Source organism: Eucyclogobius newberryi, unplaced genomic scaffold (assembly GCF_026437365.1).
Source record: "Eucyclogobius newberryi isolate DKJ021-1_F unplaced genomic scaffold, fEucNew1.0.hap1 SCAF_5, whole genome shotgun sequence".
In the NCBI taxonomy this organism is placed as follows: domain Eukaryota; kingdom Metazoa; phylum Chordata; class Actinopteri; order Gobiiformes; family Gobiidae; genus Eucyclogobius; species Eucyclogobius newberryi.
In genome coordinates this window covers 38920541-39042436 of record NW_027316167.1, presented here as the reverse complement: position 1 = coordinate 39042436, position 121896 = coordinate 38920541, and the positions used below count along the sequence as shown (strand labels likewise).

Here is a 121896-nt window from a genome sequence, read left to right as displayed (position 1 = left end):
CCCCAGAACCTTCTCATGTGCAGTTCAGAGTTCCTATAACCATAAGAGAGAGAGAGTGGAGGAGAGACAGTGACACTTTTACTACAAATGAATGTAATTTATATGAAACTCTCATTATTGTGGTGTATTTTAGGTTAATTTGGGCATTTATAGTAAAAGTGCATGTGTTTTATTTGATCAGTTTATAATCTGTGGAGGCTGTGGGGGCCGTGAACAATCCCCAAAAGGGATCGCAGCAGAAACAGTTTGAGAAGCTCTGGTGCATGGACTGGATGGTTAGAACCTTCTGTCGTCTATTCTGTGACTGAGCTGATGTTTCCAGGTCCAGACAGAGCCACCTGTCCTTAAAGAGTGACCACTCCAAAAATCTACCTCCAGCGTTTAAAGAACCACGACCAGATTCAGAGTAAGTCCCTCAAGAAACTTCTCCAAATCCTGTTTCTTTAAAGACGTTTTTATCAGTGTATTTTTTACTCTGCACCTGTCGCACCTGTCGAGGGTTTTTGGCTCTGATGTTCTGCAGTGGACAGAGTGTAATGTTGTATCATTGGTTTGTTTGTCCCACAGAGAGGAGAGCGCAGAGGGCCCCAGAGGAGACTGTGACCTGGACTCTGTTTTCAAGGTTTGTACCAAAAGCGTCACATGGTCAGAAACATCTAGAGGAGATTCCACCTGCAGAGTGGATCCCAGGGCCTGACCTGCTCCTCTGTGTTCTCTGTGTTTCAGCGTCTGGAGGAGCAGGTCCTGGATTATGTCAAACAGCAGCTGCAGAGGCTCCACAGGCTCCTGGCCTCAGATTACCCAGAATGCTCTGAGAGTGAGGAGGAGGAGCCGAGCAGAGAGGCGGTTCTGAACATCATCTTGGACTTCCTGAGGAGGATGGACCAGGAGCAGCTGGTCCAGCGTCTGCAGAACAGTAAAGCCACGTTTCCACTGATGCTAACGACTATGTTGAGCCTTAGCAACACAAAGCTAGCAAAGCACGTTAGCAACAGCTGTTTCCTGTTTATCGCTGCACAGCACTAGATTTGTCAAGAGCCACAATCTGATATTTCCAGGTCATAAAGCGTCTGACATGATCCAAAGCCAAAGCATGAGATAAAGAGAGGTTCAAACGCGGCGTAGAGGCTTTGAGAGAAGTGAAAACTTTATTGTTCACATATGTGGAAATATGATATCCATTTGTATAAATATAAAAAGCAATGGAGATAAAAGTGTGCCTTGCAGAGAACCTTTATTCAAGAGTAATTTCTGAAATATCAGCACCAATAGTCACTCTTTGGGACAATTGGACAAAAAGTCTCTGACCCATTTGATAATGTCTCCATTAACACGAGGTCCATAAACCTGTTCAGTAAAATATGTACATGCATAGAACTGAAAGCTGATGTCAAGTCCACAAAGAGGATTCTAGCATAATGGTCAGGGGCCTGAAGGTGCTTTGCTCAAGTGTTATATAGAGTGATGGCTGCATCTTCTGTACTTCTGACTTTCATATGCAACTGTTAGATGTCCAAACAGTTGGATACAGAGGACATGATGTTTTTACTCACAGTTTGCTCCAAACACTTCCATAAAACGAAGGAAAGTGCTTTTGGGTGAAAATCTTTCAGTTCAGATGATCCAGGTTTTTTAGGGACAGGCACAAGGAAGATGTGCTGCTAAAGCACAAATCTACACACTTTTTTACTGACTGAACTAGTCTATTGTAGGGCTGGGAATCGCTGGGTACCTCACGATATGATACACGATACATGGCTCACGATACGATAATATCGCGATATGGCGATACTGCAGCAATACTGCAATTATCGATATATTGTCTATAATAACTCTCAATATATATCATATGTTAAGAAGGCTCCATAAGAAACTGTCATGCTGGCCCTTTAAGGGGCAGAGCCTAGAGCACCGCTGAGGGCTGTGTGCAAGGTCCGAGAGGAGAGAGAGAGAAGAGTTTGGTGCGTCGGAATCATGGATCAAGTGCTTCCTGCTTCCGAAGAGTGCACACGCTTTTTCGCTCGCTCCGCTTGCTATCGCTGCTTTCCTTATTTATTTTGCTTTTTAATCAGTTTTTGTCTTCCAAACATTTTTGCTTTAGACTTTTTCAAGTAAACCAAGGATTTTAAGAACATTTTTCCAGTTTTAACGACATATCTGACGCCAGCGACATGTCCGGGAGAAGAAGGGAGAAAGACTGTGAACGCTGTCGGAAATATCCACAAGAAATTAATGAGCTGAAAACACGGATATTTGTTTTGGAATCTGAAAAAGTTGTTCACGATACAATTCCTGTGTCAACCGATGGTAAGAAGAGCACACTTTTTACAAGGAAAACTGCTACTTTCAACCTAAACCGCAGTGACTCTGTGTCGTTTCCAAAACTGTCTAAAAACCAGAAAGACCAGGCTGTTTCTTGGAACAAACTTGGAACAAAGCCTAAACGATACAAAGATAACGTGAAGTCACCTAAAATACAGCTCACAAACAGATTTTTACCACTTTCAGAGATGGAATTAAATGAAAAAAGGAAAGATGACGTGGCCAAAATACAGCAAGGAGGAACTGTGCCACAAGCCAAGGTCATACGGATTGTTTTGATTGGAGACGGAGCGATAAGTCACGTGACGCATGAAAAGATAAACACACATTCTTTTCCAAGCGCCACTGTTTCTGAGAGAACGTCACTCCTTCCAAATATTATGGCTAAGCATGGAGGAGCTAAACAGCTGATTGTGCACGTGGGTGCAGTGGACATGCGGCGGGAACAGACTGAAGTTTTGAAAAAAGACTTCTTGAAGTTATTCGACGTGCTTGATAAAATGGAACTCAAAACATTCATAAGTGGACCTCTTCCAAACATCGACAGGAGGATAAACAAGTTTAGCCGGCTTCTTCAGCTGAACATATGGCTGTCCAAAGAGTGTGCCCCGAGAGGACTACACTACATTAAGAACTTCTATCTATTCTGGAAACGAGAGGACCTGTTTAAGAGAAATGGCCCCCACCTATGCAGAGGTGGAGTGAGGGTGCTGACAGAGAACCTGCTCCACGCTCTGAGGCATTGGACTGGGCCTGGACAGGGTCCTGAGCAGATAGTTAGAGGAAAGAGGAATGAGAGAAGAATTCCTGCTCCATCAGCCAGAGACCGAGCCAATGTTTCAACATCAACAGCACCACAACCTCAGCCTCCACCAAAGGATTCATCAGCAGCTGCTCCACCGCCACCAGCAAAGGATTCAGCTCCAGCTGCTCCACATTCACCTCCACCGCCTCCAGCAAAGGAACAATTTTCAAAGGCCTTGGACCCATCTGTGACAGGCCCAACAACATCCCTGTCATTGCCCCTGCCTTCAGACCATCCCTGGGTTCCCCCTGCAACATCTACTCCCACTAAAGATTCATCATTCTCCTGCCATTTTTGAAAGTCTGATCAAATCAGGCATTAAGATGGCTCCACTCACGCCCAATATAGCAAGATCAAGGGCTATGTCAATACTTATCAACTCTTCCCTGCACAAGCCGACTACACCAACAAAAGCCCCACCACCCATCCCCCCTTGCCTCTCACCTGGTCCCAAACTCTCCTTGGCTACAAAAGCCCCACCACCCATCCAACCTCGCCTTTCACCTGGTATCTCCCATAGCTAGGATGCACTGGGTCTCAGCGTTGCCGGAACTTATTGTCATATTAAAAATCAAACCAACCCGGGGCCCTATGTAAAAAGAGCCCCCCCTAGTGCTATTTCTGTAGTCACATCATCACACAGATGGAAAAACAAAATGCGAGTCAGGCCCAATCTGAGAAATGTGATTCATATTCCCTGTGAAAAGATAAAGCCCAGTCCCACAGAAACTAGTCTGAAACTTGCTGTGCTAAATGTCAGATCCTTATGTAACAAATCACTCTTAATTAATAATTTTATTTCTCCTTATAATCTTGATTTTATGTTTTTAACTGAAACATGGCTTGACAAAAACACAGGGAATGTAGTTCTGATAGAATCTGCTCCACCCAACTTTAAGTTTGAATCTGAAACACGAGAAAACAAAAAAGGGGGTGGAGTCTGTGCTGTCTTTAGAGATGAAATAATTACCCGCAGGTTGTCTTTTGGGGTGTTTTCATCATTTGAGTATGTATCCTTTAAAATGGAGCTAAAACAGTCTCCATCCATTCTCTTCATTGTTTTATACAAGCCTCCCCAGCACTGCCAAAGTTTTATTGATGATTTTACTGAGATGCTTTCAGTTGTATGCACAGACTTTGATGGTTTGGTCATTACAGGTGATTTCAATGTGCATGTTGATAATGTTTGTGACAGAAACGCTAAAGAGCTTGATGCTGTCCTTGAAACCTTCAGTCTTACTCAGCATGTGAGAGGCCCCACCCACAGCAAAGGACACACTCTAGATCTCATAATTACAAAGGGGGCAAATATTTCAAATGTTAATGTGATCGATGTTGCTCTGTCTGATCATTTCTGTGTCTTCTTTGACCTGTCTGTTTCTCCCAAACCACCGGTTGGTCCTGCAGTTGTTCAGAGGAGACACATAAGTGATGGCACAGGTGCACTGTTTATGGAAATGATAAACTTTGAAAATGTCTCATGTTCTAATGTAAATGATTTGTTGAACTCTGTTACATCTAGTGTTTTGAATGTTCTGGACACCACCGCCCCTATGAAGGCTAAAATGGTTAAAAACAAGCAGAAGACGCCATGGAGAAATGATGATTCGGTCAGGGCACAGAAAAGGGAGTGCCGCAGGGCCGAACGGAAATGGCGCAAGTCAAAGCTCCAGGTTCAAAAAGAGATTTACAAAGAGAAGCTGAACATGTACAACCTAATCTTATGTAGAACTAGGGAAAGCTATTTCTCTGAAATAATTGGAAGCTGCAGTAACAACTCGCGTGTCCTGTTTGCCACAGTAAACAGATTAACAAACCCTCCAGCTCAGCTGCCGTTAGAACTCATTTCCACATCCAAGTGTAATGAGTTTGCATTATTTAATGACAAAGTTCAGGGCATTAAAAATGCTATAAATCCCACAATGCAAAAAATTACCCTAAAACCACCAAGACACTTAGAGCTGACTCACTTTGCACCTGTAACTGACACAACTGTCCATGAGATCATCACCAGTCTGAGTTCATCTACATGCTGCCTCGATGTTTTACCCACCAGATTTCTAAAGTCTGTGCTGAACAGTTTGTTAGCACCACTCACTCACATAGTTAACATGTCGCTTCAATCTGGAACATTCCCAATGTCTTTGAAAAGAAGAGCAGTCTTGATGCCGCAGTACTGAGTAATTACCGGCCCATCTCTAATCTGCCATTTTGCGGCAAAGTCCTTGAAAAGGTTGTTTACCAACAGCTCACGGATTTTCTCTTAATAAACAACTCATTTGATGTTTTTTCAGTCAGGTTTTAGACCTCATCACAGCACTGAGACTGCTCTTGTCAAGGTGACAAATGACATCCGCCTGAACACTGACACGGGCAAAGCCTCAGTCTTAATTCTGTTGGATCTGAGTGCTGCTTTTGACACTGTCGATCATGGGATCCTCTTACAGAGACTAGAGGACTGGGTGGCAATCACTGGCACTGCCCTAAACTGGTTAAGGTCCTATCTGGAAGACAGGAAGTACTTTGTTGAAATTGGTAGCTGTGTCTCAGACCACATGACCCTGACCTGTGGAGTGCCCCAAGGGTCAGTCCTGGGTCCCCTTCTGTTCAACCTCTACATGCTGCCGTTAGGTCAGTTGATACGCAGTGAAAATGTGTCCTATCACAATTATGCAGACGACACTCAGATCTATGTTTCACTGTCGGCAGGTGAATATGGACCAGTAGATTCACTCTGTCACTGCACCCAACAGATCAGTTTGTGGATGCAAAACAACTTTCTCCAGCTGAACTCAGACAAGACTGAAATAATCGTTTTTGGCCCACAGAAACAAAGAGAAAGTGTTAGCGGTCACCTCCAGAGTCTCGCTCTAAAACCTACAAATCAAGTTAGAAATCTGGGGGTAATAATGGACTCAGACTTGAACTTTAATAGCCACGTCAAATCATAACATCAGCAGCTTTTTACCATCTAAAAAACATTGCCAAAATCAAAAATATAGTGTCAAAACCAGATTTAGAGAGACTTATCCATGCGTTTGTCTCCAGTAGATTAGACTACTGTAACGGCCTGCTCACTGGCCTCTCCAAACGAGTTGTAAAACAGCTGCAGTACATCCAGAACGCTGCTGCTCGGGTCCTGACTAGAACCAGGAAGTACCATCACATTAGTCCTGTTCTCAGGTCTCTGCACTGGCTCCCTGTGGCTCAGAGAATAGACTTTAAAGCAGCTCTGCTTGTGTACAAGTCTCTCCATGGCCTAGCACCAAAGTACATCTTGGATATGTTAGTGCCATATGAACCATCTCGGACTCTAAGGACCTCAGGGACAGGCCTCCTGCTGGTGCCAGAGTCAGGACAAAACATGGGGAATCTGCATTTCAGTTTTATGCAGCTAAAATCTGGAACAGTCTTCCTGAAGATGTGAGACAGGCTTCTACTCTGACAATGTTCAAATCTAAGCTAAAAACAGTTTTGTCTAGCTGCGCATATGACTGAAAGGATTTTTTCTTTGCACTCTTCTCTTTTGTTTGTGATTTTATTAGTTTAGACAATCAGTTGGATTAATAATGTTTGATTTAGTTAATTTTATTGTATTTCTGTTTCTGTAATTTCTTTGTGATTTGAATGCATTTTTCCTGCTGTGTGAAGCACTTTGAATTGCCTTGTGTATGGAAGGTGCTCTACAAATAACCTTGCCTTGCCTTATAATATCGGAGTTCGCCATCAATGTATTGATAAGTTTACAGTTTAAATTAGCAGTTCGTTTGCCTCCCTAGTATAGCAGTGTGTGCGTGATATAAGACCACACACCCCCTCATAATATACGCTCTGTGTGTGCGTGAGATAAGACCACACACCCCCTCATAATATACCCTCTGTGTGTGCGTGATATAAGACCACACGCCCCCTCATAATATACCCTCTGTGTGTGCGTGAGATAAGACCACACACCCCCTCATAATATACCCTCTGTGTGTGCGTGAGATAAGACCACACACCCGCATAATGTACCCTCTGTGTGTGCATGATATAAGACCATACACCCGCATAATATACCCTCTGTGTGTGATATAAGACCACACACCCTCATACCCTCTGTGTGTGCGTGATATGAGACCACACACCCCCTCATAATATACCCTTTGTGTGTGTGTGATATAAGACCACACCCCCCGCATAATATACCCTCTGGGTGTGGGTATAATATACCCTCTGTGTGTGCGTGATATAAGACCACACCCCCCCGCATAATATACCCTCTGGCAAACAAGATGTAAAGAAAAGCCATCATTAAACTACCCTCAATGAAACAGCGACTCTTCATTTGAGTTCCACACATGTACACAGCGATTCACGCCGGGCTTTGAGGGGCTTTCTCAAACAGCTGTAGGTGATGCCACGAGAGTGGGCTGTGTGCTTGTTGGTCGTGTTTCCTGTGTACCAAACTTTTGAAACGCAGTTATTGCATATTGCATAGCCCTTTTCGAGCTTTGTACCATCTGTGCTGTAACAGAAGCCAAAGTGAGTCCATACTTTGGACTTAAACGTTGCTGGTGCATCTCGCGTCTCACTTTTGCTTTCTTAATCTGACGCTGCCATTTCCGTCTCCGTGTACGACTTCTTCTTCCGCCCACGGGCAAACTCGCCTTGTGCGGCCCCTAGCTAACGCCAAGGAAGTGTCTCAACATAGGATTGGTGAAAAGAGCTCTTTATAGCGGCTTTTACAACGTTCAAAGATCGATACTTGACGAGAACGTATCGATAATTAATCGCGGGAGAAAATATCACGATATATTTAATAATAATATCACGATATATATATCACGCCATATTGATATTCTGGCGCACCCCTAGTCTTTTGCAAACATATTTATTACTTAAATGTACTTATGGAATTAGAAACAGCTGGTATTGGCTGATAAAGACTTGTCTTGCACTGATCAGAAAGTGAACCAGAGCTCTCTTATCTGGATTCAAATGTTTCTGCTGTTTCAAAGTGTGTGTGTTACAGCTGTGAGGGTAAAAGAAGTAACAAAACAAAGACGAACAATTGTGAAATAAAGTTTGTTCAATAAACAGGAACGCAAAGGTAAATGAACAAACACATACATGACTAAAAAAACAAGTTAAGTGTTTCTAAAATATACAAGTCACACAGGCCAAAGAAAACAAAGGCCCATGAACAGAATCAAAGTGACAACTTAAAAGGAGACACATAACAAACGAACAAACTACAAATGTCTCAAACACAAAGTCAGGCGATGAACGAGAAGATGAATGGCCTTGAGCAGCTGAAACACGTGTCCTTAAATACTGGGAGGGGCTGCAGGTGAAGACTGGATTGGCCCATCAACCACAGGAAATAGGAAACCAACATGTCCCCCATTACAGCCATGTTGGGAAGGGAACATTTACAGTCAAACACACAACAGGGAAGATGGGGGCCGTAACAGTGGGTTTAACCCAGTGTGTCCAGTTACACGTCTGATACAGATTTCTCTTTTTACAGGTCTGTGTTCTAAGGTTCAGAGAGAAGTGAAGACTCGTCTGGTACAGAAGTTCAGCCGTGTGTGTGAGGGCATCGCTAAAGAAGGAAACTCCTCTGAACTAAAGCAGATCTTCACAGAGCTGTACATCACAGAGGGAGAGGCCACAGAGCAACATGAGGTCACACACATCGACACCAAGTCCAGGAAACTGGCCTCTGCAGAGACCGCCATCAAGTGTGAAGACATGTTTAAACTCCCAATCAGAGAAGAACCAATGAGTGCACAGACAAAGGGACCAATCAGAGTCGTGCTGACGAAGGGCGTAGCTGGAGTGGGGAAAACAGTGCTGACTCAGAAGTTCAGTCTGGACTGGGCTGAAGGCAGGACCAACGAGGAGCTCCAGCTGCTGTTCCCGTTCACATTCAGAGAGCTCAATGTGCTCAGAGACAAACGGTTCAGCCTGGTGGAGCTGCTGCACTACTTCTTCAGTCCATCCAAAGCTCTCTGCAGCTTCCAACAGCTCCAGGTGCTCTTCATCTTTGACGGTCTGGACGAATGCAGACTTCCTCTGGACTTCATCCAAACCCGGGTCTTGAGCGACCCCACAGAGTCCAACTCAGTGAATGTGCTGCTGGTAAACCTCATCAGGGGAAGCCTGCTTCCCTCCGCTCGCCTCTGGATAACCACGCGCCCCGCGGCGTCCAATCAAATCCCTGCTGATTGCGTCTCCATGGTGACAGAGGTGCGAGGGTTTGCTGACCCGCAAAAGGAGGAGTACTTCAGGAAGAGGTTCAGAGACGAGCGGCAGGTCACACTCGTTCTCTCCCACATCAAGAGCATCCGCAGCCTCCACATCATGTGCCACATCCCGGTCTTCTGCTGGATCCTCTCCACAGTTATACAGAAGCTTCTGGAACAAACAGAGGAACCAGCAGAGCTGCCCCAGACTCTCACACAGATGTACGTCCACTTCCTGGTAGTGCAGGCCAAAGTAAAGAACATCAAGTATCACCAGCGATCTGGGGCAGACCTTCCCTGGACTCCAGAGACCAGGGAGATGGTAAAGTCTCTGGGAAAAGTGGCCTTTGAGCAGCTGCAGAAAGGAAACCTGATCTTCTACGAGAGTGACTTGAGCGAGTGTGGGCTGGACGCTGCAGCGGCCTCAGTGTACTCCGGAGTGTTCACACAGGTCTTTAGAGAGGAGCCAGGCTTCTACCAGGACAAGGTCTACTGCTTCATCCATCTGAGTGTGCAGGAGTTTCTGGCTGCTCTTCACGTCCATCACACTTTCTTCAGCTCTGGAAAGAACCTGCTGTCACCAGACTCCTCTAAAAAAACTTTCTACAGCTCTGCTGTGAACAAGGCCTTACAAAGTCCAAACGGACACCTGGACCTGTTCCTGCGCTTACTCCTGGGGCTGTCTCTGCCGACCAATCAGAGTCTGCTGCAGGGTCTGCTGACTCACACAGGAAGTGGCTCTCAGACCATTCAGAGGCTGCTGAAGGGTCTGCTGTCTCACACAGGAAGTGGCTCTCAGACCAATCAAGAGACAGTAAAATACCTCAAACAGAAGCTCAATGATGAGGGTCTGTCTACAGAGAGAAGCCTGAACCTGTTCCACTGTCTGAACGAGCTGAACGATCCCAGTCTGGTGCAGGACATCCAAAACACCCTGAGAGAAGGACGCCTGAAGGCAGATGAACTGTCTCCAGCTCAGTGGTCAGCTTTGGCCTTTTTCTTACTGTCCACAGACTCAGACCTGGAGGAGTTTGACCTGAGGAAATACTGTCCCTCAGAGAAGGCTCTGCTGAATCTGCTGCCGGTCATCAAGGCCTCCACCAAAGCCATGTGAGTACAGACCACACTGTGGCAGAGTGGTTAGAACTCTCAACTCAAAATGAAGATTAAATCCAAACAGCAGAACATTTCAGGGTGATGTGTCCAACAAGACCAGCTAACATTTGAAAACACTGGTACTTAAACATGTCCTCGAGTCCATATAATCTAAAGTTCAACCACACAAAGTCTTACATAAGACTCTCATGTGCTTTGGTGCACTTCCTCCAACGCCGTCACAGAAGCACAGATCAGACTGACATCAGCCAAACAGACCTCACAGTCGACACTTTGTTCACGATCAATTGTGAGTGTCTAATATCCCTCTCTGTCCTCAGTCTTTCCGGCTGTAACCTGACAAACAGCATCTGTGGTCCTCTGGCCTCAGTCCTCAGCTCCTCCAGTCTCAAACACCTGGACCTGAGTCTAAATGACCTCCAGGACTCGGGAGTGGAGCTACTGTGTGATGGACTGAAGAGCGCCCCCTGCAGACTGGAGACTCTCAGGTTAGATCAGCTACACTGCTCTTCCAGTGTTAGTTTGTCTATTAGTCTATTCACATCTCTATTCTATTTACCTTTAGAACTTGCATTTAATGTGTTTCTTTAATTAAGAAGTTAATAAAGAAGTTGGTCCCTTGTAGAAAAATATTCAGTTGTAGTCATGTGGTCTTTGTTTTTATGTCGGTGTAATCCCTCATCCGTCCAGGAGTGTTCCATTGTAGAAAAAGGTTCAGTTGTAGTCATCTGGACTCAATTTAGAAAAAAGCTAGACATTTCGACTCTCTTCCAAGAGTCATTGTCAATAAGCAAATTTAGGCTGTGAACTCAGATATTTATTCTATTCTGCGGTAAATCCAGCCCATTGGGCGGGCCCTCCTGAGGTAGAAAAAGTTGTTTGTTTCAACAGAAACTTACCCTCTTTGTTTCTAACAAGTTTACTATCAGTCCTTTAATGGGCTATTAGTCTCCCCCTTGTTTTCTGTGACCCTGGCTCACACACCCTGAGAACCTGATTAGCATCCGAATGTCCTGGACCTCTACCTCTCCAGGAGTTCAAGATTCCATTATAGACTATAGGCAAGTTGAAGCTTAATCCTCCATTTCTGTTTAAAGAATGTCTTTCTTTTTTAACAAAAATAGCTTCCTTAACTCCTAATTCAAACCTTTACCTCACCGTCTTCAAAGGAGTGATTAGAGCAGTGGTCCCCAAACTTTTTGACTCGAGGGCCACATTGGGTTCTAAAATTTGACCTGGGGGCCGGGCCAGGAAAATATGGATGGTGTGTTTGTGTGAACTAATGAATGACTATAAATTACACGCAAGATTTGACCTGTAACTTGTAACAAAGCAAACAAATGCAAGGCTCAATGTACAAATTGTTTTCCAAATGCGCATTAAATATTGATTAATTTAATCACATTTCAGTTGAATAAACAGAGCAGGACAAAGCAGTGTTGTTGATCTCCCTGTTTTGCATCAAAGTCTGGTGTAAGTTTTGTTGTGGCAATTCTCAGGATGGATCCTTTGGTGTTGGTCAGTGAAGCTGGATCTGTGACGTTTGTTCATGTTCATGACACTGAATGTCTCACATATGTAGGTCGAGCCAAACAAGACCAGCATCTTCTGTACGTTCTCCGGAGGATTTCTTTCGTTCAGTGAAGCATAAAAGTCGTTAAGTTTAAGAGTGTTGGACCGTTTTTTTATTAGCATTTCTTCTACCCATAAATTATCTAGTAGTAACAGCATGGAATGATTAATATCCATAAATAAAAAATCTTAATAAATGTCACCAGAATATGTAAACATTTTGACTTTAATGTTACATTTTTGCTCTTCTGTCCTTCTCACGTCTCCAGTGGTTGGACACTTTGTTCAGGTTGATGCTGCGTTTGCTTCTTGCTTTGACTTTATGCTCATCAACTGCTCCAAAATGTGCCACTTCATGACCATTTCTGGATGATATGATTGATTAAACTAACAGGGTCGCACCTGTCATAAACCACAGGTGCCCACGTTGTAACATGACATATTTACACAGAAATAAACACAGTTTTTATGCGTCTTTTAAACCGGGGGTCTCATGGCGCACGCGGCGCACCCGCGGTCCTGCTTTAGACCCGCTTTAGAACAAATCACAGCTGTCTCTAGTGTCCCCTCTGTCCTTGAAGACGCTGTTCTGGCTGATTTACCTGTGTCTTCACATCAGGATCATCTGTTCCTGAGCTCGTACTCATCGAGTGAGTGTTACGTTGTGACATGAGATATTTACACAGAAATATGGTCCAGATAATGACTCGTGAGTCAGGTCTGGCCAAGAAAGTCTCATTTACACAATAGTGGCTTGCCAGTTGTCTATTGAACGTGCCTGCGGTCCACGCTGCGCCTCGGGCCGCGGTTCGCTCTGCGGGACTAATAGGGCTAATTTCTCAGTAAATATGATTCTGATTGTAATAAAACACACAACGTTTTGAACTAATAATTTAGAGAACACGACGTGTCCCCTGGACAGTGCTTCTACTGTCGTCAAGATCTACAAGGTGCTTGATTTGCCCCAGTGGCCGTTTGTGGTGAATTTTATTTTCTGCGCGCCATTGATCTTATGTGCGAGCAGTGCGCAATTGCGCAGGCGCAGCTTAGAGGGAACAGTGTCATCTCTTGGGGAAATGTGGGCATTACAGGCGAAAGGTCTTGTTTAAAATAAATAGAGACTTCATATTGTCTAAAAAATCTCTGCATTTTTTCAGACAGTCCTGAGACATAAGGGATAGAAACACCCTGCCTTCTCTGTTCAGTTTCCCTTTTGTCCTGCTTGTCCTGCTCCTCTCTGTTTTTATAAAACAAAGGTCTAGCCCATACTAAAGTAACACAGAAAAAACAATATATGTGCAGTTTTGGCAGTTTATAAACTATACATAAACTGACAATTATTCAGAAACCCAGAAATTACACCCTGGCTTTTCTGACCTTTCTCACACAATCATGCCATATTCAATTACACCTCCTAGCTCCCAGAACTAACTAACATACAGTCTCTTTCTCCTTGCTCCCTAAGTTGTTTTTCTCTCTCTTTCTGTCATAATCTCATAATGTACCACTCTCTGCATGTTGCCTGTTTATGTCCTGTCTTTTTGTCTGTCAATTTGTGTAAAATCTCATTGTTCAGTGTCTGTTTAGGTCTGTATTCTTCAGCACCATTACTACCTCTCAGCTCAACCTCAAGGGAAAAGAATGGAAAACATGCTATGCAAGATATAACACACATGCATCTAACACTGATGACCAAAAACACACACAACATATCCCTTCAACTTGACAATATCATACAGAAGAAAACACAATTCCAAATTCAACAACTGAAATATAATGGTTTTCAATACAGCAATAAAGTAAATAATAAATATTTGGCAAATCTACTCCAACACAAAAAAGAAACATTTATCATCCCCTCCATTTTGGACTCTGCAGGAAACATTAATCAAGACCCACAGGATATAAACAACAGTTTTCGGAATTTTTACATCAACCTCTATCGCCCCACTCACCAACCAACACAACTGGAAATAGAATGTGACTTTACCCAAATTAACTAAAGAACAAACTGCTTTTTATATTTCATTTGAAGCTATTCTGCGTTGTCGGCGGTACCTTTATAAAAAATAAAAAAGATAATAATTTATTTTGTTTATATTGTAGAATTCAATAGTCTAAGTGCGGCAGATCCGTAAACCAAGTAATAAAATAACTGTGGCCTTATTAAAAATGTTTTAAGGTTGCAAAAGCTGTGTTCTCTCTTCCACGATGATCACTTTGAATTTGTCTTTATCCACAGACGCGGCCTCTCCGTGCAGAGGAACAATTTTAAAGGAACAATAGAGGATTTTTCGCCGATTTTTCAAGTGTCAGTTAGTCCCTTTTTAAAAAAGACGTACATAAGACTCTCGTGTGCTTTGATTCACTTCCTCCGGCGGCGTCACAGAAGCACAGATCAGACTGACATCAGCCAAACGGACCTCACAGTCGACACTTTGTTCACGATCAGCTGTGAGTGTGCTCTAATATCCCTCTCTGTCCTCAGTCTGTCCGGCTGTAACCTGACAAACAGCATCTGTGGTCCTCTGGCCTCAGTCCTCAGCTCCTCCAGCCTCACACACCTGGACCTGAGTCAAAATTACCTCCAGGACTCAGGAGTGGAGCTGCTGTGTGATGGACTGAAGAGCGCCCCCTGCAGACTGGAGACTCTCAGGTTAGATCAGCTACACTTTGCTCCAACAGTGTTGGTTTGTCTATTAGTCAATTGACATTTCTATTCTATTCACCTTTAGAACTTGCATTTAAAGTTCTATTTTTATTAAGAAAGTAATAAAGAAGATGGTCCCTTGTAGAAAAATATTCAGTTGTAGTCATGTGGTCTTTGTTTTTATGTCGGTGTAATCCCTCATTCGTCCAGGAGTGTTCCATTGTAGAAAAAGGTCTAGATGTAGTCATCTGGACTCAGTTTAGAAAAAAGCTAGACGTTTCGACTCTCATCAAAGAGTCATTGTCAATAAGTGAATTTAGGCTGTGAACTCAGATATTTATTCTATTCTGTGGTAAGTCCAGCCCATCGGGCGGGCCCTCCTGAAGTAAAAAAAGCAGTTTCTTTCAACAGAAACTTACCCTCTTTGTTTCTAACAAGCCTTTTGTTTACTATCAGCCCTTTAATGGGCTATTAGTCTCCCCCTTGTTTTTGTCTGTCCCTGGCTCACTCTCCTTGAGGACCCGATTAGCATCCGAATGTCCTGCACCTCTACCTCTCCAGGAGTTCAAGATTCCATTATAGACTGTAGGGTAATTATACTTGTTTCTTGCTCACACATTTGTACCAAGATGGAATGTATATTCTTTGGGACTAGCCATTTCATCGTGGACAACACGTGTAGCACTTTAGGTAGTTAATGTTCATATTTATATTTAAAAGGGCACCATCTGAAGCTTGTTCAGCAAAACATTAATATCTACTCAGTCTCATTCTCTGAAGGGGAGTACACGATTCATTGACCGACAATTATAATTCTATAAAGATCAATACAAAGGCTCTATAAACCAGGATGGTTTTGTGTGGTTTAATAAACAAAGATATAAAATCAATTAATGACACATTTGGTTACACAGGCGGTGCCTGGGCTCAACTTAGTCAGAAGAAATGCTGGTATTAAGAATTAGGTTTTGATTGGTTTTAGGGAATAATTTTAAATAGTAAATATTTGGCAAATCTACTCCAACACAAAAAAGAAACATTTATCATCCCCTCCATTTTAGACTCTGCAGGAAACATTAATCAAGACCCACAGGATATAAACAACAGTTTTCGGAATTTTTACATCAACCTCTATCGCCCCACTCACCAACCAACACAACTGGAAATAGAATGTGACTTTACCCAAATTAACTAAAGAACAAACTGCTTTTTATATTTCATTTGAAGCTATTCTGCGTTGTCGGCGGTACCTTTATAAAAAATAAAAAAGATAATAATTTATTTTGTTTATATTGTAGAATTCAATAGTCTAAGTGCGGCAGATCCGTAAACCAAGTAATAAAATAACTGTGGCCTTATTAGAAATGTTTTAAGGTTGCAAAAGCTGTGTTCTCTCTTCCACGATGATCCCTTTGAATTTGTTGTTCACATACGCGTCCGCTTCAGTGGTATCCACAGACGCGGCCTCTCCGTGCAGAGGAACAATTTTAAAGGAATAATAGAGGATTTTTCGCCGATTTGAGAACTCAAGTGTCTGTTAGTCCCTTTTAAAAAAAGACGTACATAAGACTCTCGTGTGCTTTGGTTCACTTCCTCCAGCGGCGTCACAGAAGCACAGATTAGACTGACATCAGCCAAACGGACCTCACAGTCGACACTTTGTTCACGATCAGCTGTGAGTGTGCTCTTATATCCCTCTCTGTCCTCAGTCTGTCCGGCTGTAACCTGACAAACAGCATCTGTGGTCCTCTGGCCTCAGTCCTCAGCTCCTCCAGTCTCACACACCTGGACCTGAGTCTAAATGACCTCCAGGACTCAGGAGTGAAGCTGCTGTGTGATGGACTGAAGAGCGCCCCCTGCAGACTGGACACTCTCAGGTTAGATCAGCTTCACTTTGCTCTTCCAGTTGGTTTGTCTATTAGTCTATTGACATTTCCATTCTATTCGCCTTAATTTGCATTTAAAGTTATTTTTTAGGAGTAAGTTTGGGTAATACTAAAATAAATATAATAAATAAATAAATAAAAAAATAACCCTCACCAGGCAAAATCTGTAAAGTAGTCAGCATTATTTGTTTTAACAATTATTATAAATGTTTTAAGGTTGCAAAAGCCGTGTTCCCTCTTCCTCGATGATCACTTTTAATTTGTCGTTTGTCGTTTGCTTCAGCGGTATCCGCAGATGAGGATTTAAAGGAATAATAGAGGATTTTTCGCCTATTTGAGAACTCAAGCATCTGTCAGTCCATTTTTTAAAAATAAGCATGCGCACACTCACCACACTCACCCCCCACCCTCCTGTTGTTTTCCGCTTCCCATCAAACCTTGTGCGTAAGCACCTACAGCTTCACTGCTACATGTGTGTTTGTTTATTAGCGCGACGGATCGCATCATCTGTCGTCAGATACAGATTTCCATCTCTTCTGAGCTCGAACAAAGGTCAGAGGTCATTTTCTACTGTAAATGAAGGAACTCGCTAAACACACTCCGGCATATCAACCACACATGTGCAACCAGGGAAATGTGCTGCTATCCTGGGAACGAGCCTGTAGGTTTGCAGTAGCACGCAGGGAATGATTGACATGTGGAGAACTACTCGGCTGTCCACGCCACGAGGAAATGAGACTCAGATTGCGCGCCAAAAATCATCTATAATTCCTTTAAGTCCAAAGCGTTTCTTAAATTCCTCAAACCAGCCATTGCTGGCATTAAATGGAGAAAACTTACAAACAGCATTTCAGTCACACTGCCAGCGATACATTTGGCAAGCTGGACGCATTCTGTAGCTACTGTACAAGATTGACAATAGTCTACAGTCCCTTAGCCAATCAGAATGCAGAAAACAATGAGCTGTAAAAAAAATTTAAAAAAACACTAAAATGGTGAAATGTGAAGCACGTTATAGCGAGGGACAACTGTACTGCAATACTAATATTTACTGTTTTTGGGCAGAAATAATAACAATTTATTTTCCACAGATTGAGGACTTGTGGCCTGTCGTCTCTCAGCTGTGGTCCTCTGGCCTCAGTCCTCAGCTCCTCCAGTCTCACACACCTGGACCTGAGTCTAAATGACCTGCAGGACTCAGGAGTGAAGCTGCTGTGTGATGGACTGAAGAGCGCCCCCTGCAGACTGGACACTCTCAGGTTAGATCAGCTTCACTTTGCTCTTCCAGTTGGTTTGTCTATTAATCTATTGACATTACCATTCTATACACCTTGATTTGCATTTAAAGTTATTTTTTAGGAGTAAGTTTGGGTAATACAGTTGTCCCTCGATTATCATGGGAGTTACGTTCTAAAAAAATAACCCCCACCAGGCAAAATCTGTAAAGTAGTCAGCATTATTTGTTTTAACAATTATTATAAATGTTTTAAGGTTGCAAAAGCCGTGTTCCCTCTTCCTCGATGATCACTTTTAATTTGTCATTTGTCGTTTGCTTCAGCGGTATCCGCAGATGAGGATTTAAAGGAATAATAGAGGATTTTTCGCCGATTTGAGAACTCAAGCGTCTGTCAGTTCATTTTTTAAAAATAAGCATGCGCACACTCACCACACTCACCCCCCACCCTCCTGTTGTTTTCCGCTTCCCATCAAACCTTGTGCGTAAGCACCTACAGCTTCACTGCTACTTGTGTGTTTGTTTATTAGCGCGATGGATTGCATCATCTCTCGTCAGATACAGATTTCCATCTCTTCTGAGCTCGAACACAGTCTTTCTCTGAGGTCATTTTCTACTGTAAATGAAGGAACTCGCTAAACACACTCCGGCATATCAACCACACATGTGCAGCCAGGGAAATGTGCTGCTATTCTGGGAACGAGGCTGTAGGTGTGCAGTAGCACGCAGGGAATGATTGACATGTAGAGAACTACTCGGCTGTCCACGCCACAAGGAAATGAGACTCAGATTGCGCGCCAAAAATCATCTATAATTCCTTTAAGTCCAAAGCGTTTCTTAAATTTCTCAAACCAGCCATTGCTGGCATTAAATGGAGAAAACTTACAAAGAGCATTTCAGTCACACTGCCAGCGATACATTTGGCAAGCTGTACGCATTCTGTAGCTACTGTACAAGATTGACAATAGTCTACAGTCCCTTAGCCAATCAGAATGCAGAAAACAATGAGCTGTAAAAAAACAAACAAAAAAACCCACTAACAAATCTGTAAAAACAGCAAGGTGGTGAAATGTGAAGCATGTTATAGCGAGGGACAACTGTACTGGCAAGGCAAGGCAAGTTTATTTGTAGAGCACATTTCATACACAAGGCAATTCAAAGTGCTTCACAGCAGGAAAAATGCATTCAAATCACAAAGAAATTACAGAAACAGAAATACAATAAAATTAACTAAATTAAAAATTATCAATCCAACAGATTTTCTAAACTAATAAAATCACAAACAAAAGAGAAGAGTGCAAAGAAAAAATCCTTTCAGTCATATGCGCAGCTAAACAAAACTGTTTTTAGCTTAGATTTGAACATTGTCAGAGTAGAAGCCTGTCTCACATCTTCAGGAAGACTGTTCCAGATTTTAGCTGCATAAAACTGAAACGCAGATTCCCCATGTTTTGTCCTGACTCTGGGCACCAGCAAGAGGCCGGTCCCTGAGGTCCTCAGAGTCCGAGATGGTTCATATGGCACTAACATATCCAAGATGTACTTTGGTGCTAGGCCATGGAGAGACTTGTACACAAGCAGAGCTGCTTTAAAGTCTATTCTCTGAGCCACAGGGAGCCAGTGCAGAGACCTGAGAACAGGACTAATGTGATCATACTTCCTGGTTCTAGTCAGGACCCGAGCAGCAGCGTTCTGGATGTACTGCAGCTGTTTTACAACTCGTTTGGAGAGACCAGTGAGCAGGCCGTTACAGTAGTCTAATCTACTGGAGACAAACGCATGGATAAGTCTCTCTAAATCTGGTTTTGACACTAAATTTTTGATTTTGGCAATGTTTTTTAGATGGTAAAAAGCTGCTGATGTTATTGATTTGACGTGGCTATTAAAGTTCAAGTCTGAGTCCATTATTACCCCCAGATTTCTAACTTGGTTTGTAGGTTTTAGAGCGAGACTCTGGAGGTGACCGCTAACACTTTCTCTTTGTTTCTGTGGGCCAAAAACGATTATTTCAGTCTTGTCTGAGTTCAGCTGGAGAAAGTTGTTTTGCATCCACAAACTGATCTGTTGGATGCAGTGACAGAGTGAATCTACTGGTCCATAGTCACCTGCCGATAGTGAAACATAGATCTGAGTGTCGTCTGCATAATTGTGATAGGACACATTTTCACTGCGTATCAACTGACCTAACGGCAGCATGTAGAGGTTGAACAGAAGGGGACCCAGGACTGACCCTTGGGGCACTCCACAGTTCAGGGTCATGTGGTCTGAGACACAGCTACCAATTTCAACAAAGTACTTCCTGTCTTCCAGATAGGACCTTAACCAGTTTAGGGCAGTGCCAGTGATGCCCACCCAGTCCTCTAGTCTCTGTAAGAGGATCCCATGATCGACAGTGTCAAAAGCAGCACTCAGATCTAACAGAATTAAGACTGAGGCTTTGCCCGTGTCAGTGTTCAGGCGGATGTCATTTGTCACCTTGACAAGAGCAGTCTCAGTGCTGTGATGAGGTCTAAAACCTGACTGAAAAACATCAAATGAGTTGTTTATTAAGAGGAAATCTGTGAGCTGTTGGTAAACAACCTTTTCAAGGACTTTGCCCAAAAATGGCAGATTAGAGATGGGCCGGTAATGACTCAGTACTGCGGCATCAAGACTGCTCTTCTTTAGGAGAGGCTTTATGACCGCAGTTTTCAAAGACATTGGGAATGTTCCAGATTGAAGCGACATGTTAACTATGTGAGTGAATGGTGCTAACAAACTGTTCAGCACAGACTTTAGAAATCTGGTGGGTAACACATCAAGGCAGCATGTAGATGAACTCAGACTGTTGATGATCTCATGGACAGTTTTGTCAGTTACTGGTGCAAAGTGAGTTAGCTCTAAGTGTCTTGGTGGTTTTAGGGTAATTTTTTGCATTGTGGGATTTATAGCACTTTTAATGCCCTGAACTTTGTCATTAAAGAATAATGCAAACTCATTACACTTGGATGTGGAAATGAGTTCTAACGGTAGCTGAGCTGGAGGGTTTGTTAATCTGTTTACTGTGGCAAACTGCAATACTAATATTTACTGTTTTTGGGCAGAATAAATAACAATTTATTTTCCACAGATTGAGGACTTGTGGCCTGTCGTCTCTCAGCTGTGGTCCTCTGGCCTCAGTCCTCAGCTTCTCCAGTCTCACACACCTGGACCTGAGTCTAAATGACCTCCAGGACTCAGGAGTGAAGCTGCTGTGTGATGGACTGAAGAGCGCCCCCTGCAGACTGGACACTCTCAGGTTGGATCAGCTTCACTTTGCTCTTCCAGTTGGTTTGTCTATTAGTCTATTGACATTTCCATTCTATTCACCTTGATTTGCATTTAAAGTTATTTTTTAGGAGTAAGTTTGGGTAATACAGTTGTCCCTCGATTATCATGGAAGTTACGTTCTAAAAAAATACCCCCCACCAGGCAAAATCTGTAAAGTAGTCAGCATTATTTGTTTTAACAATTATTATAAATGTTTTAAAGTTGCAAAAGCCGTGTTCCCTCTTCCTCGATGATCACTTTTAATTTGTCGTTTTTCGTTTGCTTCAGCGGTATCCGCAGATGATGATTTAAAGGAATAATAGAGGATTTTTCGCCGATTTGAGAACTCAAGCGTCTGTCAGTCCATTTTTTAAAAATAAGCATGCGCACACTCACCACACTCACCCCCCACCCTCCTGTTGTTTTCCGCTTCCCATCAAACCTTGTGCGTAAGCACCTACAGCTTCACTGCTACATGTGTGTTTGTTTATTAGCGCGACGGATCGCATCATCTCTCGTCAGATACAGATTTCCATCTCTTCTGAGCTCGAACACAGTCTTTCTCTGAGGTCATTTTCTACTGTAAATGAAGGAACTCGCTAAACACACTCCGGCATATCAACCACACATGTGCAGCCAGGGAAATGTGCTGCTATTCTGGGAACGAGCCTGTAGGTGTGCAGTAGCACGCAGGGAATGATTGACATGTGGAGAACTACTCGGCTGTCCACGCCACGAGGAAATGAGACTCAGATTGCGCGCCAAAAATCATCTATAATTCCTTTAAGTCCAAAGCGTTTCTTAAATTTCTCAAACCAGCCATTGCTGGCATTAAATGGAGAAAACTTACAAAGAGCATTTCAGTCACACTGCCAGCGATACATTTGGCAAGCTGTACGCATTCTGTAGCTACTGTACAAGATTGACAATAGTCTACAGTCCCTTAGCCAATCAGAATGCAGAAAACAATGAGCTGTAAAAAAACAAAGAAAAAAAAACACTAACAAATCTGTAAAAACAGCAAGGTGGTGAAATGTGAAGCATGTTATAGCGAGGGACAACTGTACTGCAATACTAATATTTACTGTTTTTGGGCAGAATAAATAACAATTTATTTTCCACAGATTGAGGACTTGTGGCCTGTCGTCTCTCAGCTGTGGTCCTCTGGCCTCAGTCCTCAGCTCCTCCAGTCTCACACACCTGGACCTGAGTCTAAATGACCTCCAGGACTCAGGAGTGGAGCTGCTGTGTGATGGACTGAAGAGTGCCCCCTGCAGACTGGACACTCTCAGGTGAGACACTCCCATCATGCACTCTGCCCCTAGTGTCCACATGAGTGTAATGCTGTGTGTCTTTAGGCTGTCTGGATGTCTGGTCTCAGAAAGGGGCGTGGCTACTCTGGCCTCAGCTTTATGCTCCACCCACTCCCATTTAATAGAGTTAGACCTGAGCTACAACCATCCAGGACCCTCAGCAGAGAGACTGACCGCTCTACGGGACGATCCACACTGCCCCCTACAGTCTGTCAGGTGAGACCACACTGCCCCCTACAGTCTGTCAGGTGAGACCGCACTGCCCCCTACAGTCTGTCAGGTGAGACCACACTGCCCCCTACAGTCTGTCAGGTGTGGGTCCTGGTTCAGGGGTTGGTCCAGGTTCTAGTCTAAACTAGACTTGTGTTTTCCAGGTTGGATCCTTCTGGAAAGCGCTGGATGGTTCCAGGTCCTAGAAAATGTGAGTAGTATTTGATTTGGTACAACTTCACATGTAGAAGACTTACAGCTGTAGATCTGATGTTTTTATTTCAACTTATCGACACATTTAGAGGTTTGACAAGCAGCAACTTCCACAAACATCAGAGTGAAACTGTATCACTGGAGGAACTGTCCAACTTTACATTTGAACTAGGGCGATCTTTACATTAATCTTTATTCTCTAATCTCACAGGTAAATATGATAATACCTTATTATTATAACACAGATTTATGATAGCGTCTTCTTTATCTTGAGCTTTGGTCCTCGTACTCGCCTGTCGTCATGAATTGGATTTGGAAACATATTGTCCTGCTCCGACGCTTCGGCCGCCGCTCACACTTTGCCGTCTGTTTGTGCTGCAGTTTGTGGCACCTGTAGTCAAGGGGTAAATGCACAAGAAGATAGTCCGACAGTGTGAAGTCCTGCTCATGTTTGCTTTCATGTGACTGTCATTTCTTTGGGTGATTCTGCACACAGCGCCTCTAGAGGCGAGGGGAAGTACAGCACTATAATGTTAGCTGGAGCGATAAGTGCATCGTGAGCGCTAACGACGCAGCGACAAGAATTATATGTTGTAATTATTGTCCCGATCGGACCGAGTCTACTCGATGTAGACTTTATATAATACACCACAGACATCAAGTCGACTTTATTAAAGTCAAGTCTTCTTTACGAGGACTTTATATTATACATGAAACAAGACAATAAGTTTATATTTTTTTTGTTAATTTTAAGAAAATCAAAATGTAATTTTTTAAATCTAAATAAATATACTATAACATTGTATTTCACCACTAGAGGGACTTCTTCTGCTCTGAGAAGACTTGGCTGATGTTCCACAAAATAGTGCAAAATTAAATCTGCATTTTATTTGTAAACTTTTGAACAAATCTCAAGAAACAACATTAAGTCTGAACAAATATGAGATATAAATGTTAAATACTATAGTAACATCAAACTCACCATCAAGTAAACACTTTCAACAGTGACAAATAAATATTGCAAACTTATAAAATACAGTAAATAAAAAGTGCAACTCTGTAAAACTCTTGACATTTGTAGAGTTGTATAAAGACTAGTCAGTGAGTGCCTCAGGGTGAAGAGCAGCTCTGTGGCTCTGATGAGGAGCAGCTCTGTGGCTCTGATGAGGAGCAGCTCTGTGGCTCTGATGAGGAGCAGCTCTGTGGCTCTGATGAAGAGCAGCTCTGTGGCTCTGATGAGGAGCAGCTCTGTGGCTCTGATGAGGAGCTTGTCTCTGGAAGCAGCTCTTGGCGAGGCGGCTCACTCTGGGGGAGGTTTGGCTGTGCCACCTTTGGAAAGAATCCGTTTGACTGTCCACATCTGGAGCCGTGAGGTCACTGTTCTGCTGCTGCTGCTGCTGCTGTTGCTGCTGGTGTCACTGTTCTGCTGCTGCTGCTGCTGTCACTGTTCTGCTGCTGGTGTCACTGTTCTGCTGCTGCTGCTGCTGCTGCTGTTGTCACTGTTCTGCTGCTGGTGTCACTGTTCTGCTGCTGCTGTTGGTGTCACTGTTCTGCTGCTGCTGCTGCTGGTGTCACTGTTCTGCTGCTGGTGTCACTGTTCTGCTGCTGCTGCTGCTGCTGCTGCTGGTGTCACTGTGCTGCTGCTGGTGTCACTGTTCTGCTGCTTGTGTAACTGTTCTGCTGCTGGTGTCACTGTTCTGCTGCTGGTGTCACAGTGCTGCTGCTGGTGTCACTGTTCTGCTGCTGGTGTCACTGTTCTGCTGCTGGTGTCACTGTTCTGCTGCTGCTGGTGTCACTGTTCTGCTGCTGGTGTCACTGCTCTGCTGCTGGTGTCACTGTTCTGCTTGTGTTGGTTCAGTCGTGCTCTTCACTGCTTCCACTTTAGTTTCCTGTATCGAGCTCATTCACCCACGTCACAAAACCACGTGGTCACATACGGTGCCGCCCCCTTGTCCGTCCCGTGTTGCGTTCCTATGACTGATAGAGCGTGGAAAGTGATCTCAAACGTAAATGATGGAGGCCCCAGTGCTTTCACTTAGAACCTTTATTAGTTCATATGTTGCTCGGGCCCTGGACACAGCAGACGGGACAAACGATGTCTTCAAAGGTTGTGTTCTTGGTGTCAGTGAGAGGAGGCTGTTGCTGCGGTTACTCCTGAGCCCACGTTGTTTCATACAGAGGTGTTTGGTGTTACTCCTGATGCCCTGGTCCTCCTCCACCACAGCTCCCACAGACTCCACCCTTTCCCCCGTCACACAGACACATGTATGTTTGAGTATGGGATCAGAACCTGTGACTAGATGGGCTCCATACAAGTGAATTTGGTCCTCACGTGGTCCACACGCAGCGGTCACTGCTAATGTTAAGGCTGAAGTCCAGAGCAGCAGAAACACTGAGGAGCTGTGAGTACAATGTGCCTGGGCACCATCGGCTCAGCTCTGCAGACGTCACATGATCTATCAAATCAAATCAAATTTATTTATAAAGCACAATTCATACAACTGCAATTCAAAGTGCTTTACAGTGTTTAAAACACAATTTAAAACAAGTAATGAGGTAAAAACACAATGCAGTTTATAAAAATGTAAAACAATGTACATTAGAGTAAAGTAAAGAATAAAAATAATGTAGTATTTAAAATATTAAAAAGCAGGTCAAATCAGTCATAGGCGCGGCTAAACAAAACAGTTTTTAGTTTGGATTTAAACACAGCCGAGGCGGGGCCTGTCTCACGACTTCGGGGAGGCTATTCCAGACCTTTGCCCCATAGACCTGGAACGCAGATTCTCCGTGTCTTGGCTCTGGCACCAGCAGGAGGCCGGTCCCTGAGGTCCTTAGAGTCCGAGGTGGTTCATATGGCACCAACATGTCTGAGATGTACTTTAGTGCTAGGCCATGGAGAGACTGTTACACAAGTAGTGCTGTTTTCAAGTCTCTTCTCTGAGCAACAGGGGGCAGTGCAGAGACCTGAGAACAGGACTAATGTGATGGTACTTCCTGCTATGCTCTTTTTCTCTTCAAAACCACACGTTTATTACTGTTTATTCTGTTTTTATGTCAATTAAAGCTGAAAATAAAGAAGAAATAAATAAGAGACACTTTTGAATATGGCTGATTTCACCACTAGATGGCGCACTCAGAAGACATGTCATGTATTAATGTAAGAAATGTGTTTGACTTGTTTTTGTTCCTTTCTACAAATAATAATGGATTCATTTTACAAAGAGATATTGACGTGTCTCAATCATTATTTAATATGACGCAGTCTCACGTTTGGACCTTTGACTTTTTTAATTGAATGTAAGACACAAAGACATATTGTATCAGACACAAATAAACACTGATATGTTTATGTCAGAGACAGAATTAAGCTGCGTTTGACATATTAACATTTAGAACTATATATTAATATATCATTTAATATGAATTAAAAGGTCCAAACAGCTTTAGGGCAGAATAAATAAATAGTGGGAAGAATCACACTAATATCACTAATAACTCTTTGTAATAATCAAATATGATCTGATCACTTTTCATTATAAATGATATTCACTCTCAGCAATATTCAGCAGAGTTTTGTTATTGAGACTCGTAGTTCTAGTGAAAAATCACTACAAATAAATCAGAAGGAAATAAATGTGAATTAGTTTTATTTTATTTTTCACATAAATCTCATTCATAAACTTGAACGTTGAAATAACTTGACATGATTGACATGTTCTTTTTAAATCTGTAGTTTTACTTGTGAGAGTTTGATCTTTGTGTCACATTCAGAGTTCCTGTGGTGACCACTGGGGGCAGTGTTTCTGGATGTTGACCACCCCAGATATAAATATAAATCTGATCCTAAATCAATAAAGTTGTGTATTTTGATAGTTCTTCTACAATCCATGTGTGTGAGAGACTTAAGAGGCAGTAGACGAGTCAAAGGAGTCAAAAGTCACTTATTGGTGAAAGAAGAAGGCTAAAGTTCAACAATCTGGTGTCTCCACAACATAGTAAATGTGCTGTACTTTGACTTGATAGAATCTTGTGTTTTTACAGCCGTGTGTCACGACCGGCTCGTCTCGCTCCGTGAGGACTCGGGAAATGCGTGTGCCTTGAAGCTCCGGTCTAAAACAAGTCTAAAACTAAAGTAAAAAGGGCCTAAAGAGTCTTTTAGTTGGAGCAAATATCCACACTGTGTCCACGGACATCTCCCCTGAACACCCCGCCCACTTTTAAAGAAACTGTCAATCAGGTCATTTCAACCTTCATCTTTATAAATGAGAATTGATGTAAAAAATCTGTCTGTTGGTCCAAGTCTTTGAATAAATGTGGATTTTGAGAGATTCCAAAGCAGAATGTGTAACGTCTGTGTCAAAAACATCCACATTCACAGGTGAAGAAAGCACAGTTTAGGTCGTCCACTAATGATTTATTCACAAATATAAAAATGCACGTCTCATTTGACCTGCATCAATCCATAAATGTGTCTGTCACAGTGAGTGTAACGCTCTGAAGCTGTGGACCACTTTAAAACACTATTCTGCAATATTCATATTTAAACTGTCGTCATGGAATGAAACTGGAGCCAAATTCAGCTTTGTGTTCTTCATGTTTTATAAAGGCACAAGATCAGACTAAACTAAGGCTCAAAAACATGAAATAGAAGAAGATCAGATCGGTATCGGATCGGTATCGTAAAGAACAAACATTAAAGATCAGTATTGGATCTGGAGCCACACAAACTGAATGGGGACGTCCCAATTCAAAACACTGATGAGGTTTTTAGCCAAACTAAACATGTTGAAGCTGATCACACATGAGCTGAGTCTCCAACACCTCATTATCATTGATTTACCTTTGAGAAGAAACAGCACTTTCACTTCACATTTACTCTCACCAACCTGTTTAAATCATCACATTTTAAATGTGACTTTGTGTTTCAGATTATTGTGAGTTCACTCTGGATCCAAACACTGCAAACAGAGAACTCCATCTGTCTGAGGACAAATGGACTGTGAGACTCTCTGAGTCACGACTAGTTCCACATCATGAGGACAGATTCACACACTGGCCTCAGGTCCTGGCCTCCTCCGGCCTGAGGGGGCGCTGTTACTGGGAGGTGGAGTGTGAGGAGGACGTTGATGTAGCAGTGAGTTACAGAGGAATCAGACGAAGAGGATTGAGTGATGAGTGTGAGTTTGGACTCAATGATCAGTCCTGGAGTCTGAAGATCTGGGAAGGAAAATATTCTTTTATTCACAATAAGAAAGAGTTTAAGTCAAGTTTGAGAAGAGCTGGACACACCTCCAGAGTGGGCGTGTTCCTGGACTCTGAGGCTGCAGCTCTGTCCTTCTATGACGTCCTCTCTGATGGAGAACTGTCCCACCTCCACACCTTCAGCTCCTCCTTCACTGAGCCTCTGTTTCCTGGGTTTGGACTGTGGTGGCCAAACACTTCAGTGTCTCTGGTGGAGCCGAGGACACAGCGCCCCCTGGAGGACACTTCACTTTGAGCTTCATGTGCTCCTGTTCGTCTGGTCTCACCACAAACATAAACACATTTAGAACAAACATTTAACTTCAATGAGAATTTTATTATTCATATTATTTTGTCGAGCTGCAACTCAGATTATTTTAGTGTTCGACGAATCAAACAATTATTTCTGTTTCATATCAGAAAGTTTTAAACACATTTTAACCAAATAAAACTTGAACATGTTTATGAATAAAGTGTGTTATTGAGGGCGCTCTTCCTCTCACAGACACAGGGGGCGCTCTTCCTCTCACAGACACAGGGGGCGCTCTTCCTCTCACTGACACAGGGGGCGCTCTTCCTCTCACAGACACAGGGGGCGCTCTTCCTCTCACAGACACAAGGGGCGCTCTTCCTCTCACAGACACAGTTTAAACTCTAGAGATTGTACAATGTTGTGATGTCACGGTGACACAAACTGTGGTCATTGTTCTGTTCATGTCACGTCCACAAAAGAAGGATTCATGACTTAAAATGTAAAGTATTTGTGTTCAAGATGTTTTTCACATTATGGCAGAACCTGAGCGTTTGGATAACGCTCAGGTTAATGATAAAGTCATAAAAACAAATTAAAGTTCAATCATCAGAGTTGTAATTGTGACTTTATTTGTTGTATTTGTACCTGTTGTGAATATAAATGATAAATCGAGCGGCTGTCTGTGGAGAAAAGTGGAAAAGTCTGTAGAAAATGACAGGAAGTGACATCACACCAGGGACACTCATACAGGAAGTGACATCACACCAGGGACACTCGCTCCATCCAAAGTTTATGAAGAATTTACACAAAAGTAACTACTTTTTTTGAGCCTCTAAAACAGTGGTCCCCAAACTACGGCCCGCAGGCCACTTCCGGCCCGTTGGGCCTTTCAATCTGGCCCGCCAAGCTTGTCCAAGTTATATAAACCTGTTTACCATCCACCTGCGCGCCGGCGTGCATTTGAAAAATTACAAAAGTTCTCTTACATCATCACTTTTATTTCCGTGGTCAATACCAGCAAATTATACATAATTTTAAAGGTTATTTTCTCAACAAAACAAATATGTCATTGATTTACATTGAATAATTTGCCCCAATAAACAATTGCCAATAGTTTGTGAGAAAGTCTCAACTTTTACAAACGCATGTCCTGTTTGCTGTTTATGACGGACGAAACGGCTTTCAATCTGTACATTCTTGTGCTCAGTCTGTCCGTAAGGAATCATAGAAAAACGATATCCACTTGTATTTTTCCTGAAGTTATCCGATTTCGAGATATTGTCAAGTAAACTACCTACATACTTTTCGTCCGGCTCATCCGGCGCATTTCTCCGTCCATAACAAATGACCTGTTTGACTTATAAAGAATAATCCTTTATTAAACTATGCTAAAAGGAAGCCTCAGAAAACATAATCTGGACAGAGTCAACTGGGGAAACCTGAAATGGCGGCATTATACGGCATTTTACAAAATGGAGTCGGTGTAAAAATACTGTGCTGAGCAGACAGCGTGGGCAGTATGAATCTTGTGTCTTACAGAAGCAGTGCAGGAGGTGTGGCTCGAAGAAGAAACGACAGATCAACCGACATTTGCATATTCATGTATCTGTGTCTGTTATACTGGGTTTCTGAGGAAATGAGTTTGTTCTTGGTTTGGCCTGCGAAGGGACCAGAACCCAGATCTGCTCTAGAATTGTACTGGTCAGGGAATAAATACTTTTACTTCTTTATACTACTAATACTTTAACTTCCTGATTCCTGGTCGTATCTCTCCTTGATGCATGAACTCGCATAGGATAGATTAAATATCCAACACTTATAAGATGGTGTTTGGCACCGATCTTTTCTTCAGACTGTTAGCTACAGAATGAGACCATCCACGAATTTTCTGTCCATGGGTTTGTTTTTTACAGCGTCCGGAAAAAAAATGTGCCGCTTCCAACGCGCTCATCCATCTTTGTTTTTAGCCACATAGCTAATGCTAATGGTGACGTAGAAGACTTTGATTGACATATTATTCTAGCCAATAAGAATAGCTTTAGAATGCGGGGTGGGACTTAGGGGTACCTCACACAGAATTGTCCCTATTCACGTGCATAAAGGCTGTCAGAGCCTAGATTTTTCGGCAGGAGGCGACTACATTTTACGCATCATGTTTTCTGATTGTATTAGCCTTTTGGAGGCGCATTTTGTTAGATGTTTGTATTATTATACCGATACAAAAATAAAATCTAAATATTATATATATATATTTTTTTTTTTTTTCACCTCTATATGGGAAATTCAAGGGTAAACTCATATTTACACATTTTCACATACATTGTTTTTAGCAGTTATAATAGGTATTAGTGGCCTACAAAACATGTTGTACATACAGAATGTATGTTTTATGATCATAGAGGAGCTTAAATTGTAATAAAACAGTTTGGTACAGTTAGCACATATTTGGATCACTTGTTCCGAATATACTTTTTGATACAAAAAGGTCAACAGCACCAAAATGCCTGTTCCTAGAGATCTGGAACTTTACACAGTTGTTGTCAACAAGATAAACATCATGTACAGTGAACAGCATAAGCACACAATGAAGTATGTCATGCTCAGGACCATTACAAATTGACAATATTCAGGCGAGACTAAAAAAAAGGATGTTTTGTTTATGTTTGGGCTTCTGTAGTGTAAGTTCTGAAGCCCTGAGAGTGTTCATGTGCCCAACTGCAGAAACTAGAAGGCCTAAGCTTTCTAATGATGCATCACACTTGCATGTGGGCTGTAAGAACCTCTTTTAATAAGCAATGCCATTTGGTATGTCCAACCATTGTTTTAGTTTCAAAATGCTGTGTGTTTTATTACAATCAGAATCATATTCACTGAGAAATTAGTCTTATTAGTCCGGCAGCGCGGACCGAGGGCACGTTTAATAGACACTGGCGTGTCACTATTGTGTAAATGAGACTTTCTTGGCCAGACCTGACTCACGAGTCAAAAGACACACATGTGCATCATTATCTGGACCATATTTCTGTGTAAATATCTCATGTCACAATGTAACGAGCTCAGGAGCAGATGATCCTGATCAGTGGCGGCTGGTGAATTCTTTTTAGGTGGGGCTATTTCAAATTTAGAATTTCGTAGATGTGATTTCATGCATTCTGGTGCATTTTAGGCATACTTCTCAACCTATTTGTCATCCCAGGGGGAGGCCCGCACGAGAAAATCTGTTGCGCGATGTAGCTGTTAATTACGGTAATCGGAAATGGCGGAGGTGAAGGACGTGCGTGACTGAGCTCCGCACCTTGGCTCGCCTAAAATGTTGTATCAAATGAACGTTTGAACAAGACTACAAGCTAAGTATGAGGCATTGAATGGACAACACTATATTCTCCTCATATTATAGCCTATTGCAGTCTGATTGGTGAAACATTACACTGCTTGTTTGCGGTGGCGTCCTCGCAATCAATGGCAGGTGAACGCACTTTGGAGTCTCTGTTCCAGGCGATACAGGACAGCAAACAAGAGGTTCTTGGTCGACTAGGAACCATTGAACAATCTGTGAACCATCTGGACAATTCAATGAGTAGTTTGGCCGAGCAGTTTACGGAAATCCAGCAACGCGTGAGCAAAACGGAGGATGACATCTCCGACACGCAAAAACACGTCAAAGTCCTGGAGAAAACCGTAACCTTACTACAGTCAAAGGTGGACTATTTGGAGAACAAAAGCAGGCAGTCTAATTTGCTAATCGTGGGAGTCCCAGAAAGATCTGAGGGAACGGACTGCACCGCTTTTGTTCAGCGCCTTATTCCGGATTTATTCGGTAAAGAAAACTTCTCGGAGACGCTGCGCGTGGAGCTGTGCCACCGAGTCGGGGACCGTGAACGAGCCGAGGCTACAAAACATCCTCGCCCGCTCATAATGAAGCTTCTCAGCCATCAGGACAAAGTGAAGATCCTTCACCTGGCACGCACCAAAGGGGATTTAATGTTCCAACACAAGCGGATCCACGTATTCCCAGATTTCAGTGAAGGGGTTCAAGGAAAACGCAAAGCTTTTCTCCCGGTGAAAAAGAAACTCCAAACACTGGGCATAAGATACACTATGCATTTTCCAGCTATATTGTCCTTTACATACAGGGGCAAGTATCAACGATTTCATTCACCTGCGGAGGCAGAACAGTGTATCGGCCTTCAGACCCAGGTTAGTGAACCATCACCTATGGAACAATCACAACGACGATAATATATAAACATTAAAAAAAAAAAAAAAAAAAAAACTATCTACAACGTCAACGTGGTCCTATCCCTCAACTCCTGTCTGTATTGGACCATGGACTACCAGCCTATTCCTCATGTGAACTTATCATTGTAAAATATATGTGTGCACAACAGAAAAGGCGTGTGTCACGATGTATACATAGAATGAGTTGCTGGGATAATGTGTTCCAGACTTCGAGCTTGGAGACGGGTGTCATGACTGAGTGCTCACCTGGATGGGTATTGGTGCCGGGGGTGGCGCATGGGTTGGACAGGATCTGATCTTTACTGGTGGCTTTGGGGTTTTCCTGATACTTGTTGGAGCTTCTATGGACCTCAGAGCGGTGTGAGTGGGGCTTCTGCTGTTTAATGTCGGGGGTTTCATTCTGCTGTCCAGGGAAGTGCTGGTCCCGGACATCGGGCCTCTTCCTGTGTGTCGAGGTCGGAGCTGGGATTTTCGTTCTCCACTGACACTATTAGAACAAACCTAAAGGATATTAAATACCAACTACCGTAGGCTTATTGACCATTCAGGCCTTATACTTATGCCTATACTAATAAAACAAATGGAAACGTTCTTGGACTAATACTCTTAAAATATAAAAGGTTGACAAGAGCCTCTTCTAAATGTTAGGGAATAGTTTAGCACAACAGCATGGAGATAGTTTGTGCTGTATTTGGTGCTTGGGGGGAAGGGAGGGAGGGAACGGGATGGGTTGGTGTAGGTGCTCACTTTTCATTTTATTTATTTTTTTCAAATTTTGTGGTTACTCTTTCTTTTAAATATATTTGGATTAGTTTGACCTTCTTTATTATTAAAGCGGCATCCAATGATCTACTGAGCAATTTGTGGCTTCTGAAAAGATGGAACAAGCTCACATGTTTTAGAATAACTTCATGGTAAATGTCAAAACAGTCATAACATGTTCTTGGAATATTAAAGGGTGCAATAACTCGAAAAAAAGGAATAAAATATTAACATTTATGAAAAAGGAAAGGATAGCCATTGGACTGCTACAAGAGACCCATTTGACAAAATCGGAGCATTTAAAACTGAAAAGAGACTGGGGCGGCCAAATATATTTTTCCTCTTATAATAGCAAAAGCAGAGGAGTTGCAATTCTGATCCACAAAAATCTTCCACTTAAAGTTGAACACATTGAATCAGATCCAGGGGGATGTTTTGTTTTAGTACACGGTTCATTATATGGCCAAACTGTGACCATCCTGAATGTCTATGCAGCTCCAAAAATTGAATTGAATATTTTTTCTAAATTGACATCATTGATTGTGGAATTTGGAACTACAAATACTATTATAGGGGGTGATTGGAATTGTTTCTTAGATGGTAACGTAGATAAACTCCCCAGCTGTAAAACCCCTTTAAACCCCAGACAGAAATCTATGCGTCAAATGCTTCAGGAAACGGGCATAATTGATATCTGGCGTAGACAAAACCCACTTGATAAGAATTTCACATTTTATTCAAGCCCTCATAAGACCTATTCACGTATTGACTATTTTCTAGTTCCACAAAACCTAATTGAAAAGATTGACAAATGTACTATCGGCTCTATTCACATCTCAGATCATGCTCCCATTTTTTTGCATATGAATATGTCCCACATCTATTCAGGTCGATGTACATGGAATTGTAATCGATCCATTCTATCGGACTCTGAGTTTTGCTCTATGATTCGTAAAGAACTACATTTTTTTATACAAGAGAATGACAATGAATATACAACCCCTTCAAACTTGTGGGAAACAACTAAGGCCTATTTAAGAGGATTAATAATTGCTTATTGCTCAGCTAAAAAGAAAAAGAAACTGAATGAACAAACTCGCCTCGAAGAGGAATTAAAACAAGCAGAGCTTGACCATAAACACAATGTTAACGAAGCAAATTGGGCTAAATTATTAAGAATAAGGACGGCTTTGAATGTCCTAATAACTCAAAATGCAGAAAAAAGACTTATTTAAACAAAAACATAAAGTATATGAACAAGCTAATAGATCTGGAAAGTATCTTTCTAATCTCATTAATAACACTGCTCCCAACAAAGCAATTACCCAAATTAAAGATCCAAAGGGTAAGATCTGCTATGCAAATATGGAAATTGCAAAAGTATTTAGTGAATATTATTCTATACTGTATTCATCTAAATTTTCAGGCACACAATTAAAAATGCACAATTTTTTTCAACAAATAAAGTTAACTAAAATCTCAGAGGTGGACAAACAGAGCTGTGAGAAGGACATAACTTGTGAGGAAGTTGAGAAAATGATAGACAACCTTCCATCAGGGAAGGCATGTGGGCCAGATGGCCTACCATCTGAAATTTATAAAATATTTAAAGATATTTTTGCCCCTTTATTAACTAAAATGTATATTCACTCCTTTTTGATTAAAACACTTCCTCCTTCTCTGCAACAGGCGACTATAAAAGTGATTTTAAAGGAAAATAAAGACCCCAACAACCCCGCCTCGTATCGGCCCATTAGCATTCAAAATATAGACTGTAAAATATTGGCCAAACTGCTTGCAGCCAGAATTAACAATATAGTACCTAAAATTATTAATAATGACCAGACAGGATTTGTGGCTAATAGGAATTCATATACCAACATAAGGCGCCTAATTAACATATTACAATATATTAAGATGAAACAATCAGATGCTATGATAGTAACATTGGACGCTGAAAAGGCATTTGACAATATTGAATGGCCTTATTTGTTTTACACTTTAAAAGAATTCTCTTTTGGAGAAGTGTTTACTGATTGGGTAAGACTTCTGTACTCCACACCTCAAGCCTCAATATGTATTAACGGAGTGACATCATCTCCATTCTCAGTAAGTAAAGGCAGTAAACAAGGCTGCCCTCTGTCACCATTACCTTTCGTCTTAGCAATGGAACCTTTGGCCGAAATGATAGTGAAAGGAATACAAACTGAAGTCAAAACACACAAGATCTCGCTCTATGCAGATGATGTCCTTTTATTCTTAAATGATCCTATAGGCTCTGTTCCTCCACTAATCAACATTATAAACACATTTGGAGAGTTATCAGGCTATAAGGTTAACTACGAGAAATCTACTGCACTACCCTTGGGAAAGTATAATTATTCCGAACTAACTAAATATATACCCTTTAAATTATCATCTGAAGGCTTTAAATATCTTGGTCTAAATATCTCCCCCAAAATCAATGATATAGCAGAGTTAAATCTAAATCAAGCCATGACTAAAATTAAGAAAGACTTACAAAGATGGACTCCTCTTCCATTATCATTGACCGGGAGAGTTGCCGTCATTAAAATGAACATCTTGCCAAGATTGCTATATCCAATGCAGCTTTTACCTAATCATGTTCCTGAAATATTTTTTAAGTCAATTCACCAACTAATCAGGAAATTTCTTTGGAAAGGGAAACGCCCGAGACTGAAATTAGAAAAACTACAATTACCAGTTGACAAAGGAGGCTTAGCATTACCAAACATAAAATACTACTTCTGGGCTGCCCAAATTAAATATATACTAGAATGGATTAGAAATGATACTGACTCTTCATATTTGGATCTTGAAGCGCTGGGACTAAATACAGAACTCTCAGCCGTACCGTTTATTAATAATAATTCCTTGATAAAAGGGCTAAATGATAATGTTGTTGTGAAAAATACCCTCAAAACTTGGCAAAATGTGCGCAGACACTTCAGAATAGTGGAGCAATATTCATTTTTAGCACCCGTTTATGAAAATCCCGATTTTCCAGTATCATGCACAGATGCAGGCTTTAAAATGTGGAGAGACGCCGGTATATATAAGATCCAAGACCTCTTCTCTGGTGGAAACCTAAAATCTTTTTCTCAACTTAAGTTAGAATATAATCTCCCACAGACACATTTCTATCGATATTTACAGATAAGAAGCTATATCTTTTCAATTCCATTCTATAAAAATGGCCCTTATAATAATGAACTTGAAACTATTCTACTTAAGGCAGCTCAATTAAAAAAGAAAAGCTTAGGCTATTTGTATAAACGTATGTTTGTCAAACCCATTTTGATAAAAAGTAAATATCTCTGGACCGATGACTTTGGAGCCCAGTTGGACGAGTCAAAATGGAAACAAGTATTATTAAATGCAAAGAAAATTACATGTTCTAATAGATCTTATGAAACCCAATACAAAATAATCCATAGGCTTCATGTGACACCAGTTATTCACAGTAAATATGATTCTACAAGCTCTCCACAGTGTCGAAAATGTAAAGCCAGTTTGGGAACATACTCTCGTCTAATATGGTTTTGTCCCCAAGTTCAACATTTTTGGCAATGTGTCCGAACAGAAATTAAACGCCTCCTACTCATAAATATCCCAGCAGATCCTTATTGTTTTGTTTTAGGACTAGACACATATTCCGAGAAGAAGCATAAATATATTTTGAGAATTTTATTATTTGCAGCCCGCTTAACAATCCTACAAAGATGGCTAGACGATGAACCTCCAGATCTTCGTATGTGGAGGGAGAAGATCATGTCCTTAATGCCACTGGAGAGGCTCTCACACGTCCTGAGAGGCTCTGTAGGACCCTTTGTTAAAAACTGGTCCCCACTAGCCTCCTTTTTTGGAGAGGAATAGAATAAGGTGATTACCATGGGCTTTTCAGATTAAGAAAACTATCACTAAATTTACGGGATAAACTTACTAATCATTAAAGTAGATATGCTATAACTTGATAAATTTGAAGGGATCATGGTGAGCAGATATTACTGTAGATATGGAACTCAAGGTAAATAACATAATTGGTGCCGCTCCAAAACCTCTTATAGATGTAAAATACAGTACTTACTATTATTATTTTTATTTATTTATTATTTATTATTACGATGATTATGATTATATCTTATTATTTTTAATTATTATTATTACATATATATTCCCCCCCCCTTTTTTTCCTCTCCTCTCTTTTTAGGGGGTATGTAGGGGTGTAAGGGTGTAAGGGTGTAGGGGTATAAGGGTGTAGGGGTGTAGGTGCGTAGGCATGTATGGGTGTATGTGTATATGTATAGTGCGGTGCTGGAGTCCCAGCTTCGGCTTGGCGCGGGGTAAGAGGCTTGATCTCAATTTCCGTGCCTTCTCTTGGACGGTCGAGTGGATTCCTGGACACGGGATGAAGGCGGCCCTGTGAGCTCCGCATTTTGGATCAGTACTGGCTCCGGCATGGGTCGGGACCGCCCTGAAGTTAATTGGGGGGGGTCCGGTGTTGGCTTGCCCGTGCGTTTGCCCCCGACACTGGTTCCAGTTGGGGTGGGCCTCAGTCTGGGATGCTAGGTTACTCGGTCAAGTGGTGGGTACCAATGTTACAGCACCTGATGTGTATATTATACGTGTACATGTACCGGTATGTGTATATAGATATATATAAGTTTATGTAACTTATGATTATACTTGCTTTGATGTTTTGAGTGCACTATGTGGTGTCTTTTAAATGGAAAATCAATAAAAAAAAAAAATTAAAAAAAAATTACGGTAATCGTAAAAAGCACGGCACGTTTGTTAAAACCACACATAACTACTAATTTAACACAACAGTGTGTCATCCCAAACAAAAAATCGAATCATCCATGCAATAGCATAGCGCTCCGTTAAAACTAGTGTGCTCACATTAAAACTAGCTAACTAGCTCGCTAGCCGGCATCACTTTGTTTAATCGGCTGTCACTCTGCTATTAACGGACTAATACCTTTCAAACTCGGTGATTGTATTCACAACTAATGTGTCCTTCATCCTACCAAATATAATGAAACGGCATGTAGTATTGCACCGTGAGCCAAGCGGGAGTAGAGTTTTGTTCAGTTATCCTTCAATCTACTCGATGTAAACAATGACATCATGAATCCACATGGCTGAGCACAATACTAGAACTTCCTATAAATATCACAATTTCATCACCACAAAAAAAATGATAGCCTGATGTATACTGTGAGTGAACCTCTGGGTGATCCTGCCATGAAGACAGAGTCCAACTATCACACGCACAATCTCGGGAAAAGGTTCTGGTGTATGTTTTCCCCTTTTCTCTTGTTTGTTGGGTTATGTTCACTTCTGGCTTGTCAGGTCCCAGTTGTTTTACAATGAGCTTTTCCTCAAAAGTTCTTCTTCAAAGTGAAGCAGATGTAAGGATTTGACTGAATTTGCGGCAAATTCATCCGACGTCGCCATTTTACACACTTCGCTGCTGGAATGAAAACATCTGTAAACAAGCAGCTGCCGCGGTGCATCTTGGTACTTTGGGGCGCTAGTCTTCAGCGCCCCAAACCCATCAAATTCCTCGACAATGATTGGCAGATGTGTATTCTTTTTTGCCTAGCAACAGGGGAGCCATTGGCTTAAATACAGCACAATGGGGCAAGACAGCCTATTGGCTCCTACACCAAACATGATAAACGTTCACGTTTTAAACGTGAAACTTGAAAGTGAATGTAAATATAATTATGGAGAGTTCTAAACCCATAAAGCAAAATCATCAATAGCATCTAATTAACACAGGTTATTTTTTCAAAATGAGAGATTATTTAAAAAATAAAATAAAATAAAAACAGGCAGTCAGGTCAGGTGGGGCGGCGCCCCAGCGCCCCCTATGGGCGAGCCGCCACTGATCCAGATGTGAAGACGCAGGTAAATCAGCTCACACAGAGTCATCTAGGACAGAAGGGACACTAGAGACAGCTGTGATTTGTTCTAAAGCGGGTCTAAAGCAGGACTAAAGCTGCGGACAGCGGGTGCACCACGGACAGTGGGTCCGGGACAGCGGCGCCACGAGACCCCCGGTTTAAAAGACGCATCACTACTGCGTTTATTTATGTGTAAATATCTCATGTTACAACGTGGGCACCTGCGGTTTATGACAGGTATGACTGTTAGTCTATGAATAATATCATCCAGAAATGGTCATGAAGTGGCACATTTTGGAGCAGTTGATGAGCATAAAGTCAAAGCAAGAAGCAAACGCAGCATCAACCTGGACAAAGTGTCCAACCACTGGAGACGTGAGAAGGACAGAAGAGCAAAAATGTAACATTACAGTCAAAATGTTTACATATTCTGGTGACATTTATTAAGATTTTTTATTTATGGATATTAATCATTCCATGCTGTTACTACTAGATCATTTATGGGTAGAAGAAATGCTGTTGAAAAAAACGGTCCAACTCTCTTAAACTTAAACTTAACGACTTTTATGCTTCACTGAAGGAAACAAAACCTCCGGAGGACGTACAGAAGATGCTGCTCTTGTTTGGCTCGACCTACATATGAGAGACATTCAGTGTCATGAACATGAACAAACGTCACAGATCCAGCTTCACTGACCAACACCAAAGGATCCATCCTGAGAATTGCCACAACAAAACTTACACCAGACTTTGATGCAAAACAGGGAGATCAACGACACTGTTCCCACTGAAATACAAGGTCAGTTTTCCTGCTGTGTTTATTCAACTGAAATGTAATTAAAATAATCATTATTTAATGCATTTGGAAAACAATTTGTACTTTGAGCCTTGCATTTGTTTGTTTTGTTACAAGTTACAGGTCAAATCTTGTGTGTAATTTATAGTAATTCATTAGTTCACACAAACACACCATATTTTCCTGGCCCCGCCCCTCGGCCAAATTTTAGAACCCAATGTGGCCCTAAGTCCAAAATTTTGGGAACCACTGCTCTAAAACATTAATTCAACTGAATAAAAGTGCTCTCATATATTTGTATTCGTCACCCAGTGGTTGCTATGGTAATATCCCCATATGATGTCATCAATTACAACCAGGAAGTTGAATTTTAATGTTAATTATTATTGTTTCTTATGGAATCAACAAATTAAAAACAAAACAGAAACTGTAAAAATACAACATGTAAAACATATAACAAATAAAATAAATAAAATAAATAAAATAAATAAAATAAATAAAATAAATAAAATAATTAAAATAAATAAAATAAATAAAATAAACTCAAAATAAATGTACAGGACAAAACTTTAGACTCCAATCCAAATGATCCCGAAATGAGTTAAGTTTAGAAGCACTTTTGGACTTGACAAATGAGAGCGATTTATAGAAGATTTTGAACTCATTTCTCCAGTGAATAAAGTTTGGGATGGACTTAAATAACCCACATTTATAAATGTAATGTTTTGCTAATAATATGAAGACCATTGTCAATAAGACTGTCGTTGGTCAAAATGCCAAACAAAATATCATTCATGGATAAATGTCTCTAATAAATCCCTTTAGACTGAATCCACTGCTGAATCCAAAAAGAAAACTGCAAGACCAGATTGATAATCTGAGGAAAGAAAGTAAAATATCATATTCTGAAGCTGTGAAGTGGTTCAAGACAACGTGTGAGGAGACATGGTGTGAGGAGACATCACGAGGAGACATGGTGTGAGGAGACATGGTGTGAGAAGACATCAAGAGGAGACATGGTGTGAGGAGACACCGTGAGGAGACATGGTGTGAGGAGACATGGTGTGAGGAGACTTCGTGTGAGGAGACATCGTGAGGACACATCATGTGAGGAGACATCGTGAGTGTCAAGAAATTACACATAAACCAATGCTATTCCTTAACACACAGAGAACATAATTCAACTTAGAATATAGAACGACACAGAAACGTCAGACTTTGTGAGGCTTGCAAGGGAGAAACTGCCGGCCGGCCATCACGCTGCTGTCACAGCGCGATGGCCCTCCTCCGTCTCACAGCGTTTTCTATCTTGCAGGTGGTTTTATTTCACATTATGGATTCAGGCATAATAGGCAGGTCACATTCTCATTGGTCATCAAGGCACTTGTCTTTTACAACTGTTGGTATTTTCCTTAGAGATAAGAACATGGGGAATGTTTACCTAACTCCCCTCCCTGGGGTCCTACTCCCCTCCCTGGGGTCTCTTAGGAGACATGGTGTGAGAAGACATGGTGTGAGGAGACATCATGAGGAGACATCGTTAGGAGACATGGTGTGAGGAGACGTGGTCTGAGGAGACATGGTCTGAGGTGACATGGTGTGAGGAGACATAGTGTGAGGAGACATCATGAGGAGACATGGTCTGAGGAGGCATGGTGTGAGGAGACATGGTGTGAGGAGACATCATGAGGAGACATCATGAGGAGACATGGTGTGAGGAGACATCATGAGGAGACATGGTGTGAGGAGACATCATGAGGAGACATGGTGTGAGGAGACATGGTGTGAGGAGACATGGTGTGAGGAGACATCGTGAGGAGACATGGTGTGAGGATACATCATGAGGAGACATCATGAGGAGACATGGTGTGAGGAGACATCATGAGGAGACATCATGAGGAGACATCATGAGGAGACATGGTGTGAGGAGACATCATGAGGAGACATCATGAGGAGACATCATGAAGAGACATCATGAGGAGACATCATGAGGAGACATCATGAGGAGACATCATGAGGAGACATCATGAGGAGACATTGAGGAGATGGTGTGAGGAGACATCATGAGGAGACATCATGAGGAGACATCATGAGGAGACATCATGAGGAGACATCATGAGGAGACATCATGAGGAGACATGGTGTGAACGGGGAAAGAAGAAAGGATGAATTGATCAAACTGGAGAAAAAGTGTTTCTTGGCGTTCATTACAAAGATCCTTAATCGCTCAGTCGGCCTAAATAAGAAGTGGGACAGAATGGACCTGGTCCTTGGAGCTGCTAAAAGAGTCCTAAAGGCGATGACACTGGGGAAGATCTAAACAACACCATAAGGAGAGCTTTAGCGACCAGAACTGATCAGAGGATTTAAAGAACGACGTACATGGTTTTGTTCTGCTTTTCTTGCTCACTCTTTGTTAGAATGAACACTTAGAACTATCACATTCTCAACAGTAGGTGGCGGTAATGCACTTTTGAAGTTTGCCAACTGCCTTAAAACCCCAAGAGGAGCGAGGGTCGCCATTGAGGGACGTGAGAGCCACGCAGCCAGAGCCGTCCAGCTCGGAGTCACTAAGAGAGACAGAAAGTGAAACGCAAGATGAAACTAGAGAAGTGAGAAAGAAAAGGAAAAAAGACAGTGAACCAAATGAGCACGAGGAGTCGTTTACAGTTGGCATGGTTGCCGTGACGATATACGACGGCATATTTAAGGATCCCCGTGTTGTTGCGAAGTTTGTTGCGGAGAAGCTAGGCCGGCTGAAAGCTGTTCGAGTTACCAAACGTGTCATGGTGGTCATTGTGTTTGTAAGAAACAACGGGAGAAAGCTCTGGAAAATGATGTTTTTGGTGCCTTTTTGAGTGTTGTGTGTAAGGGAGTGTGAACGTGTAGCCGCTGTGTGTAAGGGAGTGTGAACGTGTAGCTGCTGCGTGTAAGGGAGTGTGAACGTGTAGCCGCTGTGTGTAAGGGAGTGTGAACGTGTAGCTGCTGCGTGTAAGGGAGTGTGAACGTGTAGCCGCTGCGTGTAAGGGAGTGTGAACGTGTAGCCGCTGCGTGTAAGGGAGTGTGAACGTGTAGCCGCTGCGTGTAAGGGAGTGTGGACGTGTAGCCGCTGCGTGTAAGGGAGTGTGGACGTGTAGCCGCTGAGTGTAAGGGAGTGTGGACGTGTAGCCGCTGCGTGTAAGGGAGTGTGGACGTGTAGCCGCTGCGTGTGAGGGAGTGTGGACGTGTAGCCGCTGCGTGTAAGGGAGTGTGGACGTGTAGCCGCTGCGTGTAAGGGAGTGCGGACGTGTGGAAGCTGTGGGGGGTCTGAGTGTAAGAGTGGACAGTGTCTGAGTGAAGACATGGACCCCAAATGTCTGCATTGCTCTAGGGGCCTCGGACTGGAGCTCGAGAGGGCCCGAGACAGAAAAGGGAAGAGGTAGTTATCAAGGTGAGAATGGAGAATCGGGTTTCTTATGCAGAAGCTGTTAAAACTGTAAAGAAGCAAACGGAGACAAAACAAACAGAGACAAAACAAACGGAGACAAAACAAATGGAGACAAAACAAATGGAGACAAACCAAACAGAGACAAACCAAACAGAGACAAAACAAACGGAGACAAAACAAACAGAGACAAAGCCAAATGAAGCACAGCCTGATCCACCATTTCTTATGACCGAGAAGCAGAGTTTCACAGCTTTTATGGCGGTTGAGATTATGAACATTTCTGTGGAGCTGCAAGATCCATCTGAACGGGTCAAGGTGATATTGGATGCTGCGAAAAGACTTTGATGTGTTGGGGACGTGAGCGGGAGGAAGTGGAGAGGACCACACGGGAGGGTTTGGTCTATAACAGTGGGTGAAGGGGACGTTAGGGTGGAGTAGGGTCTGTAGGGTGCACCTTACATTTGAAATCACACTGAATACGAAGCACAAAGAAGCAATAGTTCCAGATGGTGGCGCTAATGCACGTTTTACATGTTTGCCAACCGCCATAAAAGAAGAAGAAGAAGAAGAAGAAGAAGAAGAAGAAGAAGAAGAAGAAGAAGAAGAAGAAGAAGAAGAAGAAGAAGAAGAAGAAGAAGAAGAAGAAGAAGAAGAAGAAGAAGAAGAAGAAGAAGAAGAAGAAGAAGAAGAAGAAGAAGAAAAGTAGAAAAGTAACAGAAATGAAATGAGCTTTATCCTGGACTAATGCCCCATCCATCCATCCATCCATTTTCTACCGCTTGTTCCCTTTCGGGGTCGCGGGTGACTGGAGCCTATCCCAGTGACTTCGGGCCTTAGGCGGATGCCACAGTCTGGGTTATTCTTATGGACGTCTCTTGTTCAGTTTGATCATTTTTCTAAAAGCCTCTCCAAATATATTAGAGCGTTTAAATCCATTGAGACAGAATGATCTCCATCAAACAAGTCATTTATTCACAAATGAGTCTCTGTTACTCTAGAGAGCAGCTTTATCACATCAAACTTTCTGACTCATAAGACGCACTGGCCCCCGGTATGACGCACTGGCCCCCGCTATGACGCACTGGCCCCCGGTATCACGCACTGGCCCCCGGTATGACGCACTGGCCCCGGGTATGACGCACTGGCCCCCGCTATGATGCACTGGCCCCCGCTATGACACACTGGTCCCCGCTATGACGCACTGGCCCCCGCTATGACGCACTGGCCCCCGGTATGACGCACTGTAAATGAGGCGCCAGTGCTAGGAAAAGTCCCGTATGCACCCACCCCTTAGCCCCGCCCACGTCGCTGCACTTGGCTGTGATTGTTTGAAAAAGTCAGTTGGTTCTAAAATGTCACTTTTCCAACACAGAAACATGTAAATGACAATGTGCTGCTCATTACAGTGAAATAAAACTCTTCAAATCCTGAAATCATGTCTTACTGTCACTGTTACTGAGCCGCTTTAGAGCAATGTTCAGGTTTATAGTGAACAGAATGTAAAATAAGAATCTGCTTCTGTCAGAGTTCACTGAGAGCTGAGGGAGAGAGAGACTGGATCCACCAGTTTGACCAGTTTGGAGCCACTATTTGTGCCACTTTATTTCCTCAAATGGTGATGATTGTGACACAGATTCTGCTCAGCTTTGATTTCACATTTTAGAGACATTTATGAAGTTTTAAGAAGCAGAAAAACCTCCTCGGACTGAGAAGTGAGACCAAGAAGCGTCACAACGTGAGTGACTTTAATTCACAGCCTCTTTTATATTTCTTAATCCAGTTTTAGTCGTGTGCGTGTTTTTGCAGGAAAGTGAAAGTAACAGAAATGTGAGTGAACAAACTGAGACTCGACAGATCTCATGTTCTAAAACACACATGTAAGAGCTTTAAAGAGCTTTAAAGAGCTTTAAAGAGCTTTAAAGAGCTTTAAAGAGCTTTTGTAACGCGGAAGTTTAACAGAGACAAACTTAGCTTTATCCTGGACTAATGCCACAGTCTGGGTTATTCTTATGGACGTCTCTTGTTCAGTTTGATCATTTTTCTAAAAGCCTCTCCAAATATATTAGAGCGTTTAAATCCATTGAGACGGAATGATCTCCATCAGAGTCAATTTATTCTAGATTTGATGATTATTGATGAGGTCAAACAAATCATTTATTCACAAATGAGTCTCTGTTACTCTAGAGAGCAGCTTTATCACATCAAACTTTCTGACTCATAAAATACATTTAATGTGACACAAAAAGCCAGATTAAAGGCACTTTACATTGTATTTAAATGACTTAATTCTATATGTGACCACTGTGTTTCCCATGAATAAAGGAAACTTTAGTGTGAGTAAAGTGAGCTCAGTCTCAGTCACTGTTTCCTGTGCTTTTCCTCAGGTCCATGATGAGTGACTCTGTGAAGGAGCCGCCTCCAGGGGGCAGCACTGATCCACGGTGAGTCTGACTGTTCACACTTTAGACAGTTACAGTTCAGTGAAGCAGCAGCAGGTTTAAGAACAGCTGTGACTGTGTTTTACAGGTCCAGACCCACCAATCTGTCCTTAAAGAGTGACCTCTCTATAACTCCACCTCCAGTGTTTAAAGAACCAGGACCAGATTCAGAGTAAGACCCCAGAACCTTCTCATGTGCAGTTCAGAGTTCCTATGACCATAAGAGAGAGAGAGTGGAGGAGAGACAGTGACACTTTTACTACAAATGAATGTAATTTATATGAAACTCTCATTATTGTTGTGTATTTTAGGTTAATTTGGGCATTTATAGTAAAAGTGCATGTGTTTTATTTGATCAGTTTATAATCTGTGGAGGCTGTGGGGGCCGTGAACAATCCCCAAAAGGGATCGCAGCAGAAACAGTTTGAGAAGCTCTGGTGCATGGACTGGATGGTTAGAACCTTCTGCTGTTTATTCTGTGACTGAGCTGATGTTTCCAGGTCCAGACAGAGCCACCTGTCCTTAAAGAGTGACCGCTCCAGACGTGAACCTCCATTGTTTAAAGAACCAGGACCAGATTCAGAGTAAGTCCCTCAAGAACCTTCTCCAAATCCTGTTTCTTTAAAGACGTTTCTCTCAGTGGATTTTTCACTCTCCACCTGTCGCACCTGTCGAGGGTTTGTTGGCTCTGATGTTCTGCAGTGGACAGAGTGTAATGTTGTATCATTGGTTTGTTTGTCCCACAGAGAGGAGAGCGCAGAGGGCCCCAGAGGAGACTGTGACCTGGACTCTGTTTTCAAGGTTTGTACCAAAAGCGTCACATGGTCAGAAACATCTAGAGGAGATTCCACCTGCAGAGTGGATCCCAGGGCCTGACCTGCTCCTCTGTGTTCTCTGTGTTTCAGCGTCTGGAGGAGCAGGTCCTGGATTATGTCAAACAGCAGCTGCAGAGGCTCCACAGGCTCCTGGCCTCAGATTACCCAGAATGCTCTGAGAGTGAGGAGGAGGAGCCGAGCAGAGAGGCAGTTCTGAACATCACCCTGGACTTCCTGAGGAGGATGGACCAGGAGCAGCTGGTCCAGCGTCTGCAGAACAGTAAAGCCACGTTTCCACTGATGCTAACGACTATGTTGAGCCTTAGCAACACAAAGCTAGCAAAGCACGTTAGCAACAGCTATTTCCTGTTTATGGCCGCACGGCACTCGATTTGTCAAGAGCCACAATCTGACATTTCCAGGTCATAAAGCGTCTGACATGATCCAAAGTCAAAGCATGAGATAAAGAGAGGTTCAAACGCGGCGTAGAGGCTTTGAGAGAAGTCAAACACTACATTTTGGGGGCTGAACACCTAAGTACTGAGAGTGGCTTAAGTACTGAGAGAGCTTTTGTACTTGGCTTTTAGCTCATTTGCTATTTCGAGCCCTGTAAACATCTTTTAAAATGTATAATTTAGGTACAATTTAGATTCTCTTTGACCGCCCTGGGTGTAAAGGAGTTCTTAAAGATATTCTTGTTTGTTGATATAACTATACCTCCTTCCAGAAGGTCAAAGTTCAAAGTGGCTGTGCAAAGGATGGGAAGAGTCCTGGATAATGTGCACAGCCTTTTCCCTCAAGAGCTCTTCATAGACTCTACTCAAAGGCCTCTGAGGCCGACCTATGACCTTTGAGCTCAGGTTCACGATGCGCTGCAGTTTGTTCTTCCTCTGCGCGCTCCAGTTTCCACACCACATCAGCATGTTCAAACTTAAGATACTCTCAGCGAGGCTTTGTAAACCGATTCAAGGATAACGTGGCTGATTCCAAAATGTTTCAATTTACCTTTGTGAGAAAGATAGACTTTGTGTTCTCTTCAAAAGAACATCTACTGTATGTATGTGCCAAGATATTTAAAATGATTGAACAACTCAACAGTTTTCATCATGATTTTTAATTGGAAACAAAGACCTATCATTTTTCAAGACCAACTCAACTAGTTTCTGGTAAAAGAAGTAAAAAAACCGTTCAATGGTGAAATAAAGTTTATTCAATAAACAGGAACGCAAAGGTAAATGAACAAACACAAACATGACTAAGAAAACAAGTTACGTGTCTCTAAAACGTACAAGTCACAGGACAAACAAAACAAAGGCCCATAAACAGAACCAAAGTGACAACTGAAAAGGAACGAGAAGACGAATGGCCTTGAGCAGCTGCAACACGTGTCTTTAAATACTGGGAGGGGCTGCAGGTGAAGACTGTGGATTGGCCCATCAACCAGAGGAAACAGGAAACCAACATGTCCCCCATTACAGCCATGTTGGGAAGTGAACATTTACAGTCAAACACACAACAGGGAAGATGGGGGCCTTAACAGTGGGTTTGATTTCAGAAAATCTCCAGAGCTCTCTCTGCTCTAACTGAACCCAGTGTGTCCAGTTACACGTCTGATGCAGATTTATCTTTTTACAGGTCTGTGTTCTAAGGTTCAGAGAGAAGTGAAGACTCGTCTGGTACAGAAGTACAGCCGTGTGTGTGAGGGCATCGCTAAAGAAGGAAACTCCTCTGAACTGAAGCAGATCTTCACAGAGCTGTACATCACAGAGGGAGAGGTCACAGAGCAACATGAGATCAGACACATCGAGACCAAGTCCAGGAAACTGGCCTCTGCAGAGACCGCCATCAAGTGTGAAGACATGTTTAAACTCCCAATCAGAGAAGAACCAATGAGAGCACCGACAAAGGGACCAATCAGAGTCATCCTAACGAAGGGCGTGGCCGGCGTTGGGAAAACAGTGCTGACTCAGAAGTTCAGTCTGGACTGGGCTGAAGGTAGGACCAACCAGGAGCTCCAGCTGCTGTTCCTGTTCACTTTCCGAGAGCTCAATGTGCTCAAAGACAAACCGTTCAGCCTGGTGGAGCTGCTGCACCACTTCTTCAGTCCATCCAAAGCTCTCTACTACCATCAGCTCCAGATGCTCTTCATCTTTGACGGTCTGGACGAGTGCAGACTTCCTCTGGACTTCAGCCGAACCCGGGTCCTGAGCGACCCCACAGAGTCCGTCTCAGTGGACGTGCTGCTGGTAAACCTCATCAGGGGGAGCCTGCTTCCCTCCGCTCGCCTCTGGATAACCACGCGCCCTGCGGCGTCCAATCAAATCCCTGCTGAGTGCGTCTCCATGGTGACAGAGGTGCGAGGGTTCGCCGACCCACAAAAGGAGGAGTATTTCAGGAAGAGGTTCATAGACAAGCGGCAGGTCACACTCGTTCTCTCCCATGTCAAGAGCATCCGCAGCCTCCACATCATGTGCCACATCCCGGTCTTCTGCTGGATCCTCTCCACAGTTATACAGAAGCTTCTGGAACAAACAGAGGAACCAGAGCTTCCCCAGACTCTCACACAGATGTATGTCCACTTCCTGGTGGTGCAGGCCAAAGTAAAAAACATCAAGTATCACCAGGGATCAGGGGCAGACCTTCACTGGACTCCAGAGACCAGGGAGATGGTGGAGTCTCTGGGAAAAGTTGCCTTTGAGCAGCTGCAGAAAAGAAACCTGATCTTCTACGAGAGTGACCTGAGCGAGTGTGGGCTGGACGCTGCAGCAGCCTCAGTGTACTCCGGAGTGTTCACACAGGTCTTTAGAGAGGAGCCAGGCCTGTACCAGGACAAGGTCTACTGCTTCATCCATCTGAGTGTGCAGGAGTTTCTGGCTGCTCTTCACGTCCATCAGACCTTCTTCAGCTCTGGAGAGAACCTGCTGTCGCCATCAAACTCATCTGAAGAAGCCTTCTACAGGTCTGCTGTGGACCAGGCCTTACAAAGTCCAAACGGACACCTGGACCTGTTCCTGCGCTTCCTCCTGGGGCTCTCTCTGCCGACCAATCAGAAGCTACTGAAGGGTCTGCTTACTCGCACAGGAAGTGGCTCTCAGACCATTCAGAGGTGGCTGCAGGGTCTGCTGACTCACACAGGAAGTGGCTCTCAGACCAATCAAGAGACAGTAAAATACCTCAAACAGAAGCTCAATGATGAGGGTCTGTCTACAGAGAGAAGCCTGAACCTGTTCCACTGTCTGAACGAGCTGAACGACCGCAGTCTGGTGCAGGACATCCAAAACACCCTGAGAGAAGGACGCCTGAAGGCAGATAAACTGTCTCCTGCTCGTGGTCAGCTTTGTTCTTTGTCTTACTGTCCACAGACTTGGACCTGGAGGAGTTTGACCTGAGGAAATACTGTCCCTCAGAGAAGGCGCTGCTGAATCTGCTGCCGGTCGTCAAGGCCTCCACCAAAGCCATGTGAGTACAGACTGCACTGTGGCAGAGTGGTTAGCACCCTCAATTCACAGCAAGAAGATTTAGATCCCAGGAATTTGGATTAACATATTTTTCCCTGTGTTGATTTGAAAAATAGCTAAATTGTCAAATCAAGTTCACCTGCCCTGTTCTTCTCATGCTCACTATAAATTACAACTAAAACCAAGCACATATTTACTGACCTTTTACTACTTTATTAGAGGTACCTTGTGAGTTCACACCAACGTTGTCTCTGCTAAAGTCACATTTGGAGTCGCCTGTTGTCCTGTGAGGAGAGAATTATTTACTTTTGGTCATATGGACCAGCTCTAGGTCCTGACCAAGACCAGTTCCAGATCTGGAGATGAGTCTTCACTGCTCCTGACAAGTTCAACCAGAAACACTGCATTGTCAAATGCAGAGGCACATTTCCCTAAAAGGACAATAAAATATGGCTTAAATCCAATTTGCAGAACATTCCAGGGTTATGTGTCCAACAAAAGCAGCTAAATCGTGAAAACACTGGTACATAAACATGTCCTCCAGTCCATATCATTTTCTAAAGTTCAACTACACACAGACTTATATAAGACTTTCGTGTGCTTTGGTTCACTTCCTCCAGCGGCGTTATAGAAGCACAGATCAGACTAACAGCCAAACGGACCTCACAGTCGACACTTTGTTCACGATCAGCTGTGAGTGTGCTCTAATATCCCTCTCTGTCCTCAGTCTGTCCGGCTGTAACCTGACAAACAGCATCTGTGGTCCTCTGGCCTCAGTCCTCAGCTCCTCCAGCCTCACACACCTGGACCTGAGTCTAAATGACCTCCAGGACTCAGGAGTGGAGCTGCTGTGTGATGGACTGAAGAGCGCCCCCTGCAGACTGGAGACTCTCAGGTTTGATCAGCTACACTTTGCTCTAACAGTGTTGGTTTGTCTATTAGTCAATTGACATTTGTGACTGACCATGGCCAATCCAGTTACATGTCTACCCGGAGACAGGGGGGCTCATTTGCATCTCATTGAGATAAGCTCTCCCCCCTGTCACACTGACACCACCTTCCCCCTACAGCTGTCACTGAAGACTCAAGAGGAGTGTTGTTATTGATGGTAACTGGACTTGAATCAGAATTAGAAGTTACTATATTAAAATGGAAATACTTGGATTACAAAAGGCCCTGAATAGAATCAAAGAATCAGAATAGGGTTCATTGCATTTGTCGATAAACATAATTCACAGGTGATTCAACACAAACAACAAAAGATAAGATAAGATAGCCTTTAATGTTACAACACAGTAGATACAGGGGGAAAGGACAGTAACTTATAGGAAGTTTAAAAAACACTCTTAATAGAAGAACTCTTATAAACAGATGCCAGGGCCAGGTATACGAACTGCAACGGGTCCATGGCTTTGAATATATGAGATATGAGATAATAGATATGATATGTACACCACCAGAGTCCAATTACATCAGAGATCACATCCTCATCCTCTTCTTCGTCTGTGCACTCTTCTGTGCTGTGACTCTCGGCTCTTGGCATCAAAGCTGTAAACAAATAACAGGACATTTAAGAAATGGCTAACTATTTCACATAAAACACTCATCAACACTCATTTAACACAATGTGAGAGTTTCAATATAAATACCTGAAGTGCTGATAACTCTTGATCTTTGGAAGCCGTCTGAAGAAGGGACTCAGATGCTTCTGCCAGTCCAAGTTCTTGACAAACACTTTGCCATTCGCCGTTCCAACAAGCTGTGGGATATTGAGGTGAGACTCAGGAGAGCTGTTTTCCACTACCTGATGACAAGGGCGACACTGTAAAAAAATGAGAACAGAAGAAAACATATCTTAAGCAGAGAGCAGCACTGAAGTTTTGCCAGGCTAATGTTTACACATTACAGTAGTCAAATAATATAAACTAACCTCAGCGATGTCTTCCAAAGTGTCAACCCTGGTCTTCATGTATGCTCGCTTGATAATCTGATGATCTGTGCGTGGCCTGCAGCTTCTGATGTGTGGGAGAAGCTGTTTCCACAGTGATCTGAAGCTTGATGTACAAACTGCAGGCTCACCTATCATTAAAACATGAAAATCACCAAAATAATGTTTTACACTTACCACGCTCCTTAGCAGACTTCACGTAGAGACAGGTCATGTCAGTCAGGGTGTCTTTGCCAATTCTGAAAAGGGGGATAAAAGGATTAGGGTTAACAGTAATATGGGAATAACACGCTTCACAGATAACAGTTCACATTGTGACGTTAACGGTGTATTTAAGATGCAAAACGCGGAGATATTGGGACATCTGCCCTCGGCTAGCGATGCTAGCTAGCTCACTTGAGATAACACGGCTCGTAAAAGGAAAACACTTGCAGAACAGCACACCAAAACATAAACATACACTTAAAACCGGCGCACATTAAAGTGATTAAAAGCGGGTGTTTTAGTCGCAAAGCTTACCTGGTTCAGCCGTCCTGTTGTCTCTCCCAACACCGTGCACAGAGAGACACACAGGAAGCTGATTATGGCCAGGCAAGCGCGTGATTGGTTCGAGTGACGCAGTGCGTGCGTGACGTGCGACGTACGTAAGCCACGTGACCAGAAGTGGTATCGGGAGTTGCAGTTTTTTTCTATTTCTAGTTTTTTTATTTTCTAAAACTAACGCAAAACACCATAAAACACACACAAAGCACAACCCACACAACCTACGGGTCAAGCAATACTACATAAGTATATAATTTGTACAGACAAAACGCCGAAAAATAACCCGATAACATAGCAAAGTTTAGCTTACAACTTAGCTCCGAATAGCTGCGTTTAGCTCCGGGCTGTGGCGCTAACAGCCGGTTTAGCAGCATAAAAGAGACACAAAGCACGACCCACACAACCCACGGGCCAACCCACGCCGAAAAATAACCCGAAAACATTGCAAAGTTTAGCTTACAACTTAGCTCCAAATAGCTGCGTTTAGCTCCGGGCTGCGGGGGTAACAGCCGGTTTAGCACCATAAAATAGACACAAAGCACGACCCACACAACCCACGGGCCAACCCACGCCGAAAAATAACCCGATAACATGGTGATAACAGCAAGTAGTCACATTAAGCCCGTATTGCAGAGTGCACTGAAGCAACATGTTAGCTTAGCATTAGCTCCACCGGAGCAGACAAGTAAGATTCTAAAGTGATCACGAGACCGCCTTAAAACACAGCGTTAAAGCAATAATTTAGTAGTAAAGTAAAAGTGTACCTGAGAAAACAGTTCCGTTGCAATGTAGTCCAGGAAATGTAAGCTCTGAAGACTGTGCTCTGCAGACGGTCTGGAGTAATGAGCACGGAGCACGCAGCTGCCATGCGGATCACAGCTGATTGGTGGAAAATGTAAACAACAAGTTGGCTAGAAAAAGGTGACGCCCCCCAGGAGAGCAGGAAAAAGACCCGAAAACTCCACATTTTTAACAGCTTAATGTATACGTTTAAGACAACCAATAGTGTTATCTGAAGAACACAGGGGCTTATTCATAACTTCAACTAGCACATTCTGCAAAAAAACGAAAATCACACATTTGAAAAAAAAAATCTTTTTTTGGGTTTATCTCAGTTTCACCGATGCCGACATGTTCCGGCATTTAGGCTGCGCCGCCACATATGCCAAGAATTTGTAGACAACATGAAATCCCTGTTTATTTTAAACCAGGCAAAACTTTAAGACAAAAATTGGTTCATCCTAAGGACAAGATGCAACACAAAAACAGAGAAATGTAGTTTATTCTGTCCAATGCAGTGAAAGAAAAGTGTGAAGATTGCCACATAGTGAGACTAAAGAGCCACATAGTGAGACTGAAGAGCCACATAGTGAGACTAAAGAGCCACATAGTGAGACTAAAGAGCCACATAGTGAAACTAAAGAGCCACATAGTGAGACTAAAGAGCCACATAGTGAGACTAAAGAGCCACATAGTGAGACTAAAGAGCCACATAGTGAAACTAAAGAGCCACATAGTGAGACTAAAGAGCCACATAGTGAGACTGAAGAGCCACATAGTGAGACTAAAGAGCCACATAGTGAGACTAAAGAGCCACATAGTGAAACTAAAGAGCCACATAGTGAGACTAAAGAGCCACATAGTGAGACTAAAGAGCCACATAGTGAGACTAAAGAGCCACATAGTGAAACTAAAGAGCCACATAGTGAGACTAAAGAGCCACATAGTGAAACTAAAGAGCCACATAGTGAGACTGAAGAGCCACATAGTGAGACTAAAGAGCCACATAGTGAGACTGAAGAGCCACATAGTGAGACTAAAGAGCCACATAGTGAGACTAAAGAGCCACATAGTGAAACTAAAGAGCCACATAGTGAGACTAAAGAGCCACATAGTGAGACTAAAGAGCCACATAGTGAGACTAAAGAGCCACATAGTGAAACTAAAGAGCCACATAGTGAGACTAAAGAGCCACATAGTGAGACTGAAGAGCCACATAGTGAGACTAAAGAGCCACATAGTGAGACTAAAGAGCCACATAGTGAAACTAAAGAGCCACATAGTGAGACTAAAGAGCCACATAGTGAGACTAAAGAGCCACATAGTGAGACTAAAGAGCCACATAGTGAAACTAAAGAGCCACATAGTGAGACTAAAGAGCCACATAGTGAAACTAAAGAGCCACATAGTGAGACTGAAGAGCCACATAGTGAGACTAAAGAGCCACATAGTGAGACTAAAGAGCCACATAGTGAGACTAAAGAGCCACATAGTGAGACTAAAGAGCCACACAGTGAGACTAAAGAGCCACATAGTGAAACTAAAGAGCCACATAGTGAGACTAAAGAGCCACATAGTGAAACTAAAGAGCCACATAGTGAGACTAAAGAGCCACATAGTGAAACTAAAGAGCCACATAGTGAGACTAAAGAGAGCCACATAGTGAGACTAAAGAGCCACATAGTGAGACTAAAGAGCGCCACATAGTGAGACTAAGGAGCCACATAGTGAGACTAAAGAGCCACATAGTGAGACTAAAGAGCCACATAGTGAAACTAAAGAGAGCCACATAGTGAGACTAAAGAACCACATAGTGAGACTAAAGAGCCACATAGTGAGACTAAAGAGCCACATAGTGAGACTAAAGAGCGCCACATAGTGAGACTAAAGAGCCACATAGTGAGACTAAAGAGCCACATAGTGAGACTAAGGAGCCACATAGTGAGACTAAAGAGCCACATAGTGAAACTAAAGAGCCACATAGTGAGACTAAAGAGCAACAAACAGTGAGACTAAAGAGCCACATAGTGAGACTAAAGAGCCACATAGTGAGACTAAAGAGCGCCACATAGTGAGACTAAAGAGCCACATAGTGAGACTAAAGAGCCACATAGTGAGACTAAAGAGCCACATAGTGAGACTAAAGAGCGACAAACAGTGAGACTAAAGAGCCACATAGTGAGACTAAAGAGCCACATAGTGAAACTAAAGAGAGCCACATAGTGAGACTAAAGAGAGCCACATAGTGAGACTAAAGAGAGCCACATAGTGAGACTAAAGAGAGCCACATAGTGAGACTAAAGAGAGCCACATAGTGAGACTAAAGAGCCACATAGTGAGACTAAAGAGAGCCACATAGTGAGACTAAAGAGCCACTGCACAAGAGGCTTTATCAGCACGTCGGACACTGGAGTTCAGAACCACAGAGCGCCGTGCATCTGCATCTTAAAGCCTCTAACCACTCGATCAAAGACAGTGAGAAGAAGACTGAGCAGGACAAAAGATGGTTTGAAAGAGTTAAAGAGGCATTCTGTTTTAAAAAAAGAAAGACCATCAAATAAAAATGGGGGGTTAAGAATCAACCTTCCTGGCAAGGCAAGGCAAGTTTATTTATAGAGCACATTTCATACACAAGGCAATTCAAAGTGCTTCACACAGCAGGAAAACTGCATTCAAATCACAAAGAAATTACAGAAACAGAAATACAATAAAATTAACTAAATTAAAAATTATCAATCCAACTGATTGTCTAAACTAATAAAATCACAAACAAAAGAGAAGAGTGCAAAGAAAAAATCCTTTCAGTCATATGCGCAGCTAAACAAAACTGTTTTTAGCTTAGATTTGAACATTGTCAGAGTAGAAGCTTGTCTCACATCTTCAGGAAGACTGTTCCAGATTTTAGCTGCATAAAACTGAAATGCAGATTCCCCATGTTTTGCCTTGACTCTGGGCACCAGCAGGAGGCCGGTCCCTGAGATCCTCAGAGTCCGAGATGGTTCATATGGCACTAACATATCCAAGATGTACTTTGGTGCTAGGCCATGGAGAGACTTGTACACAAGCAGAGCTGCTTTAAAGTCTATTCTCTGAGCCACAGGGAGCCAGTGCAGAGACCTGAGAATAGGACTAATGTGATCATGCTTCCTGGTTCTAGTCAGGACCCGAGCAGCAGCGTTCTGGATGTACTGCAGCTGTTTTACAGCTCGTTTGGAGAGGCCAGTGAGCAGGCCGTTACAGTAGTCTAATCTACTGGAGACAAACGCATGGATAAGTCTCTCTAAATCTGGTTTTGACACTATATTTTTGATTTTGGCAATGTTTTTTAGATGGTAAAAAGCTGCTGATGTCACTGATTTGACGTGGCTATTAAAGTTCAAGTCTGGGTCCATTATTACCCCCAGATTTCTAATTTGGTTTTTAGGTTTTAGAGCGAGACTCTGGAGGTGACCCTAACACTTTCTCTTTGTTTCGGTGGCCAAAAACGATTATTTCAATCTTGTCTGAGTTCAGCTGGAGAAAGTTGTTTTGCATCCACACACTGATCTGTTGGATGCAGTGACAGAGTGAATCCACTGGTCCATAGTCACCTGAAACATAGATCTGAGTGTTGTCTGCATAATTGTGATAGGACACATTTTCACTGCGTATCAACTGACCTAACGGCAGCATGTAGAGGTTGAACAGAAGGGGACCCAGGACTGACCCTTGGGGCACTCCACAGGTCAGGGTCATGTGGTCTGAGACACAGCTACCAATTTCAACAAAGTACTTCCTGTCTTCCAGATAGGACCTTAACCAGTTTAGGGCAATGCCAGTGATGCCCACCCAGTCCTCTAGTCTCTGTAAGAGGATCCCATGATCGACAGTGTCAAAAGCAGCACTCAGATCTAACAGAATTAAGACTGAGGCTTTGCCCGTGTCAGTGTTCAGGCGGATGTCATTTGTCACCTTGACAAGAGCAGTCTCAGTGCTGTGATGAGGTCTAAAACCTGACTGAAAAACATCAAATGAGTTGTTTATTAAGAGGAAATCTGTGAGCTGTTGGTAAACAACCTTTTCAAGGACTTTGCCCCAAAATGGCAGATTAGAGATGGGCCGGTAATGACTCAGTACTGCGGCATCAAGACTGCTCTCCTTTAGTCAAAGACATTGGGAATGTTCCAGATTGAAGCGACATGTTAACTATGTGAGTGAATGGTGCTAACAAACCGTTCAGCACAGACTTTAGAAATCTGGTGGGTAACACATCGAGGCAGCATGTAGATGAACTCAGACTGGTGATGATCTCATGGACAGTTTTGTCAGTTACTGGTGGAAAGTGAGTTAGCTCTAAGTGTCTTGGTGGTTTTAGGGTAATTTTTTGCATTGTGGGATTTATAGCATTTTTAATGCCCTGAACTTTGTCATTAAAGAATAATGCAAACCCATTACACTTGGATGTGGAAATGAGTTCTAACGGTAGCTGAGCTGGAGGGTTTGTTAATCTGTTTACTGTGGCAAACAGGACACGCGTGTTGTTACTGCAGCTTCCAATTATTTCAGAAAAATATCTTTCCCTAGTTCTACATAAGATTAGGTTGTACATGTTCAGCTTCTCTTTGTAAATCTCTTTTTGAACCTGGAGCTTTGACTTGCGCCATTTCCGTTCGGCCCTGTGGCACTCCCTTTTCTGTGCCCTGACCGAATCATCATTTCTCCACGGCGCCTTCTGCTTATTTTTAACTATTTTAGCCTTTATAGGGGCGATGGTGTCCAGAACATTCAAAACACTAGATGTAACAGAGTTCAAAAAATCATTTACATTAGAACATGAGACATTTTCAAAGTTTATCATTTCCATAAACAGTGCACCTGTGCCATCACTTATGTGTCTCCTCTGAACAACTGCAGGACCAACCGGAGGTTTGGGAGAAACAGACAGGTCAAAGAAGACACAGAAATGATCAGACAGAGCAACATCGATCACATTAACATTTGAAATATTTACCCCCTTTGTAATTATGAGATCTAGAGTGTGTCTTTTGCTGTGGGTGGGGCCTCTCACATGCTGAGTAAGACTGAAAGTTTCAAGGACAGCATCAAGCTCTTTAGCGTTTCTGTCACAAATATTATCAACATGCACATTGAAACCACCTGTAATGACCAAACCAACAAAGTCTGTGCATACGACTGAAAGCATCTCAGTAAAATCATCAATGAAACTTTGGCAGTGCTGTGGAGGCTTGTATAAAACAATGAAGAGAATGGATGGAGACCGTTTTAGCTCCATTTTAAAGGATACATACTCAAATGATGAAAACACCCCAAAAGACAACCTGCGGGTAATTATTTAATCTCTAAAGACAGCACAGACTCCACCCCCTTTTTTGTTTTCTCGTGTTTCAGATTCAAACTGGGTGGAGCAGATTCTATCAGAACTACATTTCCTGTGTTTTTGTCAAGCCATGTTTCAGTTAAAAACATAAAATCAAGATTATAAGAAGAAATAAAATTATTAATTAAGAGAGATTTGTTACATAAGGATCTGACATTTAGCACAGCAAGTTTCAGACTAGTTTCAGAGGGACTGGGCCTTATCTTTTCACAGGGAATATGAATCACATTTCTCAGATTGGGCCGGACTAGCATTTTGTTTTTCCATCTGTGTGATGATGTGACTACAGAAATAGCACTAGGGGGAGCTCTTTTTACATAGGGCCCCGGGTTGGTTTGATTTTTAATGTGACAATAAGTCCCGGCAACGCTGAGACCCAGTGCATCCTAGCTATGGGAGATACCAGGTGAAAGGCGAGGTTGGATGGGTGGTGGGGCTTTTGTAGCCAAGGAGAGTTTGGGACCAGGTGAGAGGCGAGGGGGGATGGGTGGTGGGGCTTTTGTTGGTGTAGTCGGCTTGTGCAGGGAAGAGTTGATAAGTATTGACATAGCCCTTGCTATATTGGGCGTGAGTGGAGCCATCTTAATGCCTGATTTGATCAGACTTTCAAAATGGCTGGGAAGGCCCATGGGTGAGAGTGGAGATGAAAAGGAGAATGATGAATCTTTAGTGGGAGTAGATGTTGCAGGGGGAACCCAGGGCTGGTGTGAAGGCAGGGGCAATGACAGGGATGTTGTTGGGCTTGTCACAGATGGGTCCAAGGCCTTTGAAGATTGTTCCTTTGCTGGAGGCGGTGGAGGTGAATGTGGAGCAGCTGTTGCTGAATCCTTTGCTGGTGGTGGTGGAGCAGCTGCTGATGTATCCTTTGGTGGAGGCTGAGGTTGTGGTGCTTTTGATGTTGAAACATTGGCTCGGTCTCTGGCTGATGGAGCAGGAATTCTTCTCTCATTCCTCTCTTCTCTAACTGTCTGCTCAGGACCCTGTCCAGGCCCAGTCCAATGCCTCAGAGCGTGGAGCAGGTTCTCTGTCAGCACCCTCACTCCACCTCTGCATAGGTGGGGGCCATTTCTCTTAAACAGGTCCTCTCGTTTCCAGAATAGATAGAAGTTCTCAATGTAGTGTAGTCCTCTCGGGGAACACTCTCTGGACAGCCATGTGTTCAGCTGAAGAAGGCGGCTAAACTTGTTTATCCTCCTGTCGATGTTTGGAAGAGGTCTTATGAATGTTTTGATTTTTTCCATTTTATCAAGCACGTCAAATAACTTCAAGAAGTCTTTTTTCAAAACTTCAGTCTGTTCCCGCCGCATGTCCACTGCACCCACGTGCACAATCAGCTGTTTAGCTCCTCCATGCTTAGCCATAATATTTGGAAGGAGTGACATTATCTCAGAAACAGTGGCGCTTGGAAAAGAATGTGTGTTTATCTTTTCATGCGTCACGTGACTTAGCGCCGTCTCCAACCAAAACAATCCGTATGACCTTGGCTCCTGGCACAGATCCTCCTCGCTGTATTTTGGCCACGTCATCTTTCCTTTTTTCATTTAATTCCATCTCTGAAAGTGGTAAAAATCTGTTTGTGAGCTGTATTTTAGGTGACTTCACGTTATCTTTGTATCGTTTAGGCTTTGCTCCAAGTTTGTTCCAAGAAACAGCCTGGTCTTTCTAGTTTTTAGACAGTTTTGGAAACGACACTGCGGTTTAGGTTGAAAGTAGCAGTTTTTCTTGTAAAAAGTGTGCTCTTCTTACCATCGGTTGACACAGGAATGGTATCGTGAAGAACTTTTTCAGATTCCTAAACAAATATCCGTGTTTTCAGCTCATTAATTTCTTGTTGATATTTCCGACAGCGTTCACAGTCTTTTTCCCTTCTTCTCCCGGACATGTCGCTGGCGTCAGATATGTCGTTAAAACTGGAAAAATGTTCTTAAAATCCTTGGTTTACTTGAAAAAGTCTAAAGCAAAAATGTTTGGAAGACAAAAACTGATTAAAAAGCAAAATAAATAAGGAAAGCAGCAATAGCAAGCGGAGCGAGCAAAAAAGCGTGTGCACTCTTTGGAAGCAGGATAACTGTTGTTTATAATGTAATTTTGAATCCCTGGAGAGGTCGACGCCCAGAGCATTCTGATGCTAATCAGTTTCACAGGGAGGAGAGAGAGTGTGAGTCAGGGACAATAAGAGGCTTGTAGCCTTTTAAGGACTGGTAGTAAACAAAGAGGCTAGTTTGATGGAAAACAGTTTAAGTTTCTGTTGAAACCAATAACATGTTTTCATCAGGAGGTCCCGCTCGGTGGGCAGGGCCTACACAAAGTAAATATCTGATTTCCCGGTCTTGATTTGAAGATTGACAATGACTATTGGATGAGAGTCGAAACATTGTTTTAAAAAGAATCCAGATGACTAAAACTGAATATTTTTCTACAACGTTCAATGGTGAAATAAAGTTGTAATCTTCAATGAACAGGAACGCAAAGGTAAATGAACAAACACATACATGACTAAGAAAACAAGTCAATGTCTCTAAAACGTACGAGTCACACAGGCCAAACAAAACAAAAGCCCATGAACAGAATCAAAGTGACAACCAGTGGCGGCTGGTGAAATATTTTTTTAGGTGGGGCTATTTAAAATGTAGAATTTCGTAAATGCGATTTCCTGCATTCTGGTGCAGGAAAGGCATACTTCTCAACCTATTTGTCATCCCAGGGGGGAGATAGCGCGTAGTAAAGCGGGAGATTACCCCCCAGAGCGACCGCGGTAAAGTGGCCCGCATTTTCGGAGGCGATAGTAATGTGGCCCGCACAAAAAAATCTGTTGCGCGATGTCGCTGTTAATTACGGTAATCGTAAAAAGCACGGCACGGTTTGCTAAAACCACACATAGCTACTAATTTAACACAACAGTGTGTCATCCCAAACAAAAAATCGAATCAGCCATGCAATAGCATAGCGCTCCGTTAAAACTAGTGTGCTCACATTAAACCTAGCCAACTAGCTCGCTAGCCGGCATCACTTTGTTTAATCGGCTTTCACTCTGCTATTAACGGACTAATACCTTTCAAACTCGGTGATTGTATTTACAACTAATGTGTCCTTCATTCTGCCAAATATAATGAAACGGCATGTTGTATTGCACCCGTGAGCCAAGCGGGAGTAGAGATTTGTTCGGTTATCCTTCAACCTACTCTATGTAAACTATGACATCATGAATCTACATGGCTGAGCACAATACTAGAACTTCCTATAAATATCACAATTTCACCACCACAGAAAAAATGGTGTATGCTGTGAGTGAACATCTGGGTGATCCCTGCGATGAAGACAGAGTCGAACTATCACACGCACTTGTTTTAAACAACAGGCAAGGAAAACAAAAGATGGCATTGACATCCCCACAGCTAGTTAGCCATGGCTTTCGATCGAACCAATCTCGGGAAAAGGTTCTGGTGTATGTTTTCCCCTTTTCTCTCGTCTGTTGGGTTATGTTCACTTCTGGCTTGTCAGGTCCATGTTGTTTTACAATGAGCTTTTCCTCAAAAGTTCTTGTTCCAAAGGGAGAAGCAGATGTAAGGATTTGACAGAATTTGGGGCAAATTCATCCGACATCGCCATTTTACACACGTTGATGGAATGAAAACACCTGGTAACAAGCAGCTGCAGTGGTGAATCCTGGTACTTTGGGGCGCTAATCTTCAGCGCCCCTAACCCATAAAATTCCTTGACGATGATTGGCGGATGTGTATTATTTTTTGCCTAGCAACAGGGGAGCCATTGGCTTAAATACAGCACAATGGGGCTGATCGAACAGGAGCCCCGATAAGACAGCCTATTAGCTACTACATCAATAAATGAACGTTCACGTTTTAAACTTGGTACTTGAAAGTGAATGTAAATATAATTCTGGAGAGTTCTAAACCCATAAAGCAAAATCATCAATAGCATAGTTATTTTTTCAAAATGAGACATTATTTAGAAAATAAAATAATAAGGTCAGGGGGGGCGGCGCCCCCTATGGGCGAGCCGCCACTGGTGACAACTTAAAAGGAGACACATAACAAACAAACAAACTACAAATGTTTCAAAACACAAAGTCAGGCACTGCCACCACAGCCCTGATAAATGAAAAGACGAATGGCCTTGAGCAGCTGCAACACGTGTCCTTTAATACTGGGAGGGGCTGCAGGTTAAGACTGTAGATTGGCCCATCAACCAGAGGAAACAGGAAGTAGAAACAGGAAACCAACATGTTCCCCATTACAACCATGTTGGGAAGGGAACATTTACAGTCAAACACACAACAGGGAGGACGGGGACCTTAACAGTGAGTTTAATTTCAGAATATCTCCAGAGCTCTCTCTGCTCTAACTGAACCCAGTGTGTCCAGTTACACGTCTGATGCAGATTTATTTTTTTACAGGAGGTCTGTGTTCTAAGGTTCAGAGAGAAGTGAAGACTTGTTTGGCACAGAAATTCAGCCGTGTGTGTGAGGGCATCGCTAAAGAAGGAAACTCCTCTGAACTGAAGCAGATCTTCACAGAGCTGTACATCACAGAGGGAGAGGTCACAGAGCAACATGAGGTCAGACACATCGAGACCAAGTCCAGGAAACCGGCCTCTGAAGAGACCGCCATCAAGTGCGAAGACATGTTTAAACTCCCAATCAGAGAAGAACCAATGAGAGGACAGACAAAGGGACCAATCAGAGTCATGCTTACAAAGGGCGTGGCCGGCGTTGGGAAAACAATGCTGACTCAGAAGTTCAGTCTGGACTGGGCTGAAGGCAGGACCAACAAGGAGCTTGACCTGCTGTTCCCGTTCACTTTCAGAGAGCACAATGTGCTCAGAGACAAACCGTTCAGCCTGGTGGAGCTGCTGCACCACTTCTTCAGTCCATCCAAAGCTCTCTGCTACCAACAGCTCCAGGTGCTCTTCATCTTTGACGGTCTGGACGAGTGCAGACTTCCTCTGGACTTCAGCCGAACCCGGATCCTGAGCGAACCCACAGAGTCTGTGCTGGTAAACCTCATCAGGGGGAGCCTGCTTCCCTCCGCTCGCCTCTGGATAACCACGCGCCCCGCGGCGTCCAATCAGATCCCTGCTGAGTGCGTCTCCATGGTGACAGAGGTGCGAGGGTTCGCCGACCTGCAGAAGGAGGAGTACTTCAGGAACAGGTTCAGAGATGAGCAACAGCTCACACTCGTTCTCTCCCACATTAAGAGCATCCGCAGCCTCCACATCATGTGCCACATCCCAGTCTTCTGCTGGATCCTCTCCACAGTTATACAGAAGCTTCTGGAACAAACAGAGAGATCAGAGCTGCCCCGGACTCTCACACAGATGTACGTCCACTTCCTGGTAGTGCAGGCCAAAGTAAAGAACATCAAGTATCACCAGGGATCAGGGGCAGACCTTCCCTGGACTCCAGAGACCAGGGAGATGGTGCAGTCTCTGGGAAAAGTGGCCTTTGAGCAGCTGCAGGAAGGAAACCTGATCTTCTAAGAGAGTGACCTGAGCAAGTGTGGGCTGGACGCTGCAGAGGCCTCAGTGTACTCTGGAGTGTTCACACAGGTCTTTAGAGAGGAGCCAGGCCTGTACCAGCACAAGGTCTTCTGCTTCATCCATCTGAGTGTGCAGGAGTTTCTGGCTGCTCTTCACGTCCATCAGACCTTCTTCAGCTCTGGAGAGAACCTGTTGTCACCATCAGACTCCTCTAAAAAAGCCTTCTACAGGTATTCTGTGGACCAGGCCTTACAAAGTCCAAACGGACACCTGGACCTGTTCCTGCGCAATCCTCTTGGGGCTGTCTCTGCCGACCAATCAGAGTCTGCTGCAGGGTCTGCTGACTCACACAGGAAGTGGCTCTCAGACCATTCAGAGGCTGCTGAAAGGTCTGCTGACTCACACAGGAAGTGGCTCTCATACCAATCAAGAGACAGTAAAATACCTCAAACAGAAGCTCAATGATGAGGGTCTGTCTACAGAGAGAAGCCTGAACCTGTTCCACTGTCTGAACGAGTTGAACGACCGCAGTCTGGTGCAGGACATCCAAAACACCCTCAGAGAAGGACGCCTGAAGGCAGATGAACTGTCTCCTGCTCAGTGGTCAGCTTTGGCCTTTATCTTATTGTCCACAGACTCAGACCTGGAGGAGTTTGACCTGAGGAAATACTGTCCCTCAGAGAAGGCTCTGCTGAATCTGCTGCCGGTCGTCAAGGCCTCCACCAAAGCCATGTGAGTACAAACTACCCTGTGGCAGAGTGGTTAGCACTCTCGACTCACTGCAAGAAGATTTAGATCCCAGGCTTTTGTATTAACACATTTGTCCCTGTGTTGATTTGAAAAATAACTTAATTGTCAAATCAAGGTCACCTGCGCTGTTCCTCTCATGATCACTATAAATTACAGCTTTTATCACATTTCCACTAAAACCAAGCACATATTTACTGACATTTTACTACATTATTAGAAGTACCTTGTGAGTTCACACCAACGTTGTCTCTGCTAAAGTCACGTTTGGAGTCTTCTGTTCCCCTGTGAGGAGAGAAATATTTACTTTTGGTCATATGGACCAGCTCTGTTGTTGTTGTTGTTGTTGTTTTATGGCGGTTGGCATCCAAGTGTTGCATTACCGCCAGATTTTATTCTTTCGACCTCATCTTTCAGAGTCTCCTTCTTTGATGTTCGGCGCTTCTGCCGCACAGCTTTATTCTTTAGGCTTCATTCTTTAGGCTTTGATACTTCCACTGATGTCGTTGCTTGGTATCTTTCAGAGTCCAACCGCCTTTATTCCAGGACTGACTCTTCTTCATCTTCCTCTCCTTCTTTGACGTTCGGCGCTTCCGCCGTACAGCTTTATTCTTTAGGCTTTATTCTTTAGGCTTTGATATTTCCACTGATGCAGCTGCTTGGTAGCCGTGCATCTACGAGACTGGGCGAGGACAGGAGACCACCCCCACCCCTATTTCTTCACTCTGATCACTCTGATTCCCCAAAAGTAGACCCCCATCACTCCGACTCCCATTCAGCGCCTTTAGCCTGTTTTCTATATCTGCCCAATCAAGCTCTTTTGTTCCAAGGAATCTCCCTGCAGCTTTAGCAATGATCCTGATCCTTTCAGTTCTGCTTTGAGTTTGAGCAGCACAGTTTATAACGTCCACCATAAAGAGTACAAAATCCTCTCTATCCACAACCAAGGTATTCTCATTAATTCTGCAACCTGCACACTTGGGACCTCCACACTTGAAACTTCCACACTTCTTGGGAGCCACGCTGGCTTCCCTCACTTCGCTCTGGCTGTGAGCAGCGCCGGCTCCTCTCTCTGTATTTACTCTAACCTCGTTACTTGAAACTTTCTTGACTGCATCCGCATAGGAAATACCTTAAGAGACCTTAATTTTCTGCACCTCATTAGCTCTTTTGCTAAACTTGCATCCCCCGTAGGCAGAGCTATGTTCTTCACCCCAGTTACAGCACTTCAGTTTTGCTCCTACATCACACTTCCCATACTCGTGATCTCCTGCACATTTACCACATCTTTGCTTCCCTCTACAGACCGCTGCAATATGCCCAAAGCGCTGGCACTTAAAGCAACGCAGGGGTGGTGGAACATATGTTCTAACGCCATAGCACATGAACCCAATGAACACCTTACTAGACAGGCACCTCCCTTCAAGTGTTACCATTACCGACAGGCTGTCACATCTTACCCCAAACCGGGTCACCTTCTACCACCTAGCGTCCACCACCTTAGCTCCAGTCAAAGTTTCCTTTACTTCATCAACAGACGTCGTCGTAGGGACGCCTATGATAACTCCTCTGACCGTGTTTCTTTCAGCATCAGACACAAGAATGTCCTTTCCACCCAGACGTTTAGTTCCAATCACCTTCCTTTGCTGAGCCGCGTCCTTGCACACGACCAGCAGCGAGCCATCCCTAAGGACATTCGCACGCTTAATCACTCCCACAGCTACAATAGGCTCTTTGACAATGCCACTGGATTACACTCCTTAAAGGATGCACTATCCTGTGCAAGCTTTATGATTACCTTACACTCTCTGCTCTCACCCCCGATATCAATAGCTTCGGCTTCATCCTGCTGCTCATTCCCAGAACACTCGGACGAGCTAAGGGACTTTTTACGTTTCCGGGCACCAGCAGCCAGAAAAGGCTGCTCCTCCTCGCCGTCCAGAACACCACCAACCATCGATCCACTCTCCTCCGCCATCTCTTGTCTCTCCAGACCGCCCACAGCGCAGACCCGACTCATCTTTTTCTACGTCTTCACCAGGCCGGCCAGGGACCCTGGAGCGTATGCCCCAAAAATCCCAGCGCGTGTTAATGGTCCTGCATTTACATGTTTTTGTTTTTGGTATTAGTTGGCATCCCAATGGCGACTGTCCAGGTCATATTTCAGAGTCTAAAGTTGTTGTTGTTGTTTTATGGTGGTTGGCATCCGAGTGTTGCATTACCGCCAGACTTTATTCTATTTATCCTGCCAAAGGCCGACCACGTGACTCTTGATAATAGGCTTGTTGCTGTTGTTTTATGGCGGTTGGCATCCGAGTGTTGCATTACCGCCAGACTTTATTCCTTAGACTGTGTCGTAGTCCTAACAGTTCTTCTTCCAGTGCTTTGACTTCCAGTGGTTTGACAAAGCCCAAGAGGTCATGAGATGTCTTTGTTGTTGTATCCTATAGAAGTTCTTCTTCCCCTCAGACTTTGTCGTAGTCCTTAAAAGTTCTTATTCCATTGCTTTGGTGTTACAAAGTCCATGAGGTCACGGGACGTCTTTGTTGTTGTATCCTTTAGAAGACCTTCTTCCATCACTTTGGCGTTTCTAGGCCCATGAGTTCAAAGCGCGTTCGAACACCCTCTTGCTCCTCATCCTCGGCTCAGTCTCCAACACACCCCAACTCTATAAACGTTTACCCAACCCTGTGCTATATAAGTAAGCAACCACAGCCTCACACAAACCCTGTGACTGGATCGCCAGAACGTTCCGCAGATTGAACTCCCCCCATTATTCCGAAACCACAAGGCCAACCCGGCCCTTTCTCTATCATAAGCCTCACAGCGAATCAGCGACTCTCTTTGGCACCCGACAGTGACCACACAGACCGGTCGGATGTTTGCCTATCCTACTCAGTGACCAATTGAGTCCAGTATGGCCAATCCTCATGCGGGCGAAGGCCCTTTCCTCCCACGCGTTCCTGCCCCTGGACCCGCAAGGACCCACACTACCCTGTATGTGATAGAGATGCCATCCAGTAACAGTGGCTCCAAAATTCCTGCCAAAGGCCGACCACATGACTCTTGATAATTGGCTTGATTTCAGATTTGCTTAACTCAACCGCCACATCAATTGATGGCCGCCTAAGGGAACGTTTAGCCAGTGAATCAGCCATTTCGTTACCATCCACCTCCACATGCGCAGGAACCCAAATGAAGGAAACCCTCACATCCTTCCTGGACAGGGAGAGTATCAAACAGAAGATGCCGTTCAACACATCCTGTCTGCAATCCGATTTCCCGGATTTAATGCTTTGCAACGCAGAAAGGCTGTCAGAGGCCACCACAATGCCGCAACACTTAAAAGCAGATTCCGCCCATTCCAATGCCAGGCGTATCGCTATGAGTTCCAATGTAAAAACAGAAAGGCGATCTGTTAACCTCTTCTTGACCGCCAGCCCCAGGTCAGGCACAAAAAAAGCAGCGCCAGTACGCCCACTCTCAGGATCCCTAGACCCGTCGGTATAAATAAATACATCATCTGAGTGCCTATCGATGAGCGCTTGAACAGCTAACTGCGGTGCCCTCCCAGCGACTCCTCTAAGTTTGCCATGCAAGCTAACATCAACAGGAGCCGGGACAAACTTCCACGGAGCTATAGTAGACAAAGCCACCGACGGGCTCAGACGTAGATCACCAACCCCAAGCCGCGCCTTCGCATGTCCTACCTGGCTAAAAACCATACCGCCAGCCTCACTCTGCCCCCCATCAACCCTGAGAAAGTCCCTTACCGGGTGAGAGCTTGTATGACCTTGCATATTCACCCAGTAAGCCAAAAGAAGTTCTAGCCTCTGGAGCCGTAACGGCAATTCCCCCAACTCAACCTGCAGTGCAGAGACTGGGCAGGTCCTAAAAGCCCTACAGCAGATGCGCAAGGCCTGGGCTTGCTCCACATCAAGCTTCTTTAAGTTAGTCTCAGCCGCAGACATGTAGGCTATATCAATAGCCGCCCTCATGATGGCCCGATAAATACCCAGGAGCGACCTTCTGCTGGCCCCCCAGTCCTGGCCGGATAGACAACGAAGCAAGTTATTCACCCTTTTGCATTTACCACTGACCTTATCAATGTGCTGTCGCCAACTAAGCCTCTCGTCAAAGGTGACCCCCAAGAACCTCACTTCCCTGACCTGTTCGAGAACCTGCCCATGCAGTCGAAGGGAGACGTCCCTATGCCCATAGAAGAAACAAATCACTTGAGACTTCCGTACGGACAGTTTAAACCCCCAATTCAGAGTCCACTGCTCCACCTGCAGTATTGCTCTTTGCAGTTTCGCCTCGTAAAACCGGAGATTTCTTCTTCTCACCCACAGAGCGCCATCATCGGCATAAAGGCTCCTCCCAACAGACCCATCCACATCGTCAAAGATGTCCTTAATCATAACATTGAAAAAGATAGGGCTGCACACACTCCCCTGCGGGATCCCATTCTCTACCTCATAGACACCAGAGTAAGCTGCGCCCACTCTGGTTTGAATACGCCGGCCAGACAGAAAGCTCCGGACCCAGTTAAACAGTCTACCCTTCACACCACACTTCCGCAACTTAATGAGGAGCCCATCCTTCCAAACCATATCATACGCCTTCTCCACATCAAAGAGCACCGCAATAACCTTTTCTTTCTGAGCCCTGGCCAGCTGGATATCAGATTCCAAACACAACACGGAATCCATGGTGTTCCTGCCCCTATGGAAGCCACTCTGGTGCGCAGGAAGCAAACCCTGACTCTCCAAGAAGTAATCCAACCGCTCGGTAACCATACGCTCCATCGTTTTCCCTAGCTGCGACATCAAGGCAATCGGCCTATAACTTGAAGGGTCAGACGCTGGCCTTCCCAAACACGATTGAAAAGACCCAGGACTAGCCCAAGCGTGGCATCAGTCAAATGAGAGAGCATGTCATAGCACACCTCATCTTTACCCGGGGCTGTCTGGTTCGCCTTAGAAAGTGCTCTCCTTAGCTCAAACAAACTAAACGGAAGGTCAAGGTCATCTTGCGTCGAAGGCTGGTGCCCAATCAGCTCAGAATTCTGCGCCAGAGTATTATCCCTGTAGTGCCTTTCCGCAAGTGAGAGATTGTCAGAGCTGTGCACCGACACAAAGGTACTGGCCAACAGTTCAGCTTTGTCAACGTCGCTGACTGCTTCAACACCATTCTGTATTAGGACGGGAGTCCCGTGACAGCGCTCAACTCCATGCATCCGCTTTATCATCCCCCAAACATCCTCGAGACGCGTTTCTCTCCCAATTTTGGAACAATACTGCCTCCAACAGGCACCCTTGGCCGTTCTTACAGTCTTCCGCACAACAGCACGGGCCCTCTTGTAGGCAATGAGGGTATCCTCAGTGTGGGCAACCCTTAGCCGTCGAAATGCCGCATTTCTTGCCCTAATAGCATCACCACATGCTTCATTCCTAGGTCACCAGCAGCACTGGCAGCTCACACCGCAGCCACCTTCACCTCACTACCAGAGACCTTCTTGACCGCATCCGTGTAGGATATACCTTGAGCGACTCTAACTTTTTGCACCTCAGCAGCCCTTTTGCTAAACACGCATCCCCGTAGGCAGACCTATGCTCTCCCCCACAGTTACAGCACTTGAGTTTTACTCCTTCGTCACACTTCCCATACTCGTGATCTCCTGCACATTTACCACATCTCTGCCTCCCTCTGCAGACCGCTGCAATATGCCCAAAACGCTGGCACTTGAAGCATCGCAGGGGCGGCGGAACATATGGTCGTACGCCATAGCGCATGCACCCAACGAACACCTCAAGAGGCAGGCTCTTACCTTCAAATCTTAACATTATCGACAGGCTGTCGCACCTTACCCCACACCGGGTCACCTTCAACCGTCTAGCATCCACCACCTTAGCTCCAGTCAAATTCACCTTCACTCCATCCACAGACGTCGTCGTAGGGACGCCTACGATAACTCCCCTGACCGTGCTCCTCACAGCATCAGACACAAGAATGTCCTTCCCACCCAGACATTTAGCGCCAATCGCCTTCCTTTGCTGAGCCTCTTCCTTGCACACGACCAGCAGCGAGCCATCCCTAAGGACACTCGCATGCTTGACCGTCCCTACAGCTGCCGCTAGGCCCTTTGTCAACGCCATTGGATCCCACTCTTTAAAGGACGCATTATCCTGTGCAAGCTTTATGAACACCTTACACTCTGAATCCACATCCCCGATATCTGCAGCCCCCCCGCCCTGCTCCTCCCTGTCAGAGTCCCCCGACATAGACGAGCAAGAGGGCGTCAGTGTCTCCAGGAGAGTCCTCCCCGCTGTCCATATCGCCACCGACCGGCAGTTCTCTCCTCCTCCTCTTCTTCGTCATACGGACAAACAACTCTTTTCAGAGTCCGCAGTGTAAAGGGTGAAGAGACTGAACTGACACCGAACAAAGGGCTTAAGCTTGTTGTTGTTGTTGTTGTTGTTGTTGTTGTTTTATGGCGGTTGGCATCCGAGTGTTGCATTACCGCCAGACTTTATTCCTCAGACGTTTCATAGTCCTCAGACTCCAAATACACACGGACTTATATATGACTCTGATCTTCTTTGATCCACTTCTTCCAGCGGCATCACAAAAGAAAAATAATTTTAAAAAACTCAGAACACAACTTGACGATATTATACAGAAAAAACACAATTCCAAATTCAACAACTGAAATACAATTTATTTTCAATACAGCAATAAAGTAAATAGTGAATATTTTGCAAATCTACTCCAACACAAAACAGAAGCATCTATCATCCCATCCATTTTGGACTCTGCAGGAAACATTAATCAAGACCCACAGGATATAAACAACATTTTTTGCAATGTTTACATCAACCTCTATCCCCCCACTCACCAACCAACACAACTGGAAATAGACACCTTCCTAGACAATGTGTCTTTACCCAAATTAACTAAAGAACAAACTGACGTTCTAGACCAGGAGTGGGCAATTATTTTCCTCCGAGGGCCATATTCGAATCCAGGCAAGTAGCGGAGGGCCAGCCCGATCCTTGGTGTGAAAAAAAAAATATCCCAAAAATTTAATATCAAATAAAATATCACTTTTCTGTCAAATATAGGCTTTTTGAATCTATTATTTCATTCCTTTCACGTCATATTTATTTTAATTTTTTTCAATATTACTTAGCATGTTTGGCGGGGCAGATTATAAAGATGAACGGGCCACATGTGGCCCGCGGGCCGCAGTTTGCCCACCCCTGTTCTAGACGCACCTCTTAGCCTCAATGAACTCACCGGTAAAATTCCGAGCAACAAATCACCCGGGCCAGATGGACTCCGAGCTGAATTCTACAGACACTTTAAGGGACATATTAGCACCACTATTCAACAGAGTAACTAGAAATTAGAACCTCTTCCACCACATATGAACACAGCAGCCATGACTTTACTGTTAAAACCAAACAAAGATCCATCTCATCCCTCTAGCTACCGACCTCTCTCACTATTGAACACTGACTTAAAAATCATCACCAAAGCACTAGCCACCAGAACAGAAACAGTCACTCCCATAATTCTTCATCCAGATCAGACAGCTTTCATCAAAAATAGACACGCCACAGATGATGTCCGCAGACTGTTCAACCTATTCAACATGTCACAAGAAACACAACAGAAAACCATTATAATTTCACTTGATACAGAAAAAGCTTTTGATAAGGTAAATTGGTCATTTTTATTCAACACTCTCCACAGTTTGGCTTCGGAGAGTAGTTCATCCACTGGGTTAAAACATTGTACACATCACCACGTGCCACAATTACCACTAACGGAATCACTTCACAGAGTTTGCCCCAGACAGCAGACAGGGATGCCCTCTCTCGCCTTCCTCTTTGCCATTTCCATTGAACCTCTGGCAGCAGCAATACGACAAAACAGTATAATCAAAGTAATCCAGCAAACGAACAACACAAAATCGGTTTATATGCAGATGACCTCTTACTTTACATACAGAACCCACAGGTGTCACTTACAGAAACTTTCAATATTATCAATACATTTTCTCATGTCTCACATTACACTATCAACTGGAACAAATCAATGGCACTACCCCTCTCCGATAATGCATGGGATTCTGGAGTTCAGGACATTCTGTCGAAGTTTAGTCTATACAGACTGCGAGAGGCGAGGATCGTTCTCAAGTTCTTTATTTGATGAAAACGGGGAAAAACAGGCAAAACAGCAGCATGTTGTTTGTCTTGCAGCTGAGATTCGACTCTTCACAAGATTTAGCCGTGTTTTATAAAGCTGTTGCTTGGGTCTGATAAAAATGGCCTGACCTTCGCTATGACGTCCGCTTTAAGATTGTTTAGACTAGTCCACAGGTAATCAGAAAATACACAGAATAGTTCAAATACACAGAATAGTTCATTGTGACCCATATGCAGCAAGATCGTCGTGACGCATGATAAATAGGACACAGACATGACAATAATTTGATCAATATCCACAACTCCCCCCACTTTCAAACCGGAAACATCCAATATCTAGGGATTCATATTTCCCCCAGGCTGTCAGAGCTTTTCAGCCTCAACTATACCCCCCTCCTCAGGAAAATTGAAGATGATTTCTAACGCTGGTCAAAACACCCACTCACACTCAATGAAAGAATCGCTGCTGTCAAAATGAAAACTCTCCCTCAGATTAACTACCTCTTCTCGATGATCCCCACTGCTTCCACAGACAATTGGTTCTAAACTCTCAATTCATTAACTACATAATTCTAATTGAAAAATAAAAAAAAACAGAATATCACTCTCAACACTGCAAAATAAAGAATCACATGGCGGGCTTGAGGCACCAAACTTCCATCACAACTTATCACCATCATTTAAACTCTGAAAGCCTACACTTACGCAACACTTAAAAAAAAAAACTTGCTCATCTCTCCAACCGTCGCTAAGAAAGTCGTCCTCCAAGAAATTATGCTATATCAACCACTGGAAAAACATAATTACTGAATATATTACAATAGAAAAGCATCATGCACATAGCGAGAAGCTAATGTTAGCCTTTGAAAACACCTGCTCCCCTTTTCTATCATTTCTAAACCCAACAAAAACATAATACATCCCCCCATTCCTGGCCCCCCTTTCTGTTTTATTCATTTATTGACTTATTTATTTGAATAAATTAACTAATTATTTGAATAAATTAACTAATTATTTATTGATTTACTTTTTAGTTTTTTTTCCTTTACCCCCTAATTTACAATTCTACACACAGACACACACATTAGCAACACCCAAACATAGCATGTCACCAAAGCCCTTTCCCATAACCCCATCATGACCACAGACAGTCATCGTCCTGTCCCACTGTCTGTCTGTTTATCTGTCTGTCTTCACGTCTCACTCGTCTATCTGTGTCATGTGGTTGAGGTAGGAAGATTTGTATATTTGTAAAATTGTAAAGAGGGGGGGTGGTGGTGGGCCAAAATAAAACCGTTTTGACTCATCCAAGAGTCATTCTCAATCTGTGAATCAGGAGCGGGAACTCAAGACATTTATCCTCCTCTGGGAAGGCCCTGCCCACCGGGCGGCACCTCCTAATGAAAGATTGTTATTGGAATCAACAGAAAGTAACCCTCTCTTTGTTTACTTACTGTCATTTAATGAAGGCAAGGCAAGTTTATTTGTAGAGCACATTTCACACACAAGGCAATTCAAAGGTCTTCACAGCAGGAAAAATGCATTAAAATAACAAAGAAATTACAGAAACAGAAATACGATCGAATTAACTAAATAAAAAAATAATAATAAAAAAAACACCTTTAAATCAGTCCAACTGATTGTCTAAACGAATGAAATCACATAAAAGAGAAGAGTGCAAATAAAAATCCTTTCAGTCATATGCGCAGCTAAACAAACAAAACAGCTATCAAGCTAATGAACTATCAGCCGCTATTGTCCCTGACTCACACTTTCTTTTCTCACTGTGTAACTGATTACACCGGATGCCCTGGGCGTTATTCTTGGATGAGAGTTTCAAAAACCAGAGTCTAGATGACAACAACTGAATATTTTTCTACAATGGAACACTCCTGGATGAATGAGGGATTACACTGACACAGTGGTCCCTCGATTATCACAGGAGTTATGTTCTGAAAATAACCCACACAAGGCAACATCTGTGAAAAAGTCATCATTATTTGTTTTAACAACTAGGCCGCAGTTTTTTTATTACGTGGTTTACGGATTTTGGCATTGGTAGAACTCACGCTTCAAGTGTGCAGCCTTAGTCACGGCAAAACGCGCTGGAGAAAATGTGGTAAACGGGTTTAAAATGTGTATTTGCGATATAAAGTTTGCGCTGCACGTAGCAGACGTGTCTTCACATGCTCTTCTAGGACCGCGCGCAGGGACGGAGCGGCTCCGTCACAGACTCCAGCAGGATTTTGACGAAAAATTGCTTCACGCGCTCTTATCTTTTGACTTAATACCGCTTTGTATATTACATTTGAAGCTATTCTGCGTTGTCAGCGGTACTTTTATATAAAAAAAAAAAAATCTAATAATGTATTCTATTTATATTGTAGAATTCAATAGTCTAAGTGCGGCGGATCCGTAAACCAAGTAATAAAATAACTGTGGCCTTATTAGAAATGTTTTAAGGTTGCAAAAGCTGTGTTCTCTCTTCAACGATGATCACTTTGAATTTGTTGTTCACATACGCGTCCGCTTCAGTGGTATCCACAGACGCGGCCTCTCCGTGCAGAGGAACAATTTTAAAGGAATAATAGAGGATTTTTCGCTGATTTTTCAAGTGTCTGTTAGTCCCTTTTAAAAAAAGACGTACATAAGACTTTCGTGTGCTTTGGTTCACTTCCTCCAGCGGCGTCACAGAAGCACAGATCAGACTGACATCAGCCAAACGGACCTCACAATCGACACTTTGTTCACGATCAGCTGTGAGTGTGCTCTAATATCCCTCTCTGTCCTCAGTCTGTCCGGCTGTAACCTGACAAACAGCATCTGTGGTCCTCTGGCCTCAGTCCTCAGCTCCTCCAGTCTCACACACCTGGACCTGAGTCTAAATGACCTCCAGGACTCAGGAGTGGAGCTGCTGTGTGATGGACTGAAGAGCGCCCCCTGCATACTGGAGACTCTCAGGTTAGATACTCCCATCATGCACTCTGCCCCTAGTGTCCACATGAGTGTAATGCTGTGTGTCTTTAGGCTGTCTGGATGTCTGGTCTCAGAAAGGGGCGTGGCTACTCTGGCCTCAGCTTTATGCTCCACCCACTCCCATTTAAGAGAGTTAGACCTGAGCTACAACCATCCAGGACCCTCAGCAGAGAAACTGACCGCTCTACGGGACGATCCACACTGCCCCCTACAGTCTGTCAGGTGAGACCACACTGCCCCCTACAGTCTGTCAGGTGAGACCACACTGCCCCCTACAGTCTGTCAGGTGAGACCACACTGCCCCCTACAGTCTGTCAGGTGAGACCGCACTGCCCCCTACAGTCTGTCAGGTGAGACCGCACTGCCCCCTACAGTCCGTCAGGTGAGACCACACTGCCCCCTACAGTCTGTCAGGTGTGGGTCCTGGTTCAGGGGTTGGTCCAGGTTGTGTTTTCCAGGTTGGATCCTTCTGGAAAGCGCTGGATGGTTCCAGGTCTTAGAAAATGTGAGTAGTATTTGATTTGGTTCAACTTCACATGTAGAAGACTTACAGCTGTAGATCTGATGTTTTTATTTCAACTTATCGACACATTTAGAGGTTTGACAAGCAGCAACTTCCACAAACATCAGATTGAAACTGTATCACTGGAGGAACTGTCCAACTTGACATTTGAACTAGGGCGATCTTTACATTTATCTTTATTCTCCTAATCTCACAGGTAAATATGATAATACCTTATTATTATAACACAGATTTATGATAGCGTCTTCTTTATCCTGAGCTTTGGTCCTCGTACTCGCCTGTCGTCATGAATTGGATTTGGAAACATATTGTCCTGCTCCGACGCTTCGGCCGCCGCTCACACTTTGCCGTCTGTTTGTGCTGCAGTTTGTGGCACCTGTAGTCAAGGGGTAAATGCACAAGAAGATAGTCCGACAGTGTGAAGTCCTGCTCATGTTTGCTTTCATGTGACTGTCATTTCTTTGGGTGATTCTGCACACAGCGCCTCTAGAGGCGAGGGGAAGTACAGCACTATAATGTTAGCTGGAGCGATAAGTGCATCGTGAGCGCTAACGACGCAGCGACAAGAATTATATGTTGTAATTATTGTCCCGATCGGACCGAGTCTACTCGATGTAGACTTTATATAATACACCACAGACATCAAGTTGACTTTATTAAAGTCAAGTCTTCTTTACGAGGACTTTATATTATACATGAATCAAGACAATGAGTTTATATTTATTTTGTTAATTATAAGAAATAAAAATGTAATTTTTTATATCCAATTCAATATACTATAACGTTTTTACCGTATTTCACCACTAGAGGGACTTCTTCTGCTCTGAGAAGACTTGGCTGATGTTCCACAAAATAGTGCAAAATTAAATCTGCATTTTATTTGTAAACTTTTGAACAAATCTCAAGAAACAACATTAAGTCTGAAAAAATATGAGATATAAATGTTAAATACTATAGTAACATCACACTCACCATCAAGTAAACACTTTCAACAGTGACAAATAAATATTGCAAACTTATAAAATACAGTAAATAAAAAGTGCAACTCTGTAAAACTCTTGACATTTGTAGAGTTGTATAAAGACTAGTCAGTGAGTGCCTCAGGGTGAAGAGCAGCTCTGTGGCTCTGATGAGGAGCAGCTCTGTGGCTCTGATGAGGAGCAGCTCTGTGGCTCTGATGAAGAGCAGCTCTGTGGCTCTGATGAGGAGCAGCTCTGTGGCTCTGATGAGGAGCAGCTCTGTGGCTCTGATGAGGAGCAGCTCTGTGGCTCTGATGAGGAGCAGCTCTGTGGCTCTGATGAGGAGCAGCTCTGTGGCTCTGATGAGGAGCAGCTCTGTGGCTCTGATGAGGAGCAGCTCTGTGGCTCATATGAGGAGCAGCTCTGTGGCTCTGATGAAGAGCAGCTCTGTGGCTCTGATGAGGAGCAGCTCTGTGGCTCTGATGAGGAGCAGCTCTGTGGCTCTGATGAGGAGCAGCTCTGTGGCTCTGATGAAGAGCAGCTCTGTGGCTCTGATGAGGAGCTTGTCTCTGGAAGCAGCTCTTGAAGAGGCGGCTCACTCTGGGGGAGGTTTGGCTGTGCCACCTTTGGTAGGAATCCGTTTGACTGTCCACAGCTGGAGCCGTGAGGTCACTGTTCTGCTGCTGCTGCTGCTGGTGTCACTGTTCTGCTGCTGGTGTCACTGTTCTGCTGCTGCTGCTGCTGCTGCTGCTGGTGTCACTGTTCTGCTGCTGCTGCTGCTGCTGGTGTCACTGTTCTGCTGCTGGTGTCACTGTTCTGCTGCTGCTGCTGCTGCTGCTGCTGCTGCTGGTGTCACTGTTCTGCTGCTGCTGCTGCTGCTGCTGGTGTCACTGTTCTGCTGCTGCTGTCACTGTTCTGCTGCTGGTGTCACTGTTCTGCTGCTGCTGGTGTCACTGTTCTGCTGCTGGTGTCACTGATCTGCTGCTGGTGTCACTGTTCTGCTGCTGTATCACTGTTCTGCTGCTGGTGTCACTGTTCTGCTGCCGGTGTCACTGTTCTGCTGCTGCTGCTGCTGCTGGTGTCACTGTTATGCTGCTGCTGCTGCTGGTTTCACTGTTCTGCTGCTGCTGCTGGTGTCACTGTTCTGCTGCTGGTGTCACTGTTCTGCTGCTGGTGACAGTGTTCTGCTGCTGCTGCTGGTGTCACTGTTCTGCTGCTGCTGCTGCTGCTGGTGTCACTGTTCTGCTGCTGCTGCTGCTGCTGCTGGTGTCACTGTTCTGCTGCTGCTGCTGCTGGTGTCACTGTTCTGCTGCTGGTGTCACTTTTCTGCTGCTGCTGCTGCTGGTGTCACTGTTCTGCTGCTGCTGCTGCTGCTGGTGTCACTGTTCTGCTGCTGCTGTCACTGTTCTGCTGCTGGTGTCACTGTTCTGCTGCTGCTGGTGTCACTGTTCTGCTGCTGGTGTCACTGATCTGCTGCTGGTGTCACTGTTCTGCTGCTGTATCACTGTTCTGCTGCTGGTGTCACTGTTCTGCTGCCGGTGTCACTGTTCTGCTGCTGCTTCTGCTGCTGCTGGTGTCACTGTTCTGCTGCTGCTGCTGCTGCTGGTTTCACTGTTCTGCTGCTGCTGCTGGTGTCACTGTTCTGCTGCTGGTGTCACTGTTCTGCTGCTGCTGGTGTCACTGTTCTGCTGCTGCTGCTGCTGCTGCTTTGCTGCTGCTGGTGTCACTGTTCTGCTGCTGCTGGTGTCACTGTTCTGCTGCTGGTGTCACTGTTCTGCTGCCGGTGTCACTGTTCTGCTGCTGCTGCTGCTGCTGGTGTCACTGTTCTGCTGCTGGTGTCACTGTTCTGCTGCTGCTGGTGTCACTGTTCTGCTGCTGGTGTCACTGTGCTGCTGCTGGTGTCACTGTTCTGCTGCTGGTGTCACTGTTCTGCTGCTGGTGTCACTGTTCTGCTGCTGGTGTCACTGTTCTGCTGCTGCTGCTGGTGTCACTGTTCTGCTGCTGCTGCTGCTTGTGTCACTGTTCTGCTGCTGCTGGTGTCACTGTTCTGCTGCTGGTGCTGGTGTCACTGTTCTGCTGCTGCTGCTGCTTGTGTCACTGTTCTGCTGCTGCTGGTGTCACAGTGCTGCTGCTGGTGTCACTGTTCTGCTGCTGGTGTCACTGTTCTGCTGCTGCTGGTGTCACTGTTCTGCTGCTGGTGTCACTGTTCTGCTGCTGGTGTCACTGTTCTGCTGCTGCTGCTGCTGCTGGTGTCACTGTGCTGCTGCTGGTGTCACTGTTCTGCTGCTTGTGTAACTGTTCTGCTGCTGGTGTCACTGTTCTGCTGCTGGTGTCACAGTGCTGCTGCTGGTGTCACTGTTCTGCTGCTGGTGTCACTGTTCTGCTGCTGGTGTCACTGTTCTGCTGCTGGTGTCACTGTTCTGCTGCTGCTGCTGCTGCTGCTGGTGTCACTGTGCTGCTGCTGGTGTCACTGTTCTGCTGCTGGTGTCACTGTTCTGCTGCTGGTGTCACTGTGCTGCTGCTGGTGTCACTGTTCTGCTGCTGCTGCTGGTGTCACTGTTCTGCTGCTGGTGTCACTGTTCTGCTGCTGGTGTCACTGTTCTGCTTGTGTTGGTTCAGTCGTGCTCTTCACTGCTTCCACTTTAGTTTCCTGTATCGAGCTCATTCACCCACGTCACAAAACCACGTGGTCACATACGGTGCCGCCCCCTTGTCCGTCCCGTGTTGCGTTCCTATGACTGATAGAGCGTGGAAAGTGATCTCAAACGTAAATGATGGAGGCCCCAGTGCTTTCACTTAGAACCTTTATTAGTTCATATGTTGCTCGGGCCCTGGACACAGCAGACGGGACAAACGATGTCTTCAAAGGTTGTGTTCTTGGTGTCAGTGAGAGGAGGCTGTTGCTGCGGTTACTCCTGAGCCCACGTTGTTTCATACAGAGGTGTTTGGTGTTACTCCTGATGCCCTGGTCCTCCTCCACCACAGCTCCCACAGACTCCACCCTTTCCCCCGTCACACAGACACATGTATGTTTGAGTATGGGATCAGAACCTGTGACTAGATGGGCTCCATACAAGTGAATATGGTCCTCACGTGGTCCACACGCAGCGGTCACTGCTAATGTTAAGGCTGAAGTCCAGAGCAGCAGAAACACTGAGGAGCTGTGAGTACAATGTGCCTGGGCACCATCGGCTCAGCTCTGCAGACGTCACATGATCTATCAAATCAAATCAAATTTATTTATAAAGCACAATTCATACAACTGCAATTCAAAGTGCTTTACAGTGTTTAAAACACAATTTAAAACAAGTAATGAGGTAAAAACACAATGCAGTTTATAAAAATGTAAAACAATGTACATTAGAGTAAAGTAAAGAATAAAAATAATGTAGTATTTAAAATATTAAAAAGCAGGTCAAATCAGTCATAGGCGCGGCTAAACAAAACAGTTTTTAGTTTGGATTTAAACACAGCCGGGGCGGGGCCTGTCTCACGACTTCGGGGAGGCTATTCCAGACCTTTGCCCCATAGACCTGGAACGCAGATTCTCCGTGTCTTGGCTCTGGCACCAGCAGGAGGCCGGTCCCTGAGGTCCTTAGAGTCCGAGGTGGTTCATATGGCACCAACATGTCTGAGATGTACTTTAGTGCTAGGCCATGGAGAGACTGTTACACAAGTAGTGCTGTTTTCAAGTCTCTTCTCTGAGCAACAGGGGGCAGTGCAGAGACCTGAGAACAGGACTAATGTGATGGTACTTCCTGCTATGCTCTTTTTCTCTTCAAAACCACACGTTTATTACTGTTTATTCTGTTTTTATGTCAATTAAAGCTGAAAATAAAGAAGAAATAAAAAAGAGACACTTTTGAATATGGCTGATTTCACCACTAGATGGCGCACTCAGAAGACATGTCATGTATTAATGTAAGAAATGTGTTTGACTTGTTTTTGTTCCTTTCTACAAATAATAATGGATTCATTTTACAAAGAGATATTGACGTGTCTCAATCATTATTTAATATGACGCAGTCTCACGTTTGGACCTTTGACTTTTTTAATTGAATGTAAGACACAAAGACATATTGTATCAGACACAAATAAACACTGATATGTTTATGTCAGAGACAGAATTAAGCTGCGTTTGACATATTAACATTTAGAACTATATATTAATATATCATTTAATATGAATTAAAAGGTCCAAACAGCTTTAGGGCAGAATAAATAAATAGTGGGAAGAATCACACTAATATCACTAATAACTCTTTGTAATAATCAAATATGATCTGATCACTTTTCATTATAAATGATATTCACTCTCAGCAATATTCAGCAGAGTTTTGTTATTGAGACTCGTAGTTCTAGTGAAAAATCACTACAAATAAATCAGAAGGTAATAAATGTGAATTAGTTTTATTTTATTTTTCACATAAATCTCATTCATAAACTTGAACGTTGAAATGACTTGACATGATTGACATGTTCTTGTTAAATCTGTAGTTTTACTTGTGAGAGTTTGATCTTTGTGTCACATTCAGAGTTCCTGTGGTGACCACTGGGGGCAGTGTTTCTGGATGTTGACCACCCCAGATATAAATATAAATCTGATCCTAAATCAATAAAGTTGTGTATTTTGATAGTTCTTCTACAATCCATGTGTGTGAGAGACTTAAGAGGCAGTAGACGAGTCAAAGGAGTCAAAAGTCACTTATTGGTGAAAGAAGAAGGCTAAAGTTCAACAATCTGGTGTCTCCACAACATAGTAAATGTGCTGTACTTTGACTTGATAGAATCTTGTGTTTTTACAGCCGTGTGTCACGACCGGCTCGTCTCGCTCCGTGAGGACTCGGGAAATGCGTGTGCCTTGAAGCTCCGGTCTAAAACAAGTCTAAAACTAAAGTAAAAAGGGCCTAAAGAGTCTTTTAGTTGGAGCAAATATCCACACTGTGTCCACGGACATCTCCCCTGAACACCCCGCCCACTTTTAAAGAAACTGTCAATCATGTCATTTCAACCTTCATCTTTATAAATGAGAATTGATGTAAAAAATCTGTCTGTTGGTCCAAGTCTTTGAATAAATGTGGATTTTGAGAGATTCCAAAGCAGAATGTGTAACGTCTGTGTCAAAAACATCCACATTCACAGGTGAAGAAAGCACAGTTTAGGTCGTCCACTAATGATTTATTCACAAATATATAAATGCACGTCTCATTTGACCTGCATCAATCCATAATGTGTCTGTCACAGTGAGTGTAACGCTCTGAAGCTGTGGACCACTTTAAAACACTATTCTGCAATATTCATATTTAAACTGTCGTCATGGAATGAAACTGGAGCCAAATTCAGCTTTGTGTTCTTCATGTTTTATAAAGGCACAAGATCAGACTAAACTAAGGCTCAAAAACATGAAATAGAAGAAGATCAGATCGGTATCGGATCGGTATCGTAAAGAACAAACATTAAAGATCAGTATTGGATCTAGAGCCACACAAACTGAATGGGGACGTCCCAATTCAAAACACTGATGAGGTTTTGAGCCAAACTAAACATGTTGAAGCTGATCACACATGAGCTGAGCCTCCAACACCTCATTATCATTGATTTACCTTTGAGAAGAAACAGCACTTTCACTTCACATTTACTCTCACCAACCTGTTTAAATCATCACATTTTAAATGTGACTTTGTGTTTCAGATTATTGTGAGTTCACTCTGGATCCAAACACTGCAAACAGAAGACTCCATCTGTCTGAGGACAAACGGACTGTGAGAGACTCTGAGCCACGACTAGTTCCAGATCATGAGGACAGATTCACAGGCTGGCCTCAGGTCCTGGCCTCCTCCGGCCTGAGGGGGCGCTGTTACTGGGAGGTGGAGTGTGAGGAGGACGTTGATGTAGCAGTGAGTTACAGAGGAATCAGACGAAGAGGAGGGAGTGATGAGTGTGAGTTTGGACTCAATGATCAGTCCTGGAGTCTGAGGATCCGGGAAGGAAAATATTCTTTTATTCACAATAAGAAAGAGTTTAAGTCAAGTTTGAGAAGAGCTGGACACACCTCCAGAGTGGGCGTGTTCCTGGACTCTGAGGCTGGAGCTCTGTCCTTCTATGACGTCCTCTCTGATGGAGAACTGTCCCACCTCCACACCTTCAGCTCCTCCTTCACTGAGCCTCTGTTTCCTGGGTTTGGACTGTGGGAATTTAACACTTCAGTGTCTCTGGTGGAGCCGAGGACACAGCGCCCCCTGGAGGACACTTCACTTTGAGCTTCATGTGCTCCTGTTCGTCTGGTCTCACCACAAACATAAACACATTTACAACAAACATTTAACTTCAATGAGCATTTTATTATTCATATTATTCGCTCTTCCTCTCACACAGACACAGGGGGCGCTCTTGCTCTCACAGACACAGGGGGCGCTCTTCCTCTCACAGACACAGGAGGCGCTCTTCCTCTCACAGACACAGGAGGCGCTCTTCCTCTCACAGACACAGGGGGCGCTCTTCCTCTCACAGACACAGGGGGCGCTCTTCCTCTCACAGACACAGGGGGCGCTCTTCCTCTCACACACACAGGGGGCGCTCTTCCTCTCACAGACACAGGGGGCGCTCTTCCTCTCACAGACACAGGGGGCGCTCTTCCTCTCACAGACACAGGGGGCGCTCTTCCTCTCACACACACAGGGGGCGCTCTTCCTCTCACAGACACAGGGGGCGCTCTTCCTCTCACAGACACAGGGGGCGCTCTTCCTCTCACAGACACAGGGGGCGCTCTTCCTCTCACAGACACAGGGGGCGCTCTTCCTCTCACAGACACAGTTTAAACTCTAGAGATTGTACAATGTTGTGATGTCACGGTGACACAAACTGTGGTCATTGTTCTGTTCATGTCACGTCCACAAAAGAAGGATTCATGACCTAAAATGTTAAGTATTTGTGTTCAAGATGTTTTTCACATTATGGCAGAACCTGAGCGTTTGGATAAAGTCATAAAAACAAATTAAAGTTCAATCATCAAAGTTCTAATTGTGACTTTATTAGTTGTATTTGTACCTGTTGTGAATATAAATGATAGTTTTGCACCAATCGAGCGGCTGTTTGTGGAGAAAAGTGGAAAAGTCTGTAAGTTCAATTACAATAAATAATAAATAAATACAATTAATCAAATTAAATAAAATTGGATTACATTAACATAGATAAATAAAATAAATAAATAAATAAAATAAACATTAATACAATTTTTTAACATAAAAATTACTAAAAAAATTCAAATAAAAACGAAATACAATCACACATGTCAACTCAAAATAAATGTACAGGACAAAACGTTAGACATCCAAATGATCCAGAAATGAGTTAAGTTTAGAAGCACTTTTGGACTTGACAAATGAGAGCGATTTATAGAAGATTTTGAACTCATTTCTCCAGTGAATAAAGTTTGGGATGGACTTAAATAACCCACATTTATAAATGTAATGTTTTGCTAATAATATGAAGACCATTGTCAATAAGACTGTCGTTGGTCAAAGTGCCAAACAAAATATCATTCATGGATAAATGTCTCAAATAAATCCCTTTAGACTGAATCCACCACAACAACAACAACAACAACAACAACAAGAACAACAACATGTAGTTTAGTTGTGTGAAGAATTGTAATGTGCAAAATTTGTGGAAAAGTGACTTCTAAGGACTTTGCGACTCAAATATAGTTGTTTGTCCTGTCAAATTGCAAGATCGTGCTGAACGCAGACCTGAGCAGGGAGAAAGGGAGAGAGAGCCTCGGTGACCCGGCTGCACCCCCTCCTCCCTGTAGAGATGCATTTGCGTCAGCGTTAGCATTAGTGTTAGCATTAGCGTTAGCATTAGCAATTTACTTTTGCAAATACTGAAAAATATTCTGGTTTGTAAAAATGTCAAAAGCAATACCCCTTTTAAGAAGGTGAACGCGATCGTAAAGAGGTAAAACTTGTTGAAATCAGTGAAAGTGTTAAGGAGTGGAAACGCGTCAAAAATCCTGCAATCCTAAAATACAAGAACATATAGTGTCTGCTTTATGACATCATAAGCAGACGCTCAAAAAGAAACCAGGGGAAGAACAATAGACTCCAGCATTCCATGGAATGAACATTCCCTTCCATGGCTCGAGCCTAACAAGAATAAAGTCTTTACACATGTAGTACTTTTCAATTCAATTCAATCACATTTATTTTTATAACGCCCAAAATCAAAAAAACAGTTGCCTCTGAGGGCCACAGTGAAAAATTAATCAACAATGTCTGTGGTGGCGAGGGACGATGTCCCAGAGTCCTCTGTCCTTAGACCCTCCTTCTCGGCCAGGAAAAACTACAAAAAACCTCCTTGGGAAAAAGTAGAAACTTGGAGGAGTTCCAGATGAAGGAGAGATCTGACTCTCACAGATGGACGCGAGGGAGACTGGAGCTGGACCCACTCTTCAGACAGATGAGGAACCATCAGAGTCAAGCTGGACCCACTCTTCAGGCAGATGAGGAACCATCAGAGTCGAGCTGGACCCACTCTTCAGGCAGATGAGGAACCATCAGAGTCGAGCTGGACCCACTCTTCAGACAGATGAGGAACCATCAGAGTCGAGCTGGACCCACTCTTCAGGCAGATGAGGGACCGTCCACATGGGGCAGGGACCACTTCACCAGGGGAGGGGCATCTGGGTCCACAGGTCCTCAGGAGTGAGAAAAAAGAAAAAGAAGGCAGTGAACAGTTTGTAAGTGGAATTGAAAAATTAAATATTGTTTGATAGAATAATTAGTCAGAAGAAGAGGATAGTGCTCAAGCTGTCATACTTCCCCCAGCACAGTTACTCCTAGGGCAGCGTAGCTAAAGCTGTGGGTTTATGTTTCTGTTCCTAACTAGTCTGACCATAAGCGATTTTGAAGAGGAACGTTTTAAGCCTGGACTTAAATGAAGAGACTGTGTCAGCATATTTAAAATGGGCCGGGAGCTGATTCCATAACACAGGAGCTTGGTAGCTAAACGCTCTACCTCCTACAGTACTTTTAGAGACTCTTGGGACCACCAGAAGGCCAGCATTCTGAGAGCGAAGAGCTCTGTTTGGATGATATGGTTCTATAGCATCTTTGAGGTAGGATGGGGCCATGTCATTTATGGCTTTGTAGGTCAGGAGTAGAATTTTAAATTTGATTCTAAACTCGACGGGGAGCCAGTGAAGAGACTCCAGCACCGGCGTAATGTGCTCTCTTCTTTTTGTTCCTGTTAGTAATCTTGCTGCTGCATTTTGAACCATTTGAAAGCTTTTTATGGAGCTTTTAGGACACGCTGCGAGCAGGAGTTACAACAGTCTAATCTAGTCGTTACAAATGCATGGATAAGTTTGTCAGCATCACTTTTAGGCAGGATTCTTCTGATTTTGGCTCTTGTTGTGCAAATGGAAATAGATGTTTGCATCTGTGCTCAGCTTCTCCAGCGCCCAGTTTCCACGAGTGACTTAAAAACTAGCTTTTAGAGACATGTCTGTTCATGTTTCTAATGATTAGAAGTTAGTTAGAATTACAGTCAGTATTGTAATAACATAGAGCAATATATTATATATATATATAATATTTTTAACAGGAGAGGTCTGTAGGATAGGCCTCTGCTGCCCATCCATAAAAGTCACAGGACGCTACTGATTTGAACTCTTTAGCATGGAAATTAAGTCCGCCATTGTAAGAGACTGAGGCAAGTTTAACCATTTATTTTACAATGAGAAATGTCGCAGGAAGTGAAGGCAGAGAGCAGACCGACTGAGACGCCAAGGGCAAGACGACACCAGGAGCAGAAGACTCCAAGAGCAGGACGACACCAGGAGCAGGAGACACAAAAAGGACCCGGACAGATGAGGAACAACAGTTAAGTAGAAAGCATTTAAATGTCAAGGTCAGTTAAAAAATAAAAAATATAAAAAACCTGGGCAACTTAAGTTTTGTCAATTGCAGGATTTTTGACAAAAGAGCCAATGTATCTGGGAGAGTTTCTTGGACTCACACCGTAAAGGAAGGTCATTGGAACACAAGCAGTCTGCCAGCTGCAAGCTCTCCTTAGTTGACCTTGAATGGAGGTCAGTCCTGAGTGGGGAAACCAGGTGACTAGTAGCCACTAGACTCCTTGAACGGTGACTTACCTGTGGCAGCAGAGACCAGGGTATTGTGAGAATCTTAGATCCAGAACTGGATCCAGCAGCCTGAAGTTCTTGGTTCACACGGACTTTCTGGCAATTAGTTTGAGGGTGGAACCAGCAGGAGGCTGCTCCATGTTTAGTCCTGACTCTGGCACCAGCAGGAGGCTGGTCCATGTTTAGTCCTGACTCTGGCACCAGCAGGAGGCTGGTCCATGTTTAGTCCTGACTCTGGCACCAGCAGGAGGCCGGTCCATGTTTAGTCCTGACTGGTACCAGCAGGAGGCCGGTCCATGTTTAGTCCTGACTCTGGCACCGGCAGGAGGCCGGTCCATGTTTAGTCCTGACTCTGGCACCAGCAGGAGGCCGGTCCCTGAGGTCCTCAGAGTCCGAGATGGTTCATATGGCACTAACATGTCTGAGATGTACTTTGGTGCTAGGCCATGGAGAGACTTGTACACAAGCAGAGCTGCTTTAAAGTCTCTTCTCTGAGCCACAGGGGGCAGTGCAGAGACCTGAGAACAGGACTAATGTGATGGTACTTCCTGGTTCTAGTCAGGACCCGAGCAGCAGCGTTCTGGATGTACTGCAGCTGTTTTAGAACTGCAGAGTTCTAGAGCACAAAGATGCATAAAACATCCTAAAACCTACATATGACAATAAACACATAATTAACACAATTTTCCTGTTCTACCCTGTTTCCCCGAAAATCCTCACCTTTTGATAGTTTTATAATACAATATTCCGAGACATACAAGTAATACCTACACAGAAAATTGTGTATAAATACAGAAGATGGTAATAATAGCAGTCATGTATTATTTCAATAGCAGGTACAAGAGAGTTTGAGATAGGAGTAAACTGAGGATCTATACAACTGAAATATAGAAGGAAGATCAACACCTTATTCTCATCAAAAGGATTTGTCTTGAACCTGCTCAGCCATGTGCAGACCGCTCACAGAAAGGAGAAGAGGAGGGAGCATCTTTCTGTAGATGGCACAGCACTCAGCACCGCGCTGCAATTAAAGTTTAATGAGGCTCTTTTTGTGCTGAAACAGAGCAGGAGGAGGCTCCTCCGCACTACAGCTCCACACATCATCACTATGTACTCTGAGACTATGTGTGGCTAGATGCAGCTAATTGATCTCTATGGACGTTTAGCACACCAGCAACAAACATGGTGGTTTTCCATGGTAACCGTCGTTTTTCGTCTTTTCACCTTATTCCGCCCTGCCCACTTTTGCCTCTTTTAGCCACAGACCAGCACATCCACTTCACTTGAGTAAACTCTGTTTACTCAAGTGAAGAACGAGGGAAAAGTCTCACCGCTAAAAGATGCTCTAAAGTAGATTGATTTGTGTAAAATGCCCAATGTTCATGTGACCAACAAGTCAACAATGCACCGATTTACTGGACCTGAAAACAGCTTTTAGTCTGTGTAGAACTTATTTTGTCTGGAGGTCGGCAGCCTTGTGTTAACTACAAGCAGAAGAAGGATTACGTGTTGTGGCGGCGCTCAGGCGGACTCTGGAATGAGGTGAATCGTGGTGTCTTTATAAGTCGACACGAGCTTCTGACATTCAATTCAATTTATTTTTGTAAGGCCCAAAATCACAACAACAGTTGCCTCTGAGGGCCACAGTGAGAAATGAATCAACAATGTCTGTGGTGGCGAGGGACAATGTCCCAGGGTCCTCTGTCCTTAGACCCTCCTTCTCGGCCAGGAAAAACTACAAAAAACCTCCTTGGGAAAACGTAGAAACTTGGAGGAGTTCCAGATGAAGGAGAGATCTGACTCTCACAGATGGACGTGAGGGAGACTGGAGCTGGAGCCACTCTTCAGGCAGATGAGGGACCATCAGAGTCGAGCTGGAGCCACTCTTCAGGCAGATGAGGGACCATCAGAGTGGAGCTGGACCCACTCTTCAGGCAGATGAGGGACCATCAGAGTCGAGCTGGACCCACTCTTCAGACAGATGAGGGACCATCAGAGTCGAGCTGGAGCCACTCTTCAGGCAGATGAGGGACCATCAGAGTCGAGCTGGAGCCACTCTTCAGGCAGATGAGAGACCGTCTGAGTCGAGTTGGACCCACTCTTCAGGCAGATGAGGGACCGTCCATACGGGGCAGGGACCACTTCACCAGGAGAGAGGCATCTGGGTCCACAGGTCCTCAGGAGTGAGAAAAAGAAAACGCTCTGAGGGAAACTGACCGTGAACAAAGGTAAAAGAAGGATTTTATCCAGAAAGAGGAGGTGAAAGTATGTTGATAAACACATTCTACCTTTCAGAGTCTTGGTTTGTCATAAAAACACACCCTAATGAACTCCCTGGTGGTAGAAACAGAGTTCTTTGTTTTTGAGAATGGTCATATTTGCTGAGATGAAAGGAACGGGGGAGGATCCCATGGGGCTTTTGATGGCATCCCGAGTAACACCTTAAGGGTTTGAGGAAGACATTGACCAGGTCTAAACCAAGAGTATAATTTGAGGGGGAACATGAGGTCAGCTGCTTGTGGACCACTAAAGAATGCTAAAACAAATCTAAAACAGGACAACACCATTGCCACAACAACAGAAAAGGAGTTTATATCACAGTTTTGAAAAGGCCGATCCTAATCTTAACCATGGTTACTAGGACATGCCTCACCTTAATCTAAACTCTAACCTTAACATACTTTGACCCACACGTGAACTGTAAATCATGTTGTTGATTTACTAATAAAGGATTTTACTTCATGGGAACCTAGTATTTGACAACATAAGGGAGGCAGGTCCTCGTGGATTGAGGGAATGCTTCTTTAAAACATAAAATACATCTGAATTTAACGCAAGAAACAGAACCAGAGAAAACACAAAAGATAAACGTAAATTTAATGAAAAGCACACAAAGTCCAAAATAAATTTAGGCCAGAATCTGTCAAATTTGTCAATTTTCAGATTAAGTCCGAATGTGATCTTTTTTTTTCATTTTCCATGTCAATGATAATGGTTGTTCCAGTCCTTTATTGTTGGAACAGTTTGTGTCATTCATTTCTTTGTGATGGCCTTTTCCCTGCGGGCAGGAGGATGCTCCAAAGGTCCATGTACTGTGTCGGGCAGCTGAGGCCCAAGTACATAGTTCTGAAATTGAGTGGGATGTCAATGTCAGTCTGTCGTGCTTTGTTTATTTCATCCATCCATCCATCCATCTTCTGCCGCTTTATCCGGGGCCGGGTCGCGGGGGCAGCAGTCTGAGCAGGGACTCCCAGACTTCCTTCTCCCCAGACACTTCCTCTAACTCCTCCGGGGGGATCCCGAGGCGTTCCCAGGCCAGCCGAGAGACATAGTCTCTCCAGCGTGTCCTGGGTCTTCCCCGGGGCCTCTTCCCGGTGGGACATGCCTGAAACACCTCCCGAGGGAGGCGCCCAGGAGGCATCCGGAACAGATGCCCGAGCCACCTCAGCTGGCTCCTCTCGACGTGGAGGAGCAGCGGCTCTACTCCGAGCTCCCCCCGTGTGGCCGAGCTCCTCACCTTATCTCTAAGGGAGCGCCCAGCCACCTGGCGGAGGAAACTCATTTCGACCGCTTGTATCCGCGATCTTGTTCTTTCGGTCACTACCCAAAGCTCATGACCATAGGTGAGGGTAGGAACGTAGACCGACCGGTAAATAGAGAGCTTTGCCTTTCGGCTCAGCTCCCTCTTTACCACAACGGTCCGATGCAGCGACTGCATCACTGCAGCCGCTGCACCGATCCGCCTGTCGATCTCACGCTCCATCCTTCCCTCACTCGTGAACAAGACCCCGAGATACTTGAACTCCTCCACTTGGGGCAAGGACACCCCACCCACCTGGAGAGGGCAAGCCACCTTTTTCCGGTCGAGAACCATGGCCTCGGATTTGGAGGTGCTGATTCTCATCCCAGCCGCTTCACACTCGGCTGCAAACCGTCCCAGTGCATGTTGCAGGTCCGGGTTTGATGGAGCCATCAGGACAACATCGTCTGCAAACAGCAGAGATGAGATCCTGTGGTCCCCAAACCGGACACCCTCCGACCCCTGACTGCGCCTAGAAATTCAGTCCAACATTTATTGCGGGACAGGATAGTCCCAGAACCAGGGCCCGTGGCATCAACAAACTAGGAGAATGTTTAGAACCGTAACCACTTGGCTTTGTGCAGCGGTCACTCGCTCCCATTTTCAATATAAGATCAATTGGTAAAGAAAAATGCAACACTGGATGGAAATAAATCTTTTAATACTGCAGAAGCTTATTGAAACTAAGCCACAGCAAACGTGTTCTGTATTCAGAATCAGAATCAGAATCACAAAAGGTTTATTGCCATTGTCATCGAACACAGTTCACAAACAGGAACTTTCAGTGTTAAGGTGCAACACAAAACAATGAATAATAAAATAATACTAATAGCAATGTCTATAGAATCAAATAAGGCATGCATAAATTAAGAATGTACTAATACAATTGGTCTCAGTATGTACACAGATATTTACACAAACATTTACAGCTGGTCGGAAATGGTGCAGAAAGTGAGCTGTGAGTATTGTTAAAGTGGCAGGTGTTAAGTGTTCATGAGTCCAACAGCAGAGGGAAAGAAACTGTTCCTGTGGCAGGAGGGTCTGGTCCGGATGGGCCGTAGCCTCTTGCCTGAGGGGAGTGGCCTCATGTCTGAGGGGAGTGGCCTCATGTCTGAGGGGAGTGGCCTCCTACCTGAGGGGAGGGGCTCAAATAGTTCATGTCCAGAGTGAGAACGGTCAGCTGTGATCCAACCTGCTCGTCCCAGAGTCCTGGAGACGTACAGGTCCTGCAGAGATGGAAGTCTGCAGCCGATCACCTTCTCAACAGAGGACGCTGTAGTCTCTGTTTGTCCCTGGCTGTGGCTCCAGCGTACCAAACGGTGATGGAGGAGGTGATGGAGGAGGTGATGGAGGAGGTGAGGATGGACTCAATGATGGTTGTGTAGAACTGCATCATCATGTGCACTGGCAGCTTGGCTTTCCTCAGCAGTTGCAGGAAGTACATCCTCTGCTGGGCCTTCTTGATGAGGAGCTGATGGTGGCTCTCACTTGAGGTCCTGGGTGATGGTGGTGCTGAGGAAGCTGAAGGAGTCTACGGTGGAGATGGGGGGCTGTGACTTTCCTGAAGTCCACAATCTCCACTGTCTTCTGGGCGTTGAACTCCAGGTTGTTGCTGCACCAGGACACCAGCCGGTTCACCTCCCTCCTGTAGACAGACTCATCCCCGTCCGAGATGAGCCCGATGAGGGTGGTGTCGTCTGCAAACTTAATCAGTTTTACGGAGTCATGGCTGGAGGTGCAGCAGTTTGTGTACAGGGGGAAGAGCAGAGGAGAAAGTACACAGCCCTGTGGAGCTCCTGTGCTGATGGTCCGAGTGTCTGAGACATTCTTCCCCAGCCGCACACACTGCCTCTGATCCATCAGGAAGTCAGAGATCCACCTGCAGGTGGAGTCAGGCACGTTGATCTAATCAAAGCTGAAGGCGGTGCTACCAAATATTAGAGCGTGTGCCCCTTTTTTCTGTGGGGACTTTTGTTTTGGACAGGCAGTTTATATTAAATCTTAGGGATTTGTGATTCTGTGATGACAATATACTATTAAAATTAAACACTCTAAAAAGAGGGGACATTTTAATTGATCTACAATAAACATAACTCAAAATTAGAGAAACGGGTTAGTTTCTCTAACGGGACAATTTTTTTTGTATAATAATGGCCAGCAACTATAATATTTGGAATTGTGATTAGTATATAATTAGTAACCTGCTCAACAATGTTTCCATCTGAGGAATGAGCATGACACAAAGTGCTGTTGATTTGTGCAGGCTGTGAGATGGCCCCATGTGTGCGCTATGAGCAGAGTTGGGGGTAACGAGTTGGCTGGAGCTGGTAACGCATTAGAGTACTTCAATTACTTTTGTAGAGTAACAAGGAAAGTAACACGTTTGCTGGTAACTTAAGACTATTGCATTACTCAACTTTTTTAGAGTAATTTGTTCGTTTTGTGCACTTGTGTGATCTAGTACTCCCCAAGTTACTTTTTCGAATTAGTAACGCTCGGCGTGTTGTGAGCATGAGCTAGTGACTGGGAGTCTTGTCCTCACGCCAGAGAGAAATAAACTTTCAGATGCACATTTTGAAAAACTCCTTCTCCTTCAGTATAACCACTATTTTGTATCTGAGGAGTAAATGTAGGGTAACAGCGATGTGGTGAGTTTGATTTAGATAAACTATAGCGCTAAAACAAGCGCGTTCTGCTGTGTTGCGTCGGTGCTCTTTCTAATTTCTAATTCACTAATGTTGTTTTTGTGATGTCGTTCATTGCTTGAGGACAGAACTACACGAGCTTGTCGCGTGGCATTGTATTGTGGTAATCTGTCAGCATAAAAGATAAACAAAGCTCAGTCAAACGCTATTATTTTAATCATTCTGTTACTGTTTATACGAAAGCCAAGCCGTCGCCCCCTTGTGTTAGGTTTTGTTTTTGCATTAATAGTGTTATAAAACTGTAATGGCAGCCTCGTGTTAAAGTGATAATAGAGGATTTTTCGCCGATTTTAGAACTCAAGGGACTGTTAGTCCCTTTTTTATAAATGCACATGCCCACACTCCCCCCCCCCCACTCTCCTGTTCTTTCCAAAAGGCCTCCTTCCATCAAACCTCGTGCAGAAGCACGCAACAGCCGCGCTGTTACTCGTGCATTTGTTTATTAGCGCGACAGATCGCATCTCTTGTCTCCGCAGATTTACGTCTTTTCTTCTGAGCTCGAACACAGTCTTTCTCTCATTTTTGTACTGTAACTGAAGGAACTCGCTAAACACACACCGGCATATCCACCACTCATGCTCAGACAGGGAAACGCTCTGCTATCTTGGGAATGAGCCAGAACGAGCCTGCAGGTGTGCAGTAGCACGCAGGGAATGATTGACATGTGGGAGAACTACTCGGCTGTCCACGCCACGAGGAAATGAGACTCAGATTGCTCACCAAAAATCCTCTATTACTCCTTTAATTAAGGACTCACATCAGAATTTACCTGTTTTGCTGCGTGTGAATGATCAACACAAAGGGATTGTCAACTATATATATATATATATGTATATATATATATATATATATATAGGTTATTATTGCCAGTGCTGTGGCACTACAATATGAACTGTACTGAGCACATACAGTATGTCCTTTTTGTTTGCCTGAGAAATCTAGAAGCAGTTACTTAATATGTATCTTAAATCATTTTAACCCATTACCTAATTAATTTCATAATGTTCACAGATTAAGGGGGTTTTACTTTTTACAACGTTTTGTGCAATTAAACAGTTTACAGCATTTTGTCACTTCTATAAGCTAACAATGGTCATACATTAAGACAATTCTGTCACATTGTTATTAATAAAGAGAAGTGTTGTGATTCTAAGGCCATCATACACACTAAGGATTAGTGTGACCACCCCTTAAGGAGCTAACGCATGTCACAGCCTTCCAACCCTGAGTTTGAACTCTCATAACAGTGAATACAAGTTAGAAACAATTTAATGAAAATACCAAAGATAGGCACAATCTTTCATCTGGTCTGTGTTTTAAGTTTCTGTTCTGTTTCTGTCCATCAACGGGGACATTTCGGAGACTGCTGATCTACTGTGAGAAGCGCCACAGGGCTCCTATTTCTTCTATATGTCTTCCCTCTTGGCCAGATAATCCAGCAGTTTAGTGACGCTGATGATCTGCAGCTGTACTGCTCTTTTTGGTCCTCTGAGGCCCACAAACTGAGCTCCTGTCTCGAATAAAGCAGTGGCTGAGCAACAATAGCCTCCATCTAAACTCAGAGAAAACAGAGACCCTCATTGTGCTGTCCCCACCATCAATCAGCAGCTCTCCTGGACAAGCTAAAACCAGAAATTTTAGAGTGACGTTTGATGGGGAAATGTCCTTGGCGTGTCTGCAGTATGTTCACAATGTCAGCTGCTGGGCTCCTGACCAGTACAAACAGGCTTGTCCACATCACACCTATTCTAAATCTTCCACTCTTCATTAGCTCCCTGTTCTGTATCATGTCCACTTCAAAGTCTTGGTTTTGACCTTTCGAGTGCTACATGGGCAGGCACCCGCGTATATAGCTGACCTAATCAAACCCTATCGCTCATCCAGGAGCCTCCAGTTTTCGGATGTTTCCCTCAAACTTGTTTTAAAACTCAAGATCAGTCTTTGAAAGCTGTCGCACCCCAACTTTGGAATGAACTCCCTCTCTCCCTGCATTCTTTGGATTCTGTGGATGTCTTTAAAAAGCATATAAAGACTAACCTTTTCACGCTTTTCAGTCTTACTGACTCAGCTTCAAAACTATTGTTTGAAGCACTGACTATATGTCTTTGAAAATCACTATACAAATAAAGTTTACTTACTTCTGTCGTTTTTGGTTCCAAGAGAAAGGTCACATGCTTGTCATAAGTGTTTTCCCAATAGAAGTACCAAGAACTAAGTCCCTCTAATCCCACAGTCCCTCATGCGTGCATTCACACTGACTGAAAGTGAGTCTAAATATAAAATTAGAACATTAAAAAAAAAAAAAAAAAACTCTTTCTCACCCTCCGTGGGTGGTCTCTATTTATCCCCGGTCAAGCTCGGGTCCTCTACCAGAGGCCCCTGGGAGCTTGAGGGTTCTGCGCAGTATCTTTGCTGTTCCTGCACTGCACTTTTCTGGACCGAGATGTCTGATGTCTTTCCTGGGATCTGCCACTCCTCCAGTTTGGCACCACCGATACCTTCACGCTCCAGGCCTTCTCCAGCTCCTCTGTCTGAATGTATGTACAGTACAGACCGAAGGTTTGGACACAAGAGATTTCTTTATTTTCATGACTATGGAAATTGTAGATTCACACTGAAGGCATCAAAACTATGAATTAACAGGAATTATATACTTAAAAAAACTGTGAAACAACTGAAATATGTTTTATATTCTAGGTTCTTTAAAGCAGCCACCTTTAGCTTTGATTACTGCTTCACACACTCTTGGCATTCTCTTGATGAGCTTCAAGAGGTCGTCACCTGAAATGGTTTTCCCTCAGTCTTGAAGGAGTTCCCAGAGAGGCTTAGCACTTGTATACATACATACATACATATATATATATATATATATATATATATATATATATATATACTTATACACATCTGTGATCTGGGCGGCAGTCGAGGGCAGGGGCCTCAACGACCAGATCTCCAGACACAGAGACTAACTCTGAGGACATGGAATGTCACCTCGCTGGGGGGGAGGAGCCTGAGCTTGTGCGGGAGGTTGAGCGATACCCACTAGATATAGTCGGCCTCACCTCCAGCACAGTTTGGGTTCTGGAACCATCTCCTCGAGAGGGGCTTGACGCTCCACTTCTCTGGTGTTGCCCGCGGGGAGAGGCGGCGGGCTGGTGTGGGCATGTAGCCCCTCAGCTCAGCCGCCACATGTTGGGGTTCACCCCGGTACAGGTCTCTCACTGTTGTGTCGGCCTACGGACTGAACAGCAGTGCAGAGTGTTCTATTGTTTGATAGGCACATAGAAGCCTTTGTATAAGAGACGAGGCACAGACATGTTCGGGTTTAGACTTTAATGATTCCCCCGCCTCCAAGGAACATTCACAAAGGTTCCTACCCAGCATATCACTACATCCCCCTTTCTTATAGCAACAAGGCACTTCAAAATAATAACACTGAAACCTTTAGGAATGAATGTGTAAATAACTCTTGCAGTTAAATTAAAAAAAATATGTATCCCTTTACAACTGAAAATGACAAATAGTCTTAAAGACAGAAAATGTTTCCTTATACGAAAGACTTCACATAACAATCAGTTTGAATAACATCTTTCAAATGAACACTTAAATTGAATAAGGGAGTGGGGTTGACTACCCAAACCCTAGATTTAAATGTGGGGATTATTCTGCCCCAAAACCTTTTCACTTTAGGTAACAAAGTCTTACTACTCAGGTGTATTTCTGACTCGGGCAGGATAGCGTCTCTCAGGATACTGCTGGCTGGAGTCAGGAAGAACCTCATGTGAAACTGACTCTGTCTCTGTAGTCTTGTTCTCGGAAGATGTGTCTTCCACATTTAAGTGCAGCTGTGGAGCCACAGGTGTACTGGAGAGATGATATCTGTTTGTACCACTGTACCACTTGATGTTTCCACAATGTAGGACCTGGGTGTGCCTGCTGTGGACACCACAGTTCCCCTCTGCTGCATGTCTTTAACCCACACATGCTCTCCTGGTTGAAGACTGGGATGTCGTGAGCTCTATGTCGTGAGCTCTATGTCGTTTGTTGTAGTTCTGTTTCTGTTTTAGTCTGTAACTATGTTCTCTTCTTTCACGTTTGCAAGGTCAGCTCTATCTGGATTTAGCTGAGAAGGAATGACAGGAACAGTAGTGCGTATCTTTCGACCCATAAGCAGTTCTGTAGGACTATACCCATTAGCTAAGGGTGAGTCACGGTAAGCCATCAAAGCTAAGTAAGGATCACTAAACTTTTTTAACAGGCTTTTGATTGTCCTGACTGCACGCTCTGCCTCCCCATTACTCTGTGGAAAGTGCGGACTAGCTGTGATGTGTGAGAAACCCCACGTTTGTGCAAACCTTTGGAATGCTACCGATGCAAATTGCGGACCATTATCTCAGCGCACTACTTCTGGTATGCCATGCCTAGCAAAAATAGACTTACAATGATCTATAACAGCCTCTGAAGTAGTAGAAGTCAGCTTAGCGACTTCAAAAACCTTGAAAAATAGTCTACAATAACCAGATATTGATTTTTACCAAACTGGAACAGATCTGCGCCTACTGTACACCATGGTCTTGAAGGAAAGTCAGTAGCTAACATGGTCTCTTTGTTGTGCACCATCTCTCTGGCACACGTGTCACAGTTCTCAATGAGTTGTGTCAGTTATTTACTAAGGCCTGGCCACCACACAGATTGTTTAGCTCGTTCTCTGCACTTAGTTATGCCTAAATGGCCTTCATGCAGCTTGTTCAGTATGTCAACTCTGAGTGATTTTGGTCTGCATCCTAGTAACGACAACCCATTTTGAACAGTTAGCTCACCCGCAAAAGCTAAACAAGGTTGATAAGTCTTTTCTATTTCAAACTTGTTTGGCCAACCACTCAGACAGAACTCCTTGAGCTGCTGCAGGATTTCGTCCTTGTCCTGATGGAGTTGTATCTCTTTGAGTCTCTTTTCTGTTGCCGGAATGCTGGCGATGATTGCATCTGCCTAGAGGTCAATCTCTTTACCCGGCCTTCTTGGAGTCCTTGGGAGGGGTACTGGAAAGTGCATCGACCGGGGACTCCGTTGTCCCACTGGGGGACTTCAACGCCCACATGGGCAATGACAATGACACCTGGAGAGGGGTGATCGGGAAGAACGGCTTCCCCAATCTGAACCCGAGTGGTGTTCAGTTATTGGACTTCTGTGCTAGCCACGAATTGTCCATAAGGAACACCATCTTCAAGCACAAAGGTGTCCATCAGTGCACCTGGCACCAGGACACCCTAGGCCGGAGATCATGACTTTGTGGTCGTGTCATCTGACCGGATGAAGAGAGGGGCGGAGTTGTCAACCGATCACCACCTGGTGGTGAGTTGGATCTGCTGGCGGAGGAGGAAGCCGGACAGACTTGGCAGACCCAAGCGCATTGTGAGGGTCTCTTGGGAACGTCTTGCAGAGCCCTCTGTCAGTAGGGTATTCAACTCACACCTCCGGGAGAGCTTCTCCCATATCCCGGGGGAGGCTGGGGACATTGAGTCTGAGTGGACCATGTTCTCCACCTCCATTGTCGATGCGCCTGCCCGGAGCTGTGGTCGCAGGGTGCCTGTCGCGGGGGCAACCCCGGAACCCGGTGGTGGACACTGGAAGTAAGGGATGTCGTCAGGCTGAAGAAGGAGGCCAATCAGGCCACTCTGGCCTGTAGGTCTCCTGAGGTCATTGACAGGTATCGGCAGCCAAGCGGGCCGTGGACGTGTTAGGAATACTTTGTGGACCTCCTTAATCCCTCAGTCACATCTTCCGAAGAGGACGCAGAGGCTGACTCGTCCATCACCCGGGCTGAAGTTACTGAGGTTGTTGGCAAACTCCTCGGTGGCAGGGCTCTGGGGGTGGATGAGATCCGCCCTGTGTATCTAAAGTCTCTGGATGTTGTAGGACTGTCTTGGCTGTGTTCGCATTGGCGGCAGTAAGTCAGACCTGTTCCCAGTGCATGTTGGACTCCGCCAGGGCTGCCCTTTGTCACCGGTTCTGTTCATAGTTTTTATGGACAGAATTTCTAGGCGCAGTCAGGGGTCGGAGGGTGTCCGGTTTGGGGACCACAGGATCTCATCTCTGCTGTTTGTAGACGATGTTGTCCTGATGGCTCCATCAAACCCGGACCTGCAACATGCTCTGGGACGGCTTGCAGCCGAGTGTGAAGCGACTGGGATGAGAATCAGCCCCTCCAAATCCGAGGGCATGGTTCTCAACCGGAAAAAGGTGGCTTGCCCCCTTCAGGGGGGTGGGGAGTCCTTGCCCCAAGTGGTATCTTGGGGTATCTCAAGTATCTCGGGGTCTTGTTCATGAGTGAGGGAATTATGGAGCGTGAGATTGACAGGCGGATCGGTGCAGCGTCTGCAGATCGGACTGTTGTGGTGAAGAAGGAGCTGAGTCAAAAGGCAAAGCTCTCGATTTACCGGTCAACCTACGCTCCTACCCTCGCCTATGGTCATGAGCTTTGGGTAATGGCAGAAAGGACCTTAGAGATAGGACGAGGAGCTCAGTCACACGAGGGGAGCTCGGAGTAGAGCCGCTGCTCCTCATGTCGAGAGGAGCCAGCTGAGGTGGCTCGGACATCTGTTCCGGATGCCTCCTGGGCGCCTCCCTCGGGAGGTGTTTCGGGCATGTCCCACCGGGAAGAGGCCCCGGGGAAGACCCAGGACACGCTGGAGGGACTATGTCTCTCGGCTGGCCTGGGAACGCCTCGGGATCCCCCTACATTTTTGAAAAAAAGTCTTAAAGATTTACCAAATGGGTATTTTTTTTTACCAATTTCATGTTTATCCACAAAGCACTTATTTATAAATCCATTCTGCTCTAATAACTTCATACATCCAACCAACTGATCCAAATAGAAATATAAGGAGCACATTCTAGTAAAGTATTGCATGTTTCTTGCACAAACAATTGGCCTGGTCTGAACATGCTGCAGTAGCATCTTCTGCACTTCTGACCAGGTCCACAGCTCCTTCTCCCCTCGGCCCAGAGGAGCTTCTGATCAGGTCCACAGCTCCTTCTCACCTCGGCCCAGAGGAGCTTCTGATCAGGTCCACAGCTACTTCTCACCTCGACCAGAGGAGCTTCTGATCAGGTCCACAGCTCCTTCTCGCCTCGGCCGAGAGGAGCCTCTGATCAGGTCCACAGCACCTTCTCACCTTGGCCCAGAGGAGCTTCTGATCAGGTCCACAGCTCCTTCTCACCTCGGCCCAGAGGAGCCTCTGATCAGGTCCACAGCACCTTCTCACCTCGGCCCAGAGGAGCTTCTGATCAGGTCCACAGCTCCTTCTCACCTCGACCAGAGGAGCTTCTGATCAGGTCCACAGCACCTACCAAAAGTACTATTCCACCTCGTTTGCACGTCATTAGCTTGTGTTCTGGCAGATTGAGCAGCGTTTGCTTTTCCTGCTGGACGGTAACAGCGCCCTCTACTGGAGTTCGATTCTTAAATGGCTGCATGGACAATTCATAATAAATTAATGTTGTTTAAAAGTATCGATACTGTGTGCTGCCCGGTGGTCGAGTGGTTAAGGCATCGCACACGTATGCCGACTCTGGCTGTTTGCTGCGTGTCCTTCCCTCTCTCATCCCCCACTTCACCCTGACCTGTCCTGTCTAGTAAAGCCTACGGGCCACAAAAATGTAGACGGTGAAGAGGGTTGGATTCAAAACAAAACCACACATACTAGTCTGTGGTGGAGGGACTTCATTTGTCATCTCTGCTGATCTAACACGTGTGAGTCCATGTGGAATATGTCCCTGTCTGTTTCTTACCTGGGACAGTTTAATGCCTCTCCAGGTCTGCTCCTGGTGTGATCGGACCAAGGGCATAAGTTTGGATTCAGCATTGGGGGGTTAAGATCTATGGCTCTGAAAAAAAGCCTAGGCTTTGTCTTTAATGTTTTATTATTAGCATTATGAGCCAGTAATGAGCTTTAACATCTGATTTGTATGTTATGATTAGGTTCATTGAACTCATAGCTCTAATACACAAACCCTCAAATATATCATAAACCTTTTTTTTTTTATATAACTTACATATTTTCTTACTTATGAGTTAACGATTTCTTCCTACATGGCGTTTATGGCATCATCTGAGCACGGCTTATCAGAGGCCTGGCAGGAGGGAGTCTTCACAGGATGATTGATATTCTATTAGAGGGGGAGAGAGAGAGAGAGAGAGAGAGAGAGAGAGAGAGAGAGAGAGAGAGAGAGAGCAAGAGAGGAGAGGAGAGTGAGAGAGAGAGAGAGAGAGAGAGAGAGCAGGAGAGATAGCAGAGGGAGAGAGAGAGGGAGGGAGAAGGAGAGAGAGAAGGAGAGCGCGAGATAGAGAGCGAAAGAGAGAGCAGGAGTGGTAGCAGAGAGGAGAGAGAGGGGGAGAGAGAACAAGGGAGAAGGAGAGAGTGAAAGACAGAAGGAGAGAGTAGGAGAGATAGCAGAGGGGAGAGAGAGGGAGGGAGAAGGAGAGAGAGCAAGAGAGAAGGAGAGCGCGAGATAGAAAGAGAGAGCAAGAGAGGTAGCAGAGGGAGAAAGAACAAGAGAAAAAGCATGAAGGAGTAAAAGCAGGAAAGAGAGTAGAAGAGAGTGAGAACAAGAGAGGAAGAGCAGGAGCAGTAACTGAGGAGAGAGATGAAGAAAGTGGAAGAAAGATCAGAACCGAGTGACACTGAAGAGAAAAGAAACAGAAGAGAGTGAGAACAGGAGCTGAGGCTGAGAGAGCAGGAGAGACTGGGAATGAAGGAGAGAACAGAACTGAAAGAGAGCAGGAGAGAGAGAGTGAAAGAGAGAGCAGGAGAAAGCAACGACGGGAGAGAGAGCAGGAACATGATGGTGTGTCAGCAGGTGCACATCAAACGGATTGTGTTCTGATGAAAACCTGTCACCGCTGCACTCAGGAGCCTGTTAAAAAGTCCTGCCACATTTGCATCATTTTCATTATTCCAGCAGCAGCAAGGCCCCAATATTACCCTGCTCTCCCTCTTCCCCTGCTCCCCTTTTGCGCTTTATTCCTTTTACACTTCAGAGACAACGTTAGGTGTTTTATAAAGTAAGACTCTTTGTGGTTGGTGTAACATTTGTAATAGACAAATACACTTTTGTTTGATGTTTATTGAAAGTGGAGTTTAATATGCAAAAACCTTAGTCTTTAGAACACTTTGGAACTGTTCTTTTAATGACGGCCTGTGTCTCCATGCTCAGGTCCTGGCTCTGGGTCCAGAGGCCAAGCTCTGCTACGCAACTGATGTCACCCAAACAGAACTAATGTTATATAAAACCGTACCTGAATTATACTTTTGAATCATGAAGACCGACCGGAAGTAATTAGGAAACTACTTCCAGTTTGTCCTCTGCTTTTTCTGCATTTTTTCCCTCTTCTCTGCAAAGCCTTTACACCGCATTTTAAGGTCGCTTTATATAATGCAATTAGTTTGGAAAATGTTAGATGTTAGTTCTGTTTTTCAGTTAAAAACAGTATAACAGGTTCTCAGGTCAACAGGGTTTGCATCCATATTTTTCCATCAGAGCCCGCCACACCAGGGCACCTCACCTTAACACAGGACAAGGAAATGAAACGAGAGACAGACAAAGGCAAAGGTGAAACCAGATCAGACGAGGCAGCAGCTCCTTCCCAGGGCCACAGCTGCTCAAAGACTGCACTTCACCGACATTAAACAGGGAGTTAATATTACTCAAGAAAGCCAATCACTTTCTGACACACCCACAGGTTTGACATCAGGCGGCCGCGGTAAACAGAACTGACCAAACAGTGGACAGCCAGGTGTTTGACAGCGGAGCTTAGTGATCAACCAGATACACACAGGAGAAACAACGAGGTTCTTATTAGCACATGGCACAGGCGTCAGGGAAATACAGCTAATGTAGCACTGTAGCTTTACACCAGAGAGCCATAGTTATGGATCCAATAAATAATCAAATGGAAATGTATTCATGCAATGTACAGGGAGCCCACCCACAGCATAACTCGGAAATGCCAAAAGGTGTCAGAGGTCAGAGGATGCGAGGTAGAGGAAGTGCCCTTTTTATAGATGCCACGTGGCAGGGGAAAGTGGCAGGCTCACAATGCTACACAGAGAAAAGAAGATATTTTTGGTCTCCGCTTTTTGCCATCTTGTTTTCACCTGAGTCTGTGCTCTCTCTTATCCAATCATCTCACGCTAAAGCCAAAACCAGACCACTTTGGAAGTTAGACAGCACAGATTACACTTTGGATCACTTAAACGGCCCAGTATGGTTCACTTAAGACACCTTTGTATTCTCTACCTACACTTTTGTGATGTCTACACCTTTGTAATGTCTACACCTTTGTGATGTCTACACCTTTGTAATGTCTACACCTTTGTAATGTCTACACCTTTGTAATGTCTACACCTTTGTGATGTCTACACCTTTGTAATGTCTACACCTTTGTGATGTCTATACCTTTGTAATGTCTACACCTTTGTAATGTCTACACCTACTCGTTATTAATTACTCTTTGACGCCGTTAGCATCTTATCAAAAGTGGGTAGAGCCAAACATTTTACTCAAGAGATAGTATTGATCTGTCAAAATGAGAGTAAAAAAGGCATTTTGGTCAAACTTATAGACTTACAGTGAGAAGAAAAATCTGTTAGAGTGACAAAGAAGATTAGTTTCATGGGAAAACAGTGCTAGCAAATAGATAAACAGGACAGGCTATTATCAGGAGGCTCCGCCTTGTGGGCAGGGCTTACGCAGCCCAGAGTAGGATAAATATCTGAGTTCTCAGACTAGATGGGAAGATTGACAATGACTCTTGGATGAAAGTCAAAATGTCTTGTTTATCAAAAACAGTGTCCAAATGACTTTAACCAAACCGTTTTATACACCGGAACACTACTGGACAAATGAGGGATTTGCACCGATTTACCAGTAATGACCCAGCAGGTTTTTTCTGACTTATCTTAATGCGTTGTTCTCGGCCCTGAGCTCTATTCTCTTGGATTCTCATGATCATAACAGACATTTCATCATCAAACAATGCATTTCCGACCCTCTCTGCGGCTCATTTCATCTCTTTAGGTACAGGAGCCAGTCAGCCAGACAAAAAGTGTACGACACAAACGTATGCCACAGCTGCTGCCTGCTCGGCTCCTCGCTGTGGAAGAAAACACAAAAGGATCGCTGCATGAATCTTTGATGAAGCCGGAACATGGCACAATAGAAGTTCAGTTCTGCAGGAGATGCCGCACTCCTGAGCAGAGCCAGGTACAACGGCCAAAATCTCTACTCTAAAGCTTGGGGACTTCATTTTCAAACGACAAAATATATCTAACTAGTTCCTAGCTTTCACAAACCCTTTGGCATATTGTAAATATTCATGTCTATTATTTTTTGAGTGAGTGCAACTGCTGTTTTCAGATGACAAAATAATGCTCGACTAGACCGGAAAAGCTCATTCAATCAGAACACTGATTACGGCTCTTACTTCTGGGCTTGAAAATTAAATGCTTAAAATACCGTTCACTTTAGAGCGCGTTGGAGCGGTTCTTTTTTAGTCAAATCAAGAGAGTTATGTTTCTAATTAGCATCCTCATAACCACCTTAATGCTACTTTAGATGGAATAAATTCAGATGCTCAAAACTTTCAGTTTTGCTCTTGAGCATTGTTTTGAATCAGTCTCTTCAAAACAAGTATCGTTTATTTGTAGAGCACATTTCATAGACTATGCATTCAAAGTGCTTCACACAACAGGGAAATGCATTAAAATCACAATGAAATTACAGGAATCTTAATGTAACCATTATTTAAACTCACACACCCCATGTTGATGAATCCAGCTCTAGTTGCTGCTCAGTTCTCTGTGTTTTGTATTTTTGCTTTGAGCACATGTTTTTTTTTTACTTCAAAGGTCACCAGAAGCCACGCCTTAGTTGCCCCTTTTTGAATTCCTCACAGACGTGGCAAATCTTCGCTCGCTGCTGACGGATTTCATATGGTATGTTTTGTGCAAGAAACCCCTTCTGTTGTACTGGAGGTCTCCTTTAACTTTTGCAGCCTTAATGATGCACTCCTCATAGTGGTTAAGAGACCGCAGGAGGTGTGCTCCAGTGATAGGAAGGATCACAACTCCAGTCCCAGTACAAGTTCCGGGATCACAGTCTGGAGAAAGCCCTCAGCGTTGTCTCATCACGCTCTGGAGAAATGAGATCCTGCTTTTTGCTTCCTCTTTCTCACCTGAGTCTCCGCTCTCTCTTGTACAGTCACGCTGAAAAGTGTTACGGGAGAAAAAAAAGGAGTCAGAAATGTACCATACTTTTCAGACTTTAAGCGGCTACTTTTTTCCCACGCTTTGAACCCTGCAGTCATTACACCACATAATTTATAGATTTTACTGGGTAACAGCCACCAGGGGGCACTCTAGCAGGAAGCACAAGCATTTGACACGCTGTAGAAGAAGACATCAGTGGAAGCGCTGTCCAGGGGACACGTTGTGTTCTCTGTAATTTAAGCTTCAAAATGCTATGTGTTTTATTTATTACAATCAGACTCATATTCACGGAGAAATTAGTCTCATGAGGAAGTGACTCTAGACGCGGTGAAACGCAAAGAAACATGCAGAGCGCTGACATGCGATATACGGCAGTGTGCAGTTTAGAACCTGCCGCAGTAAAATGAGACATTCTTGGCCAGACAGGTCCCACGAGTCAAAAGACAACATGTGCATCACGACCATGGAACATAAATCTGTGTAAATATCACATGTTACAACGTAACACTCACTCCATAAATACAAGCTCAGAAGCAGAAGAACCAGATGTGAAGAGACAGACACAGGTAAAAGCAGCTCACACAGAGTCATCAAGGACAGAGGGGACAGAGGGGACAGAGAGGACGTGTTCTTTGTTTTTAAACTTCAAAATGCTGTGTGTTTATTACAATCCAACTCATTCACTGAGAAATTAGTACTAGTACTGCAGTGCAGCAGACAGCGGGTGCGCCACGCGACCCCCGGTTCAAAAGACCTACAGTGAACTTTATTTATGTGGAAATGTCTCATGTTACAATGTGGGCACCTGCGGTTTATTGACTGGTGCAGCCCGTATATGTACAATTATTGATTTTTTCTTTGTGAATTTCATGTGCGCCACTTTTATTCAGGAGCGCACTATAGCCACAAAAGTACAGTGCTATATTTTACAAGAAAAAAGTCAGTTACCAAATCAAAACATCATCAAAGTCCTGGCACATGAGGCACAGACAGGAAATATACTCTTTTCACAGTACTTTTATGATTCTGACAGTGTTTTATTCACTTCCGTTTGCATCCAACTTTTCAAAGTGTAAACTTTTCTCCTGCGTTTGCATTAATCCTCTAATCCCTATTGCAGGTTGTTTTCTCAAGTGCTTTTGGTTAAAAAGCAGACATTTGGAGACATCTTCAGTGAGTGTGTTCTGAGTGGGATGAAAGAGCTCGTCTCACGTAACGATGTGATTAGCCGTACAAATACTGTTTTGTGGAGATGGTGCTGAAGCAGTGCACACATTTGTGTTTGTGAAAAGTAAACGTCTACAGCTTTCACTTGTCAAAATAATATTTTTTCTTTTAGACTTTCATATGGTTCTTTTGGTTCTTTCTTTTCAATAAACAGATGCCATCATCAGTGTGCAGCCGAGCTGAGGTGGTTTTCAAAATATATTGTATCTGTACTTTGTTTTGCTTTGTTTTAAAATGTGAAAAACAGAACAGTTTAGTTTTAAACTCTTTGCAGCAGTACACATGTACCTAGTATACGTGTATACAAGTGATTCCTGTTATTGTTTTCTTATTGTTGGCTTGCCCCGTAGGCAGAAAGTGAGTGCAGCGGGGGAGAGCGAGGTCTGTTTGGGATGTTATTTGCAATTTTATGGCCAAAATGTCTGTTGATTTTGTTTTATATAATAGAGCCTGTCACCTACACCTTATCTCTGGAACTATGCCAAAAGCAGATGGGAATAAAAAGTGAGCAGATAAACGGGCCACTTATGACTCTTATGTTAAACTCGGACATGGAGCAGAGCCTACCACTGCCATTAGATGAGAGACGCAGCTTCTTCAGTGAGTTTCAAACTGTCCATTCCAATAGAGAGAGGCTAAAGGAGCGTTCACACTGTGGCGTCCAATGTGAAGGCACTTTGAATGTGAGTTAAAAATGCCCAGGATGCGCATCCAAAAAATAAACTGACCAGCAGATGCGTGTCTGAGGCGTCCAGCGCACATGCCCAATGGAGATGTTGTATTTCTGGGTGTGGCTGTTCTCTTGGTACAATGGCACACCAGGTTGAGAGAGTGGCTCTGGTGTATTTGCGTATTTCCTTTACAAATTCCAAAAACAGGCGATCGGCTCGGCAACTTGTCTGGCTCCACCAGATACTACAGAGGTGAGAAGAGTTGATTTTTTTACCAGCGCAGGGTTTGTTTTGGCCTTTCTTCTGGATACTGAAATGTGTTCGAACTTCTCTGATTGGTCGCTGCACCGTGTCCAACTTTTCTGCAATGGACGCTCTTGAACAATCTCAACGCACGTCCAGAGTGTCCGACGCACAAACGCCCCTGAAGTGCCACGTCCGTCGCTTAAAATGCAACGCTTAAAACGCCGCAAAAACGCTGAATGCACAGGACGTGTGTCCACGTAGACTTTGAATGTACATTATACACGTCGCTGTCTGAACGTGGCTTAATTTGACGCTGTGCTTTGGCTTTTCGTGAATTTTAACGATAAAACTTCTCTGAGACTGTCTTTTCCCATGTCTTTGTCATCGCGATCGCTCTTATTAGGACATGTACGTCCCAAAAGATCTTTATAAAGACATTATCTTCATAATTCAAAACAACTGTGATATTCACGATGCTGAAAGAGTTCCAATGGAATGTGACTCATTCCCCGGGGAAATAGCTCCAAGGACCCGACCCCTGTGGTGAACTGCACCCTAAACCTCTTTGTTCTCCTTTCTTGGGACAAGCTGGAAGTTTCTCATAGACAAAGTTCGTTAATAGCTATATTTCACATTTAAACTGACTCCATGTTTCACTATGTGCTCTAAATCTGAAACTAAACCACGTTTGTTAAACAGATACAGTTTGGATATGTGTTATGTTTATGCCATATTTACCATAATGCACATTTACTCATTACTTGTTAATGATGTGAGTATTAATTGACAATGTTGTAACCTTTTGTTATGGTTACATATGGCACGGTGCTGTGTGAGGTAGTGTAGCATTGAGGGGCTAAAAATGGTTTAGGAAGACTCAAGAGGCCAAAAGTCATGTCCAAAAAAGTGGATTTTTATTTGCAGTGCCACCAAATTATAATTTTCTGCAGAGTTTAAAGCAATCTCAAACACCAAAACCAAAAAATCTCCCCCACTGAGGCACACACCTGAACACCTGCTCCACATAGTACTTTCTTCAGGACAGGGCTTTAACCAAGGAAATGGCTGGATGGCCCTCCCCTTTTACCTCCTGGCATGATATGGATCAGGTAAGTCATACAAAAGGGACAAAAGTGGAGTGAACACTTCGTCACATGCTGGCTTAAGTTAAAGTTGTCCAAATTTTTAACAATAAGTTTGATTGAAAGTCTTAAGGTCACTCCCACTGTAAGCCCCACCTCCATGGCCAGATAAAAAGACAATGCAAGCCCCTCTCACTCTTCTTTTTGCAAGACCTTCAAAACCAAGAAATCCTGTTCGAAGTGCCCCTCCCTCATCTGGGGCCTGAGTTCCTTTGTCCCTCACTTCTTCACTTCTGCATTCAGGCTATGGCTGAAGTTGCCATTTTCTCAGCGAACCTCCAAATGTGCTCCTGAAGACACCTTCTCAGCGCCATGCTGCTTCGTTAGACTCTTCAACATTTTTGAACCATATGCCTTTCACCATGATCAACACTCTGCAAATGGCTTTAACTGACCCAAAGAGCCAGAGGAGCCACATCTGAGCGAGCTACGTCTCCAGGGACTTTGTCAGAGCTGGGCCCTTTCATTGAACATGTCAACCTGATCAAAAAGTGGCTGAAACCTACAGAGTCTGGCATTAAATGTAGTTGAGGTTTCTCTTATATTTATTTGAGAATTAATAACATTTGACATTTTCAAAACCAGCATTTAATTTAACTAAGTTGAGCCCTGGCATAGCATGTGTAACCAAACATATGATTCATTGCTTTGATTTTGTTTATTAAACTACACAAAAAACTGCAGGGGGTCCAGGAGGGAAGAGGTGAAGGACTTGAGGTGGGGCAAGACCAGGCCTACAGTAGAAGGAGAAGTCGCTCAGCCAGTTTCCGGTCATCTGCTGCATGGGGGGGCTCTGGGCTTGTAGTTGGTGAGAAACTGGAGCCAACTCCACACAGAGAACTGCTGTTCCAGACGTGTTTTCGACACCTCTTCACTACATCCATACTACCTGTGCGCTGCCTCCTTCTGCTGCCTTAACTGCCTCAGTTTGGGTGTGAACTAAGGTTTGTCATTGTTGAAGGTGACTTTGGTGTGTGCTGGCATAATGTCAGAGAATCGAATGTATGACGTCATAGTGTCCGTGTACTCATCCAAACTCTCTGTGGCAGCTCTGAAAACCTCCCAGTCTGTAATGTCCAAACACGCACAAAGCTCCTCCACTGCAGTGGCTCAGAGGAGAGGATTTTTCTTCTACAAAGCTAAAGCAGAGCTACTACAGGACAAATAGGAGCTCTGAGGTAAGATTGACTTTTACTTTCTACAAAAAAAAGTACCAAATCATATCAGAAGGAGCAGTGCAAAAAGCACAAATGTTCAAACCATTTATCAATTATAGAGTAAGAGAGTGCTACTTGAAAAAAAATATTACTCAAGTAGAGCTGCTGCTTGTAAAAGAGGTTTTTAATCTCACCGGGACAATCCTGGTTAAATACAGGTTAAATAAATAAAATATATATATAACAGACACCACACTTGGTGAAGGCAGTGGTCTTAGAAGTACTAATCAGTTTAACATTATACACTTGAAAGCAGTCTTAAAGGGGAAGGACAGTGCATCCACACCCTGCCAACAGCATATCACGGCTATAAGCTGTAAAATGTAAAATATTCATGTGTGTAAAGTGCTCTGGCTTCATTCAGCTGCACTCAGTTACAGTAAGAATGTCTCTTATGGAGATAACACTATAAAGCTGGTGCACTCATATCACTATTTATTCATGACACTACTTCAAGAATTGCTTTTGTGCTGATAGACATCAGACTCCGAAAGTACAAGGGATATGTTCAAGAGAGGACTGACGATGCCTGGCTTCATGGCTTCAGTGACCAATCGTGCACAAGAGCCTGCCCTCCTCTGTCTCACATTCAAACAGAAGCTCTGCTGAGATAATGGATCATACACCAAATTCATACTGGGCGAGGCGGGCGAAGTGTCTTTCCTAATGACACATCCATAGTTTGCACTAGAGCTACTTGCTCAGCCAATCAAAATCAATCAAACTTTATTCAGTGATGTAATGTTACACATTCAATAAAGTTTGGTTGATGCACTATTCGTTCTACGAGTTTGTAAAGCACTTTTCATACAGAGATTGTAATACAACGTGTTTCACAGGTCACATGTTAAAAACAATCCCCAGAAAACCAACCAACCACTCTGTCCCCACCATCCCCGCTTCAACCTTCATACACGAGCACACACACACACACACACATACATACACGCACGCACGCACACGCACACACAGACACACACATACACGCACGCACGCACACGCACACACAGACACGCACACACACACACACATACACACACACACACACACACATACACGCACGCACACGCACACGCACACACAGAGACGAGCACACACACACACACACACACACACACACACACATACACGCACGCACGCACACACACACACACACACACACACACATACACGCACGCACGCACACACACACACACACACACACACACATACACGCACGCACACACACACACACACACACACACACATACACGCACGCACACGCACACATAGACACGCACACACACACACACACACATACACGCACGCACACACACACACACACACACACACACACACACACACACACGTGTTTTGACCAACTTTGATCAAATATTTAAGAGTAAATAAGTGTATATTAGTAGTGTAAGTTTGATTAAACAAGAAAAGTGGAATAAAGTTTCAAATGAGGAGTTTGGAGTTCATTAAATCGGGAGTTCATTAATGGATTGTTCAACACATGCATTAAGTCTTTGGTCTTGCCGTATCCGTGGTAACCACATGCATTGTGAATTAATTGTTTTTGCTGAATCAATAAATTAATGACACAAATTTAACTCCATATACCGTACTTTTCGTGCTGTACAGCGCTCCTGAATAAAAGTTGCACACACGAAATTTCCGAAGAAAACAGAAATTGTACATATACGGGGCGCAGCTGTCAATAAGCCGCAGATGCCCACATTGTAATATGAGATATTTACACATATATTGCACAGTAGTGATGCGCCCCTTGTCTTTTGAACCGGGGGTCTCGAGGTGCTAATGAGACTAATTTCTCAGTGAATATGAGTTGGATTGTAATAAAACACACAGTATTTTGATTAAGATTCAAAGAAAACATCACAGCTGTCCGTACTGTCCCCTCTGCCCCTACTGTCCCCTCTGTCCCCTCTGTCCCCTCTGTCCTGTAATATATATTACACTGATATTAACAGAGCAATGCAGACTGTTTTTGACATCACCATCCCACTGGATTTCAACCAACAGATCTTTGAAATATTATACTCTTGGCGGCAAGGATAACAGCCCTCAGAAAAAAATGGACGACACAAATTGTATTGACGATCAATCATTTGCAAAATAGAAAAAAGTGAATTCAAAGTTTTTTTTCTTTCCATTTTGCAAATGTTAATTATAATATAAAAAAAACGTGAATTCAGACTTGGGTGTAAAGTGGCAGAGTGGTTAGCACGCTCGCCTCCCAAGAAGGGGGTTCAATTCCCGGGCCAGACAACATCAAATGATCTCTCTGGGTGGAGTCTGCATGTCCTCCCTGTGTTACCATTGGTTCTCTCCGCGTTCTCCGGCTCCTCCCACCGTCCAAACACATGCATGTGTTAGGAAAATTGGCAACTCTAAAATGGTGAGAGTGAATAAATGTCTGTGTCTATGTCTCTGTATTGGTCCGGCGACGAGTTGGCCACGGTCCAGGGTGTATCCCGCCTAAGGCCCAAAGTCATTGGGATAGACTCCAGTCAGCCGTGACCCCGAAAGGGAACAAGCGGTAGAAAATGAATTAATGAAAAAAAACGTTATTTAATTGGACAAATTTAAAATTGGACAAATTTAACAGACTGGAACAAATATGTGCCTTAATTTTCTTTGAATGTTTGAATGTTTTAATTTGTATCATCAGTGCGCGCGCTCTCTCTCCTTGTTTTTTTTTTATTTTAATTTTATTATTCTTGTGTTGTTCAATGTTTTAAATCAGAAAAAAAACTAAAAAAAACCCTCCTAAAAACCAAAAATAACCGTCTTTCTTCGCTTTCCCTTCTACCTGACCCGTGGCGTGCTAAATAATAATATAATAATATAATAATATAATAATAGATAATATAATACATCCATGGAGCATACGCGCCGCTCGAGCACAAACGTCCTTCCCCCCTTTGCGCTGCTCTGATTGGCTCTCGGCTCCTCCTGAAGTCCCGTTTTTTCTCGCGATACCGCAGCTCTTCCCAGTGGCAGCAGAAGCCGTGCAGTCAACAGTCCAGGCTCGGCTCTGCTCCGCTCTGCACCCCGGACTTAGATGCTCCTACTGCGGGCTCAGCAGCGCTCTATTCCCGGGCAAAACAACACTCTTTCCCCGGCGATTCACGAACCGAGCCAGCGAGGACACATTTCACCGGTTTATTCGGACGAAAGCCTCAGTTTTATGAAGGAACAGAAGTGTGGAGGTAAGGCTGCTAACCTGGTTCCTGGTCACCACTCATTGGCAGGGCTAGCTCAGATTTCAATACAGTTTTATATCAGATAAAGCTATCCACGCGTGTATTGTCTGATTTACTTGGTGTTCGCGTGTAGATTTATGGTTTAGCTCAAAACAAACGCACAAGTAGTTTAAGACAACATCTCTCTGTTTCCTGGCGACGTAAAGCTCCACAGAGCAACTTCAAAAGCTGTGTTGACTGTGGAATGCAATCCTCTGTTAGCTCATATGCTAACCATACATGTCAAGATGAATCCACTTTGATGTGTGATTGAATTATTATTGGTATTGATGACATTATTCTGAATGTTGTGCAGTCAGTGGGAGATGCCATGGTGGTCGTTTTGTGAAGGGAGGTAATTCAGATTTAAAGTTATGAATTGAGTAAGTTTAAACTTTTGAATCGAACTCTCTGTCTTTTTATGAATTTTGCTGCATTTGATCAGGCTCATAGTGTTATTTTTGTGTGTGATGTGAGTGAGCGGTATTGACTAAAATAAATATGCAATTATTATTCATTGTCATCTGGTGAGTGTTCAGACAGTACTATAACAGTTCATCAGAAATGTGCTAGAATTTGCCAGCAGATACTGCTCTATTGTTTTGCAAACTTTTATAAAATCCCCTTTTTTCTTCTATATATCATGGAGATACTTCCAAAGCTGTCAGGCAGTAGAAGTTGTGAACCTTTGGGCACAGTTACTGCTCCTGTTTTGAATGATTCAGCACTGGCCCGGGCTTTGTCGAGACGTGAGTTCGAGAGGACTGCGTCCTGACTTGTCCTCTGAAGAATGAAATAAAGGTGTCCTTTTTGACTTACAGAATAAGTCTGTTTGTGTGATTTTGTCCAGGAGACGTGATTTCCTTGTATATTTGAGTTCTATGTCCTAGAGGGAAGTGCAGTGATTTATAATGTGTGTTAACGACACATTTAGCCGTCATATAGTCGCATCGTATATAATATTATAACCTTTAACACGCACCAGTTTGATGTCTTGCGTGTGTGTATTTTCAAAGAAGAATAACAGTACAATTATTATTTTGTTTTATTAACATGATCATTTTGTAGCTAAGCTCCTGTGGTGTGATAGGAGACATGTTGAAACATGTTTTGTTTCTTTAAGTGAGTCACACATTTTATTATAAAATGTGACTCACTTAAGAAATATATTTATTTAATAATTATATAATTACTTTTCTTTAAAATTGTGTTGCAATACTGGAATTTACCGTTTGTGGGACAAATAAAGGCTTATCTTATCTCATAACATTATTATATAATTATTATGAAAAAAAGTACTTGTTTATTGATTTGCAGTTACATATCCACTGTGATGTCTTTAATAAATCTGATCCTGGTCTTGTTTCTTGTTTGGCTGCAGCTTGTGCACACGTCACACGTTCGTGGAGCGAAGGCAGAGACTTTGCTGGAATGGGATTATTTAGACGCGTCACAATCATTGCTTGTTTTAAGGATTTGGCCCGTAGGCTTTATTAGACAGGACCGCTTTGTGTGAACTGGGGATGAGAAAGAGGGGAGGACATGCAGTAAGTTGTTGGAGGTGGGGTTTAAACTCCCAAATGTGCTGCCGCCTTAACCCCTCCACCACCAGGCATCACTGCTTACAAGCATTTCTATATTGACTTATTTCTGGAGCATTTGGGGTCGGGCTTCAACAGTCCAGGGGTCGGGCTTCAACAGTCCAGGGGTCGGGCTTCAACAGTCCAGGGGTCGGGCTTCAACAGTCCAGGGGACGGGCTTCAACAGTCCAGGGGACGGGCTTCAACAGTCCAGGGGACGGGCTTCAACAGTCCAGGGGTCGGGCTTCAACAGTCCAGGGGTCGGGCTTCAACAGTCCAGGGGTCGGGCTTCAACAGTCCAGGGGACGGGCTTCAACAGTCCAGGGGACGGGCTTCAACAGTCCAGGGGACGGGCTTCAACAGTCCAGGGGACGGGCTTCAACAGTCCAGGGGACGGGCTTCAACAGTCCAGGGGACGGGCTTCAACAGTCCAGGGGACGGGCTTCAACAGTCCAGGGGTCGGGCTTCAACAGTCCAGGGGTCGGGCTTCAACAGTCCAGGGGTCGGGCTTCAACAGTCCAGGGGTCGGGCTTCAACAGTCCAGGGGTCGGGCTTCAACAGTCCAGGGGTCGGGCTTCAACAGTCCAGGGGTCGGGCTTCAACAGTCCAGGGGTCGGGCTTCAACAGTCCAGGGGTCGGGCTTCAACAGTCCAGGGGTCGGGCTTCAACAGTCCAGGGGTCGGGCTTCAACAGTCCAGGGGTCGGGCTTCAACAGTCAATGATGGAAAACGTCTCGATCAACCCAATCTTCCGATTTTAAGATATTTCAATCAACCTTTTGTACGCAGTTATCCTTTATATTGGTAGTGAAGGCGAGCGGGGGGAACATGCGGGGGACACGGGCACAGCCATGTTTGTTGTGATGACGCTGCTGGGCGTCTTTTCACCCCCAGAATGCGACGTGCAAGTCAAATTTAAATGAAGCCACACCATGACTCAGAACAGTATGAGCGGTGGCCAGACCAGTGGCGCTGACAGAGCCAAAATAACATGTAAAAAGACAATAAGTTTCCCCCTGCAGGGTCTGTTTCATACAGGAGCATATGGAGGACTGAAAATGTAGACTCGGATGCGATGCCCAATGCGTTATCTGTCCCTTGGGAAAGATAGGTTTACCAGCGCTATAAAATTATTCTACACAGGGCTTTAGGAAAGACCGGTCGGTTAGTCTGCGAAATATTTGAAAAATAAAAGAATTTGGCGTTTTTTTTTTTTAACAAAATGCTGATATTTTTTTTTCAGTTGGCTAGTTTTATACCTGGTCAGTCGGGTTACGGCAAACAGACTTATTATTTAGCTCAACCTGATCAGAATTCTTTCAGCACAGACACACAGCTGTAGTAAAACACAGGGATGTGCCAAAATACCGAACTATGATATATCGTGACTGCTACGACGGACCGGATCTGGACTTGTAAAAACGTTTCGGTTCAGGTCCAAAAAAAACGAAACCCCGGTGATTCGGTTCTGGACTCATTAAAAATCTACCACTCACATTCTATATCCTTTACGTTCTAGAATCTAAACCATCTGAAACCTTCCTTAGATCGCGAAATTCGCGCTAGAAAAGACGTAAACACTGACGCTGCCCCGGAGCATCAGCGACGCACGCGTCTTCCCCGCGGCAGAAGTTGAAGCCGGCGCAATGAGTTTAAAGACGCGAGAGACCGAAGTTGTCACTTTATTTCTTGAACAGAGTTGGTTACTGTTGGCCGTAACCATGGTGATGGAACAGGAACATCAGAAATCACCTCGTCTCCTGAGCCCGCTCTTAGCTCCGCCCCAGAGACCGCACACGCGCACTAGAGACTAGGGTCATTACAATATGAATAAAATAACTGTATTATGGTGTGGTGTGATGTAGCATTTATTTAGGTGGGTTAATGTGCAATATACATATTTATACATCTAAGTAAATACTAAGTCAAAGTAATATTGTTTAATTGCTGGATTCATTAATTGGAGCTAGGGATGCAGACCTAAACCCACGTTCAGGTTCAAGTCCGGATTCGAATCCAGAGGTTTAGGTTCAGGTCCGGACCTAATGAGTCCGGCTGAACTCATTCCATATTTGCATAATGTTACTACAGCATAACACAAGCTGCTTGGCTCAATTAAGTTGAAGACACTTGAACAAGGACGACTATCAAACACAAGGCTTAACTGCAGTGAAATAAACTCAATTTATCTGGTTTATTCACTGTTTATTAACAGAAGTTACAACTTACAAATCACAAGCTGCTAGCTAACACACATTCATGTGTTTTACTAGAGGAACAACTTCCAAACAAGAGCAAGTTGAGTATTGGTATTGGAGCAGCTGTTTCAGCTGATACTATGTTTGTAAGTGTGTTACTGGTTTGACTGGGCTGTTCCCCACACTTGAAGTTTAATGCTTTAGATACATTTACACGCTTTAATTTTGCAGATCCGTTGGCATCAAAGTCATGTAAAAACCTTCAAAAACTATCATAACAGTCAACTAGAACCACTATAAATCAATCAACTTAGCAGTATCAAAAATAGAATATGAAAATATTTTACACTACACACAATACATCATATTAACCGCATTAAACACAAGACCATATTTAAGAACTGTAGAATACAAATACTATTGGTTTTATGGGACTGCTATGTATCAGTTATATAAAAATAATCGATGAATCTGATTATTGCAGCCTTGTAATGTCGGATCATCACACAACTTGAAACAAATCTAATTGTCCAGTGCGAGATTCTAAAATAGAAGCGTGAGTCGAGGAGACGGGCGTGAATGTTGTTTCATGTTTGGTGCTTGGAGACACAGCCAGATTTTCAGGGGTTTTGTGATTAGTGTGGGTACCTAATATTTGATCTTTCTCACGGACAGCGTATTATCCTCTTAATATTTGTATAAGACAGCGTGAGAACTGATATAAGCTTGAATATTATCTTTTTTGTTTTGAGAAGGATTTACTCGCGCAGTACTTCAAGTTGGTATTGTGCATTCAATGATCTCATTTGATTATTTTGTGGTTGTTGGTCCAAGTAGTCACTGGTTTGAGAACATTTTTTTGAAAATTTGATATTTTACATTTCTTCCCAGCCATTGTAGGTCAAGGATGCCAATCCTGACATAGAGCTCGGTCCCAATATTCAACTTATTGTTCAATATATTCAAAATAATGATCAATATTTCCTGTATCCACTTTCATTTGCACTGGAGAAGGTTTTCTTTATCTGTGCTCTCCTAACTGTTATAGGTGCAACCATTCAGGAATCTCACAATTTGGTTCGATTTACAATTGAGAGCCTAAGATTTGTAAAATCATTTTCATGTCATTCCTGCTTTGGTGACAAAAAACAGCAAAATAAGAATTTGTCTTTTGATTATTGTTATTGTAAATAACCACTGTAGCCTAATTGAATTTATGACATTGTTTTTTATTATAGATTGACCGATATATCAGGACGATATTATCTTTAAAAAAATATATATCTATATCGATATATCTCTCTCTATATCTATATATCTATTCGATCTCTATCTCTATCTCTATCTCTATCTCTATCTCTATCTCTATCTCTATCTCTATCTCTATCTCTATCTCTATCTCGAGATTTTATTCTGAAGGTCAATTGATTGGGCGCTTGTTTGGACAGCTATTGCCGAAAGGCACTGCACCGCACGCGGGCCCAAGACACCGCGCGCCAAAGACCTCAACAGCTTCAGGCCAGTGGCTCTCACGTCCCACCTGATGAAGGTCCTGGACCACCTCCGCTCCACCGTGAGCTCAGCCATGGACCCGCTGCAGTTTGCATACCGGCCTGGCATCGGAGTGGAGGACGCCGTCATCTCCCTGCTGCACCGCTCTCTCTCTCACCTGGAAAAGCCTGGCAGCTCTGTGAGGATCCTGTTCTTCAATCTTTCCAGCGCCTTCAACACCATCCAGCCGCTGCTCCTGAGGGACAAGCTGGAGACGGCTGGTGTGGAGTATGACCTGGCAGAGTGGATCCTGGACTACCTCACGGACCGACCCCAGTTTGTGAGAGCCTGGAACTGTGTGTCTGACACTCGGACCTGCAGTGTGGGGGCGCCCCAAGGGCACTGTCCTCGCGCCCTTTCTCTTCACCCTCTACACTGCAGACTTCAGACATGACACGGACAGCTGTGTCCTGCAGAAGTTCTCTGATGACTCTGCCATCATCGGACTCATCACGGACGACGATGACGCGGAGTACAGAGGACTGGAGCAGGACTTTGTGGACTGGTGTCAGCGGAACCACCTCCTCATCAACGCGGGGAAGACCAAGGAGATGGTGGTGGACTTCCGCAGACGTCACCCCACTGCCCCCTCACCAGTGAACATCCAGGGACGGGACATTGAGAGAGTGGACTCATACAAGTGCCTGGGTGTTCATCTGAACCACAAACTGGACTGGACTCATAACACAGACGCACTGTACAGGAAAAGCCAGAGTCGGCTCTACCTCCTGAGGAGACTCAGGTCTTTTGGAGTGACAGGGCCACTCCTGAAGACCTTCTATGACTCTGTGGTGGCATCAGCCCTCCTGTATGGTGTGGCCTGCTGGAGCAGCAGAATCACAGAGAGGGAGAGGAAGAGGCTGGCAAAGTCATCAAGAAGTCCAGCTCCGTCCTGGGCTGCGCTCTGGACTCGGTGCAGAAGGTGGGGGACAGAAGGGTCCTGGCTAGATTCACATCTATGCTGGACCATGAGTCTCACCCCCTGCAGGACACTCTGTCCGCTCTGGAGAGCAGCTTCAGTGACTGATCCACCCTCGCTGTGTGAAGGAGAGGTTTCGCAGATCTTTCCTTCCTGCTGCTGTCAGACTCTACAACAAACACTGCTAGCCATAATACTGATGTAACCATGTGCAATACTGAATCAACCATGTGCAATACCTGTGAATAAGAGTGTTCTATTTTTTTTTTTCATACGGTTTACTTACCTGCTAATAGTATTACCTAGTCTTGTGCTAGTTATTTTTACTTTATTTTATTCTATTTTTATTCTATTATCATTATTTTATTATTATTATTATCTGATTTTTATCTTTATTCTGTATTTTTATTATCTATTTTATTACCCCCCCTCCATCCCCTATTAAGATAGGAGAGGAGTTTTGTTAATAAGAGTTTTTTGTTTTGTTCATAAGAGTTCTATTAAGAGTGTGTTTTTGAAACTTCCTATAATCTGTATCTCCTCCTGTTCTACTGCGTTGTAACAACAAAATTTCCCCTTGTGTGGATATTAAAGGTTTATCTTATCTTAAAGAGCTAGAGTGACCAGCTGAGCTCCGAGTTTACTAGACAATGTCTGTGGTGGCGAGGGACGATGTCCCAGGGTCCTCTGTCCTTAGACTCTCCTTCTCGGCCAGGAAAAACTACAAAAAAAAACCTCTTTGGGGAAAAAGCGTAGAAACCTGGAGGAGTTCAGTGAAGGAGAGATCCGACTCTCACAGACGGACAGACGGACACGAGGAGACTGGAGCTGGACCCACTCTTCAGGCAGATGAGGGACCGACTGAGTCGAGCTGGACCCACTCTTCAGGCAGATGAGGGACCGACTGAGGCGAACTGGACCCACTCTTCAGGCAGATGAGGGACCGTCGGAGGCGAGCTGGACCCACTCTTCAGGCAGATGAGGGACCGTCGGAGGCGAGCTGGACCCACTCTTCAGGCAGATGAGGGACCGTCGGAGGCGAGCTGGACCCACTCTTCAGGCAGATGAGGGACCGTCGGGGGCGAGCTGGACCCACTCCTCAGGCAGATGAGGGACCGTCCACACAGGGCAGGGACCACTTCACCAGGGGAGGGGCATCTGGGTCCACAGAGAGAGAGAAAGAAAAGAAGGCGGTGAACAATTTGCAAGTGGAATCAAAAAATAAATATTGTTTGATAGCATAAGTAGTCAGAAGAAGAAGAGGATAGTGCTCAAGCTGTCATACATCCCCCAGCATAGTTACTCCTAGGGCAGCGTAGCTAAAGCTGTGGGTTTATGTTTCTGTTCCTAACTAGTCTGACCATAAGCGATTTTGAAGAGGAACGTTTTAAGCCTGGACTTAAATGAAGAGACTGTCAGCGTATTTAACAT

At 44.0% G+C, this 121896-nt stretch overlaps 2 protein-coding genes and 2 pseudogenes across 2 annotated transcripts; all 4 read left to right on the top strand.

Moving 5' to 3' along the window:
* Positions 1-807: 807 nt before the first annotated feature.
* LOC140381734 (NACHT, LRR and PYD domains-containing protein 12-like) lies at positions 808-22399 on the top strand. Its single transcript, XM_072465855.1, has 8 exons — positions 808-916; positions 8640-10467; positions 10794-10961; positions 14534-14701; positions 16405-16572; positions 17673-17840; positions 20925-21092; positions 22228-22399. Exons 1-8 carry the CDS (start codon positions 880-882, stop codon positions 22397-22399), a joined length of 2877 nt encoding a protein of 958 aa, XP_072321956.1. The 5' UTR covers positions 808-879.
* A 394-nt stretch (positions 22400-22793) lies between these two features.
* On the top strand, positions 22794-28819 carry LOC140381735 (tripartite motif-containing protein 14-like). Its single transcript, XM_072465856.1, has 2 exons — positions 22794-22837; positions 27771-28819. The coding sequence occupies exons 1-2, from the start codon at positions 22816-22818 to the stop codon at positions 28337-28339; spliced, it is 591 nt and encodes a 196-aa protein (XP_072321957.1). The 5' UTR covers positions 22794-22815; the 3' UTR covers positions 28340-28819.
* Positions 28820-46841: 18022 nt separating this feature from the next.
* On the top strand, positions 46842-84756 carry LOC140380753 (protein NLRC3-like; annotated as a pseudogene).
* Positions 61672-64865, top strand: LOC140381522 (protein NLRC3-like; annotated as a pseudogene).
* Positions 84757-121896: the final 37140 nt, after the last annotated feature.

Coding starts and splice junctions, on each gene's coding strand:
- LOC140381734 (XM_072465855.1), top strand. CDS start 880: ATGGACCAGGAGCAGCTGGTCCAGCGTCTGCAGAACA. Junction 10,468..10,793: donor AAGGCCTCCACCAAAGCCAT/GTGAGTACAGAC, acceptor CTCTGTCCTCAG/TCTTTCCGGCTGTAACCTGA. Junction 21,093..22,227: donor TGCAGACTGGACACTCTCAG/GTTGGATCAGCT, acceptor TATTTTCCACAG/ATTGAGGACTTGTGGCCTGT.
- LOC140381735 (XM_072465856.1), top strand. CDS start 22,816: ATGGTTCCAGGTCCTAGAAAAT. Junction 22,838..27,770: donor GGTTCCAGGTCCTAGAAAAT/GTGAGTAGTATT, acceptor TTTGTGTTTCAG/ATTATTGTGAGTTCACTCTG.